Source organism: Pan troglodytes, chromosome 4, assembly GCF_028858775.2.
Source record: "Pan troglodytes isolate AG18354 chromosome 4, NHGRI_mPanTro3-v2.0_pri, whole genome shotgun sequence".
In the NCBI taxonomy this organism is placed as follows: Eukaryota; Metazoa; Chordata; class Mammalia; order Primates; family Hominidae; genus Pan; species Pan troglodytes.
In genome coordinates, this window is record NC_072402.2 from 155157564 (window position 1) to 155266652 (window position 109089).

Here is a 109089-nt window from a genome sequence, read left to right on the forward strand (position 1 = left end):
TTCTGCTGGTGTCATGCCTCATCCTCATCTTTGTCATTGCCCCACGTTACGGGCAAAGGAATATCCTCATCTACATCATCATCTGCTCTGTGATCGGGGCCTTCTCTGTGGCTGCTGTCAAGGGGCTGGGCATCACCATCAAGAACTTCTTCCAGGGGCTGCCAGTTGTCCGGCACCCGCTCCCCTACATCCTGTCCCTCATCCTGGCACTGTCCCTCAGCACTCAGGTCAACTTCCTCAACAGAGCACTGGACATTTTCAACACTTCCCTGGTGTTCCCCATCTACTACGTGTTCTTCACCACGGTGGTCGTTACCTCGTCCATCATCCTCTTCAAGGAGTGGTACAGCATGTCTGCTGTGGACATTGCGGGCACCCTCTCGGGCTTTGTCACCATCATCTTGGGCGTGTTCATGCTGCATGCTTTCAAAGACCTGGACATCAGCTGCGCCAGCTTGCCCCACATGCACAAAAACCCACCCCCTTCTCCCGCCCCGGAACCCACTGTCATTAGACTGGAAGACAAGAACGTCCTTGTGGACAATATAGAACTCGCCAGCACCTCATCACCAGAAGAGAAACCCAAAGTATTTATAATCCATTCTTGAAGCTTGGAATATGTGAGTGAGAGGATGAGTCCGATGGTACAGCCTGACCTCCCAATTTCAAAACCACCTGGTTATTTTCCAGTGCAACTGTTACCAATGGGCTCTCTTTTCTTGAGAAGTTCATTTATACCTCATCACTGTTTCCAGGAGAAAAATCTCTACCCAAATAGCAGTGGTGGCAGAACTTCCTGGAAACAGATTCAGTGACCAAATACCCAAGTTTACATCAGTGCCTGCAGGTTCCCTGGACCTTCCTTCTCATTCATTCTTTCGGTGCCATCTCTATGCCATTGGGAAGAAGATGGAGTCTGACCCATTGAATGTAGCACAGTCCAAGGACTTCCCTAAGATATTGGTCATTGGGAGTTCCTTCACAGCAATTCTCCTCCTGAGACGGAATCTCCGTTGTTGTTGTTGTTGTTGTTTTCTAGCCCAAGGATGACATAGAGCTGGCTCCCAGAGGCCCACAGAGCAATTGGCCATGTCTCCCTATCCAGAGCTGACAGGGACACAACCAGTGTAAAATATCCTTTTGCTCTTGTCACTTCCTCTTTGGAGGCAGAAGCAAGACCTCAGCTGACCTTCTTACTGTGAAAGCCACTTGATGTCTCAGGGACAAATTTCAACCAGCTCATTCCCCGAGCACTCCAGCCTGGCAGTCAGCACCTCGGCATCCACCCAGTCCATCCCACCATCACCCCTTCCCCTTCTACTTACATCCTAAGGAGTCGGTCACTGAGACATAAAGGCAGTAATTGCAGAACTGGAAACAAAACAATAATAGAGCCACAGCCAAACTCTGGTGGCCAAACCCAGTGTTTCATTTTGTCTTACTCTGAAAGAAGAACAGCAAATTCACTGCTTCAAAGTGGCCTGGCTGCCAAGCTAGAATTTGGCAGAATGCACTTTTCTATTCCTCAAGGAGTCAACCAACCTATGATCTGGGGAGGTGGGAAGAGGATGAGGAGCAAAGTTGGGATTTGGCAGAAGGCAGTCCCAGGCTCTCTGGATACTAGGGGCTAACTTTTGTGTTGACTCTGGTGCTCATCTGGGAACTTAGGAGAAAAGAGCTCAGGGGTAATTTCTGGGTTGCAGCCTTAAAGGCTTGGACAGCTGTGAATCTCAATGGCCAACTGGAGGTGCAGACTTGGCATGGGGTGCATTCTAGCTGTTGACCACATTGCTACCGAGTCCCCTGCTCCACTGATGAGCTGCCCACACTGGGAAGCAGCATGCTCTGACTGTTCCAACACCACCTGCTATGGGGAGTACCTTTGGTCCCCTCACATTTGGCCAGAGGCATACAAAAAACCAGAGAAGCTGGAGAGGGAGATAATTACTATTCCTTCCCTTCCCATCTCCTTTCTAGCCACAAGAGTGTGGGGGTTGGAGAAGAACCATTAGAAAGGGAAATTAGTGGGCTGGTATATCTGGAAAGACGGAAGACTTGATCCTCAGCCCCGAGGTTGGTGCAGGTCCTCCCCTGTGTCACTCTACCTGCACTCTGTGTTTATATCCTGTGCCCTAAGTGGGCCAAGCCCAGGTAAATTCCTGCTGGCCTTGGAGCTCCAAGGTTTGGCTGACCAGCAGACTGGCTCCCTGACTCTTCAGCCTCAAATCCCCAGTTTTTGATGAATGTGGATTTCCGTCTGTAATTAAAAGCAATGCAACAAGTTGGCTCTTGAGAATGGCAGTAAACTGAGGGCCCTAAGAGTGTGGTCTGCAGGGTCAAGAATAAAGATTACAGATTATATTTACTTGATACTTGTGTCTTGACCTTCCTTGAGCATGGAGTGATTAAACTGGTTTTTCTAGGGCTAGAAGGACAGTCTCCAATCTCTGAATGAATGTGACTGCCAATAAAGCCCCTACCGTGTCTGTGGTAGTTAACACCCTTGGTAGAGTGGGAAAGATAGTTTCAGAAATAGAGTCAGTTGAAGACAACTCATCCCTAGTTAACACCTGAGCCCTTACCAGGCACCAGGGATAGTAGGTGCTTCCTGTGAATTCTCTTTAACTCCTCACAAATCCTCAAGTTAGATATGTTTTTATTCCCATTTATAGATGAGGAAAGGAACTCGAAGAGGTTAAATAATTGCCCAAGGTCACACAGCCAGGAAGAGCAAAGCTGATATCTGGTTTAACCACCAGGCGTAATGTGTCTCTCCAAGACTAACCTTGCCCCCAGTTGCATAATCTGTTTTGGTTTTTTGTATTTTGAGACAGGGTCTGACTCTGTCCCCCAGGCTGGAGTGCAGTGGTGTGATCCTAGCTCACTACAGCTTCAAACTCCCAGGCTCAGATTTGGTAAAAATGAGGCCTTGCTATGTTACCCAGGCGGATCTCAAAACTCCTTTCCTAAAGTGATCTTCCCACCTTGGCCTCCCAAAATGCTGAGATTTTAGGCCTGAGCCACTGTGCCTTGTGCATAATCTGCTACTACTTTATTCATTTATTTTCTTGTGATCTGTGCTCTTTCCCCATCTGGATATAAGCTTCATGAGAGTTGGCTTTGATTTACTGCTTATCCTTAGTGCCTAGCACATCACAGGCACTAGAAGAATAAAAGAAAAGAAAAGATTGAAGGAACAATATCACAGTCCTTCCTTGCCCAAACTCTCCTGGGGACCAGTACTCAATGCAAGGCAGATCCTAATAGAACTCTGCATGTTAAGCAAAGCAACTGTAAACTGATGTAGTCAGCAGTTTCTCAGCACATAGCCTGCGACAGGCCCTGTTGGGGACTTCCACATACAGAATTTCATTGATGATCACGACACTTTTGAGGCAGGTATATTATTTGTATAGTGAAGAGACTCAGAAATCTGGAACTTATCCAGGCCCACTTATCTATTGAGTAGCAAGCAGACTTCAACCAGTTGAGTCCGGACTTCAACCAGGGTCTGCCCAACCAGGCTTTCTCCATTATGCTAGTGACCAACACGTGAGCATCACCCCAGAGACTGGCTGACAGCAGGGGAAGAGTGGCCTCTTAACCAGGTAGGGATGTGTGAGCGGGAAGCAATTTCATGAGCAGGCATGTTAGTAGTGAAAGCACTTGTGTTTAGATGTCTTTAGAGTCCATAGGCAACCTCATAACCATGAGAGGTTAGAAAAATATAATCAGGCTGGGTGCGGTGGCTCACGCCTGTAATCCCAACACTTCAGGAGGCTGAGGCGAATGGATCACTTGAGGTCATCTCTACTAAAAATACAAAAATTTGACAGGCATGGTGGTGGGCACCTGTAATCCCAGCTACTCAGGAGGCTGAGGCATGAGAATTGCTTGAGCCCGGGAGGCGGAGGTTGCAGTGAGCTGAGATTGCACCACTGCACCCCAGCCTGGGTGACAGAGAGAGACTCCGTCTTAAAAAAAAAAAGTAAAATCAGAGAGCAAGAAGCCTCTCTCAGGGTTTTTGTGAAGATTAAATGAGATAATCCTTATTTGTAAACAGCATGCAGTGAGTGGCTCACGTATGTTAAATACAGCTGTTCCTCGGTATCTGCAGGCGATTGGTTCCAGGACCCCCATGGATAACAAAATCTAAGGATGGCCAAGTCCCTTATATAAAATGGTATAGTATTTGCATATAACCTACATATATCCTCCCATATACTTTAAATCATCTCCAGATTTCTATAATACCTAATACAATGTAAACGCTGTGTAAATCGTTGTTATACCGTATTTTTAAATTGTATTACTTTTTATGGTTGTACTTTTTTTTTTCAAATATTTCAACCTGTTGTTGGTTGAATCCATGAATTTGAAACCCACGGATATGGGGGACCGCCTGTACTGAGTAACTGTTACCTTCGATCATGGTTATTAATCCTCCATCTCTCTGACAGAACCTCAAAATTGAGGTAGGGATCAATGAGAGAATAAGGGTGGGATCCTTTTATGGACTGGGAAGCACTAATGAATACGAGCTGTGATATTACGCAGGGTTCTGGAATCAGAAAGCACACCCAACCTTATCCCTGGCTGTGCCTGCCTACCCAGCCCAAGAGACCTGGGGCAAGTGTCTCCCCTCTTTAAAGTATGATCCCTTGCCTTAATAAGATGAGGAGGTGAGCAGAGGCTCTCAGCTGTCTTCTATATGCAGTAGTGTAGGATGAGAAAAAACATATCAAAGAATCTCAGGATCATTCAGGCCTTTAATAAGCAGCCTGCGTCCAGGTGTAAAGACAAACAGCCCCCTCTACTGGTCATAGGAAAACATAGGCTTTGCTGTGGCTCAGGGTCCACCATGATGGCTTTATAGGCTGAACTGACCATCCTTGTGGGAACTCTTTCTGAAGTCCACGTCATGAATCCTATCTAATCTGAGCAGTAGGACATTACAACAAACACACAATAAAGAGCTGCCAAACCAGATAACATTGCAAATGACAAACAATTCATTTTTAATTAAATACTAACAAGGAAAAAAGGCACCATGGCCCATTCAAGTATTTTGCATAGATGTACAAATATTGTAAACAATTAATAGGTGGACAAGAGAGAAGAAGATCTGTTTTCCGTGAACAATCTCCCAAATAAAAAGAAAATTCACATTGCCCTGGATCCCAGACACATACAAACGCACAGTGGACGGTGTGAGAGGACGCGTTGGGGGTGACTTTGGAAATGTGGGCTTGGATTCTACAGAACCTCTCCTTCACAGGCTCCCCTCGGGAAGGGGACCTTTCCAGTTGGCGTTCCCATGGCTTTCTTGGGTGTCCAGCACAGCTGTTATACACGTGGTTAACACAATTACTGACTTTGGAACTGGTCCCCAGTTTTCAAATTGCAAGTCTTCCATACCTTCTGTCAAATAAGAATAAATTAGGAAGTAGGCAGGGAGAGACTTTATTGGAAAGGGGTATTGCAGGAGGTGGGGAGGGGCTATTGCTTCAGGGGGAAGGGACTATGGCAATACAAAAAAACACTCCAACCAGAAAATCAGCAAGTCTCAGACCTTAAGATCTGCAAGTGTCTCAGAGCTGGGGCAGAAAAGGGCTTTACTTTTATAGGGAGAAGTCAGCAAGGCTGAAAGGAATCTATGGCTAGCAGGCAGTTACAAGATTGAGCCAGGTGCCCAGGCTAAGGCTTCTAGAGACAGGGAGACAGGGCACTAAATCCCTTGAGGTTTGTTTTAGAGATGGCTCCAAGGCCCTTAAAAAAAAATTCTTGGGTTGTAAAATTGGCAGGAGGTTAATTTCACTTTCAAAAAGATTTACCTACATCCCCATCTGCACAAAGAGCTTGCTAACTCACTAACCCAAACTTGAGTTAAGCTTCCCTCCTCCCCACCAGACCCTGGACTTTGGGCCACCCTCAGCCTGAGCCAGCAAACAGCCCCTCCCCTGGAAAAAAAAAAAAAAAAAAGGCTGGGCACAAAGTCATTCCCTGAACGTGGTTCTTTCTAGCTATGTTTACTTCTTCCAATAAAAGAAAAGTCCTTTTCTGCCTGGGCTTTGAGACGCTTGCAGATCTTGCCATCGGTCGGTCTGAGCCTTTTCACTATTCCCATAAGGCCCCTTCCTCTCCCTTTTGCAATATTCCCTTTCCCCTTCTGCAATCATGCTTTGGAATAAGGTCTCTCCTTCCCTAAGCCCAGATTTATTTGTATTTGACACCTCAAAACAGCATACTGGGCACTGGAAAGAAAAGGGGATGCATAATGGCCAGTCTTCCTCCTGGGCAGCCTCCCTGAACAAAGCCAGGAGTGAAGCATTAGTAGAACTGGTTGCCAAAAGTCTATCAAATTCCAAAACATTCCACCATCTTCCAGTTCACAGTACAACTTGATGGGATGGAGGTGATATGAAAATAATAAAACAAAACAAAACAAAAAGCAAGAAAACAACAACCCAGGTCTCTTTCTGGTGTGGTTCCAGGGAGGGTGGACTGCAGGTTCAGATGGCTCATGCAGTCACTATGGCTGTGGCGCTGTCACTTCAGAGCTATCTACCTCCTGATGTGAGGGAGAAAGGCTGGAGAAGCCACAGGAAGCTCTGTGAGGCATGGGGTTGGGTTTTGAGGATGTTGCTTGTTTGTTTTGCAGAGGGGTGAAAGGGGATGTTTTCACCTTTACTTTCCAGGAACCAAGCCTTGAGGCAGAGGGTAGCACATTTAAATAAAAGGTTGGGCCACAGGAAAGGTGGGGAATGGATCTCCACAGCAAGGATGACCCACAGCAAGGATGACCCACGGCAAGGACATGGGGAACCTGTATCACAGCCACCCTGAGGGAAGAGAAACTCATTTTCCTGAGATCTTTCTAAACCCAACCCAGGCTTTTCCCCCAGGGGTACATCCCGTATTTTCCACTTATTTCCAAACCCAAGAACATCCAAGAAGCACCTATTGTGTGCAGAGAACTATAAGGAGGCCCTGGGGTGGTGAATCAGAAGCTCAGCCTCAGCCTTGCAGTGAGGTTTTCAAGAGCGAACAATTGCTCATGGCAGGATGGGAGGAGGCCCCAGGAAAGCCTCAGAGGAGTGAGAGTCAGGCCAGCTCCTGTCCGGAGAGCCACCCAGCACCTTTGTGGAGTGGGAGTCTATCTCCCAGAAAACATCTCCAGGTGCTTTGCAAAAACCGTCCTATCTAGCAAAGCACCACATGGCCATCCTTCCCTGCTGCAGGGAAGACAGGAGCCACCGCAGACCCCCTCACCTGCTCAGAGCTCTCTTTCTGTGAGGGTCAGGTAAGGGCAGTGACCAGAGAGAGAACAAAAGGAAGTGAATGACAAAAAGCTGGGTTGAGGAAGAGGCTCCCAGCTCTGACTGTTCCAGTGCAGCTGTTGCTGGCTGCCTTCTCCAGTGATCTCGGGCAGCTCCTAGAAATGGGTCTGTTCTCTGCTCAGAGGGCAACGGTCCAGCCCGAGGTCAATGACCAGCCACTAGGGCAGGCTGGCTCCCTCGTGTGTACTTTGTAAATAGCTGGGCTCCCTAAGGGGGGACCTCACCTAGATTTAGCTCAGAGTAAGGAGGAAGACCCCCACCCTGCTGAGGTCACAAAACACAATGAAAAATAAACATATGACCCCAGTGGGCATGCCCCAAGTCTACTCTGGTCACACTCCTGAGAGCCAGTGAGGGAAATCCAGTGGCCGACTGTGAGAGAGGACTCTGACTTGTAGGTCACAAGCACCTGGTCACCCGAAGGTCAGGACTGCTGAGGGTTTGCTCACCAAAGCACCACACATTAGAGGGAGAATGAGAGGGGAAGGAAGAGAGAAAAGCGTGGGGCACCAGGAAAGTGCGGCAGAGAAAACAAAGAGCAACTAAAAATTATCCAGAGTCAGGAGTCGCAACCTTTGGCATCACAGCTCAGAGGAAGCCCAAGCCTGGTGCTCCTCCTGCTGTCTACACTGCCTACGAATAGTACCTGTCTGAGTCAGAGTGACCCGTGTGAATACAGGGATGCAGGGGTTTGGGGAGAGGTGGGAGGGGACGTGGCTTGTCACATGCAGCCATACAGCCAGAAGCCGTTCCCTCAACCAAGCCCTGGGCAGGGCCACAGCAGTGGCTGGCTTGACCCTTCCTTAATCCCTAAAAGCTAAAAGGGGTGGGTAAGTACCAGCCTCCATCCAGCCCGGGACCTCTGAGGAGAGCAGAAGCAATGGGAAGCTCTCTTGCGTGCCCTGCACCCCAGGAGTGAATGGATGGCTTCTGCAAGCGAAGTGCTGGCCTGAGGGGCTTGCTGGCCTTGAGCATCTCCATCAGCACCTCGGGGCTAGGAGTCTGGAGGAGAAGCTGCCAGTCACCCTCCTCATACTCTCCCCTCCCTACCTGGGGCTGTATATTGCACAAAACAACACCTAGAGGCCATCAGATCGTAGTCCCTCTGGGCTTCCAAGGAAGCCGAGGAGGCACTGAGTCAACAGGGAGATTTTTGGAGATGTGGAGGTTCCTGGAGGAGGGTGGGAGGAGCTCAGAGGCGGCCAGACATGCTTCTTCAGGGTTCCATGGCCATGGGTCCTCTGCAGTGTCCAGAGAGCTCAAGGAAAGGGAGAAGCCCCTTGGACAGGTCTAGATTTTCGAGCTAATCATCCCTCCAGCCCTCTGTGATCTGTATTCTGGAAACTGGGAAGAAAAAGAAGGGAGGGAGAGAGACATCAGCTTGATGCTGATCAATGGGATCAAGGGGGCAGCCATCCTCCCGATTTTAGAAGGAAGGATGGACCACCCACTGAGAACAAAGGCTTCTTGTGAAGTCCATCCATGTGTCCACTCACCCAGACCATCAGCCCAGCAGGAAGGGGTGTGGTAGGTGCCCCTATCTGAAGCTGACCAGCCACCCCTCCCTCTTCCCTTCCCTGCTAAGGCAGCAGCACAGTCCACAGTTTTCTCAATGCCTCGTGGGAATACAGCATGGTCAGCCAGCTTCTTCACCTCATCCCTTTCTGACCTGACTGCCAAGACTGGCAAACTGAGACTGTCAGCCACACAGAAGAAGTACGAGGAGGGGCCAAGTGTACACAGCCTCCCGCAGGCCAGGTGGCTTCTACTAATGCACTTCCTTGCTCTCCACAACAACCTGATGGGGCTGGTACTGCTGCTCATCATAGCCTCTGTACAAATGAGGAAACAGACTCAAGAGGGACTTGCTCAGGGTCCCTCCCCAGGTCAGGTGCAGGGGCAGGACTGAAGCCACCACAGCTCAGGATTCTAAGAATCACCTTTCACACGAAGCCAAAACTCCACAGTCAAGCGGGCACAAAGAAACATGAATGTTTTGCCCTTGGCTTTTGTTCTGGAAGTTCAGTCCAGACCACAAGAAGCATGAATTGCTTTGTTTTCTCAACTCTACACCTGCCCCCCTGGAGCCCTCTGGTACCAGCTTTCACCTTGAGGGCTTCCTGTGGACTCACCTTTGGGGCAAGTGCTGCCAGAGGCCGGGACTGCTGAGGGCCAGCACCAGGGGGCCGCAGTGGGGATGCACCTCCTGGCCTGGGGAGGCTCCTGCGGCCTGGCACTGGGTTTGCCGGGAGTGCCTTCTGGGGCGGCCGAGGCCTGGAGAAGTCCTGGAGAGAAAGCAATAAGCCTCACTTGAAGGCCAGAGGCCTGTTTGAAAGAAAATATCCCTGATATCTCACAGGTTAAAATCAGATAGATAAAAGTTATATACTGTATGGTCCCATTTAGAAAGAAACTGTATGTATAATGTGTTTATATTCTCAAGAGGAAGTCAGGAGAGCAAGCTGGCAGTATCTATTAAAATTACAAATAACCAGTGATGATGATCTTTTTTTCATATGTTTGTTGGCTGCATAAATGTCTTCTTTTGAGAAGTGTCTGTTCATATCTTTCACCCACTTTTTGATAGGGTTGTTTGATTTTTTCTTGTAAATCTGTTTAAGTTCTTTGTAGATTGGGGATATTAGCCCTCTGTCAGATGGATAGATTGCAAAAATCTTCTCCCATTCTGTAGGTTGCCTGTTCACTCTGATGATAGTTTCTTTTGCTGTGCAGAAGCTCTTTAGTTCAATCAGATCCCATTTGTCTATTTTGGCTTTTGTTGCCATTGCTTTTGGTGTTTTAGTCATGAAGTCTTTGCCCATGCCTATGTCCTGAATGGTATTGCCTAGGTTTTCTTCTAGGGTTTTTATGGTTTTAGGTCTTAGTTTAAGTCTTTAATCCATCTTGAGTTAATTTTTGTATAAGGTGTAAGGAAGGGATCCAGTTTCAGCTTTCTGCATATGGCTAGACAGTTTTCCCAGCACCATTATTAAATAGGGAGGATCTAGAACTAGAAATACCATTTGACCCAGCAATCCCACTACTGGATATATACCCAAAGGATTATAAATCATTCTACTATAAAGACACATGTACACATATGTTTATTGTGGCACTATTCACAACAGCAAAGACTTGGAACCAACCCAAATGCCCATCAATGATAGACTGGATCAAGAAAATGTGGCACATATACACCGTGGAATACTATGCAGCCATAAAAAAGGATGAGTTCATGTCCTTTGCAGGGACTTGGATGACGCTGGAAACTATCATTCTCAGCAAAATAACACAAGAACAGAAAACCAAACACCACATGTTCTCACTCATAAGTGGGAGATTAACATGAAATGAGAACACGTGGACACAGGGAGGGGAACATTACACACTGGGGCCTGTTGGGTGGTGGGGGGCTAGGGGAGGGATAGCATTAGGAGAAATGCCTAATGTAGATGACGGGTTGATGGGTGCAGTAAACCACCATGGCATGTGTATACCTATGTAACAAATCTGCACATTCTGCACATGTGCCCCAGAACTTAAAGTATAATAAAAAAAAATTACAAATAACTGTTCTCTGATCTAGTAATTCTACCTCTTCTGACCTATGTTAGAGAACTATTTGCACACGTGCACAAAAATGAAACTGCAAGGTTGTTCCTTGCAGCACTGTTTGTAACAGCAAAGAAACTATAAATAAGCAAAATTTCATCAGCAGAAAAATAACTAAAATTATAAAGTGACAGATGATATAGCACTTAAAAAGAATGAAGTAGGTTGATAGGGGCTGGCGTGGGGAGATGTTCAAGAGTTGTTAGGTGGAACAAACAAGCTGTAGAGGATAGTTGACATAAAATAAGTCAGCATGCTCACCGCCTAATAGAAATGTCTGTAACAGAAAAAAGGAAGGATACAGACCAAAGAGATTACACTGGGATGGGGTGCAAAAGGGGAGGGGTGTGTTCCAGGTGAACATTCCATTTTTTTTTTTTTTTTTTTTTTTTTGAGATGGAGTCTTGCTCTGTCCCCCAGGCTGGAGTGTAATGGCATGATCTCGGCTTACTGCAACCTCTGCCTCCGGAGTTCAAACGATTCTCTTGCCTCAGCCTCCCGAGTAGTTGGGATTACAGGCGCCCACCACCATGCCCAGCTAATTTTTGTATTTTTAGTAGAGACGGGGTTTCGCCATGTTGGTCAGGCCAGTCTCGAACTCTGACCTCAGGTGATCTGCCTGCCTTGGCCTCCCAAAGTGCTGGGATTACACGTGTGAGCCACCACGCCCAGCCCTTGAACATTCCATTTTTTTTTTTTAACAAGAGCATGTACGTGTATTGCCTGTTAAGATTAAAACAAAATTTAAACAAAGCAGCAGCTACGTTTTGTTCATGTTGGTTGTCCATGTGTGTGGCACATTTCATGGATTCTGTCCTTCCTGTGTTACTATTACCTTCATGTTCTCACCATCTCCACAAGGCTTTGCCCTGACTACCTTATTTAAAATTACGACAGCCCCCACCCTGACATTCCCTGACCTTTTTATCCTAATATACCTCTTCTTTTCTTTTCATATCACTTACTGCCTTACAACATATATAATTTCTTTACTTATCCAGTTGATTTTTACTTTGTGTCTCTCCATTCCCCTCTAGAGTGGAAGCAGTGTGGGGTCCGTATCTGTTTGGTTCACTGATACATCTTTGGCTTCCAGAACAGTGCCTAGTATACAGTAGGTGCTCAACACATATTAGTTGATCCATTGTTTTTTAAGGGGCAAAGAATGACTGTCCCACCCGCAGGCCCCCAAGCTGTTGGGGTTTAAGGGGAAGCCAACTGCATAGAAGGGAGTTCCAGTGCCTGCTCTCCTTGACTTCCTTCCCTTCTCGAGAGGGTCACTACCACGTATTAAAGTGGACAAAAGGCAAGCACATAGAGAGGGCAGGAATAACACAAAGAGCCGAGATTTTCCCCAAGAAGCTTCATGGCATCAGAAACTAAAGCAAATTCTTAGGGCCAAAAAGCCATGTTCTTCAGCTCTATCTAGAAGGACAATACAACCCGCCCCCTTCACCACCGCCTTCCCCAGCTCAGAATAGCTGCCAAGTTGCAATGGTTGCTGGAAGCCAGGATAGAGACCTTCTGGGGCAGGTGACAGCTGGGTGCAGATGTCAGGTTGCAAGTGGGAAAGGCTGTGCTCCCAAGGGAGCTGTGCAAATGAGCCACTGAGGGGCTGGAGTTTGGGCAGGAGCCTCATCAGCATGTCAGCACTGGGCCTCCCAGCGCAACCAGCCACAGGCCACATCTGCGATGATCCAACTCAGCCCTACCAGGGCCCTCGCCCAGCACTGTTTTCCTTTTTCTAGAGCAGAAACAGTCCCTCAGCTACTCTGGCCCATGCTCCCTTCCACAAGGGACGGCATCTTACTCAATCAGATTACACAAGCCTGATACGGGGCGTCATCCCCTGCCAAGCAATGGATCTTCAACTCGTTATCTATTTTCTCTTCTGCACATTTCTCATCAGCTTCACTTCATCAGCCCTGCCTACTCCCTGCTCCAAGCTTTTACCATCTTTCTTCAGGACAACCTTTAAATCTTCTAACTAGGACACCCATTTGCTTCTAGAGTGACTTTCATTTTTTAAAACTATTTTAAAAATTCAAATATAATACACACAGAAAAAGGCGAACAAATCATAAATATACAACTAGATGAATTATCACAACGTGAATACACTAAGTAATCCCCATGCAGGTCAAACAGTAGATTAACAGCTTCAGAAGCATCTATGGGCCCCTTGCAGGAACTACACCTCTCTCCTGCCTAAAGATATCCCAAAGAGTGATCAATCCTTGTCAGTAGAAAATTGCATCATGTCACCACTGTCCTCTTCCTATGGAATACAGACCAAAGTCCTGACCAAGGCTATGTGGCCTGGGCATAGACGGGCTCCTCCTGGCTTTCCAGCCTCATCTCATAGCTCCTTGGGACCCAAGCACACAAACCTTTAAGTTCCTTCAATCCACAGGGCCTTCTCCCATGACAGAGCCTCCCTACTAGTGGGTCCTGGGACCAGGAAAGCTCCTTCATCACTTGCCCTCACAGTCTGGTTAAGTCCTGTTCCTCCTTCATGTCTCAGCTCAAATGTCACCACCTCAGGGAAACCTTCCTGGATTTCCCAGACTAGGTCAAATCCTCTTGTTACTCTCTTCTGAGCACCCTGAGCCTCTCCTTCACAGCACATATCACTGTTGCAGTGACACATATCCCAGAGTCACTGCCCCAGCAGAATGTGAGCTCCTGGAGGCAAAGCTGCCATCTGCCTTCCTCGTCATCGCCTGGCCCAGAGTGCAGGTGCATAAGCCGGTTTAGAATAGCAGAACTGAAGAAGTGATGAGGTTTCATCTATCACTTCTCCAGGGGGTCCATGTCCCCCAGCTAGGAGGTGGGGAATCTTTGATGGCAGACTGGAGACTGTGAGTGGCCCCAGGGCAGGAGGCTGTCTCAATCAGCTGGATGAGACCTGGGTTCAAGTCCTAGCTCCTCCACTCACAACTGTGCAATGTCGGGCAAGTCCCTTCAATCCTATGAGGACTGGCAACCTCCAAGAGAAATGAGGGCTGCAGCAACTCCCTTCTTGGAATGGCTGTGAGGAGGCAGGTGGCAGCCCAATGTCATCACAGCAGCCCCCACTCAGAGCAGCTGCCTCCCACTGTTCGCTTGTAGAGAGACACCCACCTGGGACCCGGGGCCCAGGAGAAGCTGTGCTTGGGAGCTGTGTTTTGGGGTGCCTGCCACTGGCTGGGCAGCTTCCTGCACCCGGGACTCCTGCCAGCAGTCCCAGGGGTGCAGGTGCAGGGTATGCACAGCCTCCACCACTTAACAGACAGCTGGGTCCCCGCTGTCCCTGACACTTCCTGACCTACGGCTCAGCACCTAGGGGTGACAGGGGTGAGGCTGGCCCCGTGTTCTCTGAACATGCCTCTAGTGTGGGTTTTTCAGAACAACAGTCTGAGTGGACTGCTCGCCCGACCCACTCCCTCCTCCCTCTGCTGGCACCCCTGTTCTCCTGTAACCCCAAGTCTCTACATGCCTGCTTTCTCCCTTTCTTTCATCTCTCTGTTAGGGACTGAACTGTGCACTCATCATTTAAAAAAAAAAATCATATGCAGAAGCCCTAACCCTGAGTACCTCAGAATGTGACCATATTTAGAGATAAGGTCTTTAAAGAGGTGATTAGGATAGAATGAGGCCACCTAATCCAATCTGGTGTCCTCATAAGAAGAGGGGAGTTGGACAGGCAGACACCAGGGAGGCAGAAGTGCATAAGAAAGGCCTCGTGAGAACACAGCAAGAGGGCAGCCACCTGCAAGCCACAGAGAGAGGCTTCAGAAATCAACCCTTCCAGCACCTTGACCTTGGACTCCTAGCCTCTAGAACTGTGAGAAAATAAGTGTCTGTTTTGAAGCCACCCAGTGTGCAGTACTCTGCTATAGCACCCTCAGCACACGAGTACACTCTCCACCTCTCTCTCTCCACTCCTCCCCTCTCTTGCTTTTTTCCTTTCCTCTTTCCTTCTCTCTCCCTGTCAATCTTTCCTCTCTTTCTGCATGGATTTTTCCATCCTACCTCTGCCCCACATAAAAGGAAGAGGAGAGCAGCAGTTTCACAGCAGAGAAACAGAATGGATGCCCTCAGCCTTCCCAAACTGTACCACTGCCACACATCCCAAGGACCCTCCAAAGCCTGCAGCCAACCCCAGAGTCCTTAGGGTCAGAGACAGCTTGGGTTCCATGGAGCCCTCTGGATTACACCCAGAGAAAGCAGTCTCAGTTGAGGGGTCACACCCAAAACACACAGGCCAGTTCCGGAAGGCACCCCACCCGGCCGCCACCCAGGAAACACCTGTGTCTGCACTGGGTGATCTCCTGCAGAAGGTGTGGTCAGAGCCATCAGAGCACACACACGCAGTGGGAACAGGCTGCTGGGCAGGCTATGCCTCCAAGAGCACCAGGGCTGGGGGCGGAGAGTCTAGACCCCACTCTCACCTCCCAGAGGCACCTGCCCCTTGGGATGGGCAAGGCATCAGGATACATCCCTAAGACTTTCCAATCAGTAGAAGGTACCAATAGGTACAATTTGGTAGGAAGAGTACTATGATGAGAGAAGTACAGTCCCATCAACCTCAGAATTGAGAAATCAGGATAGACTTCCTGGGAGAAGCGGCATCTAGGAGCAGATCTGAGGATGAGCAGGAGGTGGCCCCACCAAGGAGAGAAGGAGCGCATCAGGCAGAACAAGCAGCATTTACAAAGACCTAGCAGGCAGACGAGCATGGGGGAACTGACAGAAGTTAATTTGGCGTGGAAGGTGGGTAGTGGCTTGTCATAAAATAGACCAACCCGGGAGAAAATGCCACATGATTTAGGAGCTTCCTAGAGAGTCTATTTCCCCACGTTCATTGCTCTAACCTGCTGTGCGCCCCCGTATTGACTGAATTGCAGAAAAGGCAGTCAGCTCATGACCCCACAAGTTTCACCTTCCCCACCTTTGCCATTACCCATTGAAAGTGGCCTTAAAAGCAATGTTCCCAGCCCAAGGTTGCTGATTATCCACTTACCTGGGAAACGATGCAATTTGGTGCGGGCGGAATTGGCCGGCTTGGAGGAGGCCTCCTGGACAACTCCGTCCTCTCTATTTGAGACCCGGGCCCTGGGGAGTTCCTAGCAGCCCTGCTCAGGTGAGCTGGCAGTGGTGCAGGTGGGGACCCACCACGCAGATAATCTGGAGGGGGCCGGGGAGGAGGCTGGGAGGGCTTCCGCAGGATTTCCGGAGTGTTGATCACCTGTACGCACAAGTCAAGGAACACCTGAGACAAGAAATCACTCAGGGCTGGCCTTGTGTGTCTCTTTGAGATAAACCAGAGCCCAAAGGGAGAACAGACACACCAATCTATTAAACCCCTGAGGATCCCAGAAGTCAGATGCAACCTTTAAAGTCATTAGGGGATGTCAGAACCAAATAATATGTCTCTCCAGCCAATAAAAGGGCTTTTATTACCAATCCCATGGGCCCACAGAGGCTCTTAGAAAAACACAGCATGGCGGCCGGGCATGGTGGCTCATGGCTGTAATCCCAGCATTTTGGGAGGCCGAGGCGGGTGGATCACGAGGTCAGGAGATGGAGACCATCCTGGCTAACACGGTGAAACCCCGTCTCTACTAAAAATACAAAAATTAGCCAGGCATGGTGGTGGGCACCTGTAGTCCCAGCTAATCGGGAGGCTGAGGCAGGAGAATGGCGTGAACCCGGCAGGCGCAGCTTGCAGTGAGCCGAGATGGCGCCACTGTACTCCAGCCTGGGCGACAGGGCGAGACTCCATCTCAAAAAGAAAAAAAAGAAAAATACAGCATGGCCCTGAGGGATAAAGGAAAAGTAGCAAAGTTCAGTGGTGCAAAGCTCTTACCTTTCGCTTGCCCTGGGGGGTCTGCAGCTTGAAAGTTGGGTTGGCATGACCAGTCCCGCTGTTCTGAGAAACCCTGAAGGGACAACTAGAAACAAGAAATGGGGGAGGAAAAGAAAGGGGAAGATGTTCAGCAGGGGACAGTGCCTGAGTTCCCTTTGACCCAAGCACAGCCAGCAAGCAGCTAAATCTTTCCAGGTCTGCTCTGGAGGGAGTGGGATTGGTCTTCTCAAACCACATCTTCCTAAGTAGAAAAACGTGTGGCCAATGGAGAACTCTCAAGGAAACAGAGTTGGCCTTATACAAAGCAGAGCTCTCTCAGCACCTTCTCTTCACCCTTTTAAGACCCTTCCCCTGTGAGGAGACACAAGGGTGTCACGAGCCATCAACCAATCCCCATCAGGCATAGATCCAGAAAGACCTGGGACTTAAAATCCCCTCCAGAACAAGTGTTATTTAATAGGTGACTCAGAGACTGTACATCTTCCGTATCCAAAATAATAAATCACTTTTCAAATGGGACACCAAAAGCGAGCAGGAGTAGCTATTCTTATACCAGATGAAACAAACTTTAAAGCAACAGTGGTTAAAAAGACAAAGAGGGGGCTGGGCATGGTGGCTCATGCTTGTAATCCCAGCATTTTGGGAGGCCAAAGCGGGCAGATCACCTGAGGTCAAGAGTTCGAGACCAGCCTGGCCAACATGGTGAAACCCCGTCTCTACTAAAAATACAGAAAATTAGCTGGGTATGGTGGCATGCACCTGTAGCCCCAGCTACTCAGGAGGCTGAGGCAGGAGAATCGCTTGAACTCAGGAGGCGGAAGCTGCAGTGAGCCAAGATTGCACCACTGCATTCCAGCCTGGGCAACAAGAGCGAAACTCCATCTCAAAAATAAATAAAATAAAATGGGGAATAAATCAACTAGACAAAGGATGGCAAATAGATTTTATTTTATGTTTCAACTTGATTTGGTTGGGGATATTCTGCTGAGAAGAACTCAGGAGTGATGACCAGAATCAGTAGAGTACTTACAATAAGATCAACTAGTAATGCCTGTCACAGTCATAGCAGGGGAGTGGGCAGCATGTACCTTGCACTTGTCTTCCCTGAATTAGACCCACTATCGCCAACACTTTTGCTAAGTACCATTTATGGAGACCTTTGTGACCCATAAATTGACCCTGAGTCCTCCATTGAACCCTGTCATACCTGAACTGTTGCCTCAGCTTGGAAGGGAGAGCTGAGGGCTTGAGTTGGCCTAGTTTGTTGTTCTGTCTGCAGCAGTAGTACATCAGCGTGAGGACCGCCAGCACCAAGATGGCCACCAACACTCCAGCTACCACAGGACCCACACCTTCCAGAAACAGAACCCAAGTGGGAGATTTAGAAGCTGTCTGGGCTACAGCAGATTTCAAAATAGGTATTCGTGCTTCTTCTTCAGGCATTTGATTTGCATTTAATTTGTATTACTTATTTTAACTTACAAATTATAATTAGAAACACACATTATGGGCCGGGCACAGTGGCTCATGACTGTAATCCCAGCACTTTGGGAGGCCGCGGTCAGCAGATCACAAGGTCAAGAGATCAAGACCATCCTGACCAACATGGTGAAACCTCGTCTCTACTAAAAACACAAAAATTAGCTAGGTGTGGTGACACACGCCTGTAGTCTCAGCTACTCAGGAGGCTGAGGCAGGAGAATCACTTGAACCCGGGAGGCGGAGGTTGCAGTAAGTCGAGATCACACCACTGCACTCCAGCCTGGGTGACAGAGCAAGACTCCGTCTCAAAAAAAAAAAAAAAAACAAAGAAACAAAAAGACTCAGACAGATTTAAGACTAGACATCTCACCCATAATCCATAACTTAACATTTGGTTTCATCAAAACTACCCCAATATTCTCTCAAGTGGTTAATGTAAATATAGAGAATGTATTTGTACTAACAAAACACTACTTTTTATCAGTTTTACATATTGGGGTTTCTTCCTTGAAAGATTTTGGTGCTTTTTTTTTAAAGTTATTTGCTATTTTTTTTTTAAAAAAAAAACTTTAGAAATCATAGTGCTAGAATCCTTGAGAGATCCACTAAAATACTATAAAATTTTCTGAGTGTCTGGTTCTCCATTTTAACTTGTGTCCATCAGAGGAAATCTAAACCACCATAATGTGTCCCAGGTTCATGATTATTTTTAAGTGCCCAAAGAGAAATAGTCACCGTGTCCCCTAAAAAGAATGGGAACATTCAATGACCTACAGTCTCTCTTACTCTCACTCTACTAAGCGGGCTCCCCCTCCTCAGTAGAAAGGATGGGAGAAGAGAGACTGAACCGTGTCCCCACACCACACTATGAGCAGTCGCTCCTCTCTGTTGGTCTCTCTTTATCCTGATTTCCTCTCTACAAAATCAGGACAATGAAGCTGACTCAATGTGGATGCTCTGCAACATGCCACCTGCCCCTGATGCCCGCTCTTCTCACAAAAGTGGGCAGTGGCCCCAGCAGGCTGGCACTCACTCTCAGGGGGCATAGGCCCACTGTCGATACTGCCCCCGTGGCCCGGTGTGTTGCAGAAGGGAGGGGCCCAGCCCGGCAGGCAGTGGCAGTTCTGGTTGTTGTTACAGACCTGGAGCGAAGAAAGGGCAGAGGCATCAGCACCCCAGCGAGCATCAGCCACCCACAGGGCCTGCCCTCATGACGTCCCCATGACACAGAGAAGCCAGAACCCAGCACGCACCCCATGGCCATTGCACTTCTTCCCACAGCCTTCAGTTTCAAAGAAGGAGGTGTTCCTGCACTGCCCCTCGAAGCAAATCTGCACGGAGAGAAAACAGAACGATCAGTGCAGTGGGAGGGATGCTGGTTGGGAGTTAGGAGGCAAGATTTTGCACTTGGAACATATGAGGACCCATGGCCCGGCCTGGTGGCTCACGCCTGTAATCCCAGCACTTGGGGAGGCTGAGATGGGCGGATCACCAGAGGTCAGGAGTTCAAGACCAGCCTGGCCAACATGGTGAAACTCCGTCTCTACGAAAAATACAAAAATTAGCTGGGCCTGGTGGCCTGTGTCTGTAATCCCAGCTACTCGGGAAGCTGAGGCAGGAGAATTGCTTGAGCCTGGGAGACAGCGGTTGCAGTGAGCCGAGACTGTACCACTGCATTCCAGCCTGGGTGACAGAGCAAGACTCCATCTTAAAAGAAAAAAAGTATGAGGGCCCAAATAGGCAGCACACTTCAGGTTACTATCAAAGTGAAAAATGGAAAACAGCCCACAACGCTAAGGACAGGACAACAGCCAACTAAATTCTGCTATTACTTTTGTGATTAGGGAGAAAACGACAAATATATTGTTAAAGTATCATATTTAACAATACAATATTATTTATGTGTTATCACATTAAAGGACTATTAGGTTGATTATGTTAATTACTTGTCATTAATATGTATCAATTTTAACATTATATTTAAAAATAATGATGGTGACAGTATTCTGTGCCAGGTGCTATGCTAAATGCTTCATGTTTTCCATAGTTTCATTATCAGAATCGACTCTGGAGGATAGAGTCTGTGCTATTATTTTGCTCAGGCTTCCCTAACTCCTAGTCCATTTTTAATTCCTATGATAATTAGCGATGAGGATGAAAGTGGCACTAGCTAGGCCACCTAAGTGCTTTACCGGGATGATTTTCTTTAATCCTTCCGACAATTCTCTGGGGTGGCTGCCTGCTGTCACTATACACGCTTCATGAAGGGAGCCACCGAGGCTCAGAGGTTGGCGAGGTGGCATCTGAGCCCAGGCATCCTTCCCTCAGACCTCACTTCTCAATCACTCTGCTCTGCAGCTGGCTCCTAGGTGAGCGGGGGAGGGGACTCACATGGTTGTAGCCACACTTGGTTCCAGTCATCACCAGCCCTGGGTCCAGCATGTCACCCTCCTCCTCAGGACCTCGGTAGACGTGGGTGCCCCGGCACTGGATCTGCCTCCCATTCATGATGATAGTGGTGTCAATGGGCACCGCGTTGGACTCCAGGGGCCGGGCCTCAGAGCTCTGACACTGGATCTTCCCACACTTCGCATCTCTGGGCACAAGAGACAGAGAGGGAAGGAAGCGGAATCAGAGGCAGAGGAAGAGTTGGGGCACCAGAGAGCTTCAGTCTTTCTTGATCAAGACAGCAGGCTTGCGTGGGGTGGGGCAAAGTTTTAGGGCAGTCATGTGCTTTGGAACCCACCAGGAGAGATTCCATGTGGACTGACACCAAGGGAAGAGAACAGGCTCCTTGACCCTGAGCAAATCTAGACCAGAGAACTGGCCTCGAAAAGTCCTTAACTCCAAGAATAGCCACCTGAGCTGAGCAATCTTTCCCTTTTTGCTCCTTATACCGCCATCAACCCAGGAGTTCCAGCTAGAAATCTGGGGTCATCTCCAACTCCCCATTCTCCCTCACTCCTGGGCTCAAGCCATTTTCAAACCCTATCAATCTTCCCTCCTTAATTATCTATCTTATTATCTATCTACCTTAATTCACACTGCCCCACCCCCCTTACCTGGTCTGCAGAAGATTGATTTCCCTGCCTCCAGTCTGCCCCATAGGAGTCTAATTTTCACACTGCTCTCAAGCTAAAATCCAAACTCCCCTAGCCATGCATTTGAGGCTTTTCATGATCTGGTCCATGCTAAACTATCCAGGCTAATTTCTCAGCAGACCTTCTCCTTTGCACCCCAACATTATACTTTAACTGTATCAAACTGTTCTCAGTTCTTTCAACTACCAGTTTTTCTCTATTCATCTCTCTTCCTGGATTACTCTCCTATGCACCAGCACCACTCTCCACCCTGTTCACCGAGGTAACTGCTCCAGATCTCAGTGTAGGTATAACTTCCTTTGGGAAACCACTCTGACACACTAAGATGGGTTGGATGGCTCTCTCCACATTGCCATTGTCATACTATATTGTTAATTAGAAGTTCCATGCACTCAGCACAATATCTTGCACATGGTAAATCTTCAATAGATAGTAGATAGACAGTAAATCTTCAACAGACAGTAGATGGATAGATGGACAGACAGATGGATGGATGGATGGATGAGTGGGTGAGTGGGTGGTGGAGGATGGATAGATGGATGGATGGATGGATGGATGGGTAGACAGATGAGTGGATGGTTGGTTGGAATGAATGATGAATAAATGAATGAATGAGTGAATTAATGAATGAGGAGCTATTCAAATTAGGGCATGATTAGAATTTGGCAGAAATGACCCAAAAGGGCTGATTCCCTGCCCTACTGTAAGATGGTCCCCAAAGGAAACCCGATCAGCTTTCTAGGAAGCACTGCCACCCACACCCTCCTCTGACTTCCTTAGAGCTGAAAAGTGCGTTGTCAAACAGGGGGCCGAGTATAGATGACTGACTTCAACTGATTGACGTAAAGGTGCAGCTCTGGGGCCAGTCACACTGCTGAGCTGGGCAGCAGTGAGGACAGAGCAGAAACTGCTTGTTCATCCTCATTTCATGAGGCCTGCCCTTTGGTCATCACCTCATGTTGCACTTCCTGTGTTCACCATTCATGTCCTTTCCACAGTTTCCAAAGGTGTCTCCTGCCACATTCACCTTCTCGAAGCAGAGGTCAGGGGCAGGTCGGGCTCCTGGGTGGGCAAGCAACATCTATCAGTATACTCATCTGTCAGAAGCCCCCAAGGGCAAAGGTATCTTTGGTAAAGTAATGAAGGTAAGAATATTTTCTGGGAGGGAATACTCAGCCTCTTCTTCCTGTTCCCTCCAGGTTACTCCATCCCCATATTCTCAACAAGATCTACTCAGAGAATAATGTTTTATATAAATCCTTTTTTTTTTTCTTTCAGATGGATTCTCGCTCTGTCACCCAAGCTGTAATACAGTGGCACAATCACGGCTCATTGCATCCTCCGCCTCTTGGGTTCAAGCAATTCTCTACCTCAGCCTCCCGAGTAGCTGGGATGACAAGCACCCACCACCATGACTGGCTAATTTTTGTATTTATTTATTTATTTTTTTGTAGAAATGGGGTTTCACCATCTTGGCCAGGCTGGTCTTGAAGTCCTGACCTCATGATCCCCCCACCTCGGCCTCCCAAAGTGCTGGGATTACAGGCGTGAGCCACCACACCTGGCCTGTTTTATGTAAATTCTTCCTACCTTATTGAGGATTTATATTTGTGTGTGGGGAGGGTTGCATGCTAAGCCTGCTCTCTAATGAAGAAGCCATGTTCCGATTCAAGATTTTAAAAAATAGGTCATACATGCATAATATTTTAAAGATATAAGTATGTCTTGGAAAATTTTTCTTGTAGTCATCCAGTTCCTACTTCTCTACATCCTGGAGGAATAGCACTTATTAACAGTATATTTTCTAAAGATACTTATATCTCTAATTTCTATATCTCCTAGGTATAATTCTGTGTGTATCTTCTAGAGATAATCTATCTAATAAAGAATGGAAGCATATTCTTTTTTTTTTTTTTTGAGACAGAGTCTTGCTCTGTCACCCAGGCTGGAATGCAGTGGCACAATCTCAGCTCACTGCAACCTCTGCCTCCCGGTTTCAAGAGATTCTCCTGTCTTAGCCTCTCGAGTAGCTGGGATTACAGGCGTCCACCACCACGCCTGGCTAATTTTTGTATTTTTAGCAGTTACAGGGTTTCACCATGTTGGCCAGGCTGGTCTTGAACTCCTGACCTCAGGTGATCCACCTGCCTCGGCCTCCCAAAGTACTGGGATTACAGGCATGAGCCACTGTGCCCAGTCTTTTTTTTTTTTTTTTTTTTTTTGAGATGGCACATCCCTCTGTCGCTTGGGCTGGAGTCCTAGAGTGGAGTGGCTCACTGCAGCCTCAAACTCCTGGGCTCAAGCCATCCCCCCACCTCAGCCTCCTGAGTAGCTAGGATTACAGGTGCAAGCCACCATATCAGCCTCCTGAGTAGCTAGGATTACAGGTGCAAGCCACCATATCAGCCTCCTGAGTAGCTAGGATTACAGGTGCAAGCCACCAAATCTGGCTTGAAAGCATATTTTATTCGCTGTTCTACACCTTGCATTTTTCACTTAATTTTTTGTGGAAGATGATTTTATTCAGTAAATATAGGGCTGCCTCCTTATTTAGCCATAAAGCATTGCATTATATGAATGTACCAGAATTAATTTAATTGGTCCCTACTGAAGGACATACAGGTTGTTGTTGCTATGGCTAACAATGGTGCAGTAAACATCATAGTAAATATATCCTCACATACATGTGCAAGTGTTAGCTGCATTTCTAAGTATATCTCCAAATTGCTTTCCATAGTGGTTATATCTACCTGTTTCTTCACACCCTCCACAACACTATATCATTATTATTGTTATATTATTATTATCTTAACTTTCAGTCTTTGCAATCTGATATATGAAAAATCTCACCTCATCATAATTATACTTTGCTTTCCCTTAATATGACTGAGGTTAAACGTCTTTTCATAGCTTAAGGGCCATTTGCATTTGCTTCTCTGTCTCTATCCTCTGCTCATTTTTCTTTTGGATTACTCTTATTCAATTGTCCACTCTGAGAAATAAAAGCATCAAGGGACTGGGAAGGAACACTGTCCTCTGGTTCTCCCTGAATATCTACCCTGAGTCAAGGGGATGAAAGAGGTAGTATCTAGAGGTGCCATTTGAAGCCAAGATTCCAAACTACCCTGAGGGCCAGGGGAGGCTGGCTGGGAAGTGGTGGGCTGGGGAGAGCCGTGCTCCCCAGGAGAGCCTTACCGGGTCCCCACAGCTGCTGGCACTGCTCCTGGTAGGTGAGGCACATGCCGTTGTAGCAGTAGGCCTGGCCGCCCTCACAGGGGGTACCATCCATCTGGTAGAAGTTGGTAGGGCAGTGGGGAGACTTGCCCGTACAGAACTCTGGGAGGTCACACTGCCTGGCCTGCTCGCGGCACAGGGTCCCAGGAGCCAACAGCTGAGCCAAGGAATGAGAGGAAAACACAGTCAATCTCCTCCCCACCCTCAACCCTGTTGCCCAAGGGCTCATAAGGATCACTCTCATAGAACAGAATTTTCCATTACCATGATTTCACAGCACTTTTTACATGACCTCATTAGCCCAAACCACCTTCAGCCTTCTCATGTGAATACTGACAGAATTTCAAGCTGTTTTCACAAATGCTAACTCACTTTCTCTTCATAGAAGTCTTAAGAAAGAGGCAAGAAATAATACCTATACAACAATTTACAGTTTCCTACATGCTTTAGTAATAGCAGCTACTTTTATGCAGCTCCCACTTAAGTGTCCAGTACAAATATGACTTCACTTAGTTTTCATGACAGTCCTGTGTGATATAATTATCCCTTCTGCAGATGATAAAATCTGTAGGCTTAAAGAGGTTAGACGATGCATCCAAAGACTCATAGTAAGTGGCAGGGGAGCCAGGCCCACTAATACACACACACACACACACACACACACACACACACACACACAAAACTAGCATTCACATAACATCTGTGAGTTTACAAAGCACCTCAGCAATAATATATCCCCACTATGGGGCCAGGCACTGGGCTGAGTGTGTGACATACATATATCTCGTGGGATCCTCACAGCTTCCATGGGATAGATACTGCTATTTGTCCCACTTTGCAGATCAATAAGTTGATCAACAGCACACCTGGGGCAAAGGGCGAAGAGTCTTACAGCCTCCCTGGGTAGTCGGTGTTACTAATACTCTTTCCATTTTACAGATAAAGAACCTAGGCTCAGAGAGTTAATAGGTTGCCCCAAATCACACAACCAGGGTTTGAAGTCAGTCTTGGACACCAGGGAATCCTTTCTGAGGCTCAAATGGAAATTCTTGTGTGGAGTGAAGGGGTCCACTCCATGCTTATGCTTAGGCCTTGGGCCAAGACTGGAAGAACTTGACCCAGCACAGCCTCCCAGGGGGACGCACAGCCAAACCAGATGCCGTGCACATTCCGAGAGCCAGGCAAGGAAACCAGTGACTGAGAACAGACCCCCTCCCCTGCTCCTGGGCCACTCCTCCCACCCACAGGGTCATTCCAGGAGAAGGCAGACAGGCTTCTCCACCGGCCACTCTCAGGCCGAGACTGGGCCAGCTGAGCAGCTTGCTGAGAGTGGATGCCCAGTTCCAAGTGTGGGCATGGGTGGTACATGCAGGAGGAGGCTGCAGGACACACCTCTGCCATCCAGAGGCAGGTGGAGGCAAAGAGGACCTGCCCCACAGCCAGCCTGCCTGGGCACTCATCCCAGCTCCTTAACCGGCAGCGGGGCCTTGGGCACCTGCTGTGTAACCTGTGTGTGCTCACTCACCCACAACTCAGGATAATAACCCACTCATGGGTGATTAAACGTGAGTTAGAACTAAGTATGTGAATGGTATCTGGCCCCTAACGAGCACTCAGCAAGTGCTAGGCAGAAGCCCAGGCCCACAGTTCCTGCCTAAAATGATGGGGCCAGATGGGGTTCAGGCTTTTCAGATTTAGAAAGCAGATATTGTAATACATAGGTCCATATGTACATGTGTGTACATATATAATTACACATGTGTGTGTATATATATATATATGGATATGGATAATTACATATGTCCGCATATATAACTACATATGTATGTTACATAACCCCCCAGCAAGGCTGGGGATAACACCTTCTGATCAAACATATTAATATTTCTGTAATGCAATATAAATATTCACTTTAGGAGTGATTTTTTTTTAAAAAGACTATAATTCATCTCATGTCAATTCAGGTCAAGTTTTGCCACCAAATGTGTTTACATTTTTTTTCAGCTTTTAGAACTCCCTTAATTTCAGAATTGTGGAAGAGAGATTGTGGTTCTACGGTAACACTAGCAGCAACAGACAATTTATCTCTCACATCAATATTAGGAATGTGGGCGCCAGAGTCAGGGAAAGCTGGATTCAGTCCCTTCCTGACTGCCTGATTCCAGATAAACCTCTTATCCCCTATAAGCTCTAGTTTCCACATCTTAAAATAAGGATAGTCACATATATTTTATGGGGTTTTTGTGAGGAGAGAATGAGATAACGTACATAAAATTCCCAGCACAGTGCCTGGCATCTACTAACAGGTCCATTAATGTCAATACAAATTATGATAATTATTATTGTTTATGAGCTCAATAAAATCAAGCCCACTCTCTCTGGATACTTCTTTAAAAAAGAAAAAAAAAAAGTACCATTTCCAAAGAAGCGCCACCCTCCTCTGGGATGATCTGAATTCAGTGAGGCCCAGTATAGGAATAGTAAATTTTATTCAAGGCACCTTTCCTGCTCTGTGTTTCTGAAACTCTGTTGCCATCACACCCCCAGGATGGAGGCAAATCCCCAGCCATCCACCCCAGCAGAGCAGTCCTGTGGTCCCACTGTCAGGCCAGGGCCCAAGGCGTGGAGAAAAGGGCCACTTACCTTACACTGGTGGCAGCAGGAGCCATGAGCACACTCCGCCCCCGGCCTCAGGGTACAATTAGAGGCATTGCAGCAGGGGTTGTTACATTCCTGGGGAGGCAGTGGGGTGGGTGTGAGTGGGGGAGGGCGTTCACCACCCCCAACATTTTCCCCACCCTTGCCCACACACCCCTGGAACCCCAGCTCTCTAGCAACTCCCTTTTTTTTTTTTTTTTTTTGAGAGGGAGTCTCGCTCTGTCACCCAGGCTGGAGTGCAGTGATGCAATATCTCGGGTCACTGCAACCTCTGCTTCCTGGGTTCAAGCGATTCTCCCGCCTCAGCCTCCGAAGTAACTCAGACCACAGGCACACCCCACCACACCTGGCTAATTTTTGTATTTTTAATAGCGATTGGGTTTCGTCATGTTGGCCAGGCTGGTTTCAAACTTCTGACCTCAAGTGATCCACCTGCCTCGGCCTCCCAAAGTGCTGGGATTATAGGCATGAACCACCGCACCTGGCCTAGAAACTTTTGACCTCAAAAATCATGTGACAGCTTCGTCACTAAGCTAATGTGTACCTGTCACAAGAACCATATATATGCACAATCATTAGTAACATGACTTGGACACAGCTACATCTTTTTTTGAGACAGTCTGCAACCTTCTCCTCCTAGGTTCAAGCAATTCTCATGCCACAGCCTCCCAAGTAGCTGGGACCACAGGCACACACCACCGTGCCCCGCCAGGACACAGCTACATTTTGAGTATGAATATTTTCCAAGGCATTTTCTACACACATACATATATACTTATACTTACTTTACAAAATCATAGTATCCACAGTGTTTTTTTACTTAATATAACATGCGTATTTCTCCCTGTAACTATGTAGTCTTCTAAAATGGACTTTTTAGCAGAGTATATGGAAATTTTATGATTTGTTTTTCTAATCCCCAGTAGAACATCCAGACACCCTGTCTTTCATGGGTGCCCTCCTGCCCCCAACCCTCCTAGGCTTTCTTATGAAAAGGGGCTGCCGGTGCAAGAGTCTGCTGGAACAACCTCTCCAAACAGTTTATGTCAACTCCTGGGCCTGTTTCCTTAGATTTTTTTCTCCATCTGCTTCTCTTCCTAAGCCCTTCCTGGCCTGGACCTTTCTGGAACAGAAGATCTCCAAGGGTTCCTTGCTCTCCCCCAGCCTGAGATTTTTAAAAGATGATGAGGCGTTCCAGTGGCCCTGAGAGTCCTCATCACACTCTTACAGTATTAACAGGCCAATCCATCAGCCATTGATGAAAAGTGTACGGGGCTCCACAGATCTCTCCACCACAGCCTTATGAGGCAGCCTTGTCCCCATTCCACAGACGGGGATGCTGTGGCTCAGGCAAGTCCAGTAGCTGGCCGAGGGACACACCTGCTGAATTCAAGTCAGGTCTGCCTGAGGCCTACCTCATGTTTATCAACCTTATACCCGTAACTGTCCAGGGCTCTAGCATATTGGAGAGCCACATCCCATCCCCTGACCACAGACACCTGTCCACCTGTCTCCCCTAAGAGGAGGAATAGAACACTTTCCTCCCATTATTCTCCCACCACGTTGGGCTCCAGGAAGACCTGCATTCCTGCCTTCCTAATGTACCATATTTCTTCCCACGAAGGCACAGGCTCCCCTTCCACCTGAAATGTGCCTTCCCTCCTGCGTGCCTCACTAACTCCTAATGCAGCCTTCAGATATGGGCTCCAGGTCACCTCCCACACAAGCAAGGAGGTTCCCCCTCACATTATATATGTTCAGAGCACTGTGTCATTTGTCTTCCTAGCACTTGCCATGGACTGTACATATATTCTTTTGCAATTATTTCAATATGTGTTTCTCCCACTAGACTATCAGCTCCCCAAGGACAGGAACTATGTCATTTTTGCCACTCATCCTAACCCTAGGACCAGACACAGTAGCCCACACTCAGTGTGCCTGTTGAATGAGCAACTGCTCAGAACCTAAGCCAACTGGCCATGCCCACTCTCAGGCCATTCCTCAACCCCAGTGGCCCTCCATGTTCATACCACTCCCTCCTTTCTGATGGGTCTATGTTGATCTCTCTGGGCTCATGGTGGTGGGGGTGGCATCCTTGACTAGTTCTTGTTTTATTCTGAAAGTGACATACTGGCATTAAAAAAAGAAAATCACATCACAGAGGTCATAGGCAGGGTGCGGTGGCTCACGCCTGCAATCCCAGTGCTTTGGGAGGCCGAGGTGGGTGGATAATCTGAGGTCAGGAGTTTGAGACCAGCCTGGCCAATGTAGCAAAACTCTGTCTCTACTAAAAGTACAAAAAAAAAAAAAATTAACCAGGTGTGGTGGCACACACCTGTATTCCCAGCTACTCAGGAGGCTGAGGCAGGAGAATCGCTTGAACCCTGGAGGTGGAGGTTGCAGTGAGTGGAGATCATGTCACTGCACTCCAGCCTGGGCAACAGAGTGAGAGAGAGAAGGCCATAAAATCAGATTTTTTTTTCCATTTATACAGAACCTCAGTCTCACCCCCATAATTTACTGTTACTTGTTATCTACCCCAAATTGTTATGCATGTATAAACATACATATTTTCAGCCTTCAAAAAATAGAGACGAAACAATCCAGTTCTGCTTTCTGCAGAAACCACATGCATTTGTTAAAAATGACCGGGCTCTGCCGTGTACCCTCCACACTCACTGTGAAGATCAGAAGGAAGGAGAGAGTTTACACATAAACAGTTCCTCCTAGCAGCCCTTTTGGGACTTGACAGCACTTCCTACATCCCCTTTCCATCATCTCTCCTCCAGCCTAAACAGCATGAGCTTGTTATTTTAAGCATCCTCATAAGGCCCCTGTTCAAGCCCATATATCTGGCTGTGTGGCCTCCAGAATAAATTCCGTGCAGCTGGAGGGCAAGCAGGCATGTGCAGCTCCACTGAGGAAGAGAGAGTCAACATGCCACGTGATCGTGGTTTCTGGTTAGACCAGACACTCATAAGAAGAACTGATCTTGGACACTAGCGATGCTGGCCACAAACTAGCAGAGGCGGCACAAACACTCCAACTGGAAGGCTTCTTCATATCTGATTTTTCATGGGGTATTTATTGGACAGTTATATGTAGGAAACACCTGTGACTAAGAAATTTTCAATTGTGTTCTCTTTGACCTTGAGCTTTGAAACCAATGCAAATTCTTCCCCTCCCACTAGCACCATTGTGACCCCTCACCTCTTCTTCTCCACAGTCACACTCTTCCCCATCTTCCAGATACCCGTTCCCACACCTCCGGCCTCCATACAACATCCTGGTGTCTGGCATGTTGGAGAGACACATTCCACCACCTGACTGCAGATACCTGTCCAGCTCCCTCCTGTTGCATCCATTGAACACTTTGGGAAAGGGGTGCCTGGCAGAGGACAAGGCTGGAATTAGTGGGGAGTTTGAGCATCTAGCAGTCAGGCAGGTGTCACTCATGCTGTCACTCCTGCTACCCGTGGGGCTGACTCCACCTGGGTTCAGACTCCCATTGTCTCACACACATACATTCTGGCCCCTTAGAACATTTACCAATACATTAATTTAGAATTTTTTCATCCCTTGAGTTCATGTCCTTAGTAGGGACATGGACGAAGCTGGAAACCATCATTCTCAGCAAACTATTGCAAGGACAGAAAACCAAACACCGGATGTTCTCACTCATAGGTGGGAACTGAACAATGAGAACACTTGGACACAGGAATGGGAACATCACACACCGGGGCCTGTCGTAGGGTAGCAAGAGGCAGGGAGGGATAGCATTAGGAGATATACCCAATGTAAATGACGAGTTAATGGGTGCAGCACACCAACACGGCACATGTATACATATGTAACAAACCTGCACGTTGTGCACATGTATCCTAGAACTTAAAGTATTAAAAAAAAAAAAAATTCTTTCATTCTTAGTGATGAGATATTAACCACCCCATAACATTCTATTTTTCTCAGTCGGCATGGAGAAAGCATTTGAGAATCAGGAGTAGCAATTTCTGCCCATTGCATGAGGGGGTTGCGATAAGTAAAGGGTTGTGAGTGTGTTACAAGAGGTCTCCTGAGACTTAGCACTGAAGAAAACACCAGCCAACCTAAACTTTTCCTGAAGCTGATATCAGGTGAATATTCTCTTGTGACAGAGGACCAGGCCAAAAAAAGGCCAAGATCATAAGTTTTATTTCATTTTGGGCCAGTGATCTCACTGCTGTTCTAAGGATGCAGAGGGCACTCCAAACTCAACCAGCCAACTCATAAACGCATGCTCTTTATCACAGGAGTATGGAAGGTCCTGGGTCCTACCATTGGTGAAAAGGACAAAAAGTACAACCATCTGGGTCTACAAAAGGAGAGTTATCCTGCTCCCAATTCTCTAAACCAATTAAAGGTTAAACCCTCCAAGAAACTGGAGCTTTTCCTTCAGTGGGAAGGTATGCTACAAGGAGTTTGTTACTAATAATTGTTAAACTATCTATATTTGTGAATAATTTAAAAATGAAAGAGAGTAGTAATCAATATAACTCTCAATCATTTGTCTTCAGATACGCTTTTTAGATTGAGAGAGAAAGGGGTGAGCTTAACTATGAGCTTATAGGGATCCAGGCATGACTGTGAAGTTGTATCCTGCTTCATTCTTTTTTTGTTGTTGCGGTTTTGAGACGGAGTCTTGCTCCGTTGCCCAGGCTGAAGGCTGCAGTGCAGTGGCACAATCTTGGCTCACTGCAACCTTTGCCTCTCGAGTTCAAGTGATTCTCCCGCCTCAGCCTCCCTAGTAGCTGGGACCATAGCCGTGCACCACCACACCCAGCTAATTTTTGTATTTTTGGTAGAGACGGGGTTTCACCATGTTGGCCAGGCTGGTCTCGAACTCCTGACCTCAGGTGAACTGCCCACTTCAGCCTCACAAAGTGCTGGAATAACAGTCGTGAGCCACCACACCCAGCCAACAGCATCCTTTCCGTGTCACAGCTGAGAAGTAATTTTAAAAAATTGACACCAGAGCTCTAAGAAAGCTGCACTGTTTCTTGGAGACATTGAAACACCATTCTCTAAGAATCATAAACAGGCCCTAATGGTGTGGGGTGAAGGAACACAAGGTCCCATCGTGATGCCTTCCAAAGAGCCTGGAAGAACCCAATGCTTTGTGCTGCCTGAGTCCAGATGCTAGAAGACAAGTCCTTTGAAGAAACTCCCTAATTCTCTTCAGAGACTCTGGTTTTAAAAATCCCTCATGACCGGCCGGGCGCGGTGGCTCACGCCTGTAATCCCAGCACTTTGGGAGGCCGAGGCGGGTGGATCACGAGGTCAGGAGATCGAGACCATCCTGGCTAACATGGTGAAACCCTGTCTCTACTAAAAATACAAAAAATTAGCCGGGCGTGGTGGCAGGCGCCTGTAGTCCCAGCTACTCAGGAGGCTAAGGCAGAAGAATGGTGTGAACCTGGGAGGCAGAGCTTGCAGTGAGCGGAGATCACACCACTGCACTCCAGCCTGGGCGACTGGACTCTGTCTCAAAAAAAAAAAAAAAAAAAAAAAAATTTCCTCATGACCACAGGGAGATGCAGCTGCCTTACCCTGTTCCTCATGGGTAATGTGGCCTGCAAACTCCCTGAGAAGTCACTGTGGGGTGTGTGGATGGCCCTCTTCTTCAACTTGTTCTGTTACATCGGAGCTTTCAATGAAGCCTGGAATTGAAACAGCACTGATCCAACTCTCTTGGGATAGAAGAATTAAGGGTTGTGGCTATGATCAAAATGTGTCCTCATCAAAAATTCATGAAATAAAAAAGACACATATGGCCAAGCCAATTTTATAACTCAACACCTTAAAACAGAAATTAAATAAATCTAGGGTTACACCAGCACCAAACCTCCTGCTGGAAAGTTAAGTTCTTGCTGCACATTTGCCTTGGTCTTCTCTCAATTTCTTTGTTGCAAAAACTACATTTTTTGGCCCCATCAGAAGTTTAAGGGAGTCTCAGTGGGGCCAGCTGGGAGGAACCCCTGGGTCACACTGTCCAGGTGTGCCCGCCCTCCTCCCCATCCTCCCTCTTGCTGTTTGACTCACCCAGTGGCAGCTGCCATGATGCACCCACCATCAGCCGCACTGGCCGAGCAGCAATCCGCAGAATCATGGGTCATGCCAAAGTTGTGGCCCATCTCGTGGGCCATGGTGGCAGCCACGCCAATGGCATTCTCGGAGTGGTCCTGCTCAGAAGACAGAGTTGAGGTCAAGGTCAAGGGGACAGATCTGCCTCTGCCCCCCATCCCTGCCTTATCCTTAGCCAAGTCTTGCAGGTCTCCACCAATTCCACTGTCACTGAGCATACAGACTCTCCATATGTGCCTCTGACAGCAAGGCTGAATCTGCTGTCACTAGGAGGAAATCAAATGTTTAAAATTCCATGTTTCCTGAGTTCTCAAAGGTTGCAGACCACAACTGACCTATGGATGAACTTCCAGACCAATAAATGCTTTCAGAATAAATAAAAGAGGAAGATTTTTCCCCATTCTTCTTCTGAACATATATATTTCTCCAGACATAAGGAAATCAACATAGAAAACACCACCTTGATTCAAACATAGGGTGTACTTGGCTTAGTGTTTCCTGAGAAAACCACACAAGACAGATACACTCCAGGCACAGCACTTGGTGTACTGTCTGATGATGCAAAAGCTAAAGAAATCAAGAGGGAAAAAACCCAGCAGGAAAGAAGCAGCAGAAAGAGATTTACTAAACATGGAAGTGTGTTTCCTGCATTATTTCATTTAATTCCCATTCCTATCCTATGATTATCAACTGTAAAACTATGTGTTTTTTACAGCTGAGAACACTCATTAACTCACCCAAAATCACACAGCTGTTCTTTGAACCCAACAGGCTCAGACCCTAGAGCCTGTGGTTTTGGCCATTATGCTACTTTGTCGATAAATACAGAATGGATAGAAGGACAGACAAATAGATGAAGACAAGTCTTCCTTGATATGCACTTCACAGGTTAGAAATGAAGAGTCAAAACAAATAGTCTCACGAAGTCAGAGTGAATTTCAAAAGAAGGCAGTAATTTCCTAACCATGACTTTGAGACAGGTTCTTGTTTCTTAATGACATATATAACAGCACACGACCTGAAATAAAAATACTTTTAACCTCTACTCTCTTACTATTTTCCAGCCCCTGGTTTGGAACATATGAGATCTAGTGATGTATGCATGTAATCTCTTCAGGGTTCCTGAGCTTGAAGATACAGAATGAACTATAATAAATGAAAATTCACCCTTCGGTACCTCCATCTCTTAGAACTTAATGACTTCATTTTAAACAATTGCCCTTCCTGATGTCAAAACTTTTTCTGCTACAATAATAAATATCAACTTATTATTCAAAAGATGACCTCTGGTCTTGAAAGGCAGCTCAGCGCCTTCTGCAGCGCACACACACGGGCTGAGACTCACCATGTTGACTCCTCCAGACTGGTACACAGAGCACATGGCCATGAGGGGGGCCAGGCCGATGGTGGTGCCGTGGAAGGACATGCCCCTGCAGGAGGCAAGGAGAGACGGTGACCGGGGACGAGACTAAGAGGGCTGTTCCAATGTGCCCGGGAGTAAGTGGCCATCACGGGGTTCCCTGGCCCCACTGACTTTCCCAGGTCATTCCCAAGGGGAGAGGCCCTTGTAACCAGGCCAACTGGACAACTTCCAGCTCACCACACCTCTCACCTCCTCTCACCTACTCCCTCATGACTCCAGAGCAACACAAAGAGAGAGAGAAAGGTCGTTTATCTCCCACAATATACCCATAGCTGATTCCTTGGAAGGAAATGGGCAGGGTTTGCAAAGCTGCATTGCATTCCTGCTGCACAGGAAAAGGTCAGAAGGAGAGGTTGATGGAAGGGTGGCACAGATTCTGATGCTGAAGTGAATCACTCCCACTTCCACCAGCTGCCGGGATCCAATACCTTACCCCTGGCTCTGTGGTGTGAGTCCCACAGGGTAGGGGTGGGGGCATCGGGGCAGCAGCTGCGGGGCCAATGATGCTTCATTCCCACATACTCAGGGGCCAAGGAAACAGCTGTGCCCCATCAGGAGCCTCACAAAGTGCAGCTGGATGCAAGAATGAGCTGTTTCTGCCTTTGTTTTGCAATGGGATCCTAATCTGCCAGCAGCAAGCTTCATTTTCCCCAGTTGAATACATCCCTCTTTCAGTTATATACATCCAGGGTAGAGGAGAAGAAAAAAAAAAAAACTACCAGTGTTTCTGTGCATGCCACAAACATGTAATGTATTTAAAGAACCTATATGGAAATTCATTATGTGGTACTTATCTCCACGTTTGTCTTCTCATCTAGACCATGATATCTTTGACAGCAAGACTATCTTAACTATTTTGGGATCAGTAGAACCTAGCACAGAATCTCACACATAGTGGGTATATAATAAATGTTTGCTGAATTACAGGCAGACTTATCTTCAGAGAAACAATCTGCAAAGAAATATGCAAAATCTATGCAAATTGATATGAAGTCCTACTAGTTATTTTCTACATGTTCCAAAGTTCAGGCCAAAAGTTCTAATAGCCAAAGACTCTTCCTAGGCAAATGTACTGTCATGAAGTAACTATTTACAGCCCAGGTTTTGGGGACAGTTATTTTTCCCAGTTTCTTTAAAAGGATAAGCCAAACTTTAAATGATTATTAACTCAGCTATATTTAGGGAACAGAAGAAAAATGGTTTGAAGGCCAGGCATGTGTGGCTCACGCCTATAATCCCAGCACTTTGGGAAGCCGAGGCGGGCGGATCACTTGAGGCCAGGAGTTCAAGACCAGCTTGGCCAACATGGCGAAATCCTGTCTCTATTAAAAATACAAAAATTGGCCGGGCATGGTGGTGCATGCCTATTACTTGGGAGGCTGAGGCACTAGAATTGCTTGAGCCCAGGAGGCGGAGGTTGCAGTGAGCCGAGATCACGCTACTGCACTCCAGCCTAGGCGACAGATGGAAACTGTCTCAAAAAAGAAAAGAAAAAAAAGAAAAGAAGACAAATGGTTTTATTATCTATATGCCTTTTGTTGTAACTGCCTCAAAATACCTTCAGAAGTCAACACTAATAAATACCAAATAATCACCCTGGGGCACTGTCACATGTGACCCCCATCACTGTCTCTCCCGGGCTGATGAAAATCTAGCACAATCCCTCCTCAATGTCTCCCTCCAACCAAACCCTCAGTTCCTGCACTAACACTTGGACTCTCTCAAGCACTCAGCCTTGTACCCCTTGGGAACCAAGTGAAGGACAACACAAGGAGCCCGCTCTCCTGTGCCTGTGTTGGGAGATCAGCTCATGTATTAGAACAAAGCGCCAGGAAGATTGAGATGAGTCTCTTAGAAAGTCTAAGACCTGACCAACAGTCATTCCCTTCCCAAATACATACACAATTATTTCAGATGCTCAATGGAATATGTGTAAGTCTAATTTTCCCATTAGACTGTAAACATTTCTTAGGACTAATGTGACTCAGGCTTTTAAACATTTTCTGGGGTATGCTGGGTACAGAGCGCATGTTTAGGAAATGCCTGATTCTCTGGACCAGGGAGTCAGAATGGCCTTGTACAACCAACACTCGCCATGGGGCAAACTTTGAGCATGTGCTGGGTGGGCAGAGGCTTTGCAGCCAAGGACAACACAACATATGGAAAAAGGCTATTTACGTGATTAATTGGGCGTTGTCATGGTACTTCTGGGCAAGCAGCTTGCGCCTCCAACTGAGAAAGGACCAGAGGGTAGAATATGGATTCTCTGAAACTTCACACATGTTCCCATGGGTCCACACTTCCAAGCCCACGAGAGCAATCCGGATGTTCAAGGATCGGTAAAACTGAAAGGACACAGAAAAACCACAGTATCTGTCAATACCACCTGGGATTTAAAAGCCCCTTCCTTTCATTCTGTTGGAGCTTGAGATTAAAAAGAAAAAAAACTAAAACTAAAAAAATAAAAATAAATTTTTTTAAAAAAAGCTCCTTCCTAGCCTAAGAACTCAGAGCACAGATACCAGATTTCTCTTCTGCCCATGGCTCCAACAGAAGGAGGCAACTGGTGTTACTGACATTTTTTAGAAAGGGAAAATGAGATCCTGAGAGAGAGCAGGACATTCTGGTGGCAGAACTGCGGTGACTTTGTTTAGAGATGACTGAGATAGGACATAAAATTGCTTTCAGATATGAATAGGTCTATCATGTGGAAAAAGTTGTTCTGCATGATGTTCAAGTAGGGCTTAGGTCAATAGGTAAAACAGACAGGAACATAAATTTCATTTTAAAATAGGAAGAAGGCTTTCAAACAAAGCCGGTCATGAGATAGCTCAGAGCTGAGCTTTGCTGTCTTCTGTAATCAGTGCCCTTGGCCAGGCTGTCTGGTACAATTTTTTTCTCCCAATTCCTTATGTGGGCCTTATCTTTCTTATGGGTATCTAAAAAGTTCTCTGGTATATAGATTTTTTAAAGCCACTTCATTGAGGTATAATTTGCATACCATAATACCCACCTATTTTAAGTATACAGCTCAATGCTTTTTGGTAAATTTACCAAGTTTTAAAGCCATCACCAGCTAAGCGTGGTGGCTCACACCTGTAATCCCAGCACTCTGGGAGGCTAAGGTGGACGGATCACATGAGGTCGGGAGTTCGAGACCAGCCTGACCAACATGGAGAAACCCCATCTCTACTAAAAATACAAAATTAGCTGGGCGTGGTGGCGCATGCCTGTAATCCCAGCTACTCAGGAGGCTGAGGCAGGAGAATCACTTGAACCCGGGAGGCAGGGATTGCGGTGAGCCAAGATTGTGCCATTGCACTCCAGCCTGGGCCACGGGCGAAACTCCGTCTCAAAAAAAAATAAAAATAAAATAAAGCCATCGCCATCATCCAGTGTTAGAATATTTTCATCACATCGGTGAGATCCCTCATGTCTATTGATAGTCATTTCCCATTCTCACCCTCAGCCCAGGCAACCATGCATCTACTTTGTTTCTATTCTGCCTTTTCTGGACATTTGTTACAATATGTGGTTTTGTGTGTCTGGCTTCTCTCACTTACCATAATGTTTTTGAGATGTATCCATGTGTTAGAGTGTATTCGTTTATGATTTCTCTTTATTGCTGAATAATATTCTTTCGTATGGATATACCAAATTATATTAATACATGGATATTTTATTATAAAATGTCTCCCACTCATTTTGGAAGTAAATGAGTATAAATGACATAAAAGTGCACAGATAGGCTTACTCTTCAAATTTTCTTCCCCATCCCTGGATAGTCTCAGGTTTTGTCAAGGATGGAATAAGCAGGTTGCAAGCAATAGACTACAGACGTCCTTGGTAATCTTCAGGGTTTTGTCCAAACCAGAGATCCTGAAATTCTATACGCAAGATCTGACTCGACCTCCTCGAGGCTAGAGCTACATCTAATCTTTATGATCTGGCATTTTTCATCTCATACAAATATAAGCAGGAGGAGGGTTTTCTTTAAAGCTAAACCACTGGAAGGTGTGGATACAACGGGTTCTTTGATAGGTCCACCCTACAAATACTGAGCCAGTGACTTAATAAAAAGCCCCATGTATGGAGAGGACATAATGAGCAGGAGATACCATCTTTATCCAAAATTGGTAGGTACTGCCCCAGCTGAAAAGAATAATCATAGCACCAACATTTTTCCACCACTTTTTATGTACTAGGCACTGAGGCTTAGAGAAGTTAAGGAACCTGCCCAAAGTCTCAGCAAGAAGATGGTGGAGCCAGGATGAAGGCCCAAATTACAACCTCAGAGCCTATTTGTGACCCTTTACCACTTCAGTGCTGCAGTACCTACACATCCAGATAATCCACTCGTTCCAAGAAACGCTGGTCAAGATGGGCTCCAGATTCAGTGAAATATCAGTTTATTTCAACAGAAATTTTGATTTTTCTGTTTTGTGCCAGTTCAATCGTTACAGAAAATAAAAGGTTCAGATTCCAATTTGAATTTGCTTTACTAGGGAGCTTTTGAAGGAAGTAAACTTGGCTTTTTTTCACAGTTACAGAAAAACATTTTGGATTGGGTTCATGATTCAGCACGAGTCCAATTCATTCCAGTTTTAGTTCAACAATAGTTCAGTTCAAGTAGCTAGGTCAGCAAGCTCCAGAGAAGTGGGCGTGGCTTCCCTTACCCGCCAGGAGTGACTAACACCAGCCGCGAGGAGAGAGCCAAGACGGCTGCACAGGATGCATGGGCCACCCAGGCTTAGGGCTTTCAGTAAGGACTGGGGCTTGCTGGTGCCTCTCTTCTCCCTTCACTTGTCACCAGCGCCCTTGGTTCCAACACATACCCCACAGAGGGGATACCCAGCCAAGTCCAAACCTGCCAGGTCTCCAAACAATAGATGTCACATGGGGGAAAGCAGAGTCAGCCTCCCATATTCTCCCCAGGGAAACAAGCTTCCCTTGTTTTCCCAGATGTTGAATGTTTGGGTTGTAGGATTATTTAAATGTTATTCTTGAAGTGAGTCAGGAGCTAGAGGGAGGACTGGACTGTGTCCCTAGAGTCTGTCCTTCCAGGAAATGCCAGTGTTTGACTTTCACCTGTCACTGACCACTGACCTTTGTTTCCAGAGCCATCTAGGGCAGAAAAAAACCATGGGCATGGAAACTGCCATCTGATGACTTCAGAACTAATACATTTGCCTATTAATCCCTAAAACATATTTTAAGTGATCTCCTATATTCTCTAGTGTTTAGGAAAAAATGATTTTCCCTTTAGACCTGGAATTCATGAATCCCTAGCAGGCCCAAAGTTAAGCTTCATCCATGTTATGAGTATTCTAAAATTGTGCAATAAACGTTACCAGATTCTCAAAGAGACTTGTGATCCCAAACACATGAAAAACTACTTTTAAAAACTATATACTACTAGCCTACCAAGAGGCTACTGTCATTCTAGGTTACCTATTCTGCATTTTGTACTATAACAAATATCCTCTTTCATATACACAATGTACTTCCAAGTCCCAGACCAGCCTGTTCTAGTAAAATTCAAAAATGTAGGTATTTCCGAAGAGCATCTTGTAAAAGGTCCTGACCTAGGAAAGTTAACCACTGCACATCCTTCCTAAGAGACAAGACATAATTTTAGGATAACTTTACAGATGGAGACTTTATAGATTAGCCCCAAGCAACCCACTTCTCAGACAATCCGCTTCTCAAGCAACCCACTTCTCAAACAGCCCACTTCTCAAACAGCCCACTTCTCAACTTTTAAGGCTGTGTGTCTTTCCCACCCTGACCTACCTCAATTCCCTCCTAAGTCAGAGAATCCCTGGGCTTTATATCTGGAAGGAACCTTAAAGAACCTTAAAGGATTCTTAAACTGGGCTCTTCCATGCCCCAAGCTGCTCGGGAGCCACTGCAGGGGTAAGAGGAAGGGGTCAGAAGGACAGTGTTCTGGGTCCTCACCCCCGCTCCCGCTTAGAGCAGTCTGTTTTCATCTAACTTTTATAGTAGATATTGGCATAAGATTTCATTTTTTAAAATTCCACCAGGAAAATAAAAATAACAAAAAAAAACCACACATTGATTTACGACAGCCTTTCTATTTATAAGCTGAAAACAGAACAAAAGAAAAAAAATGCAGCACAAAGAAAATGAGTTACTTGCCTAAGGGTACGTAGTTCAGGGCTCTGTCATGACCGCCCTGGGCCTCTATGGCACTGCTCATTCCCTTTCAGAAGATGGCTGGGGCAGCCAATCCAGCAGAAGGCAGCTCCAGTGCCCTTGGAAGTGCTGGCACCTGGCACCTTTCCCACAAAGTACACACCTGGTCTCACCTTATCAACATAGTTGGCGATCTCTATGAGCTTGTGTTTGGTGGCGTCCTGGTCTCGTCGATTCTTCTGAAACTAAATGGGACAAGCAGAACCATGTGAGATCCCAGAACCTCTCACAGGATGCTTCCTGCGCCCCATTACTTGTCTTTGAATTTGCTCTTATTTTCTTCTGTCTTCTATGAGCCATCATTTTTATGCAATTGTCTTCCCCACCACAGTAAGAGCTTTGGAGGGTAGGACCTGTCAACATCCATCTTCATATCCACAGCTACTAGCTCAGCGCAGCACACACAGTAGGCATGCAATAATTATGCACGGAGTAGAATTGCCTTCCTCTAACCCTTGAAGCACATCTTATTCTCCTGTCCTTCGAATTACATGGCCTCTGGCAAACTCCCACTGGGGCTTAGGAGGACTGATCCAATCCTCACCGTGGTCATCACCCCAACATGAAGCCACCATTACACAGATCTCATGAGGCTTCCCTACATGTGGTCAATCAACAATGATCGAATTGCTGCTGAATGCCTGCTATGGGCAAGGCATTGTGCTTAGCACTATGTAGGACACAAAGAAGTGTGAGATCTTGGTTCTAGCCTAGAGGAGCTTCAATTAAAACAGAGAGGGCCAGAAATAACTGTGGCAGATGCTGAGTGACAGATCCTGTACTTAAGGAGTATAGAACTGAAATGGTTGAGAAAACCTGCTGGGAAAACGTGCACAGAAATAACCACAGTGGGAGGTCATGTGAATGACATGAGTGCCAACGAGGAGGACCATAAGACACTGGCAAATAGGCTTCATCTTGCACACCACTCAGATCCACTGGCAGTGCCTTCTACAGTGAGAAGAATGAGAAGAATTATGAGACTGCATCGATTCAATCACATTTCTTTTTTTTTTTTTTTTTTTTTTTTGAGACAGAGTCTCGCTCTTGTTGCCCAGGCTGGAGTGCAGTGGCGCGATCTCGGCTCACAACCTCCGCCTCCCGGGTTCAAGCGATTCTCCTGCCTCAGCCTCCTGAGTAGCTGGGATTACAGGTGCTCGCCACCATGGCCAGCTAATTTTTGTATTTTTAGTAATGATGGGGTTTCACCATGTTGGTCAGGCTGGTCTCAAACTCCTGACCTCAAGTGATCCATCTGCCTTGGCCTCCCAAAGTGCTGGGATTACAGGCGTGAGCCACTGCGCCGGCCGTAATCAGACATTTCTAACCAAGCACAGGAAAGAAAGCTGTGTTCCATTAGAAATATCTGCCATGGGTACCAGAAAGAGGACATTTTAGTATGAATACCTCCTATTTACCATTCCTGCCTCAAAAAGATAGATCTCTCTGAGCTGCAATGATGAAGGAAAGCTTCACAGTGTAAAGAGAAAACCTGCTACAACTGCAAATTACATTTAAAAATGATGGGCATGTCCTGTACACTGCCATTGTTACACAGAATCTGGGTCCTCTCTAATTTATCTTAGGTACCCACTATACATGTTATTTCGATTCAAAACCTTCACGTCCTTCCTCCACCCCATCCCATGAGAATATCTAAGCAAGAAAGAACAAGAACAGCCAAGTAAAACAACCTGGGGTATTTGTTTGGCCAGAGGTGTGTACCAGCCCTGATACAGGGAAGAAATCCACCATTTCCCTTTCACCACAGCTTGTGGACATTCTTAGGCTTCCTTAAAACTGCCACTCACCAGAAGAGAATCTGTCACCACTGCTTTCTAGAGTTAGATTCAGTGTGACACTGTAACTTAGACCTTTCCAAGGTGTTAATCCAGGAGTTTCTCATTATAGAGGCCTCCTGTTTCTAAATTGGTCTCTCGGCACAGACAGCGTTGCAGCATTTCCATTCATTTAGTAATATTTATTAGAACATCAGGGTCAGATTTCATTGTCTTTCAAAAAAATATTAATCTTCTCTTCAAAGAACTGCCCAATGAGACCATCATAATTTAAGGAGCGAATTCTGTTGTCCAGAGTATTCTGAAGCAGGAGTCAGCAAACCTTTTCTGCAAAGGCCGGATTAGGCTTTGCGGCCCCATAGTCTCTGCTACAACTCTTCAACTGTGCAGTGGTGGCTCAGAATAATACAGACACCTGTATATATAATACAGAAGCCTGGATAATACAGAAACCAATGGGCCTGGCTGTGTTCCAGTAAAACTTTGTTTGCAAAAACACAGGATAGGCTGGATGTGACCATGGGGTATAGTTTGCAGACCCCTGATGTAAAGAAAGGACTGTCTCAAACTTACATTTTCTAGGGTGACACAGTAAGTACCACATGCAGCACCATCCTTTCCCAGCCACTCTGCACTGTGCCAGCATCATGGAAGTCCTTTACAGGCCTGTGTTTACAGTTATCCTGTCTACTCCTACAACAGCCCACCTTACTCTTTATCCCCACCTGGATTCCGTTCCACCTGGGGAATGAATAAACTGAGAACCACCCTAGAAGCTCCCACCTAGGCCCAGGGAGCGAGGAGCTGCCTGCTCATTTTTACTGCTGACAACTCCCTCTCTAGGCAGCAGCAGGGTCTTGTTCTCCCTATCTGTGTCTCCACTTTCTGCTCTGCATTCAGAGCCCCAAGGCTCTGTCTCTGCAGCAGGTTATAAATCATGGTAAAGCAGCCCTCCCCTTTCCTGCCTTCCCATCCTCTCAGATTAATTAATTAATTGTCAAGAATATATTTCTGTCTGCAGAGGATGGAGACAGGTGGAGAGGGGATGATTCGTGAGCCTGTGAACCCAGCCTGGCCTGTTACACACCCCCACCCCAGTCCCTCAAATGAATCATTCAAAGCCTTCAGCGGAGGGGTGTCCAGGACTGAGAAATGAGCACGTTCCCTTATCCACCACAGCTGCATGAATCACAGCCCTGTTGGGAACCCAGGGCTGTTGCTGAGACACTCTCCTTTGTAAGAGAAAGATGGCTCTAGCTGACACCAGAGTCCTGGAGGCACCTTGAGTGGACACTTTTTCTCTGGAGGTGTGCTGTGACTCTGGAGGTCAGGAGATAGAAGATGCCTAATCCCTGCCTCCCACCATGCTTCCCACTTCTCCAGCTGCTGGAGATTCACACCCAGTGGGTTTTAAAGCCTGCACAGAGATTCCTCTGAGAACAATGCAAGGCCAAAGGGGAGAAACACCCCACCTTTAAACAGAGCAGCTGGGCTCTATATGCTTAACTACTGGGGTTCCCAGGAACTTCCATGTAACCAAAGGATTCTGTAGCTGAAAAAAATGACTCAAGACCATTGTATCAGATGATCACAGATGCAGAACTTAAATGGAAAAATGTCCCAGAGTCAGAGGAGCTCAGTTTTCTTCCACCAGTCCTCCCACTACGGGCAGTCGGGCAGGGCAGGCCAGAGTCAGTTATCTCCTCCCACGACTATGGAGCCTCAGCTGGCTTTTAAACCAGCTTTGGATTTTGCTCCCCACACTACTCCCCCATCCTATACACACACTAGTCTTTGGAGAGGAAACAGAAAACAGAACACACACACACACACGTGCACACACACACACAAACAGCTGTTGGAAAAACCAATATCAACATCAATTAAAATAAAGCTAAACGCTTTTCAAAGCAGAGCACAATGTTCCCTCGGCCCGGAATGCCCTTCACCTCCACTCCTCTGCCCAGTTAACTCCTCCTTGTCTTTTAAGACAGCTTCAAGGGCCACCTCCTTCTGCTGCTAACTAACATCCAGTGACTAACACTCAAAGACCTTCTGGCCTGCAGCCTAGTGCTCTCCCCACCACCAGGCCCTGCTGCCAGGACACATGCTTTGGAAATGTGACTAGGTACAGCGGCCTTAGAATGAGCTCTTTGGGAAGATGGTAGCTAAACCATGTGGATGGGATACAGATAGACTGGAGTTGTGATGGGCTCTATCCTCAGGAGAGACCAAGGCCAGTGTCTGCCCTGCTCGAACACAGCGAGCGCTCAGCTCATAATGACATCCAATGCACAGAAGATGCACTTAGTACTTATATGATGGAGTCACTAAACAAAGTGAGAATTGGAGGTAACATCTGGCTAATTTAGGCAAATATGGGCTCTGGGGCCTAAACTCACTCTTTAGGTGTCTGCTTCAGTGTCAGAGAAGCTTTCCCTAATTCCCAAAACCATGCTGAATCCCCCATTATCTGCACTTTCATCCCTCCTAATGGTCCATCTTAGTGCTTATCACACTTTGGACCTACAGGTTTGTGTGCTGTTACTGCAAACTCTGCAATGCCCGGGGAGGGTCTGTCTTCTTGAGATCTATATATCCAGGTGCTTGGCACATAATAGAAAATCAAGAGATCACTGATGAATAAATGAAATATATGATGAGCCAGGTGAGGGTTCCTCAAATCTTAGAACCTGTCTGATTTGAGGAACATGGAATTAAAGGCTTAACTGCTATGCCTTTAGGTCAGTGGTTCTCAAACTTGACTGCGCAACCCAATCGCCCAGAGGTCTTGTTAAAACATGGATTTCTGGACCCCACCCTGACAGTCTGGGATTCAGGAGGTCAGGGGTAGGGCCCAAGAATTTGCATCTTACACAAGGGTGCTGCTGACGCTGGTGCTCTGGGGACCACATTTTGGGGACCATGGCTTTAGGTCATCATTTGGCAACGACATGATTATAAAAATGGACCCACACACATGGGCAAGAATACAGTTTTCAGTCGGATGACTGGGAATATATTTATTATCTTTGCAAAAAAAAAAGTTTTAGAATTTCCATAGATAATTCCTGGGTTCCTCAGAATAAACACCAGAATCTAAAGGTCTTCAGACCCAGTATAAGAAATGTTAATCAGACAACTGTCTTGATTTTCTATGTGATTGATGTATCAAGCCAGGAGAGGCTTAGCTGTGTGTGGGGGTTGGGGAGGAAGGGGCGGGGGGAGTTGGGGGAGTTCCCCCCAACTGTGTTTAAAATGGCAAAATGAGCCTTTGGTCAGATTTTTTTTCTTTGAGACGGAGTTTCGCTCTTGTTGCTCAGGCTGGAGTGCAGTGGCATGATCTCAGCTCACTGCAACCTCCGCCTCCCAGGTTCAGGAAATTCTACTGCCACAGCCTCCCAAGTAGCTGGGATTACAGGCATGTGCCACCATGCCCAGCTAATTTTGTATTTTTAGTAGAGATGGGGTTTCACCATGTTGGCCAGGCTGGTCTCAAACTCCTGACCTCAGGTGATCCACCCACCTTGCCCACCCAAAGTGCTGGGATTACAGGCGTGAGCCACCGCACCCGGCCTTTGGTGAGATTTAAGGTCAAAATCATAGATGAACTGGAGAAAGATGAATGGGCAACATTTCCCCAAAGCAGTCTGGAGCCTGGAATGGAAGCTATCAAGAGAGCAGTTTTTCTGCAAGACCCATTGCCTCCCCCTTACCTCTAAATAATCAGCCACGAGGTAAAGCTCCACATACTTCATGGAGTTTAAATCTTCCCTTTTCATCTAAGAAAGAGAAACAGATCAGCGCTGTAGAAATAGTGGACTTGGCCTCATTTTTAAAAAACTGCTAAGAAACAGAGCTGCTGGATAAGCAGCAGCTACCTCCGTAATGATTTTGTCATTCGGCACTTGAGATGTTCTTGGCTGTGGTGGCCGTCACTCATATAACACCTTCCACTGCCATTTGGTTATTGCTGGAGGCTGCTCTGGGACCCTGGATTCAGTCCTTTATTCTCAGAAAATACTGAGATGAGTTGATGAGCAGAGGCAGGACAGAGGCCAGCATATGAGAGGGAGTGTGCTAACCACCACGTTCCCACAGAACCTCGAAACCTCGAAACACCATGCCATTTTCAGTATGAATCAATATGAGGACTGTGTGCATATGGTGTAGTGTCTACTCCAATAGGGAAGGCATACTTTTTTTTTCCCACTTTTTAATTTTTATTTATTTTTCTGAGGCAGGGTCTCGCTCTGTCACCCAGGCTGGAGTGCAGTGGCGCTGCCCCGACTCACTGTTATCTCTGCCTTCCGGGTTCAAGTGATTCCCGTGCCCCAGCCTCCCAAGTAGTTGGGACTACAGGCACCCAGCCATCATGCCCAGCTAATTTTTGTACTTTTAGTAGAGATGGGGTTTCGCCATGTTGCCCAGGCTGGACTCAAACTCCTGGCCTCAAGCAATCTGCCTGCTTTAGCCTCCCAAAGTGCTGGGATTATAGGCATGAGCCATGGCGCCCAGCCTTCTTTTCACTTTTTAAGCTTTCTGAAGTCAGCATCTGAGTGTTTTAAAGGTAGTAATGTTTTCCCCCAAAAGCAGTTATTCTATGATGAGGGTATTTCACACTCAACAATGACAGAATAAAAGAAAAACACTATTTCCTTTTTCTTAGGCATCACCCTTCAATTTAGAAATACTCCTGGATTCAAAGTAAGCAACCTCAGAGGGGACAAGCCTGTCCCCAGGTTGATTTCTGCACTGAGAGCCTCAAAACTCACCCTGGGAGGTCGCTTCTTGGTCTGTTGTGTAAACTGAAGAGCCCAGTCCCTGGTGGTGGGCTTGGAGTGCTCGAACCCACAGTTTCCCGGGGGCGGCTTGAGATGTTCAGATCTGTAAATAAGGTGTTGGCCCTTGCTGTCAGGGAGGGGCTCGATGACGTAGCTGAGGTTGCTGCTCACCGTAATCAGTCCTCTGTTGAGAGGAGAAATAGAATCTCTGGTCAAAGATTATGGTTCTGAAAAAGTCCCTTGTGTAGGTCTTAGTTTCTCCATATGCAAAATGACATAGTGGGTTTTGATCATTGGTTCTTAACCTAATTATGGGGCCATGTACCCCTTCGTGAGACTCTGATGCAAGCTCACACTTCCTCTCTAGAGAAATGCACTTATACATAAAAAGTGGTGCATGAGCTCAGGGCACTTGGACCTCCACCCCAACCCCCACCCCACCCAACCACCACCACAAAGCTCATCGTGAGACTCCAGGTTAAGAGTCTCTGGACTGGGAAATCTCAAAAAGTTCTAAAAAGGCTGTACCTGTGACACTTAAAACTTATGAAGGATGGTAGGTCCAGGATTCCAAAAAGCCTCCCAAACCAAAACATGGCATATGACAAATCATGGGTCAAAACTTTAGAGACTCAGAAAAAGCAGTACAGTGGCCAGAGAAAGAACAGTGGCCTGCAAGTGAGGTGACCGAGGTTCTGGATTTAGCTCCAACATTCAATTGTCACATGCTCTTCAACAAGCATCTTAAATCTCTCCAAGCGTCAGTTTCCTCATCCCTAACACGGCAATGATAACTTATCAAGACTACTGGATGATTAAGTGGAAAGACAAGGGTCTTTGTGCTTGGAAACCAGAGCTAGATGCATCAGTGATGACACGCCTACTTGTCCCACCTGCCCCACGTCAGCACGGTAGTTATTTGGTGAAGTGACATCCACCACCAAGCATGAGGGACTACTTTTTTTCCTCCCTTGATTATAGATACTAGCATTGAGCTCAGAATAAACTCATGTGTCCTAGACATAATCTAGACATAATCCTTGTCCTCGAGAAACTCACAGTCCTCTGGAGGACAGTCACAAACATTTACTGGGCTCCTACTCCGGGCCAGGTATCATGCCAGTTGCTGAGGATGGAATAGTGAACAAGACACACCAAGTGCCTACCCTTGTGAAGCGTTGAGTGTAAACATTGGAATAAGTCACTCTAATGTATAACAGAGAGAGCAAAAAGTTTCATCACCCCTTGGACTGGAGGCAGCTGCTTCAACTGTTACATCACCAAGGCTTCTGAGGGCTTTTCTAGCCTTAGCAAGAAAGAGGACCATGACTAATTATCAATTGCTATTGCTAATGATCAGTGAAGGCCCAGGCAGCAGATATCTGCCAACCTTGATACAATGAGATAAACATGATTGTAAAGGTATGTAATCAAGGCTCAGTGGGAGGAGGAAGCCCAGGAGTAAGCCCCATGGACTCTAGCAGCATTTTGTATGCTCTAAAACCTCAGGCAGGCTCTCATCCATGCAGAGACCTCAGAACCTACAGCATCTCCAACCCAGTCTTTGCCACTGTAAATTGGCAGGACCTCTCTCTTAGCTTATCTCAGCTTCCACCTCCACCACAACCGCCACTTGGGATTCCTGCCCAGATTTTGCCCTTTGGGAAGAGCCTGTGATGCTCTTTGGAAAATCAGCGCCAGGCTCTGATGGGCAGCAGCCTTTCCCGGATCCCATCCCTGGCTGACCTCATTCCAGATCCAGGAAGCCTGATGACTTCCTGGTTGCCTCACCCCGTCCGACGCAGCAGTACCCAATCACCCCCTCTGACGGACATCTCAGGTACTCCCTGAACATCTGGGGGTGGGAGCGGGGCAAGGAGCAAGGGTCGCATCCACTCCCTAATCCAGCCAGGAAAGGGCAGAGGAGAGAGCTGCTGCACGCATCCTGTTCCCAAGTTATCTTTTCATCTCAGCCAACCAAGGCCTCTCCCATCACCTCAGTTTCCCCTAACGGCTACACACTTTGGGAACACAGAGGGCTTGACCACCAACCAGCTGATGGTTCTGTGTGCACCAGGTTGTGGTTGCCAAGATTACACCCAGTGAGTGGAAAGTTCCATAGAGGAATCAGGGAAAGTTCCAATGGAGGGTCACAAGGCGCAACTGATCTGGCATCACTTGAACAAGCCTGTGAGCTAAACAGGACAGAGACCAAGCCATAGTGTGGTGCACAATAAATAAGAATCCTCATAGTGGCTGCAGATTATAGAGCCTTTGCTATGGACTTGGCACTGTGCTAAGTGAGCATTTTATTCTTCCCACCACCTTCCTAGGATCCTTACAAATATTGTCCCCAACGTACAAATGGGAAAACAAAGGCTCAGCAAGGTTAATTAACCCAAAGTCACACAAACAGTAAGAGTAAGAGTAGGGATTTGTTTTTTGTTTTTGTTTCATCAACTTTTATTTTAAGTTCCAGGGTACATGTGCAGGATGGGCAGGTTTGTTACAAAGGTAAACATGTGCCATGGTGATTTGCTGCACAGATCAGCCTATCACCTAGGTATTAAAGGAGTCGGGATTTGAATGGAAGCATTCTAGTTCCAAGTCCCACAACCTTACCCTGACCTTCCACTGCCTCAATCATGATAGTCCCGTAGAGGCTGGGCGCTGTGGCTCACGCCTGTAATCCCAGCACTTTGGGAGGCCAAGGCGGGTGGATTTCCTGAGCTTAGGAGTTGGAGACCAACCTGGGCAATACGGTAAAATCCTGTCTCTACTAAAAACACAAAAATTAGCCAGGCGTACTGGCGGGCGCCTGTAATCCCAGCTACTCAGGAGGCTGAGGCAGGAGAATTGCTTGAACCTGGGAGGCGGAGGTTGCAGTGAGCTGAGATCGCACCGCTGCACTCCAGCCTGGGCGACAGAGCAAGACTCCATCTCCAAAAGAAAAAAAAATACCCTGTAGAGTGAATTAGAAAGATACCACCAGTCTACAGATGGCTCCAGTGATGGTGCCAGCAGCTCTCCTCTTAGGGGTGATTGGCCTCACCTCAGTTTCCTAAGAGAAAAGATGAAGGAGGTATGCAGCCTACTTTTCAACTTCAGATGCCATTGATTGAGCTAACTGGATGCCAGGCACTGTGTTTACAAATGTTATTCTTATTTCATTCCCACATCATCATTATAAGGAGGCACCCTCATGAGTCCCACTTTATAGATGAAGAAACTGTGGCTCAGAGACATTAAATAACAAGCTCTCATGGTTAAGGGCAGTGTGGGCTCCAGGCATGGGGACTAGGTAATCTGAAGTCAAAGATTTAAGGTCCACAGACTCTGGACCCCATCCCCTTAGCCTCTATGCTTTCTGCTTCCATCAGTGGGTTCCAAGCCTAAGTGTCAGAGATCTCTAGGAGCAGAGGTCTCAGGGATATCTATTAGAATATTCTACAGTGTATTGAAAACACAGGTATCCAGGTCTGCTGTGGATATGGTTTATTTGTCCCCACCAAGTCTCATGGTAGAATGTGGTCCCATTGTTGGAGGTGGGCCTGGTAGGAGGTGTTAGGGTCACGGGGTGGATCCCTCATGAATGGCTTGGTGCATCCTGGTGGTAATGAGAGAGTTTTTACTCAGCAAATTCCCATGAGAGTTTCCTCAAGAGCTGGTTATTAAAAAGAGCCTGGCACCTCCTCCCTTTCTCTCTCACTTTCTCTCTCACCACTTGATCTCTGCACATACAGGCTCCCCTTCACCTTCTGCCATGAGTGGAAGCAGCCTGAGGCCCTCACCAGAAGCAGATGCTGGTGCCATGCTTCTTGTATGGCTCGCAGAACTGTAAGCCAAAATAAACCTCTTTTCTTTATAAATTACCCAGCCTTACGTATTCCTTTATAGCAACACAAATGGACTAATACAGGGCCCAACCTAAAAGACGCAGAGCTGCAGGCCTGAGTAATTCCCTGCCTAGCCACACTCAGGAATTTTGGCCTGCAGACCACCCTCTGTAGCAGGCACCTGCTTTTCACCAGGCCCATAGTAATTCTGATTCAGGGAGTGGGCAGATTACAATTTGAGAGAAACAGAGGCTCAGAAGGACGCTGAAGGTCATTCCAGCAATAGGATTCTGTGGCCACTTCCCTCCCTTCCTCCAACTGCTGTTCCTGGTTATTTGCCCATGTCACGACTGCAATCCTCTCAGACAGCCTGGGGATGGAGGAGAGGCTGGCACAAGCCCCAGCACTGTCAGCGGACTGCAGCTTTGTTGCTGGGGGAATGTCTGAGAATGTGGTTCCCGGGGCTGTCCCTGCCCTCAACCCTAATTCCTTTAACTGCCCTCTTCCAAGCACCACCAGTTGTTTATCCTTCTAGGAGCCTTGGTTGATCTAATTTGCTGAATGTTAGCCCTGGCAAAGGCAGAACTCAGCCAGAAGGCATGAGCTGGGGCCCAGGAGGCTGGGTGGCCAGCCTCACATGCCATTCTCCATTCTGTTCTCCATCCTATTGCTCATCGTTAAGAGATGGATACAAATGAAATTGTATAGGAAAACCCGGGCAGGCCAGGCCAGGCAGGCACCAAGCAATTCATGTCTAACCCCTGCATAACTGAAGGATTCACCAAATGCATTCTTCAAGGAACTAGGCCAACAACTGCTTCCTGGGGACTTGTCCATTCAGAGTTAAACCAAAGGGGACACATTCTACATCCCTATACCCAGAGGTGCCCTAAAAAGTAACTACCCTGCTACCTTTCTTTCCCCTCCCCTTCTCTGCAAATTATATCCATCCAAAAGGAGTTACAGGGAACTCCAAAGGCTGCAAAAAAGAGAAGAGAAGGCTTGTAGGTCATGTGCTTTCTCAAGGACAGGGTGCCCCCATATAGCACCTGGATTCAAACTCTGGCTGTGCTGTCTCCTAGCTGTGTGGTAAGTGATGTAATAACACTGCCCATCTCACAGAGTTGCTGTGATAATGGACTGAATAGGCAATATTTACTAATAACCAAAGCAGCATTTTAAAAGAACAGCTAACGGTCATTGATTGTGTATTACACATCAAGCACAGCGCAAAGTGTTTTATTCGATAGCCATTCTACACATCTGTACTGAGAACCCAGTGTGTGACAGGAACTGTTCTCAGCTCGGGAAATAGCATGATCAAAGCAAAGTCCCTGCTGTCAAGGAGCTTGCACTCCTCACCTACTGTAAATCCACCAGTGATGTCAATATTGTTATTCCCATTTTATGGATGAGAAAACTGAGACTTGAGAACTTAAGTAGCTTGGCAGGGTTTAAATCAGGAAGTGTCTGGCTCCAGAATCTAAATTCATCACAACTTAATAACACTGTCCTCTGAGGGCTTAATCTGTGCAATGCCTGACACGGAGGGAGCATTTACGATCCATTCTGCAGAAGGAAGGCAAGGAATTCAAAGGCGGAAAGGACTTGCCACTTCTTCTCCAGGGCTGGCTGTGTGCATATGAGCCACCTCCTTCTGCCCCAGGCTCCCACCTCCCTGAGACTCTGCCCAACCTCTCTGCATCCCAGGACTTCCAACACAGAAGGAAGCTTTTAATGCTCTGGTCTACTCTTGTTTTACAGAAAAGAGGAAAGCCCACCCAAAAAAGAACTTGCCCAAGCTCACCTAGTGAGTTAATGTGAGAGCTGGGGCTAATCCCAGCTCTCCTAATGTTCAGGTTCATGACTCTGGGGTATGCCCCTGACCTCACCCCCACTGACCACCCACCCCACTCCCAGGACTTAGCCACCTTTTGGATAGAGTAGGGCCTGTGGAGGGACCAGCCTGGCCACAGCAAAGACAAGGAAAAAATTTAATGGGGAGAGGAAAACACAGAGATCCACACAGCCAGGAAGTATGTAGCTAGATCTTAAACGTGGATCCCTTGACTTTAAATTTTGAGCTTATTCCAGGCCATCATGCACACTTTCCTACACATTCTCCTGCATTCATTTTCAATCTCATGTTCTCCCTCTCTCCCTCTCTCACAGAATCTGAGTCCAGGGACCATGGTTAAGGTGTAATTACAGTGAGAGTGAGCCCTATGTTTTCGAAGGCAGGGCTGCTGTAATATAAGGGTGATCCATCAAATAGACCACTATGGATGATTTATTGTATACCTCTGAAAGACTTTCTATATAATGAAACGTGCCAGACATTAGTACAAACGATATTATGCAACCATTAAAAGAATGAGATAGATCTATGTATACCTAAAACATAATGCTTAAGTTGGAAAAAAAAATACAAAACTGTATGCATAGGGTGATCTCATTTGGATTAAATATGTTCATATACACACACACACACACACACGCACACACAATTATGTATTTCAATAAAGGATACCTCCAACAGTAATTAAGGATACCTCCAACAGTAATAACAGATGGAGAATGGGATTGGTTGGAAGCGTAGGACAAGATAAACAACTTTCACTTTTTAAAGCTTACACATTCCTGCATGATTTGAACATTTAACACTAAACCTGTATAGTTATATAATGATAATTTTTAACAAAAAAAAATTTTTTAAAAAGTAAACAACTTACCAACCAGATACACCTCCTGCTGATAGACAGTGAGCTACAGACTCACACACAGAGTTTCCCAGAACACACAGGCTCAGTCAGAGACACCTTAACCCAGTATAGATATTTAGAGAATGTCTTAATCTGAGACAGGCTTGGGAGAATGAAACTTGACATCCCCAGTGAGATGGGATGCCACATCTTTTTATTGGTGTCATTTTTTTTTTTTTTTGAGATGGGGTCTTGCTCTGTCGCCCAAGCTGGAGTGCAGTGGTGGGATCTCAGCTCACTGCAACCTCTGCCTCCTGGGTTCAAATGGTTCTCCTGCCTCAGCCTCCCAAATAGCTGGGACTACAGGCATGCAACACCACACATGGCTAATTTTTAAATTTTTAGTGGAAATGGGGTTTTGCCATGTTGGCCAGGTTGGTCTCGAACTCCTGACCTCAAGTGATCCGCCTGCCTCGGCCTCCCAAAGTGCTGGAATTACAGGCGTGAGCCACCGCGCCTGGCCTATTGGTGTCATTTATAAGTACCCATAGCTTCCAATCAATTCTCAAATGGTCCAGGGGCCCAAATAAGATTACAGACATTATATTCCTGTATTAGTCCGTTTTCACACTGCTATAAAGAACTACTTGAGACTGGGTAATTTATAAAGGAAAGAGGTTTAATTGACTCACAGTTCTGCATGGCTGGGAGGCCTCAGGAAACTTACAGTCATGGTGGATGGGAAAGGTAAAGCAAGCACCTTCTTCACAAGATGGCAGGAGAGAGGGAGCACAAGGGAAACTGACACTTTTTTTTGTTTGTTTGTTTTTTGAGACAGACTCTCGCTCTGTCACCCAGGCTGGAGTGCAGTGATGTGATTTCAGCTCACTGCAAGCTCCGCCTCCCGGGTTCACACCATTCTCCTGCCTCAGCCTCCCGAATAGCTGGGACTACAGGCGCCCACCACCACGCCTGACTAATTTTTTGTATTTCTAGTAGAGATGGGGTTTCACCGTGTTAGCCAGGATGGTCTTGATCTCCTGATCTTGTGATCTGCCTGCCTCAGCCTCCCAAAGTGCTGGGATTACAGGCATAAGCCACCGCACCCGGCCAGAAACTGACACTTTTAAACCATCAGATCTTGTAAGAACTCCCTCACTATCACCAGAACAGCATGGGGAGACTGCTCCCATGATTCAATCACCTCCCACCAGGACCCTCCCTCAAAACATGGGGATTGCAATTCGAGATCAGATTTGGGTGGGGACACAGAGCCAAACCATATCAATTACATATCTATGTTCTTTTTTCACAAGGAATATTCCTAAAAGGATATACAAGAAACTAGCAACAACGGCTGTCTCTAAGAAGGGGGAAAATCTGGAAATCTGGGGTGAGAAAGAGATGTTATCTTTCATTGTACACTCTTTTGTACTTTTTGAATTTATTTTTACTAAGATAATACATGACTTCTTCAATTAAAGTAACCTAAAGAACTGCTTTGAAGAGAAGAGGGGGCCTAGCAACCACCTAGAAGCTCAGCTGAATTCCTCTTGGTATCATCAGCTTGAAGATCTCACTTGATAGAAATCCTACCTATTTCTCCAATCATGGGAGCATGTTTCCAGGAAAGAAGAACAATCACTATGGAGATTTTTCACTGCAGCAGTGCTTTATGAGCTTTGGGAGGCGCCTAGTGTTTTGACGACATGGGTTTGAATGTTGCTGCTGTTGCAGCTGCTCCTTCTCCAGGGTCCAAATGGAACCATCTGGCATGAGTCTCCAGCTCTTAAATCAGTCCACCCACAGCCTTGGTTTCTTAAGGCGTGTGTAGTGAGAAGGCTGGGAAAGTAAGGCAGGTGGACCTCACCAGACGGAAGCATGCAAAACAGAAACACACGGACAGCTCACCCGGTATCCCCCTCCCTTTCAGCACGGCTGCTGGAATGATTTACAAGACACCAAGCCAAGTTCCCACTGCTCCAGACTGAGGGGATGGAGGAAGAGGCAGACAGAAGCAGGTCACACCTGCATGTTCGTTTTCCTCCTTCTTGGGACAAACTTTGTTTACTTGCAGACTGCAGGTGGCGGTGGCTGGGCTTGTAAATACCACTGCGAGGCCAGTTAGCTTGGCTCAATCAGGTCACTTAAGCAGAGGGGATTTGGGGCCACTCTGTTATTGCTTCCCATCCAAAGCCCATTTCCTGCCTGATTTCCTCCAGCCAACTCACCATGCAGCATTCAAACAAAGTCATGGCCCAATTTATAAACAGACACTTGGGACCTGCAGTGTGAGAAACCTTCCATTTGTATAGGAGCCTGCATAAGTCTTAGCATGGTTTCACTGACGTAAGATGAGGAAAAACCCTTATGTTTAAAAGTACTATAATTACAGCAATAATCTCTACCATGCTTAATACTGATGTTCACTTTATTGACAAGGAAACTGAGGGCTCCAAAATTACAGTGCTGGTTTTCCCTCCACCTGTGTAGGGTATTGGCATTAGGAAGACACCCAATTTCTATTTGTGAATGAAAAATGCAATCATTGAATGAATGAAGCAATCAGTCAAGAGAGGAAGAACACACAATGGAGCCACCACCTATCAGCTCACCAGAGCCAATCAAAGGCATATCTTCCCAATTCTGCCTTTAATAACATCACATCGGTAGCCTGAAATTGATCATGGTGGGATTATCTTTGCCAGCATATTGGCAGATGCTACAAATCAGGGCTTTTTCCTTTTTGTCATAGAGCCAGTTTACACTGGGCTGAAGTGTCTCTCACTAAGCCTGTGTATTCTGGGAAACTGTAGCTCACTGTCTATCACTGCACAGAGGCACCACATAGTACAGACAATCAAAACCCAGGCAATTAGTATATGCAATGAGATACCAGGTTTTTTAGATCATCATCCTTCTTCAAAAAAAAAAAAGAGGAGGGAGATTGAAAGTGGTCTACATAAATAAGACTTATTATGTCAACATACATGTGTAGATCCTACTGCAAGCAAGGCATTAAGGCAGGCTGGTGGAGAGAAATAGATATTTGAGATATACTCCATATTCTCAAGGAACACACATTCTCAGGTACAGACTGTAATGTGCACACAAATCACTTGGGAGTCTTGGTAAAATGCAGATTAAAATCCAGTAGGTCTGCGTGGAACCTGAGATGCTGCATTTCGAACAAGCTCCCAGGTAAAGTTGATGCTGCCCATCCATGGAACACACCTAGAGAAGCAAAGGCCTAGGAGTTCACTGCATGCTGACAGTGTGCCACTGCAAGTTCCTAGGTAAGATAGCTATTCACAAGCTGAATCCTCACAACTGCAGGCATATATTCTTTTTACCCACATTTTACAAATGAGACCATTGGGACCCAAGGTCACCCAGCTGGTAAACTGCTACCAGCTCAAAGCCAGGTAGTCTCACTCAGAGAAGGAAGGGTCACTCTCAAAAGCACATTCTGGTCAGAACTTTTCAGTTGATTTTCTGTCTTGAAAATTATCCTTGCCTTTCCTTTCACTTCCTACTCTCTGTTCATTAACCGTCCATTTCCTATTTCACCACCTCCAAGTACATCTCCCAGAGAAGAACTGAGGAGGTGTGGAACCAAATGCCCAAACTCATCCATCCCGAGCATATTAACCATGTGTCTTCTTTTTTATCTTCTGTTTCTTTGACATCTGGGTCTTACTGACCATAGAGGGACTGCCCCTTCCAGGATTAGCCAATTCCTAGAGATGGTCAACAATTTCCCAGCTACCTTGCCTTTCAAATGCAAGCCAACCAATCCAGAGTCCATACCCTAACCATTTATTTTATGGGGCTCTCACCCTCTGGGCCACTATCCCCCTTCCCTAATCACCCCAGAACCAGGTATAGGACAACTAAGGACAGAGAGCCCATAAACCCCAGAGCCTGCTGAAATGATGCAAACTAGCCAATCCTAAACCTGCTTACTCTGCCTCGCCCATTCCTTCCCGCAGAAACCACAAGAAGGGCTTCTGCTGACATTTCTCCAGGCTCCCTCTGCCCGCTGACCAACCCCAGTGCCTCCTCGTGCCGCCCCCCATGGCACAGCTGGGCCCCTCCTTTTTCTGTGAGTATGACCATCTTTTCAATGGCAGTCATCTCCTGATTTTTTGGCCTTACCATACCTAAATAATAACAAAACCTACATTTTAAAACATGAAGTTCATCAGGAAAGTTAAATCCCAATGGATTTCTGGATTACCTAGGCTTTCCCTTGCCCATCCTCCCAGGGTCAGCCCCTCTCTGGGCTGGCTTGCACACATTCTCAATGGACTCCTTCCCAAGGTCCTTGCCTTAGCCTTGTCTGTCTTGAAACTTCCATTCCTGGGGAGAGTGCCAGGGGCCACCTGCAGCCTCCGGGTCTCTTACCTAATTCCTCGGCAAGTGCTGAGCGTGACGCTGGACAGTTCTGTCTCCCTCACCGTGCCGTGGTAAAAGCAGTGATCCTAGCAAGGAGAAAGGAGGTGGTCAGGCTAAAGAACACTGATAAGCATGGCAATGTTAATGTCTCAGGATGGTCATGGATGACTTATGGCTTATTATATACCTACCCAACCTTATAGCACCTTACAACCTGCAAAGAGCTTTCCAAGCCACCATTTCATCTGATTCCCATAATAATCCTAGGAGACGGGGCAGGGAAGATGTCATTATCTCCATGAAGCAGATGAAAAGCTGAGGCTCAAAGGAGCAAAGAGATTTGCCCAAGGTCTCCCTGCTGATTGGAAAATCCAGAATTTTCCTAGTTCAGGGCTCCTTCAGGAATCAGTGTTTTCTGTGGCCAAAAGCATGCCATGGAAAGAACCTGCCTCCCCACCAATGTTATCTTTGCAACCCCCTGCAATGAGTTGAATAGAATCCCCCTAAAATTCATGTCCACCTCAGAATGTGATTTATTTGGAAATAGGGTCTTGCAGATGTAGTTAAATTAAGGTGATGTCATGCTGGGCCAGGCGTGGTGGCTCACACCTGTAATCCCAGCACTTTGGGAGGCTGAGGCAGATGGATCACTTGAGGTCAGGAGTTCCAGACCGCCCTGGCCAACATGGTGAAACCCTGTCTCTACTAAAAATACAAAAATCAGCCAGACCTGGTGGTGCACACCTATAATCCCAGCTACTCGGGAGGCTGAGGCAGGAGAATTGCTTGAGTCCAGGAGGTGGAGGCTGCAGTGAGCCGAGATCGCACCATTGCACTCCAGCCTGGGCGACAGAGTGAGATTCTGTCTCAAGGAAAAGGAAAAAAAAAAAAAAGATGGTGTCATGCTGAATTAGAGAAGGTCCTAAATCCAATGATTTGTGTCCTTCTAAGAAGAGGGAAGGACACACAGACACACACACAGAAAGAGAAGAAGGCCATTTGAAGATGGGGGCAGAGACTGGAGTGATGAAGTTGCAAGCCAAGGAACACCAAGGATGGCCAGAAGCCACCAGAAGCTAGAAGAGCCTGGAAGGATTCTCTCCAGAGGCTTGGAGGGAGTACGGCCCTGACAACATCTTGAGTTTGGACTTCTAGACTCCAGGACTGTGAGAAAGTAAAATTCTACTGTTTTAAACCTTTAAGTTTATGGTGCTTTGTTACAGTAGCCCTAGGAAACAAACACTCCCTACTCTTCCACAGCTCAAGATGCTCTTTCACACGAATCCCTCCACACCTGGATTGTACTTGATTTGGTACCTGTGCCCGTGAGGTCTGCTGCTGCTCTCCAGCCACTGTGTCTCATGGCTGTCAGAATTCCTCCATCACTACAAACAGCTATGACCACCGCTCTGTGCCAGGCCCAGGGCCAGCCCCTGGAGACACCATAGCCAGCAAACAGAGTCACAGCTTCAGCCTTCGTGGGGCCTACGGTCTTGTGAGAGGCAGTCATTAATGAGAAATCCAAACAGATATAATTACAAACCAAAAGAAGGGGCTTGAAATAACCATTTCAGGTGCTGGCCGAGCATTTTATAAGTCAGGTAACCATAGAATTTAGGAAGCAAATACGCACTGTTGGGCATGCTAAAGTGCTAAACCAGACAGAAGGGGGTGAAATCAGGACGGTGTCCAACGAATCAGGGGCAACAACAAGAGACACATTCCTAGAGGCTTCCTCCCAAATAAGTCAAGAGAGATGCACTGGTCAGAACAGAGAGAAGGTAAAACCCACAGGGCAGAGCCAAGTTCTGGAAAGATCTCAAAAGGGATGGATGCAAACCACACAGTTACAGACATGGAAGCTTTCTCTTTTCCCCCATCTCTAGGACCATGCTGCTTGCAGTTGCTTCTTTGTCCCCACCAGACAGGGATGTGACCCAATAATCAGCTACCCCGTGTGTCTGTATTCTCTGGCTTCACCTCCCTCCCAGCTCTAAGCCTGAGTATAGACGCGTAATTAAATTCAAACATTTTGGCATAGCCAGGCATATTTAAATCCAAGCATACGCAGTTCCACAACTCTCTCTGACCTTCAGTGTCTTTAGCCTCTGTACTCCAGAGTGGTTGTGAGAATATTGTACATAAAGGAGCCAGTAGAGTACCTGGCCCAGAGTGGCAGGCAATAAACATCGGCAACCAAATAATCATGAAATTCTCCTTTATCAAAGAATATGGCCTCAAGGCGCCTGGAAGCCCACCAAGAGGCTGAATCCAAAGCCCTAGCTGTGCCAATGCTCCAGCATATCCAGCCAGCCATGCAGCCAGATCAAAGGATACAGGCCAAGCTGACACTCAACACAGCCTCGTTCTCCAGACCACAGGTGCCCTTTCATCTGCATATGATCCATCGGCCAGCGATGTGGCTCCTCTGCCCATTCAAGCTCATAGTCAGGAGGAGGGACAGAGCCAACCCCTGTCTTTGCATCAAACTCTTCTGGACTTTAAACAAGTCAGATGCCACCCTTGAGAGGAGCACAAAGGAAAGCCAGTGCGCTGTGATTATGAAAGAAGGTGTGGCAGGCAAAACCCTCCTCCTGGCCAGGATTCCAACTGCTTTCAAATGCCAGCCTGTCATGTGGCTTCTCAACCTACCCCTGGGATCTGGGATTTGGAGGCCCCTCATGAAGCACTCAAGTCCTGAACCTGGTCCTTAGAACTCAACAGGGGAGCCACAAACCCCGTAGCACAGGATTATTCATGGGGAGAAGAGGGGCCGGGCCTGTGTGGAGTAAATGGGGCTCAGAGAAGTTGGAATGACAGAGAATCAATGAGTTCAGAAACGTGTATCAGCTACAGTTTCAAAACGCTGGTTAACAGAAAGAACTGAGGCCAAGCGCGGTGGCTCATGCCCGTAATCCCAGCACTTTGGGAGGTCAAGGTGGGCGAATCATGAGGTCAAGAGATCTAGACCATCCTGGCCAACAACACGGTGAAACCCTGTCTTTACTAAATATACAAAAAATTAGCTGGGCATGGTGTTGCACTCCTGTCGTCCCAGCTACTCAGAGACTGAGGGAGGAGAATTGCTTGAACCCAGGAGGCGGAAGTTGCAGTGAGCCGAGATGGCACCACTGCACTCCAACCTGGTGACCGAGCGAGACTCTGTCTCCAAAAAAAGAAAAAAGAAAGAACTGAAACCCAGGGATGGCTGTGAAGAATCCCTGCACCTCTTCCTATCTTTGAATGGATGCTAAGAGTGTTCATAGCCCTAGTTCTCTCGAAAATAGAGCACCTGGCTTCTGTAGCATGCTTTATAATTTACAGAGCTTTCACATACACTATCTCTTGTGATGATGACACCTACAACTTACTACTATTATTAACAGTAAGAGGTCGGGTGGGGTGGCTCCCCACCAGCACTTTGGGAGGCCAAGGCAGGCAAATCACTTGAGGCCAGGAATTTGAGACCACCTTAGCCAACATGGTGAAACCCCATTTCTACTAAAAATACAAAAATTAGCCAGGCATGATGGCAGGCACTTGTAATCCCAGATATTCGGAAGGCTGAGGCATGAGAACTGCTTGAATCCGGGGGGCAGAGGTTGCATTGAGTCAAGATTACGCTACTGCACTCCAGTGTGGGCAACAGAGTGAGACTGTGTCTCAAAACAAACAAACAAACAAAACAATAAGAGCTAACATCTAACCAGGCATGGTGGCTCATGCCTGTAATACCAATGCTTTGGGAGGCCAAGGCAAGAGGATCACTTGAAGCTAGGAGTTTGAGGCTGCAGTGAGCTATGATCATGTCACTGCACTCCAGCCTGGGGGACAGAGCGAGGCCCTATGTCTAAAATAAAAGAGCTAACATCTACCCAGCTCTTACTGCTTGCTGAACAACTTAGACAGATTTTTCCTTGTGATTCTGACCACAATCTTATGAGGCAGATATTATTATTGCCATGTTTTAAAGGGGGAAATTGAAAGAGAGGTGTTAAGTCATTCACAAGGTGACACAGCAAAGTGGATACTGGAACCCCAGCAGCCTGGCCCCAAGCTCCATCCTCTGCCTCTCCCAGCAGTAGCAAAGGAGGAACTTGGCTTGTAAGAGCTCTTTTATCCCCACCTTCTCTAGCAACAAAGGAGACAAGTTCTAGCCTAAGCCTTGCCACTTACTGGTTATCTGAACTTGGGCAAGTTACTTTTCCCCTTCTCTCTCAATTTCCTCATCTGTAAAATGTGGGGTTGGAAGAGATGCTTATGAATTCCCATAAAAATTAGTGATTCATCTTACCCTTCCACAGCCCTGTGAGTCAGATATCAGCATATCCAATTTGCAAATGAGAAAACTCAACACTAGTGTGGTCAAGGGGGTTGTTTAAGGTCATATAACTAGTTAAAGCCAAGATAACAACCCTGGCTGCAGATTGCAAACCCTGTCATCCTTTCTGTTGGAACACATTCACAGACCCATTCCCCCAACCGCCTGACCTAGATGCAGGCTGTCGCCTAAAGGCCTGACTGATGAGTCTTGATAAGGTTCCCAGAACTCCAGCTACCCCAGGCCAAGTTTGGTAGTAGAGTGCAGTCTCCAACATTCGGGTCAAGGGCAGCTGAGTAGTTTATTCCATTCCCATTTTTCATTGAGCTCTCAGCTCCCAAATGGGAAGTCTGACTGAGAACCCCATGGGCCTGGGTGGGAGCTTTGCAAGAGTCTAGTAGCAGGGGATGTAAGAAAACAATGAGTTGTCCATCCCAAGGTTCAGCTAGGATGTGCTTCAGTCAACAAGACCTTCTGGAAGGAGGGGATTCTGGGAGAGGGGGAGTTCTTTTCCAATCCTCTCTTTCTGAAAGGCCCTTACAACATCTCTGCCTAATGCACAAGCAGAGAGCACAAAGAACAAGTCAAGGATCAGTCATGAAGTCATTGCATTCCTCAGCTTCTCAGCCTGATGGGGCCACCCCAAGGGGGCTTTCATAGCAGGAAGCGTGAGCTCATGGCAAATTCGTGGACTGAGACCCATTCTTGAGCTGTGGGTACAGAAGTGGCAGGATCCAAACTCAGAGGAGAGTGTTTGAAGGAGGCTGTCATGGCTAACAGCTTTCTAGGCATGCCTGTTCCCCCATCCCACCCTGCCCCTGGAGGCAGAGAACAGAGGTCTCAAGAAGAGAGGAAAAGTTTTGACCAAGGGGCATTGAAGAATATGAAGTCACAACTGGACAGCCTCCCTGGGGATGAGAAGACACAGTCCAACTTTGCTGCAGGCACTGGCCACACTACCAACTCCTTCCCCATCCAAGAAAGTCTTGGTTAAGAAGGCAGCACTGGTCTTCATATTCAGCCACATAACACAGCCCCTGAGCTACCCAGTTACTATGCTCCACGTCTCTTGGATCGATCAAAAACTGTGGCCGGGCACGGTGGCCTGTAATCTCAGTGCTTTGGGAGGCTGAGGTGGGCAGATCACCTTAGGTCAGAAGTTCGAGACCAGCTTGGCCAACATGGTGAAACCCCATCTCTACTAAAAATACAAAATTAGCCGGGCGCAGTGGATCATGCCTATAATCCCAGCACTTTGGGAGGCCAAGGTGGGCAGATCACCTGAGGTCAGGAGTTCGAGAATAGCTTGGCCAACATGGTGAAACCCTGTCTCTACTAAAAATACAAAAATTAGCCAAGTGTGGTGATGCATGCCTGTAATCCCACCTACTGGGGAGGCTGAGACAGGAGAATTGCCTGAACCCAAGAGGCGGAGGTTGCAGTGAGCCAAGATCGTACCACTGCACTCCAGCCTGGGTTACAGAGTGAAACTCTGTCACACACACACACACACAAAATTACCTGTCCTGTGTCCCTTTCCCCATCCAGGGGTAATCTGGCGAACTAATCTGAGCTGTTAATGACTGATAGTGGCCAGTGTTATCTTGCTGGACACTTGCACTCCAGCAGGGATATTTTAAAGAATGGGCCTGGTAGAACACTCAGGTTCCATGAGAAGCTGCTGAAGGAGTCCTGATGCAGAGGGACCTCTCCTGCTGTTCTCCATACCACAACTCCCAGTCTGTGTGCCTCAGTAGTCCATTATGTCCTGCCCCAAAGGCAAAGGCCACTGCTGCTCCTGCCAGCGTGCGTCTTCCCTTCTTCACCCCCATCTCACCAGCCCAGACTTTGAGAATGGTCATTCGAATCCAGGGTTTCTCAACTTGGGCACTATGGATATTTGGAGCTGGATAATTCTGTTGTGGGGGAGTGGTGGGCCTGTCCTATGCATTATAGAATGTAGATGCCAGTAGATCCTCCCTGCCAGTCACGGCAATAAAAATTGCCTGCAAACATTGCCAGGTGTCCCTCAGGGTCGGGGGAACGCCATTGGTTCTCCTGGTTGAGAATCAACGTTCTGAGCCTACAAATTCCAATAGGCATCCCTGTAAGAAGAGCTAGCCACCATGAAATGTGTATCATTCACTACTTTAAATGTCTACCAGTGCAGTGTGGCAAAGCAAACTGACATGTAACCATCTGAAAGACCATTTTCTAAATGAAAGATCTTTGACATTGCGTAAACATCCCTACTCAAAAACAACTTTGAGGGAAAAAATGTCCAATATGAATATAGAAGCAAAATAAAATATTCATAACTTAAAAATCACATTAAAATAGCAGACTACAAAATGTATATGCACAGTGATTACAACTCTGTAAATGTTATACATCCATTTAAAAAGGACTGATCAAACATCTAATTGGATGAGACGACAGGATTATGAGTAAGTCATTCCTTTTACTAAAACTTTTGTTAACATGTGGGTAATTAACATAAAGCAAAGAACATGTATATTTCACAGTAATTTGCATCAATTGTAATCAGATGCAATTACCCTAAAATAGTCTATGTTTCTTTAGCCATTTTAGTCAGCAAAGGAGGAGGAGCACCTATGAACATCAAATACATGTTTTGCTTCTCGTTTGCTCCCTTGGTCTTCGCTTGGGGGAAACACTCCCTTCAGAGGAGGGACCAACTCCATCAGGCATCTCCTGAGGTCCTAGGAGTAGGGCTGGGAGAGGACAGCTGCTGGATAGACATTTGTTGACCTGAACTCACCTCCGATTTCCGTGTGGTGGTTTGAGGGTTACCACTTGAAGTATAATGGGTTTCTGTGTAGGAAGGAGCAAAAAGTTGCCTGCAAAAAATAAAAAGAGACATTTATATCATAAGTGGATGAACTCCACCCTCCTAGCAACAACAACGAGTGATTTTAACTGAACCAGGCAGGACTATCCCAAGCATCTCCATACAAAAGAAACTAGGCAGCCACAAGGGGCTAAGGAACAAAAAGGAAAACCAGAAGTTTGTTATTAATTTTATATTTAATGTAAATTAAATATAATTTATCATCACTATGGGAACATCACTCCAACTAGATGGAATTGACAGAACTAAAGCAATGATCTTAATATTTGTCTGGGTCCTGGGAAAACAGACATGCAAACACATGCAAAATTTCCCAGGGCCTATGAACCCTGTTGTGTACCGTGGTTGATTTTTCCAGCACTGGATCTACCAATTTTTAGTATCAGCAGACCAATTTTTCTTTAAGGGAATACCTCTTCCCTGATGCATATTTTGGTGAGATTGTCAATCAAGGTGTCCTACTTGGCCCTGGCCAAGGGGTGACCTGTATTTCAAGCGAAGCCAGTGGAGAGATACTGCCAGGTCTGAACAGATGGAAGCAATGCATCTGTTCTTCTGTTCCTGCTACAAGGGTTCCCTAAGCTTCCGTTGCCTGCCCTTTCGGACACTTAGTGGTTCCGATTTCCTGAGACCTGGTAATTCTATGTTACTCTTCCAATAAATTCCTTTTTTTCTTTTCTAAACTTGGACATTGGTTTCTCTCACCACAGACCCCTTGAAGTACAGGTGAAGAATCCCCTCACCAAAGGCCAGGCAACTTCAAGAAATGTTCTTAGAATTTTCTCTAAAAATTAAAAGAAAAATATAAGAGTCAAATGGATGTTTCAATTATTAATAGTTCAGCCACATTAAAGGCAGAATTGATCTACAGAAAGTCAAGGTCAGCCAGGTGCGGTGGCTCACACCTGTAATCCCAGCACTTTGGGAGACTGAGGTGGGCAGATCACCTGAGGTCAGGAGTTCAAGACCAGCCTGGTTAACATGGTGAAACCCCATCTCTACTAAAAATACAAAAATTAGCCAGGTGTGGTAGCAGGTGCCAAGCTGGGAGGCTGAGGCAGGAGAACTGCTTGAACCTGGGGGGTGGAGGTTGCAGCGAGCCGAGATCACGTCATTGCACTCCAACCTAGGTGACAAGAGCGAGACTCTGTCTCAAAAAAAAAAAAAAAAAAAGAGAGAGAGAGAAACAAATGCCCTTTGTTGATGGTGATTGTCTCAGGGGTTGCAGAAGATGTTTACAATATAAGTTGCATATTTCTGAAGTTGGTTGACTTTTAAATTAACTGTCAGAGAGGTGTTTTGAAAACTGAAATTTTAATTTAAAACTGCTCTTAAAAAGAAGAAAATGTAGGCTGAGGCCAGCACAGAAAGCCAAAGGAATCTGCAGGGATAACCCAGGTTTTGAAAGAGGTGACATTTCCCAGCAAGAGAGGGTCATCGCAGAGGGTCTCTAGAATTCCTCTAGAGTCACTTCCAGCTCTAAGTTCTGGGATCGCTCAGATTTCCCTCCATCCCCAGTGTGTGGTCAGAAGGCAAATGCCACGAGAATTGTCTCCTGTACTATGTCAAGGCCTTCAACTTCTTGCCTTGGACAAGAAGAAAAGAAGCCCAACAGGAAAATGTAAAAATAAAGCAAAGCACAAACCCCAGCTTTGTGAAGAGAAATTCTCATTCACATGGAAACTTTGGGTCAGTGGCTAACCTGCCAGAATCTGTCTCCCAGTCCTTTCTCTTTCTCCTTAGTATCTAACTAGTCCAAGATTCGAGGGAGGAGTCGCCCATTTGCCTGAGGGAGAAAAGCTGTAAGCCTCATGAGGGCAGAGGCCAAGAAGTTTTGCTCACTGGTTTATGTCAGTGCTTAACATTTGTTCAATGAGAAAACCACTTAACTAGTTACCGAATGAATGGATGGATGAGTAGTTCAGTGTACTAGGAGCTTAGAGCATGGTCTGGAGACTGGAAAACTGAAGTTTTGATTCCAGCTCTGACATTCACTGCCTCTATGGCCGTGAACAAGTACATGTATGTCTCTGAACCTTTGTTTCCTCTTACACAAAAAAGAGGATGATATACTCATTTGATAGGGCTGTGATGAGGATCAAACAACATAATAAATGTAGCAGGCTTAATGCCATGCCTGGCACAAAGTGGAGCTGGGTAAAAGTTAGTGATAATCATTATTGCTTTCAACAGGGATTATGACAGAAGAACCCAGAAAGTTTCTCTCTCTAACCTTCCCCGGCCATGAACTCTCCAGTACATCACTTAAGAGAGGTGGTAAAACGCAATGTGCTCATTCCTGCAGCCCATTTCCTGGGTTTGCTTTCACAGACTGCGCCATGTACAGCTGGTCAGGAGTTCAGAGTTTAATAGTTCATTCCAGGTGCCAGTGGGGAAGTGTGAATTTTCCCACAGAAAATGCACTCCTGGTAAAAATATTCTGAGCCTCTTCTGAGACTTAGCAAGGGGGGAAAAAATCATTCATCCAGTGACATTACCCCATCATCACAGGACTCTCTGACCCTCAGCACTGAAAGGAACCCTAGAAATCATGTAGTCAAACCCCAATTACACTGTGAGCTCCCCAAAAACAGGGACCTTGTGTCTTTGAAGTCTTCTCCCCGGCCCCCAGCACCCAGCAGGCAGGCAGTACATGTGCATTCTGTGAATGAGTGAATAAACTCGCAAACGAATGAATGAACCTTTTATCTCGTGTAGGAATCTGCCAAATGGCTATTCACCACTGGACACCTCCAGGGAGAGGCTACTCCTGAGACTACCCACTCCATTTCTGACCACATACAGTAGTTAAATGTTTTACTCCAGATTAAAAACTACCCCTCTGTCACTGGCACCCACAGGCCTTCATTCTGGCCTCTGAATCTACATAAAACAATCCACTTTCATTTTCCACCTAATCACCCTTTCTGAAGCAGCAATATCAGCATCATCTAGAAACTAGTTAAAAATGCAAATTGTTAGGCTCCACCCAGACTCATGAATCAGACAGAAACTCTAGGGTTAGGGCCAGCCATCTGTTTGAACAACTCTGCAGCTCCCCCAAGCTAGGTCCATATACGCCCATGTGTCCAGGTGCTGCTCTCAGAACCAAAGGACGCTGCTGTCCCACAGAGAGGAGGGCACACGGTCACTGAGCAGCCCGGCCCAGCCCAGCTGCCCCATCCTCTGACCACATCTTGTTCTCATCTCCTCCCTGACAAGGGGCTGGCTCAGCAGACCGGCAGGAAGCCGTCTCTCACCATTGGATTGCATTAGGATTTTCAGGAAACAACTTGTGAGTGATGTGCATCCAGGAAGAGAAAGGACTGTGCAAGATTTCCCATTCCGCCCACTCCTTTTTTCTAGCTTTAAAAGAAAAGCAATTTCTGTTCTACCCTGCTGCCCCCTGCTCTGTCTGCTCTGTGCTCAGGAGCCCACGGACAGGCAGAAATCAGTAGGACACTCTGCCATGTCTCGGCACCATCATAATAATAGCCAGCACTAGAGTTGAGCAAAATCTGGGTCATTTAGATTCCAAAGTCCCTGAGCAAAACCTGCATCTTCAGACTCCCACCTAGGAAAATAAGCTACCCCCAAATACCAGACATAAAACATTAGGTCACTCTCTAGGGAAGAAGAACTGGAACCTGTACAAGCAGCCAGGCCCTGAAAGTACACTGCAGCCTGAAAACAGCTCAGACCTGTCTTTCCTAAGGCTCAGAAGCTTCAAACTCAGGACAATTCCTTTAAGTTCTATTTATCGTCAGACAAATTTCAAATGCCTCTCTATGCTAAACCACCCTCTAGAGAGGAAGGAGCAGTGACACTAAAATGAATTTGCAAAACATCTTCTGGGAGCTCAAACCTTCTTCCTCCTGCTTCAGATAAGCAAACCAGTGAAGATAAAATGATAACAATTTCCAAATTACCTTGAAAAACACCCTCTGCAGACGAGCTCAGCATAGGCGAGCATCACTCTGCTCATCTCGGTAGCAAGTTTTGCTGACACCTCCTTTCTCTGGGCCTTTCTCTATCTAATTCTTCCAAGAGTCTCCAGTCATTTATACCCTGATGATGCCTTGGGAGGTCCTGCTTTTCTGGTCTCTCTTATTTCACCTGGAGGGTCTTCATCCTGCCTATGTTAGTAATAATGTCCTCACCATGCGACTTAGCCCAACAACTGCACAACACCTGGAAAGACTGTTCAAAAATACACAATCCCCTCCCTTTTCTAGGGAAGGATTAAGAAATCTGTATTTTTAATAGTTTTTTTTTTTCAGGTGATTTATGTTTTCGGGTTCTGGGAATTATTCTACTCCATATGAGCAATTTTAACATTTTTAATTCTTTTTTTTATTTCTAGCCTCCTAATCACCTTCCAAAAGTCTAAAGATGGTGCTAGCCCAGCATAGAGGGAAAGTCGGAATGCTTTGGTTTAAGCAGCAGCTGCACTAGGCAACTGCCCTTCCAAAGCCTGGAAATAAAGCAAAAGATGACTATGGTTCCTCTCAATGTCACACAAGCGTACAGCCAGGGCTGGGTGCAATGGCTCATGTCTGTAATCCCAGGACTTTGGGAGGCCGAGGCAGGTGGATCACACGAGGCCAGGAGTTCCAGACCAGCCTGGCCAACAGGGCGAAAGCCCGTCTCTACAAAAAAAACTAGCCAGGTGTGGTGGCGCGCACCTGTAATCCCAGCTACTCAGGAGGCTGAGGCAGGAGAATCACTTGAACTCGGGAGGCGGAAGTCGCAGTAAGCTGACATTGCACCACTGCACTCCAGCCTGAGTGACAGAGCCAGATTCTGTCTCAAAACATTAAATTAAAAAACACTAAGGGAGCACAGCCAAGCCTTAGACTCTCAGAGGCCTGTCTACGGTTCTCTGGACTTTATGGGAAGAATGTGGCTTTGAAAGATGTACTATTTACAATTAATTAGGGCAGCCCTTGTTCCACTCTGTAAAATCAGATGTTAACTTGTAAAAACTTAATAAGATACAACAGAAACGCAAATATTTCCATCTAGTAGAAAAGATAACCCCAAAGGTTATGATTTTACAGGCCCTAGGATATTAACTAGTTTTGTATCTAATTTAGCAATCTTATCTCAGCATTCCTTTTTTCACTATTAAATACACACACACACCCACACAAATACGCCTTAGTTTCCCTTATCCAATTTTAAACCAGTTTTATCATCTTGCTGGTTAGCCCATTAATTAGATAAATAAAACTTTGAGAAGTGCTCACTATGTATTTGTATAAAAATTGTTTTCACGTGAGCCACATAAACCCCCTCCATTTTCTAGACTGCAAAATGAACAGACTAATAATCACCATCAGTATCACAGCGATGCTGAGGATCAAATGAAAAAATACATTCAAATCCTAGCTCTTATAAGTCGTGTGAATTCAGACTGGTCAGTAACTTCTCCGTGCCTATGGTTTCTCATCATAAAATGAGGAGAATGACAAAATCTACTTCATAGTGCCCCTGTAAGATGTTAGAATAGTGCCTGGCATATAGGAAGATCATATGAACAAATGTGAAAGAATTATTTGTAAAGTAGAAAGTATTTGTGCTTTACAAATATTGCTATCATTTTCTCCAGCACTAGCTATATATACACGTGGCAAAATCTTGATCATTGTTAAATCTAGGTAATGGGCATCTGAGGTTTATAATACTAGTCTCTCTCCTTCTGGGTTTGTAAATTTTGACAATATTTTTTAACTGGCTAGGTGATACGGTGCAAGTCACAAACTACTCAGCCTCAGTTTCCCTTTCTATCAAACAGAAATGGCAATGCCCAGGACAGACAGGTACTGGAAAGTGTCTCTGAAAAGCAGAGTGCTATTCTAATGTCATGGCCTGCACTAGTCTAGATTTGGGACAAAATAAATTCAGTGAGTATTGTTTTGTTTTCTAAGATGCTGAAAGAAAAGCAGGGAAGAGACAGCCAGAGCTGCTTCAGAACCAAGATTTCTACATCACTACTCATTCCACCTCTGACTCCAAAGGAATGGAAACAAACCAACATGCCAAAGGCATGGCCCCAAAGCCAAATAAGGGACTGATGAGTCCAGGGGGCTGCAAGCAGACACATTCCTTTATGAGGGAACAGAAAGGCGAAGGAAGGGGGAACTTTGGAGGTTGCTCCTAGAGTAAAAAATTGGGACCTCCTCCTATCCCAGGGACTCCCTTGAATAAGCACCATCGTTGCCAGAGGACCAGCTTTGGAAGCAACACTCCGAAGGCAAAAATGGCGCCATCCAGAAGCCTGGCAAAAGGCCAATGCTACTCAGTATGTTTTCTTTAACTTCCTATTAAGGAAGTTTCCAAACAATGCGTTAAGTCAACACTCCCTTTCACCAACCACTTCCCATGACATCTTCTCCCAGTCCCCACAAGACCTGGCACCCTTCCGACCAGTTTCTGGTCCTGTGTTTTGCTTTTACATTATATACCAAAGGATGTTTGGATGAGCACCACTGACTCCTTGGGCCAGCAGGGTCTTTACTTAATCCTCTTCAGGCCTCCCTCGTGGCTGCCTCTGTGAAGATGGGTAACCTCTCTGCACAAATAGAGCTGACTTCTTGAGATCAGACAACTTAACTGGCAGGGACCTGCGGGGCCCTCAAAATGGCTCACCCAAGAAGAGTTCACAAATTTGTTTTCCAGTGTCCCGAATAGCCCATTATGTGTATTTGTTGGAATTAGATAAGAACAGTTCGGGGAAATGAGGTGCTACCTTTAGTATTTCTGAGAAAAATCTAAAAGCGAAAATGGTGAGTAGGAGCAACTTCTCTAGAAACCAGTTTTTGGTAAATAACCACAGTGTTTGTCAGATTAGCCGATACCACAGAAAACCTGAAGGGAAAGACGAATGTAAGAGGGTATGAGGAAACTGCCATATCATAAAGAAAAACGGTGTGGATAAGACACAGGGGAAATGAAGAGAAGGACCCTCTGAGATCACTGGAGCTGTGAGAATATGCTTAGAAAAAAGGGAATAAGCGGACCACTCCCTGAAACTAACAAACAAACATAAAACAGGTAGGTGAGGACCACAAACCAGCCTGCTAAATGTAGGTGCTTAGCCCTTTTTAAGTTCTGATTAAATATCCCAGTAACTTTCATAAACTTGCCCAATGTTTCTTAGCATACTAAGACACAGACCACACCCAAAGCATAAGTCAAGGATGTCAGAACTTGGAAAGCCCTCCTAGATCATAGTGGATACCTATTGTCAGAGCCTGCCCAGCATCCATGCCACCTTCTTGAGATAAACAGTGGCCCAACTTGCATTTAAAGAAATACTCCCCTCTCATTGCATTGCTGACTAGGGCACCTGGAGTTGGTCAAGATCCCTGCCCTTGCCTGGCCAAATGAATGCTTCATGATATGCCTGGACAGTCAGATCTCATCTCAGAATTTCAAGATGATAGTACATGAAGGGACCGTCTATTCATTCTAGGATCTCAACCTTTCCAAACCTTAGTTTTTCAACTTTTCCTTCATTCTATGCATTGCCCCATATCCTTTCCAAAAAGATTGTTTAGGAGAAGCGAGGGTTAGTGTGTAAGTTACAGAGTCTACCGCAATGAAACATTATTTATATACCACCCTCTCTGCCCAACCCTGACCTCCACTTTTACAGATGAAGAATCTGAAAAAAAGCAAAAGCAACTTGCCCAGCATCACACAGTTTTTGTTTCTAAACCCATCATCTCAATAAACTAGAGTAAGCTAAATGTCAGTGGTAGACAAGCCAAGAGTTGGGCCAGCCAGACACACCCAGTAGGCAGAGAGAAAGGCTCTTCATGCAATCTCATGAATAACTGCATATTAAGCAGTGTAATGTGGTACAAACTGCAGGCCACCTGGCATCAGGAGGCCAGAGTTTCTCACAGCTTGATTTCATCACTATTTGCTGGGGGTCCTTGATCAAGACGCAGCACCTTTTCTGAGCATCAGGCCCTGCAGGCCCTGCATCTGCAAGTCCACTTGCACATTCCACAAACATTTATGGAGGTCCGTGATGTGCAGGCACTATGCTAGGGGATGGGGCTTCAGCAGCCAGTGAGGCAGGCCTAGGTTTCCTGACCCTCTCCTGGCTTGGCACCTGCAGCTCCCAAGTGCTTGGCAAATGCTGACACCATGCAGAGGGCAGGTGTCACTGTCTGGTCCCCAGAAGGCACTGTTTCACAGCTCATCTTCCTTCCTGGAACAGCTGCAAACCAGTGTGGTAACCAATTTCTAGTTTCTCCTAACAAGCTGTCTACACAGTTATGGAGAAGGGATGTATATGTGCACGCACACGTGTGTGCATGCACGTGTGCGTGTTGAGAGCAGAGAGCAAGGCCAGTCTAGGGATCAGGAATTAAGGATACTCACTCAACATGGCTGCCCTCCTTCTCCAAACCCATATTCCTATCACCATATCCCTCAGAGGCCAGTTTGACCTTTGCATTCTTACCCAAGCCCCAAATCTAGCATCAGTGAGTCAAGAGATAAAGAGCTTCTAGAATACAAAGAGCCTGACATTCCTTCCAACACTTAGATCACCCTTTTCCCCAGCACTCCAGTCTCCCTCCAAAGGAGTCCCTTTCCATGAGTTGCCCTTCCCTTCTCCAGAAGGGGGGCCTTGGAAAAAGAAACCATGCTTGATATAATGCAGCCATTATAGCTCCTTGGCCCTTCTGGCCCTCTCCCCGGGGAGACTGATGCAAGAGGAGAAAACGTGGAGACTGCCAGTTTTCTGCAAGGAGGAAAGGGGGGAAGTGAGACACATGGGAGCCATGGAAGAGGCTGGAAAAGAGCCACAAGTACAGAAGTCATAAAGACCCCATTTCTCCTTCAACCGGCTGAGGAAAGTCCGGCCCAGCTCCACCTACTCAATGATATCATTGTTTTCAACAAAAGCCGGTTTCAGAATCCCTAGAGAGGTCCCCAATGAAGCCTCAGCTGCTGGAATGGGCAGAGGTCTCACCAGTTCCTAAGAGACCAAGTGCTTAGAATTTTAGATAAGGAGGAAAAAACAGAGAAAACCAGGGGAGGCACAGATTTTGCTTCTGCTGGGCCTGTCAGCGTTATGGAAAGAGTACAGGACACTGCTTTTCACATAGGTTTTATTATTGCATCCCCATGATGATCCTGCCAAGGTGGTGACTAGGAATTATTACCTAGTCTAATTAGTCCATTGAGTCTAATTACCTATCTAATGAGAAAACTAAAGATCCAAGGAAAGAGGTGGCTTGTCCAAGGTCCCACCACAAGCTAAGGAAAACTCCAGGGACAGACACCACCATTGCTGTGGTTTGAATGTATCCCCCCAAAAGCCTGTGTTGGAAACTTAATCCCCAATGCAACAGTGTTGGAAAGTAGGCCTGATGAGGAGTGATTAGGCCATGAGGGCTCCACCATAATGAGTGGATTAATGCTGTTATAAAAGGGCTTGAGGCTGCAAGTTTGCTCTCTTGCTCTTTTTTTCATGTGCTATCTTGCCCTTCTCCCTTTCACCATGGAGTAGCATAGCAAGAAGGCCCTCATGAGATGCTGGTACCTTGATGTTGGACTTGCCAGCCAGCAGAACTGTGAGAAACAGATTTCTTTTCTTTATAAGTGACCCAGTCTCTAGGATTCTGTTTTGCCAATGCAAAATGAATTAAGACAACTATCCTGCTACTTATTCAAGCTAGAAACTTTGGACTGTCCCTTGAAACCACCCTCTCCCTCAGCCCACATGCAACCCATTCCCAGTTTCCATGATTCCACCCTATAAATATCTCTGGAATCTATCCTCTTCTCTTTATATCAGCTACCTCTTCCCTAAATTAGTCCTTCTCAAATGCGTTTTGGATGCTGTCACTATGTGACTTTTAAAATATTCTTCATCCACTTCCCATTGCCCTAGAGATAAAAGCCCAAACTCTTTAAGGTGCCTACAAGGCCCTTTAAGGACTCACCTCTGCCTGCCTCACCAATTTCTTCTCTCATCATTTCCTTCCTCCTGCTCTCTGTTCTAACTATAGAGAACTTTTCATTTTCAATGTCATTCTTGCCTTTGGGCCTTTGATCCTGTGATCTGTGCTGCCTGGCACATACTCCCTATTGTATGAGCCAACTCTGCCACACTCTCCACCACCATCACACTCCCCCTTTTCTTTACTTCCTCCTATCAGACTTCCCGTGCCCCCAATCCAGAGGAAGTTCCCCTTCCCCATGTTCCTACAGTACCCTCTACTTCCTCCCTCCTAGCAGGTCCCACATTGTTCTGTAACTGTTTAATTATCTGTCCCCTCTACTACGTTCTAAGCCCCATGATGGCAGAGACTATTTTGATCACCATTGATTCTACCGGGAATAACCAGGACCTATCCCAGTGCCTGCCACATAGTTGGCACTCACAATATTTGTTTAATGAAGGAAGAGAAGAAAGGAATAACATAAATTAGGAATTCTCAATGAGTAGTCCAGAACTCAAGCCCAGTACACTGGGAAGAGACTTGCCAGAAAAGCCAGGGATTCTCTGACTCAATACCTGCCCCAGTTGAGTTTGTGCAAGACCTAGCAACTTGCCCCATAGTACCCAGAAGACTATTCACTTAGTTTATTCAAGGGGTCAGCCAAAGGTCTGTGTATGTCACTGAGTTCTAAATAAAGAAAAAGCAAATCTTAATTGCTCAAAATCAAAAACATCTCCTGGGTGAAATGTAAATGTAGTTTCATTTTCAGGACAGAATCTGTCCAGGGGCCACATTGTCAGCCTCCTCTCATTTTTCTCCAGGATAGTCATGCTCCATTGCCCAACCACAAAGGGTAAAGAGTAGGAAACACCCTCCAATTTCCAGAGAGCCTAGATGAAGAGTTTAATCACATCCTCGGAGCTGGGAGAAAAGAGAAGGCCGAAAGGGCCTCTCCCAAATCCAAATGTATATCCATAAATCCATCTGCATCCCGCCCACCAGCCTTGCATCTCAGGAGGCTTCCCCATCTACAGAAGTTGTGAAGAAGCCATCAATGCCTTGTGCTCAGCCCCTTCCAATCCATGGACTCCATCCACCAAGTATACCTCCATCCTCTTGGGTCAGCCCAAATTGTTCTTCAGTGGGGAGGGGTGGGAGGAAAACTGCTTCTCTTCCAAGGTGTAGAAATACAGCCTAGCTTTTAAGTGCACTTCAAGTATGTTTCCTAGAAGTAGCTCACCTACTTCCCTGACCACATGGGTCTACCTGAGGCAAGAGAATGCAACTCAAAGTCAAAAATGGGAGAATTAAAATATTGAGCTCTACGCCACTCAAATCCTCTGGTAGCCCACCAGTGGAAGAAAAAGCAACCCGCTCCCCAACCTCAACATATCACTCTTCTGAATTCAAATGATTTGGCTAGTTAGGGATACTAAATTCCTAAAAGATTAGTAGCACTACAGTTTTAGGTTCCCTTTGATCCAGACCAAACATTTACACATTGTTTTCTCAGTCTGAATTCCTTTCTCATTCTCCATTCATCTCATCTCCCTCCCTCATCAAAAGCCTCCCATCATTCTGCAAGACAATATTTCAAGTAACCCTCATTAGGGAAGGCTCCCCTCTTCCCCAGTCACAAATTCCCGTTCCTCTTGCCTTCGCAGTTCTTAACTTTCAATTCTACCATGTAAATTTGTAATCTGTTTTGGATTATGCTGTTTGCATGTTGTTTTCTCTCCCACAGAGTCTAAACTGCCAGAAGGTAAGAACATCCTGTTTTCATGCCTAATCTCTACAGCACCTAGCACAGGACTCTACATAGAGGTGCTCAATCAGTATCCCCTGAAATCAAACTTGCAGAATGGAAAAAAATTAGCTCGAGCTTAAAAGGCAGATCTATCAACTAATGAATGGGTTAACAAAATGTGGTATATCTATATAATGTAATACCATATAGCAATAAGAATACTGATACATACTACAACATGAATAAACCTCAAAAACTTTACCCGAAGTGAAAGTAGCCAGTCAAAAAGACCACATATTGTATAATCTCATTTACACGAAACATCCAGAATAAGTAAATCTAGAGACATCAGATTGCCAGCTTCACAGGACTGACGTGGGGTGGGGGAGAATGAAGAACGACTGTACTCCTTTTCTAGGACTACCGTAACAAAGTGTCACAAACCAAGTGGCTTACAAATCGGAAGTTTATGTCACACAGTTCTTGAGGCTAAAAGTCCAAGATCAAGCTATCATCCTCTCTCTGCAGGTGCAAGGAAAGGGCTTATCCCAGGCCTCTCTCCTGGCTTCTGAGTTCCTTCGCCTGTGGTGGCATAACTCTAATCTTCACATGGCATTCTCCCAGAGTGTGCGTCTGTTTCCAAACCCCTCCCTTCTAAAAGGACACCACTCATGCTGGATTAGAGACCTGCCATACTCCAGTATGATCTCATCTTAACTAAATACATCCACAACTCAATTTCCAAATAAGGTCACTTTGAGGTACTGGGGATAAGGACTTCAACATATGAGTTTGGGGGGACACCATTCAACTCATAACACTGCTGATGTTTTTTCCTTTTGGAGTGGTGAAAATGTTCTAAAATCAGATTATGGCGATGGCTGCATGACTTTGTAAATATACTAAAACAGATGAAATTGTATACTTTAAATGAGTGAACTATATGGTATGTGAGTTATATCTCAGTAAAGCTGTTTGGAAAAAAAAAAGACAAGAGAGCTTGGGTTTAAAGAGTCTGCCCAAGCTCAATAATCAACTCAATGGTGTGTTTGGGAAAACAGGATCTCTCAACAAGGGTAGTGAGATATAAACTTGCAGAGGAGCCAAGGGCAACTTGCCTTTATATATCCACATTACATGTAAATTCGCTTTGACTCAGTTGGGTATACAGTGATTCATAACATCATTCTCTCTACTCTGCACGTTTGATAATTTTTCACTATAAGAAGCTGTAAGAGTTAATCATGCATACACATAGACTATAATATCACACAGCCACGAAAATGATATGATAGTCTCTTCAATAAATGGTGGGAAAACCATATGCAGAAGAATAAAACTAGGCCCCTATCTCTCATTGTATACAAAAATCAAATCAAAACGGATTAAAGACTTGAATCTAAGACCTCAGGCCAGGCACAGTGGTTCATGCCTGTAATCCCAGCACTTTGAGAAGCCGAGGCAGGTGAATCACCTGAGGTCAGGAGTTTCAGACCAGCCTGGCCAACATGGTGAAATCCTGTCTCTACTAAAAAGAAAATAATTAGCTAGCATGGTGGTGCACGCCTGTAATCTCAGCTACTCGGGAGGCTTAAACAGGAGAATCAATTGAACCAAGAAGGCAGTGGCTGCAATGAGCTGAGATTGCGCCATTGCACTCCAGCCTAAGCAACAGAGCATGATTCTGTCCCCTCAACCCAAAAAAAAAAAAAAAAAGACCAAAAAAACTAAGACCTCAAACCATTTAACTGCTACAAGAAAACATTGGGGAAAATCTCCAGGACATTGGTCTGGGCAAAATTTCTTGAGCAATACCCCACAAACACAGGCAACCAAAGAAAAAATGGACAAATGGGATCACAACAAGTTAAAAAGCTTCTGAACAGCAAAGGATACAATCAACAAAGTGAAGAGACAACCCAAACAATGGGAGAAAATATTTGTAAACTACCCATCTGACAAGGGCTTAATAACAAGACTATATAAGGAGCTCACACAACTCTATAAGAAAAAAAAAACAAACTAATAATCCAATCAAAAGATGGGCAAAAGCTTTGAATAGACATTTCTCAAAAGAAGGCATAAAAATGGCAAACAAGCATATGAAAAGGTGCTCAACATCACTGATCTTCAGAGAAATGCAAATCAATACTACAACGAGCTGGGTGCCTTGACTCATGCCTGTAATCCCAGCACTTTGGGATGGATCACTTGAGACCAGGAGTTTGAGACCAGCCTGGTCAACATGGCAAAACCTCATCTCTACTAAAAATACAAAATACAAAAAAATTAACCAGGTGTGGTGGCGTGCACCTGTAGTCCCAGATACTCAAGAGACTGAGGCACAAGAATCACTTGAACCCAGAAGGCGGAGGTTGCAGTGAGCCAAGATCACACCACTGCACTCCAGCCTGGGGGACAGATCAAGACTCTGTCTCAAAAAACAAAACAAAGCAAAACAAAAAAAACCGCAATGAGATATCATCTCACCCAGTTGAAAGATAGGCAATAATAAATGCTGGTGAGGATGTGGGGAAAAGGGAATCCTTGTGTACGTTGTTGGTGGGAACATAAATTAGTACAACCACTATGTCATGCTACCATATGATCCAGCAATCCCACTGCTGAGTATAGACCCAAAAGAAAGGAAATCAGTGGGCCAGGCACGGTGGCTCATGCCTGTAATCCTAGCACTTTGGGAAGCTGAGGCGGGTGGATTGCCTGAGCTTAGGAGTTCAAGCCCAGCCTGGGCAACAGGAGTTTGAGACCAGCCTGGGCAACAAGGTGAAACCCCGTCTCTACTAAAAATACAAAAAGTTAGCCGGGCATGGTGGTGTGTGCCTATAGTCCCAGCTACTCGGGAGGCTGAGACAGGAGAATTGCTTGAACCTGGGAGGTGGAGGTTGCAGTGAGCCGAGATTGTGCCATTGCATTCCAGCCTGGGTGACAGAGAGGGACTCTACTCAAAAAAAAAAAAAAAGAAATCAGCATACTGAAGACATACCTGTGCTCCTGTGTTTGTTGCAGCAGCGTTTACAATAGCCAAGATTTGGAAGCAACCTAAGTCTCTATCTGGGATGAATGGATAAAGAAAATGTGGTACATATACACAATGGAGTACTATTCTGCCATAAAAAAGAATGAGCTCCAGTCATTTGCAACAACATGGATGGAACTGGAGATCATTATGTTAAGTGAAATAAGCCAGGTACAGACAGAAAGATCAACATCCCATGTTCTCACTTATTTGTAGGATCTAAAAATCAAAATAATTGAACTCCTGGGCAGAAAGAGTAGAAGGATGGTTACCAGAGGCTGGGAAGGGTGTAGTGGGGAGATGCAGATAGTTAATGGGTACAAAAAAGAATAGAAAAAATGAATAAGACCTATTATTTGATAGCGCAACAAGGTGACTACAGTCAATAATAATTTAACTATACATTTTAAAATAAAGAGTATAATTGGACTGTTTGCAATGCAACGGATAAATGCCTGATGGAATGGATACCCTTTTCTTCATGATGTGCTTATTTCACATTGCATGTTTGTATCAAAACATCTCTTGTACCCCGTAAATATATACACTTACTATGTATGTACTCACAAAAATTAAAAATTAAAAAAGGAAAAGATAAAATTACTGAGATTTGTTTTATGGGCTAAAAAGCAAGTAAAAATAGAACTTCTAATTAATTTTTTTAAATATGATAAAGGTACATGGAGACATATTTATAATATGCTCATAATGTGAAATGGTACATTCAACCTTTGGGGAGGTATCTGTTGTTGTATAAATGCAAAATGGTACATTCAGCCTTTGGGGAGGTATTTGTGGAGTGAGAGGTACAACTTGTCAAAATTTAAAAGCGTTTTAATTGTGTACTCCATAGGATCCTGTAACTCTACATCTAGGTATCAGTCCTACAGAAATACTTGCAAATGTGCTTAAAGATTATGTACAATCCTATTGCTAGGATCATTTGTAATAACAAGAAATCAGAAACCTAACTGTCAGTTAATAAGGAAATTAATAAATTTTGATTCATCCATTCAGTGGAATCCTATGTCACCATTAAAAAGAATGAAACAGGTCTATAAATGTGCTCATGTGGAAAGACACTGAAGACAAAAAATAAAAAAGCCAATTATAAAATAGTATATAAAGTACGATACCATGCATTTAAAAACTCTATAACTTGTTTAATTTTTCTCTGAAGTTTTATTATGAAAAATGTCAAACATTCCAAAAAGCTCCATGTAAAATCTTTTAAATGTTTTTAAATGCCCATGCTATATTTCCAAGTGAAAAAAAATAGGTTACAAAACCAAGAATACAGTATGACCTCATTTGTATATAAATATACGTAGGGATTTTTAAAATCTACATAAAATATTAAGTTCATGGTAAATGCTCACTCCCTCAATGCCAGCTATTGTTGTTATCTGAAGGTAAGCAGCCTGATGATAAAGGGATCCCCAAACCCAAGCATCCTGACTTCTTCCAAGTCCACAGCTTCCCTTAGTTCGGATAAGGGTCCATCTAAGGCCAACAGGGCAGTTGACAGCTTCCTCCCATTCATTTTACCCCGTGCTCCTGCTGAAGAGCAGCCAGGAGAAATAAGCTTGAGACAAAAGAAAACCGTGGACATCCTTCCTGGCTGCACAGGCAGCCCTGGCTGCGGATCCCTGGAAGGAGAGCCGGAACCAGTGAACAAATCCCAACCTCATATTGGACAGTTCAGGGCCTCATCTGATTCTGCAGGCACAGAAAAGAGGTACAGTTTGGCCCACTGGAGAACACTGCAAAGCACTGTTTTCGAGATACAATTAGGTCAAACTGGGCATCGCTGGAGAGCAGAAGTAATTTCCTCCCAGGGGCAATGGGTTTTAAGGTCAACTCTTCTTAATTACATTTGGAAACCAACTCAGGGGAATTCCCTCTGACTTCATTCTTAAATGTTTTTCTGACCCTGCAAAACACAAATAACAGTGTCTATTTATTGTGCTCTCATAGTGCACCAGGCACCCTGTAAATCCTTTAAGAGCATTACGTTATTGAATTCCACACACATCCTATGAGGTTATTATCCCCATCGCGTAGATGAGAAAACTGAGACTCTCAAAGGTTGAGCGACTTGCCAAAGCTTACGCCTCCAGGTAGTGCAAGGAGCCAAGCTCGGGATGCACACCTGCCTGGATTACACTATCACATTACACTGACATGCAAACTCTAACCAGGGCCTGGGAAAGGTAGGAGGAAAGGGAAGGGGGAGAGTAGAACAATGAAGAAGAAATGCCAGTGCTAACCAAAAAAGAGCCCAAAGCATACTGAGCCAGGACTATGCATCTGAGAGGCAATATACTGCCCCAGTTAAAAGCCTGGACTTGGGAGTCAAACAGATCTAGTTTCACATCCTGGCCCTGCTCTTCCCACCCACATGACTTTTAGCAAGTCACACTGCTCCACACCTCAGGGTCCCCATCTGCCAAATAGGGCTAATATAGGAATCTACTCTTCAGTGGTTGGTTGTGACAAGTGAAGTAGATGACCCATATAAATACCACAGTACGATGCCTGTTATACAGGCATCTCCTACTTTTTAGCTATCACCATTTGTTAATATGTGACAATCATTCCTAGTTATCCTCAGCCAGAAGTTCCCTAAGGGCAGACAGAGCATCAGAGAACATGACCCGGAACTTGGGTAATGTAGATAAGCAATAACCACACAGATTATTGCTCAATATGTTTTTTTCTCTTGTCATTTTCATGCCTGAAGAAAGCTGCAAGGGCCACATGTCACAGCTTGCATCCCCAAAACACCTGAAAACATTTGTTCTGGACTTTGCATTAGTACAAATTAGCATGTATTGAAAACCTGCTTGCTATGTGCCAGACGTTGTACTAAGTGCATTGTCATACATTATCTCCTAACCTCACAAACCCTGTGTGTGTGTTTCCTGGGGCTAGTGTGTAATAAATTGTCACAAAATTGGTGGCTTCAAACAACAGAAAGTTGTTTTCACACAGCTTGAGAGGTCAGAAGAATGAAATCGGTATTATTGGGCCAAAATCAAGGGGTCAGCAGGGCTGCGTGCCCTCTGGGAGAATCTGTTCCTTGCCTCTTCCAGCTTCTCCTTGGCTCATGGCTGCACCACTCTAATCTCTGCCTCTGTGATCACATCACTGTCTCCTGTTCTGTCTATAGTCAAATCTCCTTCTGCCTCCCTCTTATAAATATATTTGCCATTGTATTTAGGGCCCATCCAGGTAATCCAAGATAATCTTCTCATCTCAAGATCTTTGATTTTGTTGTTGTTGTTGTTGCTGTTGTTTGAGACGGAGTCTCGCTCTGTCGCTGAGGCTGGAGTGCAGTGGTGTGACCTCAGCTCACTGCAACCTCTGCCTCCCAGGCTCAAGCGACTCTTCTTTACTGCAACCTGTTTTATCAGCAAGGTTTTTATAACCTGTTTTTTTTTCTTTTTCTTTTTCTTTTTTTTTTGAGATGGGGTCTCACTCTATTGCCCAGGCTGGAGTGCAGTGGCACAATCTCGGCTCACTGCAACCTCTGCCTCCCGGGTTCAAGCAATTCTTCTGCCTCAACCTCCTGAGTAGCTGGGATTACAGGGGCGCACCACCATGCCCAGCTAATTTTTGTATTTTTAGTAGAGACCAGGTTTCACCATGTTAGTCAGGCTGGTCTCGAACTCCTGACCTCAGGTGATCCACCTGCCTTGGCCTCCCAAAGTGCTGGGATTACAGGCGTGAGCCACCATGCCCGGCCTCAAGATCTTTAACTTAATCACATCTGCAAAGATTCTGCCACATGTTCCAGGGATTCAAATGTGGTTATCATTGGAGGGGAGAGGGTGCATTTTTCAGCCTTCCACACCCTGCAATGAAGGTATCAATGTCTCTATTTTCTATGCAAGTGCTATAATGTAGTAAGAGGCAGGCAGGCCAGAGTTTGACTCCTGGCTATGCCCAATACTGGGTAAATTATTTAAACTCCTCATGCTTGAGTTTCATTATAAAATGCAGACAACAATATCTCATTCAAAGGGTTGCCATGAGGATTCAATAAGACATTGTGTGAAGCGCCTTTTCCGAAGTATCCATTCTCAGCAAATGCTCACAAAGCAGTGAGTATTATTACTATTATTTGAGACAGCATCTGGCTCTGTCAACCAGGCTAGAGTGCGGTGGTATGATCTCAGCTCATTGCAACCTTCACCTCCTGGGCTCAAAAGATCCTCCCACCTCAGCTTCCTGAGTAGCTGGGACTACAGGCATGTGCCACCATGCCTGGCTAATTTTTGTGGGGGTTTTTTGTTTGGTTGGTTGGTTGGTTTTGGTAGAGACAGGGTTTTGCCACATTGCCCAGGCTGGTCTTGAACTCCTGGGCTCGCGTGATCCACCCGGCTCAGCCTCCCAAAGTGCTAGGATTACAGGCATGAGCCACTGCACCTGGCCAAGTAGTATTACTATGAATACAGATGAAGAAGTAAAACTTAGAAGGCAAGTGACTTACCAAAGACCACCCAACCGGAAGTGTCAGTATCTGGAATTGAATCAGGGTCTCTGGGACCAAAGTCCAAATCTGTTCAACTCTATGGATTAGGATGTTTAAGGCTTGTGTGCATAAGGCTTTCAGAATCAACACATCTAGGCTATTTCAATTTTGGATGCTCTCTGATACCTTCGGCAAGTGTATCATGAAGCTGCATCCCTTCAGATCACCAGGCTTATTACTGAGTCTGAGCTTAAGCAATGGACCCTAAGAAAGTGATATCATGTGTCCAATATTTTAGAAATAATGGCATCTTAGTCCATTCTGGCTGCTATAACAAAACAGCATAACCTGGGTAGCAAATAAGCAACAAATTTACTTCTCACGGTTCTAGAGTCTGGGAAGTCCAAGATCAAGGGATCAGCAGATTTCGTGTCTAGTGAGGGCCCTCTCTCCAGTTCATAGATGGTAGCTGCTAGCTGTGTCTTCACCTGGTGGAAAAGGTGAGCTAATTCTCTGGGGTCTCTTCTATCAGGGCACTAATCCTATTCATGAGAGCAGAGCCCTCATCAACGAATCATATCCAAAAGGCCCCACCTCCTAATACCATCACCTTGGGGACTAGGACTTCAACATAAGAATTTGAAGGGAGACATAAACATTCAGTACATTGCAAATGGAGACCCTGCCTATGCTGGGGTGGGGTTGAGAGTTTGGCTTATAAAAAATCACATCAGACTGGCTGGCAATCCATTTGTTCTGCAACTCCAGGCATTTGGGACAACATGGGAAATGCAAATGAAATCATTCTCAGTCTACAAAGCTACAATTAGAAACTACATCTCAAACAGGACTACCAGGTCTCTCTGGAATGACGTGCCTAGCATAGCACTTGGAATTTAAATCCACTCATGCATTCACTGCCTTCAGCGTCAACACAGCAGGGTTAAACCAGTTCTTCATACTTCCAAAGAACATGTGAAGAAAATTTCAGACACCACAGGCAGCTCTCATCAAATTCTGGTGTCCCCACCCATTCATCCAACTGTTTCCTCAGCACCCGTCTCCCCGGGTTATACAACCTTAGCCATGGGGAATGGGGAGCCCAGCTGCGAGTAGAGTTTGGAAAAACATTTTGAATACTTTAGATCTGCCAAATACTTGGTTAAAGAATGATATCCTTTAATTTCTTGAGCCATGTGTATTTTAAGTGCAATGTAATCCATATGTCTATGACTCATTTAAATGCAACTCAGTGAAGCATGGTTTACTAAGAGCATTGGGATACCATCTAAGCCTTTCTAAGCTGCTCTTTGATCCAGGAAATTGAATTTTGCCAACAACAAATGAAGCTCCTGACAAGAGAGGGTCAAAGAGAGCTGTCCTTTATCCTAGGTAAGATGTTAAAGTCTACTCTTGACCTGGGAGGAAGCTGGGAGGGTGGAGGTGGGGAGAGCTCCACTGCCTAAGTGGTATTCAGGGTTTTGCTTTGGGTCTGCTACTATTTCTACCAGGTCTCCTTGAAAAAGAAGTGCGGGAATAAGAGATGGCAACTAATCTGCCCCGTGTGTTGCTGAAAAATTCCTTTCCTGCCTGCTAATTCTGCCCTTCCTCAATTCCACCAGTATTATGCAATCCAAATTGTATAATGGACTTGAGGAAAAACGAGAATGTTAGGGAGCTAGATTACTCCATTAGCACTGAATGTTAATTTTCCAGATTGTAGCTTGATTTCCAGGACAATGAAAGCCTTCTCCTTCCCTATGATATCACTGAAGGACTGATAAGAAGTTAGGGATAGGAAGAAAGATTAAAGTTGGAAGTAATGATAGGTATTAAAATCAGTAAACCTCTAAATGCCCAAATTCTGCCTTGACAATTGCTGTTCCCCAGGTGGTTTGGAGGTAGACATACTCACAAAAGAAAACAAACGCCCGTTCTTATTAACTAAACTTGAGCAAATAGGATCTCTCTTTAGCTAACTGGGCTGGAGCACAAATGGATGGGGTGAGACCAAAGGACGTCTCTCCCTTTCTCAAGCCATCATCATTTGGACTTGAGGAAGGACAGTGTATTGAAGAAATGAGAGTCCTAGAATGTGTTTAAGATACTAGAAGACAGAAGCATATGGCCAAAGAGCCTCTGGGCAAAGTGCCTACTAGTTGAGCCATTCATTTGCTTTTGAAGGTGATCTTGTAATAGAGTGATCCTGCTCACTAGTAATGCGGCCCAGTGAGCATCCAGGAATCTGGCTGAGCAATTCAGTGTGCCCTCCTTTTGGGAAAAAGCCAAGAAAGGACAGGATATGGCGCTGGGGCTCACACAACCCTGTTCATCTCCCTGGATGCCTGTAGCTAACTAAGGAGGATTCCATTTGATTTCAGCAAACAAGTTTTTGTCAAATACGGGTTCCTGGGTTGGTGAGGTAGTCTCAGGACATGGGGAAAAGAACATGGAGAAAAAATATGGATTAATGCTCAAATCTGTGGGTTGTGCAAAGAGCAGTCTATAATTTCTGCTCTGTAGTTTCCCTTCTTGTATTTTCTGTTGCCTGAACCTGCGGGTTCTGACCTAGAAGTTCGTCCCCAACTTCAAGGTCCCGTGATTTGGGGCACCTTTTTCCTTTATCCCACTGCCCACTATTTACCAGGATGTCTCCACAGGTAGAGCAAATTTCCTGAGGCAGAGACTTCTTTTGCATTTTCCTACTCACAGAGCATCCTTTAAAGAGGTAGTGCAGAAAGAGCCTTCAGAGCCTATCCGGGGCCAAAATCTGCATTTTACAGATGAGAAAGCTGAGGCTCAGGGGAGCTGGCTGGCTTTTTGACCAATTTCATATCATCTGTCTCTGAGGTCAGTGCTATGTCCACTGTACCACACTGCCTCAATCACAAGTTTCTCCAACAGCAGCTATGCACCAATCTTTGCAAATTATGTGATTACATGTGTGTATAAATATTAAACAATGTAATATATACTTTATTAGAGCAGAAGACTGTCTTCATGACATCCAGTTGAGTTCAAAAAAGGAAATGCTGGAGCAATATGTCTGACATAATCTCATTTCTGCTCCTCCCTCCCCAACAAAAATAGCAGCTTCTGTGTGACTGTGTCTGTATGTGATTGTGTCTGTGAGGATTCATGTGCATGTTCTTGTATGCATAGAAAAGGTCCAGGGTTTGCTCACCAAACAGCAGTGGATTTTCCTTGTGGGAGGGAAACTTCCATTCTTTTGTTTATTTGGAATTGCTACATGTTTTACAATGAGCATGCTTTGCTTTTGCAATTTAAAAACAATGAGCAAGAAATAATCATAGCTACCTTGAGCTTGGAATACAAACAAGGCACTCTGCTAAGTCCTTCACTGCACCATCTCATTTCATCCTCCCTGTGGCTCTATGACATGGGACTATAATTACACCCCAGATGCACAAACTGAGGCTTAAAGAGGCTACAAGGCAGTAAGTGGCAGAGCCAGGATCTGAACACAGGAATAACCGACACAAAAGCAACACTCAGATTATCCCTAAAGGGTCACTGTTTTTCACCTACACTCAATAGAAAAAAGAATGTGTGCTTCTCACGGATGTCATCCGTGAGTTGCTGAGTTGCTTCAAAGCAGAGACAGGCTGCCGGCTGCCGCGCTATTGTAGGACACCTCAGTGTGTCTGCCGCCTGAGCTGAAGCTCACTTTGCTGTGTTCCCCCTCCTCTCCTGGCCCATGCCCCATGCCTTTCCATCCTCACCATTCTTGGCGATCTCTCCATGTGTGAATTCCATTAAAGGCTTGCTCACTGCTATTTTGGGCCATGCATTAATACGTGGGCTTTGATTTGATGGGAGAAGGCCAGACACGGCAGGATGATGAAAAAGAAATTTAAAATGTCCTCTCCCTCCCCCCAGAGTCCCAGAAGCCCTTGCTCACCGCTCCTGGGAGACCTGAGAACCCAGTGTATGGGGAAATGTACAGAGGGAGAGTGGAAACCTTCATCATCTATTAGGGCCTTTGAACGTGGCTGTTCCCTCTCCTTGGAATTGTCATCTCTCAGCTGCCCATATGGCTCACTCCATCACCTCCTTCAGGTCTTGACTCAAATATCAGTTCACCTGAAAGGCCTTCCCTGACTGCCATTCAGAAACAGCAGCTCCCATTCTACCTCCACACTCCCCTGGCCCCACTCCCTATGTTCCTCTGTCTCCTGCACAGCACCCATCACCTGACGGACGGTGCACTCACTTGTCTGCTTACTGTTTCCCATTAGAATAGAAGCTCCATAAAGGCTGTACTGTTTTATTCACAGCTTTATCCCCAGTACCTGCACTGGTGCCTGAAATGTCAGAAGCACGTAGATTTAAAAAAAAAAAAAAATGAATACGTTGATCGAGGAGGTTAAGAACCAGAGGCTGAGAAATGGCTTGGCCCAGGGCCTAGTTTCCCCCAAATATCATGAGATTATAGAAACTTCAACACAGTGATTTGAAAAATTAGGAAATCATCTCCCCCGCTCCAAAGCTGTTTTGAATCCGGACTCACACGCACCATGAATGAGAAGGCTTTGGGAAATAAACACACTAGGAAGTCGTGTGCAGTTGGAGTTCCGCTCACTAACACATGTTCAAAACAAAAAGCCCAATTTGGATGAAAATAGCAGGAAGCCGTCCCCCAGGGACACCTGGTGAGGTCATATTGCTTGGCTCTGCTGCTTCCATTTTTACCAACTCTGCTGCCTTCTGCCAATTCAAGGAGGCCAGGAACCACATCCAGCCCCGTGCGGCTCAATGGGAAACGAGAGCTGCTCTCAGAAAAGCAGATGCTAGAACCACAGCCCCGGGCTCTCCTCTGGAGCCTCAGTGTGGGACAATAAAAATCCCAACAGTGGCTGGCTACTCACCATGCGCTGTGCAAGCACTTCCTGCACTTCACCTCATTTATCCTCACAACCATCCCACGAGGCTGGCCTTATTACCCTCATTTTATAAACAAGGACACTGAAGTTCCAAAAGATTCAGCCATTTGCCCTGGGTCACATTCTGTAACTCCAGACTCACACCAAGAATACACATGATCCTAGTTTCAGCAATTTCATTTACTTGCTGGGTGGCCTCAGACAAATGCCTATCCCTCTCTGAATCAAAACTTCTGCATCCATAATTTCAGAGTTTTCTAAGATCATTCCATTCAGTGTTTTCTAAGGCATCTTCCTGCTTTAGCTTCCTATGGTCTGTAGCAAATGTTTCAAAATAGGAGGGAAGGATAGAGACTTGAGTCCTGGGACTCCTGCTTGGCCAGTCCAACTCCTAAGCATTTTCCCACAACACCAATACTATCACTTGGACTGACCAGAGGGAGCTGAAGGGCCACAGGCTCTACTGGGGGCAGAACAGGAGAGATTAGACACAGGCAACAACAGGGAACACTTAGACTAGAGTTAATGGGAACAAAGCTGCCGTGAGAAACAAAGGCAGGCCCCCGAGAGACACAGTCAAGAACAAACCCTCTAAGGGCCTTTTCTTGTAGGACCAAAGGAAGACAATGCAAGGAAAAATCCAGGGCCAATAGACGCTGCACTGTCTAGGGACGCAGCTGGCCAGGTCTATTCCAGGGACACAGGAGAGAAGAAACACAGCCTAAACTGGCTTTACTCTCAAGAGGAGAGGAACAAAAATGACTGTGATCCCCATCTTTCTGGCTTCCGAGGCCACCATGTCCTGGAGGCAGAGGAAGGATGTGGATGAAGCCCCACCACTGCACAAGCTGTGAGTTGTATTTTAACCACACTCGGGACAGCACTCATCCTCCTTTGCAAGTGCCCAAAAAGCCCAAATTTGGAATAAATTATATTCTCCCTTTCCACCCAAGCCTAAAAGCTATTCCCATCCTTTTGTATACAGGAAGGTCCTTCTTCATCCTTTTCTTGGCAGTGATGCATTTGATTACTCATTGGCTTCCAGGGGGTTCTGGAGGCTGCCAAGAGGAGACAGGCAGCTCTCCAAGCCACGCAGCCTTATCTGCGACGTCTGTGTGGCAGAACGAAAAGTGGGACGGTCAGTGGGGAAACACCAAATGTTTTCAGAGTCCCCCGGCCAAGTAAGGAGAGCTCTTCATGGCTAAGTAGATGGGGAATGGCCAAAGAATGAGCCAAAGACATAGCCAGGCATCGTGCCCATTCACCTCCTCCATTACATGAATCCAGATATGACTGCATCTGATGGCAAATCAATGTGCAAGTGCCTCTGAGCCAGGCTACCACCCAAGATGAATGAGGTTAAGAAGATGGAAGAGCCGGGCCCGATGTAGCCAGGAGACTGTTGACGATGCCCTGTTGACAAAATCTCAGATGCGGCTGAACCAGAACACATGGAACAATCTGAGTCTGAGGCTCCAAGCCCCAGCACACCCTGCTTTGCTCGCTCCTCTCTGCTGTTTTCCTCTAATCTCCTTCATTTCCTGCCACACACTAGGCTGGCGCTAGTAAGGCAGCTGCCAAAGACCTCCGGTCCATCCACTCCCTTAATCTCACACATACACAGACCTCTGTGTGCCCGCAGTGAACTCCAGGGGCCCCTGAAATACTGCCTAAGGAAATTTTAGCAACACATTTAGCAGTCCAGCAATCTCACATCGAGTCAAGAGGCTGTGGAAAGGCTCTGGCTTTGCAAGATGCTGCCTGAAAGGAACCAAGGACTGAGAGCTTGGGGTCACTCCATTGACTGCTTCCTTCCAGAACAGCGACACCTGCGTCCGGCGTTGACACAGAAGTTATTTGTTTCATTTTAGACAAAGGAGGAGTCCACTTACTCATTCTTCTCCAGGTCCAGGATCAGTTCTCGCCCCTCAGCCATTACCCTGAGCTCAGCTTTGAGTGGATGCTAAAAGCAACAACAAAACAATGTCAGTTCCTAAAAGCCGGCACCAGGCTCCCAGGGTCGGGCACAGGATCTAGCACAGCGCTCCGACATTGATCCACAGGAAGTGAATGAGCAAAGGTCAATTGCATTTCCAGCCCACATGTAAAATGACCTCAATCCCAGAATGACCCAAATCCTTCCCCCATCTGCTTTCTCCTGAAAGGCATAGAGAAGAAACTCCAGGCTGCAATGTGGTGTAAGTGTATGTATGTGGTGCGGTGAAGGGAAACACTGGAAAACACAATCTCCAGCAGTAAATGTTCTGCAGAGTCAGATCTGGATTCAAGCACCGGCTCTGACACCTGCAGCTGTGTGAAGTCAGACATGTTGCTGAGCCTCCCCACATCTCAGTTTCTTCATGTATGATACAGAGATAGTAATAGTCAATTTGATGGGGATCTTGTAAGGATTGAGTGAGATAATGAGCATAAATAATGTATCACAGTGCCTGGCACACGGCAAGCCATGATACATGTTGCCTATTATCTTGTAAAATACTAGGGGATCCTCTTCGTAGTGGGTTCTTATTTCATTTTGGCTCTCCGTTTGGAAAACCCCAATCATCTCAGAGGAAGCAACTAAGAGATCCTCAAATTAAGGTTTTATAGGCCAAAAAGTAGATACATTTTACACATAAGCAGTTTGGTAGTGGCCACAGGTGCTACATATCCAGAATGGATCACTTAACATATACCAGTGTTTGATAAGCACAAAAACTATGTTCAACATCGCTAATAAACCTCCTCCCCACCTCCAGAAAAAAAAATTAAAAATAATAAGATACCTTGAAAAAAATCAAAGTGCCAGAGGTTATCTAAAACTCTAAATCACAATGCACAATGCCCACTGTAAACTGGGCACTCGCAATCCCTACCACTGAGAATTTAAACTGACGGCAACTCTCTGAAAGATAACATGACAGTATGCACTGAGAGTTTAAAAATGTTTAGACTCGGCCGGGCACAGTGGCTCACGCCTGTAATCCCAGCACTTTGGGAGGCCGAGGCAGGCAGATCAGGAGTTTGAGACCAGCCTGGCCAACACAGTGAAACCCCGTCTCTACCAAAAATACAAAAATTAGCCAGGCATGGTGGTGGGCACCTGTGATCCTAGCTACTCGGGAGGCTGAGGCAGGAGAATTGCTTGAACCTGGGAGGCGAAGGTTGCAGTGAACTGAGATCGTGCCACTGCACTCCAGCCTGGGTGACAGAGCGAGACACTCTCTCTCAAAAAAAAAAAAAAAATGTTTAGACTCAGGAATGTGAGGCTGTTTGAAAGGAATAAATGGAGGCACAGGCAAAGGTTTGCACATAAGGACATTTATTACTTATAATAATGAATAATGGGCCAGGCGCGGTGGCTCACGCCTGTAATCCCAGCACTTTGGGAGGCCGAGACGGGTGCACCACTTGAGGTCAGGAGTTCAAAACCAGCCTGACCAACATGGTGAAACCCCGTCTCTACTAAAAATACAAAAATTAGCTGGGCGTGGTGGTGCACACCTATAGTTCTAGCTATTCAGGAGGCTGAGGCAGGAGAATCGCTTGAACCTGGGAGGCGGAGGTTGCAGTGAGCCGAGATCATGCCACTGCACTCCAGCCTGAGCGACAGAGCGAGACTCTGTCTCAAAAAAAAAAAAAAAAAAGTAATGAATAATGAAATGTAACCTAACTGTCCTAAATATAACCTGTTAGAGAATGGTTAAATAAATGATGATCCATTCATATGACAGAACACTGAATGATCATTAAAAGCAGCAACTTTAAGTAGTTGTTAAATTACTGACAAAATGTACACAATAATCATTAGTCATAAAGCTCAAAATACAATACTGAATATTTTATTTAAATACACTTTGCAAAGGGAAAAATGTAGAGAGAAATAAGCCTAACCATTACCATAGTTAATGGGATCATGAGTTAATTTTGTTTTCTTTTGCACATCTTTCCACATGTTTATAATTGCTTTCACAGTTTAAGAAAAGAACTTTTTATTAATCTCTTTTTACTTTATTATTGTGGAGCATTTCAAAGAAATTTAAAAACCAAGTCATAATAAATCTCCATGCTTCAACAATTCAACTTAAGGCTACTGAACTTTTTTCGAAGAAATAAATTATTTTTTTAAAAAAGGATATTTACATATTTAAAACAGAACAGATTCTTGGGAGTGTTTTAAACATAAGCTCTCTATTTTGGGACTAAGGAACTGACAACTTTTTTTGAGACAGGGTCTTGCTTTGTTGTGCAGGCTGGAGTGCAGTGGCACAATCATGGCTCACTGCAGCCTCAACCTCCCAGGCTCAAGCATACTGAGTAGCTGGGACCACAGGTGCATGCCACCACACTGGGATAGTATTTTTAAATTTTTTGTAGATACTGGGGTATTACCATGTTTCCAAAGCTGATCTTGAACTCCTGGGCTCATGTGATCCTCCCAACTCAGCCTCCCAAAGTGTTGGTATTACAAGTGTGAGCCACCTCATCCAGCAGATAAATTCTTGAAGTCCCTTTCAATCCACAAAATCATTGCTAGAGTAGAGCTTCTAGCCCTTCTAAGGTTGACCTCAAAGCTTAGTTCTTGCATGTCTGAGAAAGTAGGTCACCTGTTCTGCCACCTCTGGTTAGAAGCCTACCTCGTCTAAGCACATTCCCCTTCCTCGCTGCAAACCCCACTCTGCATTAGGATTTGGGCATTTCTGAGACTTTGAGGTCACCAAGGGCTCTGATGAGATCTCAACATTCCGATCAAAGGCTCTTGGGCAACCCTGGCCATTGCCTAATTAATCGTATTACTTCATCTCAAGAAGGAACATTTCAAACCCACCGAAGTAGGAAGCTGGGGAGATGTTTGACCAATCACTTTCACTAAGAGATTCACTTCTCTGTTTGTCATGCCCTGATTCAGCTCTGCCAACACCTATTCTGGTTGCAGATCCTTTGCCACTTTATGGAGTTTTTGAGGCAGTGCCCTGCCCAATCACACTGAGCATCAGGGACCCCAGCTCCAAGTGGGCATTTAAGAAAGACCACACAGACCGGGCACGGTGGCTCACGCCTGTAATCCCAACACTTTGGGAGGCCAAGGTGGGCGGATCCCTGGAGATCAGGAGTTCGAGACCAGCCTGACCAACATGGAGAAACCCCATCTCTACTAAAAATACAAAATTAGCCAGGCATGGTGGCGCATGCCTGTAATCCCAGCTACTTGGGAGGCTGAGGCAGAAGAATCGCTTGAACCCAGGAGGCAGAGGTTGCGGTAAGCTGAGATCACGCCATTGCACTCCAGCCTAGGCAACAAGAGCGAAACTCCGTCTAAACAAAAAAAAATAAAAAAGAAAGAAAGAAAGACGACACAGCAACAGAGCTACAGCAATTCCCTCATCCAAGAGGTAGGTAACCATGTGACTGCCCCCACAGAAAATGAATACTGCCCCAAATCAAAGCACTATCTTCCCCTCCCCCAAAGAGACACAAGCTGCAGCAGGAATAGTAATCTTTTTTTTTTTTTTTTAAACAGAGTCTTGCTCTGTCACCCAGGCTGGAGTGCAGTGACCCAATCTTGGCTCACTGCAAACTCCATCTCCAGGGTTCAAGCCATTCTCATGCTCAGCCTCCCAAGTAGCTGGGATTACAGGTGTGCACCACCGCGCCTGGCTAATCTTTGTAATTTTAGTAGACAGGGTTTCTCCATGTTGGCCAGGCTGGTCTCGAACTCCTGACCTCAGGTGATCCACCCATCTCGGCCTCTCAAGGTGCTAGGATTACAGGGCATGAGCCACCATGCCCCGCCAGGAGTAGTAATCTTTATTTTTATGTGGGTGATCCAAAAATAATTCTCTCTATTCTGGAAGGTGCTCAGGCACTGATATTTAAAAAAGGATGTTCCCTTTTCCTATGGGGCATTTCAAGCAAAACAATGAAACTGCATTTTAAGGATCTATGAAGCTTTTCTGTCCAGCTCTACTGATGAGCTTTTCTGATGAAACTCCACTCTGTATTAAGAAGAGGCACCATCAGCTCTCCTCTCCTATGAAGTACAGTAAGCTGACCCACTATTTATACCTCTCCTAGGGATGGGTTAAAAATTCTTTCCCCTTCAGTCTAGATTAAATAGATCTTTAGCTCCATAGGGTTTTGGAAATCTGTCCTATATTTGCATTCCCCCTAAGATCTAGTACAATATTTAGTATACAGTATAAGTATTCAGTTAATGTTTAATGAATGTGAGCTTTAAGTCAGTGATGAGAAAAAGAGAAGAAAAAAGTGTTTAATGAGTGAATTAATTATATAAATGAGAATGAGAGGCCCAAGTGAAATCCAGCCTCTAGTCTCTCTCTCTTCAACATTCATTCATTTGTTCATTGAACAAATAGTTACGGTGTCAGGCACTATGCTGACTATTCCTACAGAATACAATGACCCATATGCTGGGCAGACAATGGTTGGGAACAAAGACAGGATCTGGTCCTCTGCTTTGTTCTCAGGCCCTTCCTGAGGATGCCCGGCATCCACATCTGGAGAGAACAAAGAAGCCTCTATAAAAAGTAGCAGGTCCATTCCTCAGGGGCTATGAATAGGTTGCAATACCCAAGATCTTAACTGTTAAAAGTAATCTGCTCTAGGATGACCATCCATTAATTTGTCGAGACTTTTCCTGAAGCTATTTTCAGCCTCTCCTACTTTTTGATGAAATGAATTCCATGCATTTACTGCCTTTAGGACAAAATGTTACTTGCTTTTATTTGTCCTGATTTTTCTTTTTTTTTGAGACAAGGTCTTGCATTGTCACTCAGACTGGAGGACAGTGATGCGACTATATCTTACTATAACCTCAAACTCCTGGGCTCAGGCGATCATCCCACCTCAGCCTTCAGAGTAGCTGGGACTACAGACACACACCCCTAGGTCTAGCTAATTTTCTTTTTTTTTTTTTTTTTGTAGAGATAGGATCTCAGTATGGTGCCCCAGGCTGGTCTTAAATTCCTGGCCTCAAATGATCCTCCTGCCTCAGCCTCCCAAAGTGCTGGGATTACAGGCTTGAGCCATCGCACTTGGTCTGTCCTAAAATTTACACTGTTAGGTTTCCTTGGTAAATCCAAGTTGGAGCCTTTTTGGACATGTCTGTATTATCCTGGCCAGAGTTTCAAGGATCCTGGACATTGCTCCTTTCCATTTATCTTTCCAGATTCAACAGCCACAATGTCTGAAGTCTTTCCTGACACATCTCTTTCCTGCTATAATCTTGCTCCTATATGTTGCCCAATAAATCACAAATCGTTTTAACCCAAAGAGATCTTAGAAAAAACCCCTCTCCCCAGCTTTCTTTTCTCCTTATTCTCTCTAAGCACTATTTTATAAATGAAGAAAATCTACCACTTCGCAAGTGGCAGGTCACATAGCTGGTTACTGGCACACAACAACCACATCTTCCTTTCTTGCTCTTTCACGTCTCACTTGCTGGAAAAACCAAAACCACAGTGGGGCACAGTGGCTGACGCCTGTAATCCCAACACTTTGAGAGGACGACGTGGGCGGATCACTTGAGGTCAGGAGTTCGAGACCACCCTGGACAACATGGTGAAAACCCATCTCTACTAAAAATACGAAAATTAGCCTGGCTTCGCAGCGCACACATGTAATCTCAGCTACTCCGGAAGCTAAGGCGTGAGAATCGCTTGAACCTGCCAGGCGGAGCTCACAGTGAGCCGAGATCATGCCACTGCACTCCAGCCTGTGCAACAGAGTGAGACTCTGTCAAAACAAACAAACAAACAAAAAAACAAAAAACAAAAACCAGAACCACAAAGAATATCCTAAATGCTCAGGTCCTCTCTGCAAGAACAGGACAGTGTTTTTTGTTTTCTTCCCAATCTCTTTGATAAAGCCTATGCGTTTTCCTGGTGTTCTGGCCAGGGGAGCCTACTGGATTTTAAGATACATTCCCCAGTACTAGGTCTCTAGGCTGCGTCTTATTAAAATAGTTTATAGTTTATATTATTATCTTTTTTCTCTCCAAGTACATTATTCCTTCAAGAAAATGAAGTATGTATTACGCAGAGCAAAAATAACAATGACAATATTTAATGAATTCCAATCAAGACTAAGTGATTTCTGTGACACCAACACATCTGCACTTAGCTTGTGTCAGCATTAATGTGAATTTTCATTTCCTCAACTAATAGCATTGGGAAGTGTTCTAGAAGTTTGTCATACAAGGAAGGAAAGTCCCATCTGTGATCTCCAAAATGGGCACCCAGAGGATAGAGTGGGCCAGAAACAGAACTAATGGTGATGACTGGGATTCTAAGAAAGTTGAGTAGGTAGCCCAAACCTCAGTTGTCAACTCCTGCCAGTGTAAATGAGGTCTTTTGAGTCTTACCTTTTCTCTCACGGGGCTTTCTGAAGTCTTCCACTGAGGTATGATAAGTTCATGCTGCAGCTTGGGGCTGCCTTCCTCACTTCCTCCTGCCAATACAAGATGCAAAACCATTGGAATCCCAGACCTCTATACCCCAGCTAAGCCACACATGCACTTTCTGTGAGCTGCCCCTGCACTGGGTCATTAGAAGACTTGCTGGATTTCAGGCTCTTGGCACTTCCTAGGAACTAGGCACTCTAGGTGTCGGTGATATTGTGGTAAATAGGACATATAAGGTCTCTGTACTTGTAAAGGTGGGAGACAGACAATGAACAAATGTTCTCACATGGTGCTAAGTACCCTGAATAAAATAAGTTGGGGTCATGGAATAAAGAGACATCTAGCAGGAGGTGCCTATTTGAAACAGGATGATCAGCATAGATGGCATTTGAGTCCTGAGGAGCCAGAAGGCAGCCATGCAAAAACGTGGGGGAAGAGTGCCCCAGGTAGAGGAAATAGCAAGTGCAATGGCCCTGCCTGAGCAGAAGTGAACTTGGCCTGTTGAAGGAACAAGCATAAGGTAGGGGTAGCTAGTAAATGAAAGAGGAAGTTGGTATGAGATGTGGTCAGCAAGACAGCCATGGGTCTGATAATGCAGAGACCATGGAGAGTGTCTGGATTTTCTTATAAATAGACTTGGAAGGCACTGGGTGTTTTAAATACAGAGCAATATGATCTGTGTTAAGTTTAAAAAAGATCACTCTGCCTGCGTGGTGGAGAATGGGGGTGGGGTGAGGCAGAGCGGCGAGAGTGAGAGCAGAAGCAGGAAGGCCAGGCTAGAGATATGCTGGAGCCCTGGTGAGAGATGATGGTGGCTCAGATTAGAATGACATCAGTGGAGAGGAATGAAGCGGTGGGATTCTGGGCATATTCTGGAGGTCAAGCCCATGAATATTGCTCCCGTGGAGCTTTAGTTTTCTTGCCTGTAAAATGAAGACAAAGATGCTACCTGCCCATCTCACAGCTTTATTGTGAAGAGTCAATATGAAATTGCCTCCTACTCCGCAGAGCATCAAGTTACATTAATTGGAGCTTCCTAATGGCAAGTTTACATTTGTATTCCACTTTCTACTTCCCAAATCACTCTCCCAAACCAGTTCTCCTTCATGCTCAAGGCAACCCTGGGAAGTAGGAAGTAGAAGTCCTGTTTTTTTTTTTTTTTCTTTTGAGACGGAGTCTCGCTTTGTCGCCCAGGCTGGAGTGCAGTGGTGTGATCTCGGCTCACTGCAAGCTCCGCCTCCCGGGTTCATGCCATTCTCCTGCCTCAGCCTCCCGAGTAGCTGGGACTACAGGCACCCGCCACCACACCCGGCTAATTTTTTTGTATTTTTAGTAGAGACGGGGAGGAGTCCTGTTTTGCAAGAAAGAGAATTTAAACTATAGGAGAGATTTGTTCAGGGCGCTGCAGAACTCAAATACTGGCTGCAGACTATCTTAACAAAATGGTAATTTCCCGACGCCTAAACAGACTGGTCTCCGTAGTGTTCCTGGGAATGGGGCTGAGGACTCCAAAATCTATTCTGTCTAAACTAACTACATCAATCATACAGAATATGAATGATAAAAAGATGGCCATAGTTGTTCTGTTAGAGTGGTGATTATGAGTAATTATTAACATTCTCTTCAGAATACCGACATAATGCACTTGCAGTCAACATAGATTTTAAAAATAATCTTATTGGACCAACACCAATTCATCAGACAGGCAAATATTAGAAACAATGCATTCATATATTTATCAAATATTTTCTGAGTACTTAACTATGTGCCAAGTACTATGCTATGAATAGGTGCTTAATATTCATGGAGGAACAAGACAAGCATACTGCAGGACAGGAACGGTGGCTCACAACCTGTAATCTCAGCAGTTTGGAGGTCCGAGGTGGGCGGATCACCTGAAGTCAGGAGTTTGAGACTAGCCTGGCCAACAAGGTGAAACCCTGTCTCTGCTAAAAATATGAAAATTAGCTGGGTGTGGTGGTGCATGCCTGTAATCCCAGCTACTTAGGAGGCTGAGGCACGAGAATCCCTTGAATCTGGGAGGCCAAGATTGCGCCAGTGCACTCCAGCCTGAGTGACAGAGCAAGACTCCATCTCAGAAATAAAAAAAAGACAAGCATCGCTCTTGCCCTGGTGGCTCTGATAAGTCTATATTATTTTAAACAAAAAGGAATTCTATAATATTTAATGGAGCATTTAATGGAATTAAATGATATCTATGATTGTAAAAAAATAGTGAAAGCAATCTAAAATCTCACCAAAAGAGGAACACAGTACATGTTAAGAAAAGGTCTCCAAAACTTGGAAATAAGGCAAAGAGCAAGCAAGATGTCTTCTCAGTGTCGTATTAGAGCATTGTTTAACAGTCCCACCCATGGATTACTGCATTATCTAGGGGAATGTACCATTGACTTTTTATTTACCATTGATTAAAAGCTATACTCTGTGAAGTTATATAATCTATATATATCTATAGAATTCTGTCTGACAGAGATGTAAGTGATTTCAGCATAGTAAAAAGATAACCTGGCCAGGCACAATGGCTCACACCTGTAATCCTAGCACTTTAGGAGGCCGAGGCGGGCGGATCACCTGAGGTCAGGAATTTGAGACTAGCCTGGCCAACATGGGGAAACCCCGTCTCTACGAAAAATACAAAAACTAGCCGGGTGTGGTGGCACATGCCAATAAGCCCAGCTACTCAGGAGGCTGAGGCAGGAGAATAGCTTGAACCCAGGAAGCAGAGATTGCAGTGAGCCCAGATCGTGCCACTGCATGCCAGCCTGGGCAACAGATAGAGACTCTGAAAAAAAAAAAAGAAAGAAAGAAAAGAAGGAATGAAGGAAGGAAATTAAAAAAGAAAGATAACCAAGAATTATGGTTTGCTTCATGGGGCATCCACCATTTCTGCATCTGCCCTGGGCCACATGATTTCAACATTCTTTCTCCAATGCTTGTATCACCCCTTTCTAATGCTCCCTGAATCAGCTTTACTCTCCTGTTTGCTACCTCATTAATGAGTTGAATAAATCTTGGCCACATTTGTATGAGTCGTGTTTTTAACTTTTGAAAACTTTGTATAGAGTCATTAAAATCATGTTTTACAGAGAATTTAATGATGTGGAAAACGCTCATGGTGTGAAGTGAAAAACGCAAGACACGAAACTGTACTTATGGGTATGGTTCCAATTTTATCAATATATATCCATAGGAACACACAAAGCATGGGGAGGGGAAAAAAAACAAAATATCAACAGCAACTGTGGATTTGGGGGTTGCAGATCATTTTCTTTTACACTTTTCGTTATTTCCCAGATATTCTACAGCAAGTGGACTCCAAGGACTCAAAACTCAGAGAAGGCGCCTGTGCTAGGAGCAGTAACTTGCTTTCCTTGTCTTTCTTCATGCTTTTCTCCTGCACTAAGCACTGACACAGGCCTGGTGCTACCCTAGAACCTCCTGTGCCTCAGTTTCCCTTTCGGTACAACAGCTCAAAGGGCGGTTCCTCTGAGCCCTTTGGGAGGACCGCCCGACCTCGGCCCCTGGAAGTTCCGAACTGTCGGAAGAGCTCTCAGCCTCTGGGTTTGAGGCGGCCCGGGGGTCCAGCCAGCCCACCCTCGCTCCGCCGGTGCTCGCTTTATTTGAAAACGCTGACTGTTGGTCCCCCAAGCAGCAGTCTGGAGTCAGCCCAGCCCGTCTGCAGCGGTGGAGCCAGGGCATAATGAGAGAACCCGGGCACCGCCCCCCGGGACCAAGCCTTCCGCGAAATCTGCTTAGAGCCCCCGAGGGATGGAGCCGGGGAGGGGGTTGGTGTCTGGGAAACTAGTCCTGAGAAACACGGACATCACCCGGCATCTTAGCTGGAAACATCGAGTCAGACCCCTTCGCTTCACAGAAGGGGAAACTGAGGACCAAAGAAGGCGGCCGTCGGGTTGGCGTGGAAAGAGAGCCCTGGTTTCCAGTGCCACCGCGGACCTCAACCCGTGGCGTGGCCATGGGCAAGTCCTTTCCCTTTTGTGGGCCTCGGTTTCCCCATCTGTGAAATGGGTGCGTTTGACTTGGCCTTCAGTAGGGCTCCTGCCAGCTCGGGGATCCGAAGTGTGCGGCTGCAGATACCCAGCGAGCCATCCCCTAGCCAAGGCTACCACAGTCTCCCGCGGGCATTTTATGTCCTACCCCACCAGTGTGGCAGGCACCGAGCCTGGTCCCAGGAAGCCGCTCCCAGGCCACACGGGCAGGGCGCTCGGGATGCTCGGCGTTGGCGAGTGCAGCGGGCGGTAGAGAGAAAGACAGACAGAGAGGCGGAGCGGACACGAGGGACCGTGAGAAAACGGAGGAGGATAAGCCCCGAGAACGGCGGAAAGAGAAGCCAAAAGCAGAAAAACAGAGGAAGGAGAAGGCGAGAAGGGAAGGCTAGCCAGTGAGCGAACCGGCTGTTTTCTGGCTGCGCCGGGTTTCCCCGACCTCTGCCACCTCCCAGGGCGCAGAACGTGGGAACAAAGCCCGGGCTCCCAGGCTGGGGGCGGCGGGGGCGCAGGCCCCGCGGAGTTGCGGGAGGCGCAGGGGTCGCGGTCCCAGCGCTCCGGACCCGCAGGGCTACTCCCAGGTCTCCGGGCCACCCAGCCTCCATCCCCCCGCGCCTGGCCACTTACTTGTCCATCCAGGCTCCCGCGCCGCCCGCGGCCGGAGGAGCTGCAGGGCAAACGCCAGCAAGCAGAGCCGGGCGGCGCCTGCGCCCCCTGGCATGGTGGCGGCGGCCCTTAGCGCTCGGCGCTCACACGCCCTCAGCCATACCTGCCCCCTGCCCGGCGGTGGAGGCGCGTCTGGAACCCCCCGGCTCGCCCCGCGCCTCCCCACCCGGCTCCCAGCCCTCGGCCGAGACGCTCCGCCCCCAGCCCCGCGGGCCTCCGCCGGGGGATGGAGGAGGGGAGGCCCCAGCTCGGAGGGGGCTGGAGGGAGGGGCCGGGGAGGAGCTGGCGAGACTCGGGGGAGCGGGGCTGGCTCAGGTGAGGGAGACCGCGGGGAAGGGAGAATCCGAGCCCCCCAGGAGGAGGGATTTGTGGTGGACACGGCCTGTAGAGGGTCGGGGACTCGGGCTTCTAGGAATTAAACTGGACCCCTCTCCGCACAGCGGCCCGTTTACTGTCCCGCACTGTGCCAGACGCCTTGGGTGACACTCAGAGGTGATTCACCCAGCGCCGTCCCCCGGGGGCCGCCACTCTCGGAGACAGGCTCAGAAAGAGTTAACCCAACCGCCAGGCACAAAGAACTAAGTGCTATATGGACTTCTTTTTTTTTTTTTTTTTTTAAGCAGGACACAAATCCAGGAGCCATTCCTTCTGCCTGGGAGGAGGGAGTGATGAAGACCAGAGGAATCCCAGAGGAGAAGCCATCTGAGATCGGGAGGAGGAGAAATGGAACATCAGGCGGAGGAAACAGCCCAGACAATCGCACTGGGACGTGAAAACCCTTGGGCTGCATGCGGGGAGAAAACCAGAATTGGGGATGGTTAGGGTTTTGGAGGGACACAGGGACATGTGACCAAAAATAATAATAACTACTGTTACTTATTGAGGACTTTCTATGTACTAGAATAAGAAAATCATGATAGCTAAGACTGATAAAACGCTAAGTGTCAAACGCTGTCTTCAGCACTTTACACATATTCACTTATTTAATTAATCGGAGAAAATAACTTTTATGAGCCAGGGACTCTGCATACATTATCTCTTTTCATTAGCCCAGTAATCCCATGGGGTAGGTACTAGTACTATCCCTGTTTTAGAAATGAGGAAATCAAACCTGAGAGGCTAAACCACTTGCCCAAGATTACACAGCTAATGTCAGTGCCTAGATTCAAACCCACATCCGTATAACTCCAGAGCCTGATGCAACACACCTTATTTTCCAGGTGGAGAAACTGATAATGAGAGAGAAATGACTTGCCTAAGATCCCTCAGCAAGTTTTAGCAAAGCCTCCTTGTAGAATCCCAGCCTCAAACCTCGTCCATCTGTTCCTTTTTCTGAGCCTCTTTAGTCAAACCCAGGTTGACTAGAGAAGTGCTAAGTGTTGGAGAGGGCGAGGCACTCCTGAAGATGATGGGTAGGTAGGTCTATCAAACCCTACTCATGGGCACCCATGAGGGAAATCAAATAAGTGGTTCTGGCCATTAATGTCGTTTGGGACTCCATTAGTCTCCAGCTGCTGTAAAATTCGTATCTTTCTGTGAACCCGAAATATCTGAGATAGGTCTCAGTCAATTTAGAAGGTTAATTTTGCCAAGGTTAAGAACGTGCTCATGACACAGCCTCAGGAGGTCCCAACATGTGCCCAGGGTGGTGGGGGTATAGCCTCCTTTTATATATTTTGGGGAGACATGAGACATCAATCAATATGTGTAGGATGTACATTGCTTCCGGTCCGGTAAGGCAAGACAACTCCAAGCTGCAGAAAGGGTGGTGCTTCCAGGTTATAAGTAGATAAGAAACAGAAGAGGTTACATTCTTTTGAGTCCTTGATCAACCTTCCACTGAATACACAATTTAGTCTAGCTCAGTGAATCTACATTTTTACATAAACAATAGGGCAGAAGAAGCAATCAGATATGCATTTGTTTCCGGTGAGCCTCAGAGGGATGACTTTAAATTCTGTCTGCCCTTTGTCCACAAGGAATTTCCTTGTGTGAAAATTGTGAGGAAGGTATGTAGCTGTTTCTCTTTGTAGCTATCTTATTTAAGAATAGGATGGTGGCCTGGCACTGTGGCTTAGGCCTGTAATCCCAGCACTTTGGGAGGCCAAGGCGGGCAGATCACCAGAGGTCAGGAATTCGAGACCAGTCTGACCAATGTGGCGAAACTCTGTCTCTACTAAAAATACAAAAAAAATTAGCCAGGCGTGGTGGCACACCTGTAATCCCAGCTACTCAGGAGGCTGAGGCAGGAGATCGCTTAAACCTCGGAAGTGGAGGTTGCAGTGAGCCAAGATCACGCCTCTGCACTCCAGCCTGGGCGACAGAGTGAGACTCTATTTCAAAAAAAAAAAAGAAGAAAAGAATAAAATGGGGGACAGGTTTGCCTGACATTGTTCCCAGCTTGACTTTTTCCTTGGCTTAGTGATTTGGGAGTCCTAAGATTTATTTTCCTTTCACACTTCTCGCATGCAGAATATATCCACCCCATCCCAGCAGCCCAAATGTCTTCACTCATTCCAGCATTAATTCCAAGTCTGAAGTGTCATCTAAATTTCATCTGTATTAGATATGGGTGAGACTTGAAGTTTGAGTCATCCTGAGGCAAAATTCCTCTCAGCTTCCAAATACAATGTGGTGGGAAAGGCATAGGATAGACGTGCTGATTCCAAAAGAGAGATACTGAAAAGAACAAGGTGACAGTCCCCAAAAGTGCAAAACCTAGCAAGGCAAATTCCATCAGATCATAATGCTCTACAACAATCTTCTTTGGCTGGATATTCTGCCCTGTAGGCCCACTGGGTCAGCAGTGTCACCCCCACAGCACCAGGCAGTGGCCAGCACCATAGCTCTTTGTCACAGTCCCCCACCCCAAGGCACTGGGCAGGGGCAGCCTGGCCTGCTCAAGAGAAGGAGACTCCACCCTTTCACTCCCTGCCTCCCCAACAGCCCGCTGTGGTGGGAGTGGCAACCCTGATGATCTGTGAATCATTTTTCTTAAAGAATGAAGCGAGCTGTATTGTCCTGTCCCGTAGAACAAAATTCTAAAAGCCTTCCTTTGTTTCATCCTGTCTTTATTCCTTTTGGTCTAAATTGGCAATGTCTTTGCTGGTAAAACCCATCTCTATTTCTGACTTCTAATGAGATGGCTGACTAGCTCCATGGGTTATTGTCCAGCCACACCCTTAGTGTCCTCTCCAGAAAATCCTTTTTTATTTTTTGCAATATGAATAGGCCAATAATTTTCCAAATCTTCAAGTTCTGTTTCCTTTTTGCTTAGCAATTCCTTCCATTTATCTCCATCCACTCACATTTTACATAAGTACCGAGGAGAAGCCAGGCCTCATCTTCAACACTTTGGAAATCTCTGCAGCTGAATATTTAAGTTCATCACTTGCAATTTCTACTTTCCACAAAACACTAGAACACAATTGGTGGTGGAGAAAACACAAACTCAAAGTGCTTTTTCCTCTTCTCTCACTCAACACAACAACAATCAACAGAGAAGACTTCTGTGATCAAAGATGTGGGGGCTTTCCCCACACACCAAGCGCAGTGAATTTAGACACTATAGATAGCATCAGATCCCACAGGTTGAGGTCTCAGTTTCCAAGACTGGGCCCCCTTCAGACACCAGATGTGTGTTCTTCCAGAACTTCTGACCAACTGGCTTCCAGTTGGGGTTCCCAGGACACCTCTTTGGGTTCAATTAGTTTACCAGAGCAGCTCACAGAACTCAGAGAAGCACTTGTTTACATGAACCCAGCAAGGCCTATGTCTTCAGATTCTTCTTGACCTCTCTGTGCAACATTCCTTCCTCAACAGTATGTGGCAGCTTGCTTCAGCACTACGTCTATTAAATTGGAAAGATACAGAGATTACCCTGGCTCCTGTGCAAGGATGACATGAAAATTCATGATGCATTCTATACTTTAAAAGTAAAAAATAAAGAGTATAGGGCAGGATCATCTCTGCAATGAGGGTCTATGACTCACAATTAGATTATAGTCCTGCTGTAGGCAGGTGAAAGAAGGGCAGAAGAAGGTCAGATTCTGTTTCCTGACACCTGTTTCTGAGGCCTAAAGTGCCCCAACATCATAACAAAAGACTATAACAAGGGCTATGGGAGATATGAGCCAGGAACCATGGATTAAAACCAATATACATATGTATCATAATATCACAGCAATTCAGCTGAACCCTTTGCCACGTTGTAAGTAGTATTGGGGTTCAGAAACCAATATCCCAAGATATGGCACTTTGACACATTAAACTAAAGAAGTCTTAAGGTCTCTTTGACCTTCCCCCACACTCTCCTGTCTCTCAATCCTTTGTCTCTCCCAAAGCACAGCATGAAGTTGTTCTCTGAAGTTCCCTTATGTGCCTAAAGTCTGGACCTGCCAAGGAAGACAACAGTCTCGGGTGCCTTCCCTGTGTTTTCATTAACTGCATTCATATCGCAGGAAGACTGAAGTCTGTCAATACACCTGAACAGACTTTTGTCACAAACCATTGTCAGGTCTGTGGGACAAAAGACTCTGTCCTAGGCCATTGTATGTTCTTCAAGCCCACTGAATTCCCCTAAAAATCAAGTACTATCCCCCGAAAATCATCCGCACTCCCCTATCTCCCTTTCCCCTAAGAAGTAGGGTATATAAATGTCCGTACCCCAATGGGATATTGGACAATCACTCTGTGATTCTCTCCCATGCATGCTAATAAATTTGTATGCATTGTCTCCAGTTAATCTGCCTTTTGTGAGTTGATTTTTTGCTGAAACTTCAGAGGGCAAAGGGGAAGTTTTCCCTTAGCCCCTACACAAGAATCACCTTTCCTGCAGTTTCCAATAACATGTTCCTCATTTCCATCGTAGACCTCACCAGAATAGCTCTTAATATTCATATTTCTACTAATATTCTGTTCCTGGTGATATATGCATTCCCTAAGATGACAGAAGCTTTCTCTATAGCTCTCCTCCTGTCTTCCTGAGCCCTGGCCAGAATCACCTTTAACATCTACACTTCCATCAACAGTCCTTCAAAGCAATCTTGGCTTTTTCTAGCATGCACCTCAAAGCTCATCCAGCCTCTACCGATTACCTGGTTCCAAACTCACTTCTGCATTTTCAGGTATTTTGTTATAGCATAGCCCACTTCTCAGGATCAAAACCTGTATTAGTCTGCTAAGGCTGCCAAAACAAAATAGCACAGACTGGTGGCTTAAACAACAGACTTTTTTTTTTTTTTTTTTTTTTTTTTTGAGACAGAGTCTCTCTCTGTTGCTCAGGCTGGAGTGCAGTGGTGCGATCTTGGCTCACTGCAACCTCTACCTCCCAGGCTCAAACGATCCTTCCACTTCCCGAGTAGCTAGGACTACAGGCGCACACCACCACACCTGGCTAATTTTCGTATATTTTTGTTGAGATGGGGTTTTGCCATGTAGATGAAGCTGGTCTCAAACTCCTGGGCTCAAGCAGTCCTCCCTCCTCAGCCTCCCAAAGTGCTGGGATTACGGGCGAGAGCAACCACACTTGGCCAGAAATTTATTTTCTCACAGTTCTGGAGGCTAGAAGTCCAAGCTCAAGCTTCCATCAGGCTTGCTTTCTGGCAAGGCCTCTCTTCCTGGCCTGTAGAATGGCCACCTCCTCACTGTGCTCTCACACGGCCTCTTCTCTGCACATGCAGTGAGACAGAGAGAGAGTGGAGGGGATGCGCTGGTGGGTCTCTTCCTCTTATTATTTTATCTTATTTCATTTTATTTTTGAGATGAAGTCTTGCTCTGTCACCCAGGCTGGAGTACAGTGGCACAATCTCAGCTCACTGCAACCTCCACCTCCCGGGTTAAACAATTCTCGTGTCTCAGACCCCCGAGTAGCTGGGATTACAGGTGTGTACCACCACACCCAGCTAATTTTTTGTACTTTTAGTAGAGATGGGATTTCACCATGTTGGCCAGGCTGGTCTCGAACTCCTGACCTCAACTGATTCACCCGCCTCGGCCTCCCAAAGTGCTGGGATTACAGTTGCGAGCCACCGCGCCCAGCCTCTCTTATTATAAAGACATCAGTTCTATCGGAGTAGGGCCCCTCCCTTGTGAC

At 46.0% G+C, this 109089-nt stretch overlaps 2 protein-coding genes and 1 pseudogene across 5 annotated transcripts in view; 2 read left to right on the plus strand and 1 right to left on the minus strand.

The window, feature by feature from the left end:
• The window catches only part of NIPAL4 (NIPA like domain containing 4), a 14754-nt gene extending 12384 nt beyond the window's left edge, over positions 1 to 2370 (plus strand). For both annotated transcript variants that reach the window (XM_016954121.3, XM_054684755.2), the window contains one exon: positions 1 to 2370. This exon is cut by the window's left edge and continues 21 nt beyond it. In XM_016954121.3, coding sequence (XP_016809610.1) covers positions 1 to 608 — 608 coding nt within the window. In that variant the 3' untranslated portion in view covers positions 609 to 2370.
• Positions 2371 to 4989: 2619 nt separating this feature from the next.
• On the minus strand, positions 4990 to 103194 carry ADAM19 (ADAM metallopeptidase domain 19). Of its 3 annotated transcripts, XM_001137856.8 has the most exons (23): positions 102957 to 103194; positions 98266 to 98351; positions 91775 to 91845; positions 65660 to 65738; positions 58566 to 58642; positions 47612 to 47804; positions 46553 to 46618; positions 41151 to 41222; positions 37000 to 37166; positions 34744 to 34828; positions 33357 to 33496; positions 30489 to 30666; positions 27264 to 27353; positions 24582 to 24777; positions 22340 to 22448; positions 20677 to 20881; positions 19539 to 19616; positions 19319 to 19427; positions 18011 to 18155; positions 16804 to 16888; positions 15958 to 16182; positions 9473 to 9625; positions 4990 to 8684 (listed from the first exon to the last, which is right to left on the minus strand). In XM_001137856.8, exons 1-23 carry the CDS (start codon positions 103048 to 103050, stop codon positions 8631 to 8633), a joined length of 2757 nt encoding a protein of 918 aa, XP_001137856.4. In that variant the 5' UTR covers positions 103051 to 103194; the 3' UTR covers positions 4990 to 8630. The 3 variants fall into 3 exon arrangements, with proteins under 3 accessions (XP_001137856.4, XP_016809609.3, XP_009448331.4); XM_016954120.4 differs by lacking the exon at positions 46553 to 46618; XM_009450056.5 differs by lacking the exon at positions 4990 to 8684 and having other exon boundaries at positions 9256 to 9625.
• Positions 103195 to 106826: 3632 nt separating this feature from the next.
• On the plus strand, positions 106827 to 106927 carry LOC112209310 (U6 spliceosomal RNA; annotated as a pseudogene).
• Positions 106928 to 109089: the final 2162 nt, after the last annotated feature.

Coding starts and splice junctions, on each gene's coding strand:
- ADAM19 (XM_009450056.5), bottom strand. CDS start 103,050: ATGCCAGGGGGCGCAGGCGCCGCCCGGCTCTGCTTGCTGGCGTTTGCC. Junction 58,643..65,659: donor CCACCACACGGAAATCGGAG/GTGAGTTCAGGT, acceptor TCTCCTTGCTAG/GATCACTGCTTTTACCACGG. Junction 30,667..33,356: donor ATCATGGCAGCTGCCACTGG/GTGAGTCAAACA, acceptor GTCCTCTGCCAG/GCACCCCTTTCCCAAAGTGT.